The sequence below is a fragment of the Anolis sagrei genome, chromosome 3 (genome assembly GCF_037176765.1).
Source record: "Anolis sagrei isolate rAnoSag1 chromosome 3, rAnoSag1.mat, whole genome shotgun sequence".
In the NCBI taxonomy this organism is placed as follows: Eukaryota; Metazoa; Chordata; class Lepidosauria; order Squamata; family Dactyloidae; genus Anolis; species Anolis sagrei.
Genome location: NC_090023.1, coordinates 214,748,790 through 214,892,968, shown reverse-complemented (window position 1 = coordinate 214,892,968; position 144,179 = coordinate 214,748,790). Strand labels below are relative to the sequence as shown.

The following is a 144,179-nucleotide window of genomic DNA, read 5'->3' as shown; positions in this document are numbered from 1 at the left end:
TGCTGTGGTTTTCAACTTTGAGTATGTTTTGATGGACTTTAACTGTGATTTTTTACCACTTTAATTCTGTTTTAATATTTGCATATTTGTATATTTTAAATTGTATACTAGTGCTTTTTTGTCAAACTGCTGTGAGTCCCCTTTAGGGAGATTTATAAATATAAATATTTTATTTGTGTGTGTGTGCACGGGTGTGTATATAATGTTCATTTGTGGGATTAACATAACTCAAAAACCACTGGACGAATTGACACCAAATTTGGACACAATATGCCTATCAGGCCAACAAGTGATCATCACTCATAACAACACTGAAAAACACATCAGAAGAGACTTAGAAAGCCAAAAAACAAAAATTACATTACAACGCAAGCACAAAACCACATATATATACTCAAACACACATATACACAGACTGGGCCACAGCAATGTGTAGCAGGGGATGGCTAGTATATAAATTTCATTACTATAATAATAATAACAACAATAATAATAATCACAACTACTACTACTACTCCTACTACTCTGGGACTTCTGAATTCAGACTGACAGTGTTTTGGAGCACAATACTCCTGACTTCATGATCGGGGGGGGGGGGGGGACAAGTATGGATCATCGATTTTGCAATCCCAGGTGACAGCACGATTGACGAAAGCAACTAGAAAAGCTTACATGATATGAGGATTTAAAGACGGAACTGCAAAGACTCTGGCACAAGCCATTAAAGGTGGCTCTATTAGTGATTGGCACACTGGGTGTAGTGACTAAAGACCTTGGCCTGCACTTAAAAGCAATTGGTGCTTACAAAATTACCATCTGTCAGTGGCAAAAGGCTACCCAATTCGGATCTGCACACATCATTTGCTGATCACACAGTCCTAGACAGTTGGGAAGTGTCTGACGTGTGATCAAATGCAAAAGCCAGCATAGTGATCTTGTTTGTTGTGCACTAATCTTGTTATGTACCAAATAATAATAGTAATAATTGTGGACTTTGAATTCGGTTTGCATCAATTTAAGTAAGCTGAGGACAAAAGGAGAAAGTAAGGGAGTGGGTAGAGAAACTGGGACATTTTAAAAAGCAGCAGAAAAAGTAGATCAATAAGGGATTATTTGGTACTTTCTCTGCCAAATTGGGACAACTGGAATGTATATATCCCTGATCTGTGCAATACTTCACAGAACAACACAAAACCTATTTCTGCAGAAAGAAGCCCACCAAAATCAATCAATTTTTCCCTCTAAAAAAATGTAGACTTGTAGCTTTGCACAGTAACCAGAATGTAAAACCAACTGAAGTTATTGGAACTCTCTTGAGTGATGCACAGGAGACAATATACATACAGAATACATCTCTGCCTCTTCTAGACAGAGATATATTTTGAATGTGGATAGTCTCAGAACCAAACCCTTGTATTTTGGGTTGAGGCATCTATTTAAATTCCAGTAGTGTAGTGGAACCATGCTCATTGACTTGGGTTCCTGGACTATTCAGCCAGGATGGTGATATCACTACCATCCTCTCCCAGGCTTTCTTATTCCCTCTGAGTTTTGTTTGGAGTTACCAAGACAATCGTGCAAAGTATTCTGAAGTGGCCTGGGCATAAATCCAAGTGTCAGTTCAAACATACCTATTGAATTAATGAATCTTACATAAGTGTTGTCTTACCAAGTTCCCACTGAATTAATGCAGGAGTAGGAAATGTGTGGCACTCGAGATATTGTTGACTCTGTAGCTCCAAGTAGTCCCAGCCAACCTGGCCAATGGTGAGGTATGCTGGAAGTCCAAGAACATCTGGAGGCCTGGACAATTCCTATCCCTGACTTAATGAGCTTACTCTAAATGAAAGTAGCAACTGCATTTAAGCTTTGGTTGTCAGTTAGCAATTAAGATGTATTGACTGTGTATTCCTGATGGAGATTAAAACTGCTGGAAATGATATGCTAACGTGGATCAACTCTCCCAGGGATGTTGCTATGGGGACTGTAATGATAAAAACACTGAGCCCACTTCAGATATGTGGGCTCTCTGGACTTGCAATTTCAACAAACCATATATTGTCGCACCCCATATTATTAACTGGTGGCAAAGAGGAAGTGTCACAACACCACAATTTCATAATATGGGGCATGTTCAGCCACTTTTTTCATATCTGTTCAGGGTCCCAAAACCCCTTATTGAATACAGTAGGCCACTGGACTTGAATGTCAAAGTTTATGTGTAGACAATGGCTGGAATCCTGTTAGGAAGTTTTGGTATTAACTTTGATGAAGCTGCTTGGTATTCTCATGGATGATTATGCCACCATTGTCCCTATTGCACATGCCCTCACCCCTACCTTAACATCCAGATCCAGTGGCACAGTGGGTCAAACCACTGAGCTGCTAAACTTGTTGACTGAAAGGTCGCAGGTTCGAATCCAGGGAGCAGCATGAGCTTCCGTTGTCAGCCCCAGCTTCTGCCAACCTAGCAGTTCGAAAACACACAAATGTGAGTAGATAAATAGGCACCGTGTCTAACTTTATAGATTTTACAAAGTAGAGTTGCGGTCAGAGTTTAGAAAAGTCAAATTTTGGACTAAACAGTAGATCTCAAAATCTGCCAGCCAATGAACACGTTGGCTATAATATTCTGGAAATTGCAGACCCAAAGTACAGTCAGGTAATGGCACTCCATGCAGTCATGCCAGCCACATGACCTTGGAGTTGTCTATGGACAACGCCTGCTCTTCGGCTTAGAAATGGAGATGAGCACCAACCCCCAGAGTCGGTCACGACTGGACTTAATGTGAGGGGATATCTTTACTTTAACCATACTGTAAGGCAGAATTTTGTGCTGCTAGCAAGCAGGGTGCTGAAGGATGATGGGTTCAGTTCAATGGGCAATGCAACTTGATGTTGAAAAGAGGCTGTGCATGTTATCCCTCAGCACCCTAACTGCCAGCAGCACAGAAATCCAGCCCCTAGTATGGCTCAGCGGTTTCAAAAGTAGTTTTGGGATGGGAATGAGGGGGGGGGGGGAAATAGTTACAACACTAAAATTCTATATGCAATGCAGGATATCAGTCAATTATTGAAATCCAATAATGGCCTTTCCCTAATTTGCTGGAGAGTTGCTTCATTTACGATAGCCTAGACTAGATGCACCAGTGTTCTTGCTCCGCACAAGGCATATCTAACTTTATAGATTTTACAAAGTAGAGTTGCGTCAGAGTTTAGAAAAGTCAAATTTTGGACTAAACAATAGATCTCAAAATCTGCCAGCCAATGAACATGTTGTCTGTAGTATTCTGGAAATTGCAGACCCAAAGTACAGTCAGGTTATGAGATGCTGGAGATGTGGGGTGTTTTTGTGCTCAATTGCTTTATATTAACTTCTTTTTAAAAAACATGTATTTCATTTGACAGCTTAAAAGCAAGATGCAGACTAGGCAGATAAAGGCAATACAGTGTCTATGTATTTACATGTATGAGACAAGGAAGGAAAGACAGAGAAAAGAGAAAATTACTAATGCAAAACTGAGCTGTGGGGTAAACTACAAAAAAGGTTTGAACATATAAAAGGTGAAAGAATTTTTAAGGTCATTCTGGCAAAGAATTTGCAAAAAGGTGAGGAGATGGGCTGTGCTGGGCAATAATAGCTAAAGGGTTCTGCAGAGTATATAGCAAGACGTGGTTGGCTGTTTGTATAAATGTGGGAGAAGGAGTGCCAGAGAAATTCTGCTGCTTGGCATACAGAGGCTCGTTGGGATGGAGCTCTTTTCAAGGACATTTGCCCCCTTTCAATAAGCCTGACTGCAACACTATACAAACTTTCCTGAGACCAGTGTTTGGAAGACTTGCTTTTTAAAAGTAATTAATCCTCCTTACTCATTTCAGTACCAAACAAGTAATTTATTGCTAGTACTCACTGTGATATTTAATATTATGTAAAAATGGCCTTATGTAGTCACTCATCAAATGCCTGGTGGAACAGAAACGTTTTTACTTGCCTGCAAAAAGAAAGGAGGGATGTATCAGTCTGATTTATCTGGAAAGAAAATTCTAGAGCCTGGGACGAGCTACTGAAAAGGCCTCTCCCATGTTCCCACCAGATGGGACAGAGAGAGAACTTGTTATGATGCTGGGACAGTGATTTGTTGCACTAGTCCCCCCCCCCCCCCCCAGTCTTGTTCATTACTCTTTTGTAAAGATTAGGTCCCTGAAGATGATTGCCAAAATGTAGTGATTTCAGCTAGCACACAGTTATAGGGTCTGTGCCCGGTGAGCATACGCTTAACGAGATTGCCCAGGACTGAGAAACAAGCTCACCAAGTTGAGAACAAGCCACAGAGGTTGATTACGATTTGGCCAAAAGGGATGCAAATACAATCAATTTGCTTCAAAAGGTACAAGCATAAACATACAGAGAAATGCAAGACATCTTATACAGTTTTGACAGCTATTCAGATTTCCTGCTTGCTTCCCTAATTGGCTGAGAAAGAGGCCGGCCAGGATCTGTGCCAGGAGTAGTTCCCTTGACATCACAGCCTACAGACGGGGATTTCTGTGGTGGAAACAATGGCAGCCAGGGATTGGTCTGTGCAAAGAGCCAATCCACCATGGAGACACTCCCTGGGAGGGCACAGTCTATGAAGAAACAATGGTGCAGATATGCTAATAAGTTTTTGATAAGTTCCGTGTGAGACAAAGGTGTAAGACTCAAAAGACAAAGATGCTGATCTTGGACAGTCAAGGACTTGGCTGCCAGTATAGAAAGTTAATGAATGCATATCTCATAAGCCCCCTCTTCTGCAGTAGCAACAGACTCTCAGCCTCAAGTTAAATGGACAAACATTCTGAGCTTCTGTTGTTAGAAAGAGGATCATCTATCTGCCTATCTACACAACGGATCTGATAATTATCTGGCTTGGGAAATGGCTGGAGGGATCTTGGCCATGGTCCTCTTCCCAAGGTATTATGCAAACTGGGTCACAGAGAAGTGGCTATCTTCAAGTTAAATTTGATACATACATTTAGAAACTGTTTATCCATATAAGAAATGGATACAGTACACAGTATGAAAGATACAAGTTACACAGAAATCATCAAATTGATACAATTTATTAAATGGTTTAGAATTGATCAGCGTTTGTACGGTAAAGCTGCTGCTAGATCCACTCCTGAAGCTCTAAAGCAGGGGTCCTCAAACTAAGGCCTGGGGGCCGAATACAGCCCTCCAAGGTCATTTACCCGGCCCTTGCTCAGGGTCAACCTAAGCCTGAAACAACTTGAAAACACACAACAATAACAACAACAATGCTATCTCATCAGCCAAAAGCAGGCCCACACTTCCCATTTAGATACTAATAAGCTTATATTTGTTAAAATTATTCTTCATTTTAATTGTTTTTAAGTGTTCTTTGCACTACAAAAAATATATGTGCAGTGTGCATAGGAATTCATTCATGTTTTTTCAAATTATAATCCAGCCCTCCAACAGTTTGAGGGACTATGACCTGGCCCTCTTTTTGAAAAGTTTGAGGACCCCTGCTCTAAAGCTTCAGAATTTTGCAACTTCAGATCTCTGGAAAAGGTTTTTAATTTAAATAATCATATATTTGCTTGAAGTCTCTTAATGAACTATAAATCTTTCAGGAGGGCTCTTTAACAAAGAGAAACTGAACAATTCCTGTCAAACTGACTTGTGGAATTGGTTTAAAATGCCCCATAAATGTGATTAGAAGCTGCTACTCATTACAACAACACACTGACTTTATCCCCATCAATAAATGACTCCATCTTCACTCATTGCAATACTTTCGAAGTGTAACTTTGTTATGCCTTTGTCTTTTACTGCAGGGAACTGTTACTTGTAACTTGGCCCTAAACTGTGCATGTCATCAGCAATTTACTGGATGAAAGCAAACGAATGGAAACTTCATCCAGACAGTCAAAACTTCATCTGGTCAGTCAATAGGCAGAACACAGAACAGGGACTTAGCCTGTGTTGGATGGCGCTATGGTCCTCCTGAAGACTCAGATGCGCAGTTATGTTCCTTGATTCAGCTCTAAGCCTGAAAGCCCAAGTTTCAGTAAACTTCATCAATGAGCACATTTAGACTCACTATTTTTTTTTAAAAAAAACAGATGGTCTAACTATAGTGAATGATTATTGTTGGAGTTCTGGTCCAAGATCCCTGTCACACCACTTGTTATAGCACTATATTCCACTTTAATTGCTTGTGGCTTGTAGTTTAGAGAGGCCCAAATGCTCATTGTCTATGAATCCTAAATTCCTATCTCTAAAGGTAAATCCAAGTATTCCACCAGAAGTTGCTATTCTACTTAAAGTGGAATATATCAGTATAACAGTGGAATGCGATAAGGATAAAAAAGGTCATTTTCCCAAGCCAAGCCATACGCTTCTCTCCATCACGCCTAGATCCTAAGGGAAGCCTAAAGTTCTGCGGCATATATTTTTAAAACCCTCTATTGTCAAGGCAGACATACATTTCTTTCACTGCCAGCCTGTCTGTTTCCTATGAAATCACCCCCAAGAGCTTCAGTGGTATTAAAGAAGTCTTTATTATTAGGAGTCAAAGAGAGGGTAGATTGCTCTGGGGACAGTGTGAGCATCATGTGGACATAAGCTCATTGATTCCATGCAAGGATAGCTGTCCTGTGAGAATCGAGTCTGAAAGAGGTGTCTCCACCCAATGCTGGAACGCAGCCATCTTGGCTGGAGGTCACAGCAGACACTTATTGCTTCTTATGCATATAAAATGGATAGGAGATATAGAGTGGAACGCAGAGGTGGGCAAGATAGATTGCCTCCTGGATGGGGATAAGAACTGGGATGGGAACACACTATACAGAATTAAGATGCACTCTATTAGAACAACTATAATGTAAAGGTAAAGGTTTTCCCCTGACATTAAGTCTAGTCGTGTCCAACTCTGGGGGTTGCTGCTCATCTTAATTACTAAGCCGAAGAGCCAGCATTGTTCATAGACAACTCCAAAGTCATGTAGCCAGCATGACTACATAGAGCACCATTAACTTCCTGCTGGAGCGGTACCTATTGATCTACTCGTATTTGCATGTTTTTCACCTACTAGGTTGGCAGAAGCTGGGGCTAACAGCAGAAGCTCATCCCATTCCCTGGATTCGAACTGTCGACCTTTCAGTCAGCAAGTTCATCAGCTCAGCAGTTTAACCTGCTGCACCACTGGGTACTCCTAGAACAACTATATCTACTGCATAAGAAAATGTTATGAAATTATGTAGTCAACAAGCAACTTTAAGGTGTTTGTGCATACACACACATACAGGTGCGCGCACACACACACAGCCTTTGCTATAAAAGAACAGTACATACATGGTCCCAATGCAGAATAATAGCATGCACATAAAAGAATCTTCAAATATGTATTTTGGAAAATCTTTGCAGACATTTTCTAGCCTGCTAGGTCGATCATTGAAATGTTCTTATAGCTGACATTTCCCCCTTATGATTAATTTAAATGCATAGGCCAGAATTTCTTATGCTGGTCTGCACCACATAAATTTATGCATACTTCGCTTTGCAGCAGAGGTGCAAAGGAACCCTGTCGGTGAATTGCTGAGATACATAATGGAACCTTGGCAATAGTGTCCCATTGCGCATTGGTCTTGATGCACAATGGTCACTGTTGCTGCCTCCTCAACACAGTACCCTCTTGCTGGATTTGTACATTTTGAATATCACTTTTATATTTCCCACAGATGTAACTCTACTTACAAAGATGTAAGTCCCCATGTGAATTCTGGCCATCTATTATTATGTTCTCTTCAGTGTGTACAATTAACAATTGTTTTCTGTTTTTTGTGTCCCTTCAAGTTGTTTCCAACCCCAAGGTGACCTATCCCAGGGTTTTTTTGGGGCTGAGAGTGTGTGACATGCTCAGGGTTCCTTACCGGGTTTCCATGGCCAATTGGGGAATCAAACCTTGGTCTTCAGAATTGGATTCTAACATTCAAACAACTATATCCTGTTTGTTCTCAAACAATTGTTTACTCCAGTCTTTCTAACGACTTCTTAAAACAGGCTTAAAATATTGAACTGCAACACCCAACAGCTGTAGCGAATGTAGCCAATGGCAAGGAATGTTTTGACTTGCTGTTCAGCCATTGCTGGAAGACTATGTAATTCCCAACTGTCCTAAACATTCTGAAACTATCAGCATATTTTCCAAATTTCTCCTTCTCAATCACATTCTTTTCTTCTGACAAAAAATTAAATATTTTATATTTATTTATCGTGTCAGAAGCAAATTGAGAATATAGATATAATACATAAAAAAACCACAAACAAAGTTAAAAACTTGACATTGTACTAAATTTCCTTTGACCAGAAGCTGGCCACTCCAAGTGCCTCTGGTGTCGTTGTAAATCAGTGGTTCTCAACCTGTGGTCCATGGACCACTAGTGGTCCCTGAGAATTAAAATATGGTCCACGGCCTCACTGTTACTACACCATTGCAATGAGAGCAACTGGTCTCGCGAAACCCTCTTATAGTGCCGAGGCAAGGATGTTGGGAGGGGAGAGGCTGACTACCCACAAAAGGTGCAACAACAAGCTTCCCGACTGTTGCTTCTCCTTCTCCTCCCTCCCCCTGAGTGGAGCTGTTCCTGGAAGCTGAGTGGAGCTGTCCCTGGAAGCAGGGATGCCTTGGTGTCTTCGATTTTAGGCCTGTTATTTGGGGTGCTCATTCAGACAATTGCATTGTGGATAGGCCATATAAGCTCTAGATTATTAATCATGGTTTTATGTGGATGAGCAGATGGCGACTACTGGATGGCATATGTTCTGTATCGGAAACTAGAGATGATGTGGCCTATCCAATGCAATTTTCTGGATCAACACTCCAAATAACCAAACTAAATTGAAATTTGACCAAAAATCGATTCATAACCCTTTTGGTACTAATGTTGGAGAGTGGTCCCTGGTCAAGTGGTCCCTGTTAACAAAAAAAGGTTGGGAACCACTGCTGTCAATATTTTATATTAGACTGAGGTCTCTTTCTTAAAAAACAATACACCCCCCCACCCCCCCCCCCGGATATTATACCTGATTTAACATCCTTGTGTTTCACAATGGAAGTCAAGGTGAGTTACACAGAATCTCCTATCCCAACCTGAATTCTGGTACTTTTAGCAAGGTTACTATATATTGCATACTTGTGAACCATCTTCTGTTTATACTGTGATGCCCAGAACTCAGTATGTCAAATTTGGACTTACTTGTGATAAGTAGAGCAGTAAATTCTGAGCTCAAGGTAACATGACTTCCTTCTTTTTCTATAGCTTTCTCATAACAACTGCCTTGCAAGGTAGGCTGTGTTGAGACAACATCACTAGCCCAACTCAGCCCTTCTGTTTCATTAGTTAAACCAGTGGTTCTGAACTTGTGAGTCCCCAGATATTTTGGCCTTCAACTCCCAGAAATCCTAACAGCTGGTAAACTGGCTGGGATTTGAGAGTTGTAGGCCAAAACACCTGGGAATCCACAAGTTGAGAACCTTCCACACAACCATATAGCCTGGAATATCAAGGCAGAAAATCCCACAATATCTGCTTTGAACTGGGATAGCTGAGTCCATACTGCCATATATCCCAGTTCAAAGCAGAGATTTTATTCTGTTGTGTGGAAGGGGCCTGAGTTAAAGGTACTTGAATCAGAGGCTGCCAGATCTCGGATGAACCCTCCCTCCACATCTTGACCATTCTCTGCTGTTGCTTGGTCACATGTGTCCCAGTTTTCGTCTGTGAAATTCTGGAGGGTATGAGACTGCATCTCTAATTACGGGCCTCCTCCGCCAGCGCAGCATCTCTTTGTTGACAGACATTCCAATCCTTATTCTTTGCAAATAAAACCCTCCCACTGTGCCACTACTGCTACAACGCTGAAGGTGTTAAACAAAACAAAGGCAATATTTAATCTTAGCTCCCCTTTCTCTCTGCCCTGAATAATAGTCTCTCCCAAACCCTGCTGCTTCATGAATTGTTCCTTGCTCTTCTGCCGATGTGCTTCTCTCAACTCTATTGCAGCTTCTGCATTTTGTTTTGTTGGGCTCTTTCTGGCCCTGTACTCATTGGAGAGCATTTAAAATGTCTAGCCTGGCATTTAGAGTTGCCACCTCTCTCCATTTTAGATCACCTTCCACACAGTCCTATATCCCAGAATATCAAGGCAGAAAATCCCACAATATCTGCTTTGAACTAGGTAATTGAGTCCACTAGGTAATTGCCTTGATATTTTGGGATATAGGTCTGTGTGGAAGGGCCCTAAGTTTCTCACCTGCTCTTTCATCAGAGGCATTTATGAACTGTAATAGAGCCAGTACTCATCTCAGTGGAATGCTGCTGTACAACTGTATTCATCCTCTTTTCATTCATGGCTATCTTTGGTGTAAAATTTTCTGTTATTTTAAAAAACATTAATCTTGAATCATACCTGAAAGCAACCTGGAAGGAAGCCAGTGCAGGTATTGAGAGGACAAGTTAAATGCAAATACCATTTAGCTTGAAATTGTCAAACAAAGTTTTCAAATGTAACAACTGACAGCTTTCAAATATCCCAAATAACATTTTTTAAGATGCAATGTTTGTTTATTCGTTCAGTTGCTTCCGACTCTTCATGGCCTCATGGGCCTGCCCATACAAGAGCTCCCTATCAGCTGCGGCCACCCCCAGCTCCTTCAAGGACAAGCCTATCACTTCAAGGATAACATCCATCCATCTTGCCCTTGGTCGGCCCCTCTTCCTTTTTCCTTCCTTTCCCCCCAGCTTCCTTGTCTTCTCCAAGCTGTCCCGTCTTCTCATGATGTGGCCGAAGTACTTCATCTTTGCCTCTAATATCTTTCCCTCCAGTGAGCAGTTGGGCATTATTTTCTGGAGTATGGACTGGTTTGATCTTCTTGTGGTCCAAGGCACTCACATAATTTTCCTCCAACACCACAGTTCAAAAGCGTCTGTCTTCCTTCACTCAGCCTTTCTTATGGTCCAGCTCTCGCATCCATAGGTTACTATTGGGAATACCATTGCTTTAACTATGTGGATCTTTGTTGCCAGTGTGATGTCTCTACTTTTCATTACTTTATCGAGATTGGTCATTGCTCTCCTTCCAAGAAGTAAATATCTTCTGATTTCCTGGCTGCAGTCTGTGTCTGCAGTAATCTTTGCGCCTAAAAATACAAAGTCTGTCACTGCCTCCACATTTTCTCCCTCTATTTGCCAGTTATCAACCGTCTGGTTGCCATAATCTTGGGTTTTTTGATGTTTAACTGCAACCCATCTTTTGCACTTTCTTCTTTCACCTTGATTAGAAAGCCCCTCAGCTTCTCCTTGCTTTCAGCCATCAAAGTAGCATCATCTGTATATGTAAGGTTGTTAATGTTTCATCCAGCAATTTTAACTCTAGCCTTGGATTCGTCAAGCCCTGTATGCCTCATGATGTGTTCTGCATACAAGTTGAAAAGGTAGGGTGAGAGTATACAGCCCTGCCTTACTCCTTTTCTAGTCTTGAACCAATCTGTTGTTCAGTGGCCTGTTCTTACTGTTGCTACTTGGTCATTATACAGATTCCTCAGGAGAGAGACAAGGTGGCTTGGTATCCCCATACCACCAAGATGCAATACCAAACTACAAAGGAAGTGTGGCACATAGTGGCAAGGCCTATCTCTGAAAAGGAAAGATGGATTTTCTTTTAATGTCCCAGACATTAAAATATATTTTGATACAGCCACGACTTGATAATCCAGATGATTTACAAGAACTCCCAAACTGTACCACAATAAAGCAGATGCATGCAAATACATCATAAGTTGCTGGCTGTGGGCTGGGAAAATGTGTGGAGGACACTGTGGATTGAATTTAGAGAGGGGACACTTTAAACCTAAGTGTAGAATTAGGTTTGTTTTATGCTTATTATTGAACTGACAAAATTATAATAGGGATGTCATGAAGGGTAAAGTGAACATTCTGTGCATTTTTCCTAGTATTCAAATATCTCCTAGTATTCAAAAAGTATTATCCTGCAGAGCAGAAAATGCATTTTACACTCTGTTTTCTGTGCAGAAAATGTGTTTCCTGTTTAGAAGACACAGTTTTATGTCCAGAAAAAATGGTGGTGGTGGAGTTGCATAAAAACCACACACATGCTTTTCTTTGCAGAATAATTAACATTTTATGATGCTCCATTACAGGGAGAACACTGTGAAAGAATATTAATTTTCTCCCTCACTGGAGAAAAAACTGCTGTAATTATTATTCATCCTCACATGCAAGGATGAAATAGTTGAGGATTTACATCCTTAATACACATCAACATCAAACTAATTGGATTTATTTATTTAAAGCAACTGTATTCCACTCCTCAGCCAAAATATTTCCTGGAGAAGCTTACATCATACAGTTAATAGAAGCAAAAATGTAGAGGTATGTAGTCTAAAAATATGGGCACTAGGGTGTCAAGTATTCCAAATAGCAATAAGGGAAAATTGAGACTGGCTAGGACATGTGAGCAGGACTATACAAAGGCCATCTCAAGTCTTGTAAGTGAGGGGCCTCTTTCGAATGGGCCACTGCCACTACCACCAAATGTGAGGCTCTCCACCTACCCCATCTTTACTTGCCCTAGTTCTATCAAAGACAAGCTGGATTTCATTCCATGGGAACCTCCAAACCACTGAAAATCTTGTGATGTCAGGACAACAACCATTGTGAGAGGAGGAACTCTTGATCTAGAGTTGGAAGAACATGTATCAATCATGCTTATAACAATCTGTTCTACTTCCAACACATTTATGGCATAATGTGCTTAATGACTATCCCCAAACTGTGGATTTTTGGCATCCAGTGAGACAAGTTTTCCAGCTCATTTGGTGACAGAAATGAGGCAAATAGAGATCCTCACATTTGGTGGTAGTGGCACAACAGGGGAACATTCCCAAAATGAAAACAATTGATAACTACTAGCCAGAATAGCTTTGTCGAAGGCTTTCATGGCAGGAATCACTGGGTTGTTGTAGGTTTTTTGGACTGTATGGTCATGTTTCAGGCTCTATGGCCATGTTCTAGAAGCATTCTCTCTTGATGTTTCACCTGTATCTATGGCAGGTATCCTCAGAGGTTGTGATGCAGGCAAAACGTCAAGAGAGAATGCTTCTAGAACATGGCCATAGAGCCTGAAAAACCTACAATAACCCAGAATGGCTTTATTTCACTTCCAAAATCAAAAACAGTATGCCCAAATACCTGGGAATGTGAGATATAAAGTACACAGTTGCTGTCATGTCTTGTTGAAGGACTTCCTGTAGGCAATTAATTGCTACTATATGAATAAAACGCTGGTTTTTATCTGCCCTTGGTTTGATACATCAGGGCGCTGCCAAATAACTCAGTTTGTTCCAAAATTTGTCTTCCAAAGTGGGCTTCGCTTTGCACTCTTATGCAAACACCAACGCCTGGATTCAAGCCCTCCTCAAATATCTTGATATCCTTAGGATTCGATGTGAAGGTTAAACAGTCTAGCAGTTGACCTCCCCATAGACACACTGAGGTTGCCACCTATTTCTTCTGACTGCTGCATTCTCCTTTCTTGAGCTTATTAATCTCACCCAGCTTGTTCACAGCCTCTGATTCTGGACAGAGTTTGGACTGCAGTGCCCAGAAACTCCTAACCAGGCCGTTTGTAGTCTGTGAACTCAGATGCTTGCTCTGTTCATGCCAGGCATGTTGCCTTAATTCCTGTAAGATGGCAGATTGCTCATTTGTTCCCTTTCACCAAGATCAGGAAATAGCTCTGTCTTAATGGGCAAGCGTCTCAAAGAGGTACTTCAATTCAGCCTGGAAGAAATGCAGTTGCTTGCTTTGCTAGGCTATTTCAACATTTCCTCCTTTTCACAACCTTCCGTAAAACCTTGGTGTTTGCATAAGAGTGCAGGGAGGGTACATGGTTGTGATGGTCCCCTGCATAACAGAAACAAAGAGCTAATATCTGCCCCTCCCTTCTAATTTGTTCCCTGTCTCTGACAGGCTGGACGTGAAAAGCTAATCAGACATTTGATGAGCTCCTAATCAACATGTTTAGATTAGGGTAGAAAAATCTTAATTGGGAATGAGCTCTACTGGACATAGTGCAGACTGACTTCTGAGGAAATATGCATAACGGTGGACAGAATATGAATCAACCTCATTAATGCATACTTTATTGCCTCTGCTGCACCTTATATTTCTCCTCTTATTCCACCTTTCCCCAATTTTCTATTAGCCTTTTTCCCGTCCTCCCCTAAAATTGGTTGCTGTCATGGTACTTGTGGAAATATAAATGCTTTATAATACCAATTTAATTTCATTATCCTGCCAATAGAGGTACACTTTCACATCATCTATATAACCATCCATAACATCCTTCACATATAAGTACTGAAAGATAAAATACATATCACCTATCTACTATTAAAATGTCTCCCATTTTCTTTCATGGAGGCAAGCAGTTTTGTTCCTCAGTAAAAGGGACACTGAGATACAAAAGGTGAAGCAATGGAAGATATGTACTAGTCAGAAATTGTGCAAGCCCATCCTGTGATCTTGGTTAGGAAGAAATTATCTGCCTCAAATGCCAATTTGGGAAACTTATTTATTCATTTATGTGTTATACCTCCTCTGTCCCAATATAGACTCAAAGCCACTCCACATATGAGTTAAACAAAATACAGTTAAAATCGATGATATTAAAATCATATATATATAAATAAAAATGTAATGTTCATTTGTGGGGTTAACATAACTAAAAAACCACTGGACGAATTGACACCAAATTTGGACACAATACACCTATCAGGCTAACAAGTGACCATCACTTATAAAAACACTGAAAAACACAGCGAAAGAGTCTTAAAAGCCCCAAAATAAAAAAAACACATTACAATGCATGTGCAAAACCACACATATACACAAATATATACATACATATACACATATATATACACACACAAACACATATGCACAGACTGGGCCACAGCAACCCGTGGCAGGGGACAGCTAGTTAAAACATAAATTGCAAACAGTTTATACATGCTGTTAAAATACAATAATACTAGCTGTACCCAGCATGCGTTGCTGTAGCCAACCTTTTCTCCCTCGTTCTCTCCTTTCTTTCTCTCCTTCCTTCCTTCCCTCCCTCCCTCTTTCATTCCTTCTCTCCCTCTTTCTTTCATTCTTTTCTTCTCTCCTTCCTTCCTTCTCTTTTTTCTTCCCTTCTCTCCTTCCTTCCTTCTCTACCTCTTTCCTGCATATCCTCCTTTTTCTTTCCCTCCCTCATTCTCTCCCTCCTTCCGCCTCTACCTCTTTCTTTCCTTCCTTCTCTGCTTTTTTCCTTCTTTTCTTCTTTCCCTCCCTTCTTCTCTCCTTCCTTCCTTCCTTCCTTCCTTCCTTCCTTCCTTTTCCCCCTTTCCCTCCTTCATTCCATCCCCCTAGACATAGGCCAGAAAAGAGTTGGGCTCGAAGGCAGCGCTTGAGAGAGGTGTGTCCCTGCTCTCTGTAGAGCAAGGGCTCCACTGTTAGTAAGCCGGGCATTTGGGGGGGGGGGGGTATGACTGATGGTCCCTCATTGATCTGTTAAGGGTGCATTGTCCAAATTTGGTGTCAATTCATCCAGTGGTTTTTGAGTTATGTTAATCCCACAAACTAACATTACATTTTTATTTATATACATTAGCTGTACCTGCCACATGTTGCTGTGGCCAACCTTCCCTCCCTCTTTCTCTCCTTCCTTCCCTTCTTTTTCTTTCCTTGTCTCCTTCCTTCTCTTCCTCTTTCCTTCCTTCCCCCCTTCTTTCCCTTCCTCTTCCTCCCAGTTCTTCCTTCTCTACTTATTCTTGGACTGCAACTCCCAGCAGTCCTCCTGATTGATCTACCTACCTACCTATCTCTATCTAGTATTTCTACCTGCAGGATTGCTGGAAGTTGCAGTCCAGGAATAGGAAATTGGAAATATGCAGGGATTGGGATGCTCTCAAAGAAATCCAAGGAGAAGAAAGCTTACATCTTGGAAGCAGTGCATTTGGATCATCCTCCTCTCCTAAAGGGTCTGGTCTAGGGGATGCTGGGAGCTGTAGTTTGGAAGAGAGTGTGGATATGCTATTGAGTGTGTGTTGTTGTTGTTGTTTTTTTTTTTTTGCCGGAGGAGTCATTTTTGTGCATGTGCTGTAGCATCTTTTTGCTTTTTGGGCTTTTTAAATCTCTTCTGCTGTGTTTCCAGTGTTTCTATGAGTGATGGTCACTTGTTGACCTGAGAGGTGTATTGTGTCCAAATTTGGTGTCAATTCGTCCAGTGGTTTTTGAGTTATGTTAAGCCCACAAACCAACATTACATTTTTATTTATATAGATTAGTCAGAACACTATTGGATTGTTATGAATGCATAAGGACAGTAGTTATGAAGCTATACAGTGCATTCCAGTCCAAATCCCCATTCCTGTTTACTGGAAAGCAGCTGCCGCAATCAGCAGAGATCTGTTTCCCTAACACATAGGAAGCAGCTGAGCGTCATTCCCAGTCTCTCCCACAAGCAATATCTCTTGTGGCAAGCAGAAGTTAGGTCCTTGTCACAATTGTTCCTTATACTGGAGATGGATCGTGCATAGGAATGGGCAGGTCTGTCAATCTGCTACTCTTATTGATTACAATAATAAATGGGGATTGGGAAACTGGCACTGTTCCTGCATGACCCCCAATTCCAATAGGGATTGTGAATACTACACAGTTATGAATTCGTAACTCCGGGTTACATAGTCTTAAGTCCCCAACAGAATTACAGCGGATGATGATAAAAATACAATACTTTCTGTATTTCTCTGTATCCCTACCACCACCCCAACTTTAGTTTGGTTGAGATCAGCCAGCAGAGCATTTCTGTTAGCAAATCCCTCAGCTGCCTGATCTTTGAGATCAGCAGCAGAAGGGAGTTATGTCAGCATAAAAATAGCTGCCAAAAAAGGATTTCAGTTATGCTTAACCCCGTAGACTAGCCAAGCACATATTTCAGCAAGGATGAACTGGGACTTACTTTCAACTGCACATGCATAGAATGGGGCTGCATGGTAGGTCAAATGGCATGTTTTGTGAGGTCAGGAAACCCAGACTGGATGTTCCAAGATTACATCATGCTTCATTGTTCCTGAGGAGCCATTACCTCAATGTCTCCTAAATCAGGAACTAGGGAGTCATAACCACTCATCATACAGGCACATTGCAGGCAGTTGGTCATTTATACAATGTCAGACTACTTTGTACAGTAGCCCTGCTTATAATGTGAACTTGTTGGACATGGTTCCAGCTATATGTGAAGAGCCTTCAATATAGAATTAAAAACCTGACAATGTCCGTAGAACGTTTCTCTCTAGGCCTCCAGCATAATTCTGTGGTCAACCTTATTTCATATTCCATCCGAATATACCCTGCTGGCAGGATTAAAGACCGACAGGTCACAGGTTCGAATCTGGGGGAGAGCGTGGATGAGCTCCCTCTGTCAGCTCCAGGTCCCCATGTGGAGACATGAGAGAAGCCTGTTTTGATGGTAAAACATCAAAACATTCGGGCATCCCCGGGGCAACATCCTTGCATATGGCCAATTTTCTCACACCAGAAGCGACTTACAGTTTCTCAACTCACCCCTGAAACAGAAAAAAACCCCAGAAGTTGACTATAGAATTATGTTGGAGGCACTAAGCATCAGTGGGTCATCCAACACAATTCTATGATACGTTTCAGCCAGATGCCCAAGATGTAATTAATTGCAGGTAAGAAAAACAGCTCCAGATTATGTGAAAATTGTATTACACAAAGGTTCCCGGAACGGATCTCTCACATAATACATAGGTTTCTTGTATGTGTGGGGGGACAGAGTCCAATCTATATAAATAAAAATATAATGTTTGTTTGTGGGATTAACATAACTGAAAAACCACTGGGCGAACTGACACCAGATTTGGACACAATACACCTATCAGGCTAACAAGTAACCATCACTCATAAAAACACTGAAAAGCACAGCAAAAGAGATTTTAAAAGCAAAAAATAAATAAAATACATTACATCACATGCATAAAACCACATATATACACACATATACATATATACACACACAAAACACACACACAGACTGGGCCACAGCAACGCGTTACATAACTCAAAACCACTGGACGAATTGACACGAAATTTGGACACTATACCCCTAACAGACCAATGAGTGACCATCACTCATACACCCCCCTCCCCATAAAACAACGGAAAGGACTTAAAAACACCAAAAAAACTAAATGACAATACAGAAAAAAAGAAAGGAAGGGATGAAAGAAAGAAAGAGGGAGGGAAATAAGGAAATAGAGAAAGAAGCATGGAAGCAAAGAGTGAAGGAAGAAAGGAAAGAGGTAAAGAAGGAAGAAAGGAGAAAAAGAGGAAGGAAAAGGGAGGGAGGAATGAGGTAGAGAAGGAAGGAGCGAAGGAAAGAAAAAAGGAAAGGAAGGAAAGAGGGAGTGAAGGAAGGAGGGGAAGGAGGAGAGAAAGAGGGAGGGAAGGAAAGAGAGAAGGAAGGATGGAAGTAAAAACGAAGGAAGGAAGGAAAGAGGTAGAGAAGTAAGAAATGAGAGAAAGAGGAAGGAGAAGAAAAAGGGGGAAGAAGGAAAGAGGTAGAACAGGCATGTAGCGCGGGGGGGGGGGCTTGAGGGGCTTCAGCCCCCCCCCCCCCCCCGAAATTCTCATGGTGGTTCGCAAAAAGGCTTTACTGGTGCATTATTTAAACTGTTATGTTTATTCATATCATGATCTGATCACCATACTCAATATATCCCATATGCATAGGAGTATTGGGGTAACGATACAAAAGGTTTGCTAGGGTAGACCCTCTTTCACTCAGACTCAGCCCCCCCCCCAACAAACTCACCCCCCCCCCCCGAATTGAAATCCTGGCTACGGGCTTGGGTAGAGAAGGAAGGAAGAAGAAAAGAAGAAAAGGGAAGGAAGGAAGGAAAGAGGGAGCAAAGGAAGGAGGGAAAGAAGGAGAGAAAGAGGGAGGGCGGGTACAGCTAGTACAAGATATTTAGTTTAGTGGGGTGAAAGCCAAGATAGTTCTGTTTTCAAAATCTGACTCGACTGCCATCTAAACGATTCTCTAGCACAGGCAACAGGAAAGGATCCTCCAGGGTTCAGAACAAGCTAGGTGGCACATTGTTTTTTGTCCTCCAAGAAAGGGGAATGATAGTACTTTGTCCTCAGAGACAGAAAGGCAGTCCAGCTGGGGGACTTCCACTACTATCTCCAACTTCTTTTCCTTGGGCTGTTTCTGAGTCTATGTGACTGTATCCGCAGAGAGACAGGCAAATGAGTACTCTGGAAATAACCGGGACTTTCCCATGGTAATATATACAGGCGCAGACTACATTCCTCCACAAACAGCTTTGTTTCCAGAGCTCTGTTCAACATGCCAGTGAATCAGGTTGTGGCATCACCTCTGCCCTCTTGAAGGAGGGCTTTTGCAGCAACTGCTGGTGAGACGAAAGAGCTCAGATGGGGGCCATAGCAACATACCTATTGCTATCATACCACCTGATCAGCAAGAGACCAAGCATCAGTGGGTAATGATGGCGTTTGTGCATAGCTAAGAGACACGTTCCTGCATGTATGTATTTGTTTTACAAAATCGAGTTAGGCAGGCAAGAATTTTTTTTCAATCACGCAGGGGATATACTTTCAAGAAATTCCCAACTGGGATCATGACCTAGTTAAGCAATTGTGAATGAGTAACTTGCTTAACTGTAGCAAGAAATCAAAGCATTAACTTTATTGGAACTGAAAAAAAATCACACTAATTATGGCTCTATTCCATTTTGTTTGATATATTATAATGTTGGAAGCTTAAGGTGTTCAATATAACACAACCGAATCATCCAATGATCCCATTATGCTATTAAATATTTTTCTTATGCAGACAATTTTGACAACCAAATTCGGAAAAACAAGGAATTCAGATAACATTTTGGGGAATTATTGACATTTAAGCCAATGTGGATACACATTAATGTACTCCAGAGCAATGGTGCTGCTCAACTATCAATACCTTACGCTCTCAACCAATGGTGCTCAACCATGGGTACCAGTGCCGTGCATATGAAGTAGTGGATTGAAATCTAAGAAAGTCTTTGCTAAATTAAAATATGTCATAACATTGCCACTAATTTCTCAATTACCCATCTCTTTTCCTCTTTATGCTGAGACAAACTAAGGCACCTATCTCTTTGTAAACTTTGAGTACTACTAGAGATACAAGATTTCTGGAAATTTTGAAGCGACCAAGAGCAATGAAAAGAAAATTTTCAGAAAATTTGAAAAAAATACTAGGTGAAAGCATCCACTGAAAGATAGAAAGTCATGTTGTCACAAGCATAACATTCATTATATTCACATTTGCTTGGCACAATGTTATGTTTGATATATAAAAAATACAGTTTGTCCAGAATATAATTACAAATTGGACTTTTTTTCAATTTTAGTTATTTATTTAATTTGCTACAAATAATTTCATATGGTTTTGAATCCAAACTAGGAGGGACTTATTTGGTTTTACCCATTTGAGGAGCAGGAATCCCCCGCATCTAAGAAAAACATGGGGAAAGGGGCATTCACAGATATTTTACATCTGTATAACACCGATGCCTCCAAAAAGTCCTGCAAATCTCTTGGGAAGACAGGCGGACAAATGTCAGCATGCTGGAAAAAGCAAAGACCACCAGCACTGAAGTGATGCTCCTATGCCATCAGCTGCACTAGACTGGCCACATTGTCCAAATGGCCGACCACCGTCTCCCAAAGCAGTTACTATACTCCCAACTCAAGAACAAGAAATGTAATGTTGGTGGACAGAAACAGATATTTAAAGATGGGTTTAAAGCCAACCTTAAAAACTGTGGCATAGACACTGAGAACTGGGATCCCTCGCCCTTGAGTGCTCTAACTGGAGGTCAGCTGTGGCCATCAGTGCTACAGAAATTTGAAGAGACACAAATGGAGGGCGAAAGGGAGAAATGTGCCAAGAGGAAGGCGCATCAAGCCAACCGTGACTGGGACCACCTTCCACCTGGAAACTGATGTCCTCACTGTAGGAGAACATGCTGATCAAGAATAGGGTTCCACAGTCTAACATTCCACAGTCGCCTAAGTAAGTAAGTAAGTAAGTAAGTAATGTGTGTATAATATGCAACATCTCCTGGTCGGATCACCCTAAGATCCTGCACCTGGAATGGGCAGAAGAGGCTGTGTGGACATGTTCCAGAAGCATTTTCTCCTGATGTTTCACCCACATCTATGGCAGGCATTCTGAGAATTTGTGAGATCTCTTGGAAACTAGGAAAATGGGGTTTAGATATCTGTGCAATGTCCAGGGTGGGAGAAAGAACTCCTGTCTGTTGGAGGTAGATGTGAATGTTTTAGTTGGCCACCTTGATTAGCATTTAATGGTGTAACAGTTTCAAGGTGTGGCTTCTTACCAATCTTACCAATATATGAAACTGCTATAACTGTGCAATGTACACACACATATGAAGTTCCATGAAAGACTGAGCTTAGTGCCAGTTAGCATTTATAGCATTTCTGAAGGCACACGATGTTGGTTCTACCCTAATGGGTCTTGTGGTCCTATTTAAATGGAATATCGGCATTTTAAAAAGCCATTATATGATTTGCGCCTTCCCTGGATCTACTAGGAGTATAGACTCTAGATCCAGGGAAGTCATGCTCCCCCTCTATTCTGCCTTGGTTAGACCTCATCTGGAATACTGTGTCCAATTCTGGGCACCACAATTGAAGGGAGGTGTTGACAAGCTGGAATGTGTCCAGAGGAGGGTGACTAAAATGATCAAGGGTCTGGAGAACAAGCCCTATGAGGAGCGGATTAAAGAGCTGGGCATGCTTAGCCTGAAGAAGAGAAGGCTGAGAGGAGACATGATAGCCATGTATAAATATGTGAGAGGAAGTCATAGGGAGGAGGGAGCAAACTTGTTTTCTGCTGCCCTGGAGACTATGACGTGGAACAATGGCTTCAAACTACATGAAAGAGATTCCATCTGAACATTAGCAAGAACTTCCTGACTGTGAGAGCTGTTGTACAGTGGAACTCTCTGCCCCAGAGTGTGGTGGAGGCTCCTTCTATGGAGGCTTTTAAACAGAGGCTGGATGGCCATCTGTCGGGGGTGCTTTGAATGCAATTTTCCTGCTTTTTGGCAGGGGGTCGGACTGGATGGCCCACGAGGTCTCTTCCAGCTCAATGATTCTATGATTCTTCAAGGTGTTCTATGCAGACATTTCAAGTGAAAGAGGGGTTGCACTGCTATGTGCTTGTGATGAGCAGCTGCTTCTGAAAATGTCAGCCTTGGTTTCCTCACCTAAAACAGGAGTGATGATTACCTGCCTCCAGGGCGCTCTGAGACTGAATTTGCTGACATCAGCACAGTGCACTCAGCTCTTCAGTTGGAAGAGGTTATAGCAATGTATAGTATTGGTATGATTATAAATAAAAGGGAATGAACCCATTTACAAATCAATCCTGCCTATATGGAATCTGAAAGCCTTGGGCAAGGGTTTAACCTGTCAGTTGAACTCAGCTTATACATTCACTGCATTTCAAATATTTACATATTAAAACTAAACAAGACAGGGTGGGGTGAAGGGAGCTTCATACTGTTCTCTTGGGTTGTTCTGAAGATTATCTGCTGTCAAACTCAACTTTTTGCAGTGCAAACCGGTATACTCAGAAGTAAGCACCATTGAACTAAATGAGGCTTACCTATATAAATAGAAATGTAATATTCGTTTGGGGATTAACACAACTCAAAAAGCACTGGACGAAGTATCAGCGAAGACAGGCTATATTCCTATATGATTACAGCAGCGAGAATAGTCTACGCTATGTCTTGGAAACAAGAAACTAGGCCACAGATAGAAGAATGGATAAAGAAAATTATGGACATAATGTGCATGGATAAACGGACATATTTACTGACAGAGGCCCACAATAAACATATGAAGAAGACAGATTGGACACCCTTAAATATTTGGTTGAAAGAAAATAAAGTACTTCTATTAACAGAACAGAAACAACAACAAGAATAAAACTCATTTATACAGACTTACTACCAAGGAAATGAAGGAAATGTAGAGAGTAGAGAAATATTTACTGTCAATGCTTATATGGTGAGAGACGGAAGAACTCCCCCCCCCCCAAAGTGTCTTTCCTACCCCTGTCTTCCCTCACCCACTTCCTTTTCCCCCGTACCCTAACACACTCCCTAAGCTGTTTTTATTGTCAATGATACAGTGCATGCATGAAAACAACTGCTCCCAGCGTCCCCTAGACCAGGCTCTTTAGGGGAGGAGGATGCTCCAAATCCACTACTTCCAAGCTGCAAGCTTGCTTCCCCTTGGATTTATTTGAGAGCATCCCAATCCATACATATTTCCGATTTCCTATTCCTGGACTGCAACTCCCAGCAATCCTCCACATAGATAAGATATATAGATTAGATAGAGATAGATAATAAGTAGAATAGGTATGGTTGGGGTCACCACAACATGAGGAACTGTATTAAGGGGCATTAGGAAAATTGAGAATCATTGGTGTAAGTGGACACCCCAGCCATACACATACATACATATTTTCACTTTTATTAAGTCTATAGATTTTCAAAGCTTCGGAAAGTTACTTTTTGGACTACAAACACCAGGATGCCCTTATTATTATGGGCTCTGCCAATTTGGGGATTCTGGTATCATTTCCAAGCTTGAGAACCATTGCAATCTTTCCAAATGTCTCTGCAACATCACTGTAATTCTTCTTAGCTGATGATGGGGAAGCTGTGGAGGAGAACTCTTCATGGGTCTAAGGTCAGTCAGTGACTTGGTAACTGAGCAGGCATTTAAATCCAGGTCCTTCAATGCAAGAGCAGCATATTTTCCATTAGATTTAATTTCTCTCTCATTCACTCGATCCATTCCATGCATTTCAAACATGCAAATTAGCCGAGAGATGCTGAATGGCAAAAGACTGAAGGGCCATTGTCACTGCATTGTCCAATTTTAGAATAATGCGTTTATTTTTTTTACTTTAAAAAAGAAACAAAAGGCTGGACCAGTTAGCTGAGGAAGAACAAAAAGAAACTTGGAAGTTAGCATTTGATTTTGATGAATCAAATTTATTTTCCTAATGAATTTGTCCCTCATGGTGCAGTGGGTTAAAGCGCTGAGATGCTAAACTTGCAGACCGAAAGGTTGCAGGTTTAAATTTGGGGAGCGGGGTGAGCTCCCGCTGTTAGCCCCAGCTTCTGACAACCTAGAAGTTTGAAAACATGCAAATGTGAGTAAAGTAGTAGGTACCGCTCCGGTGGGAAGGTAATGGTGCTCCATGCAGTCATGCTGGCCACATGACTGTGGAGGTGTCTATGGACAACGCCAGCTCTTCAGCTTAGAAATGGAGATGAGCACCAACCCTCAGAGCTGGAAACAACTGGACTTAATGTTAGGGGAAAACTTTTACCTTTACTTTAATGAATGTATAAAGGGTAAGAAAACAAAGTTCAGATTCTATGCACATCGCTAGGTAATGCTCAGCTCAATTAAATTTACTTGCAAGGACTGCACTACCATCTTATTTTTAGATTTTTATATCCTTTCTCAACGAAGGGCAGTGAGGCCAGAGCTTGCAGTAGTCCTTATGAGCAAATTTCTCACATGTGGTACAGTATCAGTTGATTTTTGTACCTGATGCCTTGCTGTACAATTACCATTGTGATATATATGACTTATTTTGTTGTTGTTGTTGTTTTGTTGTTGACTATTGCCAATGTAGCATTGGTCTTTTATTAGAAAAAAACTCTGCTAGGTTCTAAACTAGTGGAAAATTTAGCCACAATTTAGTCACCATAGAACTATACTTCAAAACATGGTGTAGTTCTTAACCTGTGGGCCACGGACTACCAGTGGGCTGCGAGGACGAAAATCTGGTATGCGAGCCTCCTTCCTCTTTATTTTATTTTATTTCCACCCCTTTTGTGCTGCCTGCCACTTCTTCCCTTTCACTGACCATAGCATATGTTCTGTATCAGAAACTAAAGCGGATGTGGTCTATCCAATGCAATTTTCTGAATCAACACCTCAAACCGAATCTAAAGTTGACCAAAAACTGATTTGTAACCCTTTTGGGACTAATGTTGGAGAGTGGTCTTAAGTGGTCCCTGGTCTTAAGTGGTCCCTGGTCTTAAGTGGTCCCTGGTCAACAAAAGATTGGGGACCACTGGTGTAGTGGTATGAGCACTTGACTATGAACCTGATCACAGAAGCCCATGGATTCGCCATGCATCATTACACAACTTACAGAGACGCTCTCCCCATTCCATGGGGGAAAGCATCGCTGACCAACTTCTCCCTATTGCTAGTAAAACAACACAGGAAGGTCGCTTGCTGTTCTCTTTCTGGATGGAGCCTGACCAAATGCACATGTGCATCATGAAATGGGCTTTGTTCTGAAAGGGGAGAACGGGCAGTGAATGATGGGGAAAGTATCCCATCTGATGAGGTAGTATGACTCTGGAGAGTAGGATTTCAATCCCCCTCAACTATGATACCCCCTGGGTGATCTTGAGCAAGTGACTCTCTTTCAGCCTCAGAGGAGGAGCCCCCAGTCATGCAATGGGTTAAACCCTTGTGCCAGCAGGACTGCTGACTGAAAGGTCAGTGGTTCAAATCTGCGGAGCAGGGTAAGCTCCCATCTGTCAACTCCAGCTTCTCATAAGGGAACATGAGAAAAACCTCCCACAGTATGGTAAAACATTGGGGCATCCCCTGGGCAACGTCCTTACAGATGACCAATTCTCTCACACCAGAAGCAACTTGAAGTTTCTCAAGTCACTCCTGACATGAAAAGAAAATCCTCAGAGGAAGGCAGTGGCAAAGCTCTCCTGAGCAAGAGAAAATCTTCCAAGAAAACCCTATAATAGAGTCATGTGAGGGTCGTCATAGGTCAGAAATGACTTGAAGGCATACAACAACAAAGTGCTCTCACCACTCTATAACAAGGTGAGTTTTCTGTGGTGTACCAGGCTCAAGTAAATATCTATCTTCAGAGGATACACTGTCTAGGCATTGCTGCACTGCTTGCTTATGTCATGTGGCCATGGCTTATTTGGCATATACTACTGTGAAGTCAGCCAGCTGCAGAACAAAGGTTGGAGATGCTCAGAAGAATCCACAGGTCCTGACAAGCAGTCACAGTAGAGTAAATAACAAATACTTTTCAGTGCCCAAAAACAAATCCATTCAGAAGCCCACTGTGAACAATTTGGGATTAGATGCCACAGTTCTACCAAAGTTTCATGTTGTCCTTGCTACACCCTCACCAGCAATGTATGTCTTCAGCTGAGCAGTGACAAGGATCTTGTACACGTCAACTTTGATAGAGTCCCTATGACACCATGTCCTGATTTCAGCTCTGCCTCTTGATTTCTATCATGCATTACATAATAAGTAATGTTTTCTGTGAAGAATATAGTTCAGAGGTTTCCAGCTCTGACTGTATGTATTCTTATTTTCCCTTTGATGTTCTCTAATTATATCTCTGGCTACCCTATGATGAGTTGCCTATGGATGTTCTTCCAACCCTGCCACTCATGCCATCAACATCTCCAGTGTTCATTCCTGATCAGGTGAATGTGAACTTGCTACCAGTTAATTTCTGGGCAAAGTAGAAAAAGTTGATTAATATTACATTTTATCCCTTACATGGTTTGGCTCCAGATTACTTACAGGATCGCCTTCTCCCATACAATGCCCTGAACACTTAGGTCCTCTGGGAGACATTTACTTCAACCAGGCAAATCCCAACTGTTGACCATCACACAGACAACCTTTTCAGAGACTGCCCCAAGACTATGGAATGTCCTGCCAGATAAATATAAATATAATATGAGAGATCTAATAGCTGAATGGGCTGTCAGACTTTCGAATCATAGAATCATTGAGTTGGAAGAGACCTCCTGGGCCATCCGGTCCAACCCTCTGCCAAGAATCAGGAAAATCGCATTCAAAGCACCTCCGACAGATGGCCATCCAGCCTCTGTTTAAAAGTCTCCAAAGAAGGAGCCTCCACCACACTCCAGGGCAGAGAGTTCCACTGCTGAACAGCTCTCACAGTCAGGAAGTTCTTCCTCAGGTGGTATCTCCTTTTCTGTCATTTGAGACCATTGCTCTGCATGGCAGCAGAAAACAAGCCTGCTCCCTTCTCCCTATGACTTCCTCTCACATATTTATACATGGCCCTCATCATGTCTCCTCTCAGGCTTCTCTTCTGAAGGCTAAATATGCTCAGCTCTTTAAGCTGCTCCTCACAGGGCCTTGTCTCCAGACGCTTGATCATTTTAGTCACCCTTCTCTGGACACATTCCAGCTTGTCAACATCTCCCTTCAATTGTGGTGCCCAGAATTTGATGCAGCATTCCAGGTGTGGTCTAACCAAGGCAGATTAGAGGGGTAGCATGACTTCCCTGGATCTAGACACTATGCTCCTATTGATGCAGGCCAAAATCCCATTGGCTTTTTTGCTGCATCATGACATTGTTGGTTCATGTTTAACTTGTTGTCCATGAGGACTCCAAAATCTTTTTCACACGTCCTGCTGTCGAGCCAGGCATCGTCCCCCATTCTGTATCTTTGCATTTCATTTTTTCTGCCTAAGTGGAGTACCTTGCATTTGTCACTGTTGAACTTCATTTTGTTAGTTTTGGCCCATCTCTCTAATCTGTTCAGATGGTTTTGAATTCTGCTCCTGTCTTCTGGGGTATTAGCTATCCCTCCCAATTTGGTGTCACCTGCAAACTTGATGATCATGCCTTCTAACCCTTCATCTAAGTCATTAATAAAGATGTTGAACAGGACTGGGTCCTGGACGGAACCCTGCATTTGTCATTAAATGGACTTTGGAAGCATTGGTGAGCACACTTTGGGTTCGTTTGCTTGTGTTTTAAAACACAATTAAAGACCTATGTCCTCTGGCAGACTAACTGAGCTATTCAAGTGCGGATGTCTCATAGACTTTTTTTCTGTGAGTGCATGATCTATTAATGGCATCGGTGTGGCCAGGTTATCCATCCTTCAAGGATAAACAAGGAAATCCCTAACAAAAAAGCACCAGACCACTTGTGGTGCTTATGTGGGGGAAGGCTTCTCTTAAACCCCCCTTTTCTCCCCATCTCTTGTTATATTATCATTGTTTTACAACATTACTCCATTAACACAGTTCTACTGAAAAGCAAAACCATAGAGAAGGCAAAACTGGCATACTCAAAACAAAGTGTCGGTCTTTTTTTTTTTCTCTCTGCAGGAAAAAAAGGAATAAAATGACATGGTCACATAATTTTCTGGTGTCATTTATTATTTTGATAAAAGATCTCAGCAGTTGCAGAGGGCTTTGTAATGTCATCATAGAGTTGTGCGTCATGACTTCATCATCTTGTTACTCCATTATTTTGGCTAGAGTTAAAAAAAATTAGATGAACCAATCATGAAGCAAGGGACAGGGTGCTGGAGTCAGTAATGACAGCATTAAAGCTGGCAAATAAACCTGTGTGAAAGGAGATTCCACGTGAACATTAGGAAGAACTTCCTAACTGTGAAAGCTGTTCAGCAGTGGAACTCTCTGCCCTGGATTGTGGTGGAGGCTCCTTCTTTGGAGGCTTTTAAACAGAGGCTGGATGGCCATCTGTTGGGGGTGCTTTGAATGTGATTTTCCTGCTTTTTGACAGGGGGTTGGACTGGATAGCCCACGAGGTCTGTTCCAACTCTATGATTCTATGAATGGTGTTGTTAAAAGCACAACTGCAGCAAGGGTGGAGATCATCAGCAATCAGTTACCCTCACAAAACTACAGCAGATTTCCAACAGAACACTGTAGCATAAAAGTTTGGTGTGGTAAGGCTCTTAGCCTATGAAAGCTTATACTACAAAACTTTCTCTCAGTTCGTCTCAGAGGTGCTACAAGATCTCTTTGTTCATGAAAACCATGTTCACAAATCAATGTTTGAATTATCATTAATGAGTTAGCTTTAACATCAATGATTCTGAGCTCTTGGTTTTCTTTTTTCCCCCCTTCAAAATCCCAACATGAAAATGAGCTTATGCATTTTTCTCTCTAGCACAATCTATTTGCACACAGTAGAAAATTATATTGCACCCTGCATATTTTTCAGGATTTGGTCTCTTAACTCTCTCCCCCACCTCGTGGGAAAGCGGCCGCTGATAAGACCGGCAGGAAAGGTCTGATAATAGACATACTATTCTGTAAACTTCTAAAGAAGAGGGGAAATTTTTCAGCAACACAGAAATTAAGAAAACAATGGGCTGCATTTACTTTTTATTGGTTAAAAACCCCTTTGTGAATAATTCCTAACATGAAAAATGCAAAATGTAGCAATACTGCCCTGGCATTGTGGATATTGGTTTGAAAACAGAGGTGAGAAGCATAGAGCCCCCCAGACCTTTTGGAGAGCAACACCCAGCATTCTTCAACTATAGTGGCTAAAAATTGCATTACTCGTACAACATCTGCAGGGTCACACAATTTCTACTCTGTTTTTAAAAAAAATTTTTTTTTTATAGAAAGCAGTTGAGAAACCACCTTTTTAAAATAACTAAATGTCCAATGTAAAAAGGGTTAGGGAACCAGCAACAAGTAGACACACAAAAATGCCAAATATTTAGCTAAACATAGGAGCTGGGGGTGATGACAGCCGGCAGGGAGCTCTGGCGTGGACTGGTCCATAAAGTCACAAAGAGTCGGAAACGACTGAACAAATGAACAACAACAAGCAAGTTACATGTTATTTCCTTGAGCAGGATTTGGGTTTTAGTTAATTGGAAACGTAATCTTCTGACCAGGGTTGCAGTCACATTGTAGAATTAATGCATTTTGGCACTACTTTAACTGCTATGTCTCTATGCTGTGGAATCATGGGAGCTGTAGTTCCACAAAGTATCAGCCTTCTCCACCAAAGTGTGATGGTTCCTCACTAAACACCCATAGCATTCATCTATGGTGGTTAAAGTGGTCTCAAACTGCATTAATTCTACAGTCTAGCACAGGTCTGGGCAAATTTTGGCCTCCAGGTGTTTTGGACTTCAACTCCCACAATTCCTAACAGCCTACCGGCTGTTAGGAATTGTAGGAGTTGAAGTCCAAAACACCTGAAGGGCTGAAGTTTGCCCAGGCCTGGTCTAGCATCTGCCTAGATGTGGTGAGGAGAAACAGGACACAAGCACTACTCTTTTTATTGAAAACCGATCTCATAAAAAAGCCATCTCTACCCCCTTAATAGGGACTCACTGATGTATATTTAGTGTATACTCCCCATTTCTTTACACATATGCTGATGGAAAACCAGATGACTTCAATATCATCTGAGCTCTAAGTGTTGCTGCTCCCAGTGAATGAATCATGCTCCGGATTTGTTTTCATGCTCCCTGGCAGTGTTGGTTGCGTGACTTTCATAAGAAGGAAAGTTCTGTGCTTCCCGATGGTCAGATTAATGCCTTGCACATACCCATGCCGGCAGTGCATGCATTTGACTATGGGGAAAAGATATGCTTCCCTTTTCTCATGAGAAGTGAAATGTGGGAGAAGAACGTCAGTTGCCTCCCAATTACACTATGTAACACAATTTTGTTCCTGGGTCATAAATGTCATTTCCTAATTGGTTCTATCATAAAAACATTTTGGTGGGCCAGCCTGCAGCACATTATGCTATCGTTTTTCAATGAACATCTCACAGAGTCTCAACCAATTCAACATAGTTTGTGGCAGCCACAAAAAAATGAAGTTTCTGGAGTAGAACAACTACTTTTAAAGTAAGTACCACACAATTAAACAGGAAAGAACACTTTCAAACCAGGAACAGATTGTGTTGTCAAACGCGTTCATGGTTGGAATGACTGGGGGCCCTTCCACACAACCCTATATCCCAGAATATCAAGGTAGAAAATCCCATAATATCTGCTTAGAACTGGGTTATCTGAGTCCACACTCAGATAATGTGGGATTTTCTGCCTTGATATTCTGGGATATACAGCTGTGTGGAAGGGCCCTGGGTTGCTGTGAGTTTTCCAGGCGGTATGGCCGTGTTCCAGAAGCATTCTCTCCTGACATTTCACCCACATCGTATGGCAGGCATCCTCAGAGGTTGTGAGGTCTGTTGGAAACTACGAAAGTGACATTTATATATCTGTGGAATGTCCAGAGCAGGAGAAAGAACTCTTGCCTGCTCGAAGCAAGTGTGAATGTTGCAATTAGCCACCTGATTAGCATTGAATGGCTTTGCAGCTTCAAAGACTGGCTGATTCTTGCCTGGGGGAATCCTTTATTGAGAGGTGTTAGCTAGCCCTGATTGTTTCATGTCAAGAATTCCCCTGTTTTGTTACATAGTGTTATGTTTATCACTACTATGTAATATCTCACACAGCCGTTTTAGAGCATCAGGACTTTATCTAGACCAGGGCTTCTTAAACTTTTGCTACCACTTTCCACTAAAGAAATTTGTACATGATCCCAAGTATATAGGTATATAAGATAGGTATAAAAATCAAACATTTACTGATAACAAATCAGCATTTCTAAATCTTGCTAAACAGTGAAGTACAGTAGAAGCGTCTTCCATGGAGTCCACTGTAAACACTGTATGTTGTGGCTAACAAATTTGTATATATGGGTGGCATTCAGAAACCTTTGACTGTAGTCAAATATTGAGCCTTTGGGGGGGGGGGGGTCATGACCCATAGTTTAAGAAACCGTGATCTAGACCACCCTACAGTTCTGTCACATGGGATTCATTCTAAATTTTGCTTCTATATTATTGCAATTTTATGGTGAGATGCAGGACCCTTCTACACTGCCGTATAATCCAGATTATAAAATCAGATAATCCACATTACCTACTTTGAAATGAATTATATGAGTCTATATAAGTGGATTTTACATGGCAAGAAGAGCCCCCAGGATACTGTCTTGAATCTGTAACCCTGCAGTGTTTTCCATTGCGCCGTCTGCCTTTTTTTCTTGCCATCTCTTTATATAAAGGGAAAGATGGGATTACTTTACAGTGCCTTTTGGGCCCTTCCACTCAGCTGAATAAAACTCCACTTATCTGAGTTGAACTGGAATATATGGCAGTGTGGACTCAGATAACTCTGTTCAAAGCAGATATTGTGGGATTTTTTGCCTTTATATTCTGGATTATATGGCTGTGTGGAAGGGACCTCTGAGGTCATCTATCTGGAAGTTCCTTAAGAAATGGGCTCAAGGTACTTCCAGATAGATTGCAGATGGGGAAATTGAGCTTGGGATGGGCAAAGTGTCATCTTTCAAATCGTGCTAGATTGTAACCTGCAACAATTTTTGCCATTGGAGCAAATGGGGGTCCAAACCTCACAAAATCTAAAAGTAAAACATTTTGTATTTATTTATTTATTTCGGGTACTTTTACCCCGCCCTCAACCCCCGAGGGGGGACTCAGGGCGGCTTACAAAAGGCACAATTCGATGCCTATACAAAAATTATACATAGTGTACAAAACCATAGTTAAAACAATTATCACAGTTAAAACAATCATAACAATCAATATACATCACATCATATAAAACTATTCACATGCTCAGCGTTTGTCTTTCAGAGTTCCAATTGTACACCTGTTTTAGTCTCGGACTTGTTGTTCATCCCTGCTTTCTTTCCAGTTCATTTTCTTTTTGTCCTGTGCAATCGCGGGAAATGTCTTACTTCTGGCCATTCTTTATGCACTCTTCCAGGAGCCTTGCTGGCTAAAGAATACAGAGAGAATTTTGGTTGCTATGTGCCTTCACGTTGACTCTGATGTATGTTGACCTTATCGTAAGGTTTTCTGAGCAAGACATTTTTCAGAAGAGATTGTCCATTGCCTTCCTCTGAGGCAGAGAGAAAGCCAATGTGACCTGCCCATAGTTGCCCAGTGGGTAGCCAAGGCTGACCCAGGATTCAGACCCTGCTCTTCTGGAGTGAGTCCTAGCTCAGCATTCAAACAAAGGTACTACATTGCATCTCAAGGGGAATACTTTAGAGAATACAAATTCATATACGGAAGCTGGTGTGTGTTGTTTCCAGTAATATACACACTCATTCTAAAGAGTTTTGGAACATTAGTAATATATGGGAAAGATAGCAGTATAGAGATGATGCAGCATGTCTGACAACCAACCTAATCTCACTTTTCTTTAAAATAAATACAAGCTAAAGCAACTTTCAAAGGGACTGGCACACTTAATGGAAGAAAGTTCAAAACATCCCTTTCAGTGATATGCTTCCTACCCATCTAGTTTGTATGTAGTGTGTGTGTGTGTATAGTACAGCCCAGCTGTATAGCCTAGCTCTCTCTTTCTCTCTCTCTCTCTACACACACACACACACACACGTATGTGTATATATACATATGCATACTCTTGGTGTCTTGGTTTTTAGACCTATTTCTAAAACTGATTCAGAAAAATGCATTAGATAGACTGCAGCAGCTCTAGTTTCTTAGGCCCCTTCCACACGTCTGTATAAAATCCTACATTATCTGCTTTAAACTGGGTTATATGGCCTTGTGGACTCAGGGCCCTTCCACACAGCCCTATATCCCAGAATACCAAGGCAAAAAAAAAAATCCCACATGATCTGAGTGTGGACTCAGATATTCCAGTTCAAAGCAGATATTGTGAATTATCTGCCTTGATATTCTGGGTTATATGGCTGTGTGAAAGGGCCCTTTGATATGGTTATCATGGTTTTCTGAAGGTAAGCAGGTGAAAACTCGTAGACGGCATATGTTCTGTATTTCAAAAACTAGAGCTGATAGGGGGAAAATGGTGCCATTTTTGGAATCACCAGGTCAAATATTCCCAGAAATAGGATTAACATTTGAGGTACCAAAATGTGTGTTGGCCACTGTTATTATTGTGGTACATGAATGTAATTGTTTGGTAAATCAGCCTTCTCCAACTTGGAGCTCTCCATATATATATGGGACCGCAACCGTCATAATCTGGATTCAGCAGCATATCCCAAAAACTGTACAACACTATTTTGGGCTCTCCCATGGTCCCAGGGTCCTTCCACACAGCCTTATGATCTAGAATAATCCAGACTTTTTTCTTTCCCACAATTGTGATGTCTGGTTTATTATTATTATTATTAGCCGTCCCCTGCCATGTGTTGCTGTGGCCCACTCTGGTGGTCATGGGGGTTCTATGTGGGAGGTCTGGCCCAATTCTATCGTTGGTGGGGTTCAGAATGCTCTGTGAATGTAGGTGAACTATAAATCCCAATAACTACAACTCCCAAATGTCAAGATTCTATTTTCCCCAAACTCGACCAGTGTTCACATTTGGGCATATTGAGTATTTGTGTAGAGTTTGGTCCAGATCCATCTTTGTTTGAGTCCACAGTGATCTCTGGATGTAAGTGAACTACAACTCCCAAACTCAAGGTCAATGCCCACCAAACCCTTCTAGTTTTTTCTGTTGGTCATGGGAGTTCTGTGTGCCAAGTTTGGTTCAGTTCCATCGTTGGTGGGGTTCAGAATGCTCTTTGATTGTAGGTGAACTATAAATCCCAGCAACTACAACTCCCAAATGACTAAATTCATTTTTTTAGTGAAGGACATACATTGGTTTGTTAGGTGTCTTTTGTCCAAATTTGGCGTCAATCCGTCCAGTGGTTTTTGAGTTCTGTTAATCCCAGAAATGAAAATTACCTTTTTATTTATATAGATTTATAATATTTATTTATATTTATTTATATATTTGATGGCATTGGTTTATTATTATTATTATTATTATTATTTATAAACAAGCACCTTGGTATCCCTAGGGATGTCCCGGTCCTCAAACACTCTGTGCTTCATTCGGGAAAAATGCTGCACTCGCAGAGCTCAGGTGGTGTTATATTTCGGTGTCAATGTTGACTTTGGTGGAGAGGTGGCTGCCAAGTTTGTGGAAATGGTCAATATTTTCTAATGTTAAGCTGTATTTCTGGCATCGTATAGTGTTACCTGTGTTGTCTTGAGCCCAGATAGATAACACCACTCTCAGCGGGCACAGCGCAGGTGGATAGGGCGCCCCCTCCTCGCCCCCATAGGACATTATGAGAAAACAGCTGTTAAACAGGGAGACGGGGGGTGGGCCCACGTCGCCGCCTCCCTTGGCAAGGGATCGGGGCGGCCCACTGTGACTCAGGCCCTTGTCCGAGGGAGCGGTGGGGCCCCCTTCCCCGGAGGACCGCTCTCACCGAGGCCGAGAGAGGAGCGGCCAGGGATCCCCCGTGCAGTCCCTTCGGGCCGGCGTTGCCCCTTTAAGAGCGCTGGGTTGAATGGCTCCAAGTGCGGCGGGTCACGTGACGAGGCCCGGGAGGAGAAAGGAGGGCTGAGTGAGGACGCAGCGCTCGGCTCGGGAGGAGGCGGCTCAGGCGGCTCAGGCGGCGGCTCCCTCCGGTTCCTCGCTCTCCCCGCTTGTGCGTGAGTACACCGCGCGGCTCCCCCGACCTCCTTCTCCTCCTTGGGGCTCGACTGGGCTTCTTATTGTAATGTTGCCTCCCTCCCCAATCGAGCCATTGATGGATTGCTCAAGGTCCCTGCCCATTCCGGAGACCCCAAGCCGGGAGCGAATTGAGTCGCTGTTCCTTTAAGACGAGGGGGAGGGGGGCCAAGAGGGAGGGGGGAAGCCCTGCTCTGCGCCCTTTATAGTCATCCTTCCGCCCTTGAGTGCCTTCATACTCCCCCCCCTTCCTTTTTCATTATCCCTCCCTCCCTTGCTTTCACACCGATTCTAATGCGATTCTATCCCGGGATAAGGAGGAGGAATACAGGAAGAGCATCCCTACCTATGCACCATCTGTCTTATCTATCTATCTATCTATCTGTATTGGCAACCTCTCTTTACCTTCATGGCTGTCCTAGAAATCTATTCCAAATCCCTCCATTAATTAATTAACATGTTATTCGCCCATATTCTGGTTTAAATGCCTCTTCTGGTTATTTTTAGTATAGAATAATAATAATAATAATAATATATTATTATTATTATTATTATTATAGAATAATAATATATATTGTTATATATTTTGTTTTTATATTATTATATATTTATTTATTATTATTTTTATTATAATCATATATTTATTTTATTCTATTTTATTATAATTCTATTTTTAATTTTTAATTATATAATATATATTTATTCTATTATTATAATATAATACATTGTTATTTTATTTTACTATAATTATATTGTTTTATTATATCATAATTATAATTATATTGTATTATTTTAATCTATTCTATATTGTATTCTATTTTCATTATTATTCTATTATAATTCTATAATTCTATCTTCATTTTTATTCTATAATTCTGTTATTCTGTTTTTATTTTAATTTTAATCTATTCTATATTGTATTCTATTTTCATTTTTATTCTATTATAATTCTGTTATTCTATTTTTATTTATATTCTACTATAATTATATAATTATATTGGTTTATTATATCATTATAATTATATTGTATTTTTATCTATTCTATATAGTCTTCTATTTTCATTTTTATTCTATTATAATTCTATTATTCTATCTTCATTTTTATTCTATTATAATTCTATTATTCTATTTTCATTTTTATCCTATTATAATTCTGTTTTATTTTTATTTTTATTCTATTGCAATTATAATTATAGAATTATATTATTTATTTTTATTGTATTATATTATGTTTATTATATTACAAATATAAATATAAATATAATTATATATTTTTTTTTAAAATTACATTGGGCCACATGCAATAGTGTGCCTTTCTCACCCTCCCTTACACAAACCTCTTACGCATCTATGTGAGTAATTAATTATATGTGTGTGGATGTATGTGTGTGTATGTATATATGGGGAAGGGGGAGGGTGTTGAAATACTCTGTATATTAATCTCTCCTCTAAGCAGGCTTAGTTCTCTCTGCTCTGCAAACTGTAGCCTTTTAAAAAAATTGCTTTTGGTCTAATAATAATAAAAAATACATAAATATGCCCTTCTATCTTAAATGTTTTTTTTTCCTTTCCAAAAATGATCCTGATCTGGAATTTCCCGGCCCTTTTTTTGCCTCCTTTATTGGGTGCCATAGCCTGAGATTAAATAGCAACCCTTCTTTCTCTTCCTTCTTTTTTCCCCCCTCCCCTTTTATTCCTTCTGTCTTTCCCCCCTTTTAGATTTGGCACCTTTGGAAAGGTGAAAGCAGCAGTCGGTCGCCTTCATTGGTGGCTCTGCCAACTCATTCCTGGCGAAGAGGGCTTTGGGGAGAGGCGCCCTGGAGAAATAATATATATATATACACACACATATAGGATTTAAAATAGCCTTTTTTGATATTTTAAAGAAGTGGGGGAGGTGAGGAAGACGCAAGATGGCTGGAGGTGGTTAGGAGGATTTTTTTTATTTGATGTGATGATAAAAGCAAAAAAAGCAAAAAAAAAAAAAAAGGCACAGCAGCTGCGGCTATATAAACTCAATTTAGAGCCCTCCCCTTCTTCTCTCTCTCCCTCTCTCTTTCTCTTTGCAGGGTGGTGCTATCCATAATCTGCCTTTCCTATCTATTTTTTTTATTTTGTTTGTACTTTGTAAAGCAAAAGGAAAAAAAAACACTAATTAATAAAAAAAGAAAACACAAAACCCACCCTGCTCAAAATGGCTGAGGACGGAGTGAGTGAGTGAGAGAGTCCTCTTGGAATTGTACATTTCAGCAGTTCCCTTTCAGCCTGTGCGCTTCTCTGTCCTCCTCCTCCTCCTCTTCCTCCTCCTCTTTCTCTCCCTCCTCCCTTCTTTTTTCAGGCTGGTTCCAAAAGGAGAAATAGCTTTCATGTCAGAAGGAAAACAGAAGCAAAGGGGAAGAGGCGGGGGCTAAGCTCTTCATTAGCAGTTGAGAAATTCCTTTTCAGTTTGATCAAGGCATACTTGTTTTCCTTCCAGTGCGAGCAACCCATCACTCTCCCAAAAAGCCTGGGGAATTTTGGAGCGGGGAGTTATTGTTTTCCAGTTCTCTCCGGTTAATCCGAGAAAGAGATTTCACAAAGACAGAGTCCCAGAGAGTGTATTAAAAGAGAGCAGGTTGATTCTCTTGGTTGAATTTGTCTCCGGCGGTTTGCACTCTTCCGAGTCCTTATTTTTCTTCTTCTTCTTCTCTTCTTCTTCTTCATTTGTGAAAAAAGGAGCAAAGGATGGGAGGGTCCCTTTGGCCCTGGACTGGAATTTCTTCTGAATGATTGACTGTCTTCCCACTGAGATTGCACTGTCCCAAAGCCAACGAAGAAGATTGATTTTTATTTTTTCCGCACCATTCGGCTGCATTCGAAGTTAGCCGTTTTGTTTCTTTTTCATCTTGAATTTGGATTTTATCTTCCAACTTTTTTTTCCTGTGGTTTAATTAAAGACTTGAACTTTGAACTGTGTTCCGAGGGAGGAAAAAAGGAACTTGGAAAGGACTTTTCTGGAGTTCAATCAGGAGAGAGAAAAGTTCTTTCAAAACCTCAAAACATTGGGCAGAAAGTCATGATACATTGGCAACATTTCCCTTAGAAGGTTCATATGGCATTTGGACTCATTCCCTCTGGATTTTGTATGGATATTTTTCAGCGCTCGGTAAGTTTGGCTCTTTAGAATCAGAAGTCAAAGCTCTGTATGTGTTAAAATGGTTGGGGTTTAAAATATTAGCAGCATTTCTGCATTTTAATCTTTAGTACTGAGAATTAATTTCATTGCATTCTGCTGGGTTTTCTAGAAGGGAAGCTTTGAATTTTAGGAATTAGAGCTGCATTTAATTTATTTTTTATTTTTTGTTTGATTTGTTAGCAACTTAGTGGCCTTTCTGTTGCAAAAGAGGACATTCATCACCATCTGCATTGGTAGACCAAAAAAACCCTGATTATTTTAAACGAGAGATTTAAAAAAAACACAAATAAAGCCCCACATTGGAGTGAGACATGGCTGAAAACTGGAAGAACTGTTTCGAGGAAGAGCTTATATGTCCGATCTGCCTGCACGTCTTTGTGGAACCTGTCCAGCTTCCTTGTAAGCACAATTTCTGTAGGGGATGCATAGGAGAGGCTTGGGCCAAAGAGGCAGGGTTGGTGAGGTGCCCCGAATGTAACCAGGCCTACAACCAGAAGCCCAACCTGGAGAAGAACTTAAAGCTGACCAATATCGTAGAGAAGTTCAACTCGCTCAACTTAGAGAAGACGCCCTCAATCTTACACTGTGTCTTCTGCCGCCGGGGCCCACCTTTGCCTGCCCAGAAGATCTGCCTGAGGTGTGAGGCTCCCTGCTGCCAGTCCCACGTCCAGACACACCTGCAGCAGCCCTCCACAGCCCGTGGGCACCTCCTGGTGGAGGCGGACGACATCCGGGCTTGGAGCTGCCCCCAGCACAATGCCTACCGGCTGTACCACTGCGAGGCCGAGCAGGTTGCCGTCTGCCAGTTCTGTTGCTACTACAGCGGGGCCCACCAAGGACACTCGGTCTGTGACGTGGAGATCCGGCGCAATGAGATCAGGGTAAGTGAGCATGGAGTGTGGCCTCCCTTCCTTTCAGGTTCCTTGCTTTGTGTCTGCAGTGTGCTAACAGTATGGTAGCCAATCGAAGGCCACCAATAAACCAGAACCCTACTCCAGGGGTTACCAATCTCTGCAAATGGGGGGCAAACCCAAATGTGATTTGCCAAATCTGTTCAGAGTCCATATTCACATCAGTGTGAGTGAGCATGGAGCATGGTCTCCTTCCATTTGAGGTTTCTCAATTTGGGTCTGCAGAGTTCTAGCAGAATGTTTCGTGGCAAAATAAAATAGAAGAAACACCAACAAACCAGAATCTTTCCCCAAAGGTTCTCAAGTGTCTGAAAACTCCATGAAATAATATTTGTCAAATCTATTCAGAGGCTATATTGCAGTGGTTCACAACCTGTGGGTCCCCTGGTGTTTTGGCCTACAACTCCCAGAAATCCCAGCCAGTTTACCAGCTGTTAGGTTTTGGAAGTTGAAGGCCAAAACATTTGGGGACCCACAGGTTGAGAACCACTGCTATATTGGCATAAAGTGAAAAAGTGGTGGTGCAGTGAAAGTTTTTTCTCTCTTGGTTCTGTTTTTGATTGTGCGTCAACTGGATCAATATTGCCCCAACAGTTCTCCCGTTCTGCCAAGAATAGTTTTTATCTTTAGAGAGTTAGGCCTCATCTACATTGTAGAATTAATGCAGTTTGTTACCAAGGAATCATGGGAGTTGTGGTTTGGAGAGGTACCAACACTATTTGGCAAAGAAGGTTAAAGGCTTTGTAAGACTACAACTCCCACGGTTCCATAACATTGAGCTATGGCAGTTGGAACTAGTATCAAATACATTAATGCTACAGTGTAGACGTACTTTTAGTTTGCTCCTTTGACTCAAATGTAGCCTATTGCTGTCACAAAATGAACCGTTCCAGCCAAAGGTGACCTTTCCTTTTAATTCTCTTTTATGCAAGGGCGACAAAATAGATTTTCCTATCGCTGCCAATGAGATTTGCTGCATGTTACTGGGTACGGCTGTGCTCCACCTTTGCCAGTGCTGACGTCTGAGGTGTGGGGAAAATGAGGAAGTAAACAAAAGCTGACATGATCTTTTCAGGGCCCATTAGAAATGCATCAAGGGAAAGAGACCCTCACTGAACAGGATGTGATGAGGAGAGGGAGGGGATAAAGCAGCAGGAATGTGTGTGGGTTGTGGGGAAGGGGGGCAAATTGATCCCTTTGATTGTGGCTGTTGAGACAGATGTGTGTGTGCTCTTGCAGGCCTGTGTAAAGGGGGTGGATTGTACGATGGTGGTCAGCGATTGTTTTTATCACCCAGTGCAAACAATGGCATCTCTTTAAGTCTTCTAAGTCTTCTGTAAACAATACACAGAATAGGAGGAAATCAGCTTAAGCTACCGATAATTTGTATATGGTGGTTAGATAACTGCAGGTCTACTAGTAAGTTGAAAGAGTCTATGTGGGGATATATATATATATTTGTGATTCTTGGTAACTTCTCCCCCTAGATTGCTGTAAAAAATAAAATGCAATTTGCACTGTGGCTCATCCTGGGAACCATTCCTAAAGGCCTGACCCCTCTACTGCTTTCACACAAGAGTGGGGCGGAGAGGAAATCCAAAGAGCTTGGAGGGTCGAGTGCCCTGAAATCTGGTTCCAGGCAGCTTGGCTCCCAGGGGTTGTGGGAGCGCGTCCTGGCGTACAATGCATCCCCTCCTATTGTAAGGCCTGTCAACATCAAGTCACCATCTTCCTCCCCCACTCCTTTCCCTGTCTTTTCTGGCTGAGCTCCTAGGAAGCGGAAATTTCATAGGAACACAAACATGTCCCTTCTCTTTCTCTCCCGTCCCCCACCTTCGCCCCCGTTGCCTTGGCTTCACGCTTTGGAGGGACGTGCGAGGCCATGTCTTCCTGGCTGTCCAGATGGGAAGGGTATTCCAGTGACAAGCCATTTCTTTGGCGTTGGGGGAAGGGGCTCTCACTGGAGCAAACCCAACAACTTTGCCCTAACAATGGTGCGGGTGGGAGGAATGTTTAAGAAACCTGGTCTTATTCTGCTCTAAGCTATTCTAATGTTTTTGGCCTTTGGAAATGTCAGATTACGAAAGGGGAAAATGACATGCATGAATGGAAGACTGGGGCAGAAAACCCCTGTAAAGAATAATGCGAAAGCTGATTGGAGAGGGATTCTTGGGATCATTAAATGCAAATGAGTTGCCCTTCTAACAGCCTAATTATATTTCTTGAAATGATGACTAAATGGTGGAAAACTTCCCCTTGTTTGGGGATGGAGCGAGGTTGCAATCTACGTTTGGGGATTGTAAGATTGGAATCAAGGAGTGGTATTTTACTCCGGGTTAATATGGAGTTCAAGGGTGTGATCTTGAGTATGTAGCATGACTCAAAGTATCGTAAGGCAGCTGTCCTGGAATTTAGGCCTTATTATTTGTCTTTTTTTTCTGATTAGGCTCCTCATCTCCAAGGAAGCTGCAACACACAACCCCTCGGATTCCACTCAGGCACCATTGTGTAGGATAAATATTTAACAACAAATGAACAAGGGTGCCTGTAAAATAGAGGCAACTTCCTGTGTATTCGAATGCTGCCAAAATGACTCACCATTTAGCCATTAACATGGGGAAGAGGTGGTGGTGGTGGGGGGAAGACAGAGGAGTCGTAAATAAAACTGCTATCTAATTATTTTCCAATTGGACAGCCAGGCCCTTGTGCGGATGGGGTGGGGGCGTGCTGGGTAGAAAGAAGAGCTTGTGAGCTGGAACAGGAAGGCTATTTTTTCCTCTCCTGGGTTTTTGGGGGAAGCCAAGGACCTCGGCGGAGATGCCGGCGGCTCTACCACGCCCACACAGGAAGAAGGAAGATCCAGCGAGACTGTTGGGAAACTCAAAGGGCTGCCTTCTCCCTCCCCTCCTCCTCCCCCCTTTCTATTAATAGGTGCCCATAAGGGAAAAGAGGGGAGGAATGCTGGGCCAAGCAGAAAAAAAAGATGCCGTTCCCCCCTCTCCCGCCACTGGATCTGGGAGAGGCTTGCTGGTGACGTGACTGCCAAATCCCAGTGGCGATTCTGTTCAGAGCGAGCTTGTTTTTAATGAGTCAATTTTCAGGAATCTTTAGTTTTGTGTCCACACCCATCTTTTTTTCTTTTCTTTTCGCTAGAAGTTTGCCCTTGTATGTGTGTGCCTCTCTGTTTGTTTTCTGTTTTGCTGTAGGCTGGCAGTGTGGGAGCCTGCAGTCTTCTTGACCCATTTTAGAATGCCTCTGCTGTGGGTAGTCAGGCTGCATTCTGTGCGGGTTGCTTGAAAGGCCTTGCAGTATTTCCTGTGGGGATTTTCCTGAATAAGCAGCAATAGCCTCCAGCAGCTCAAGCAGATGGACGCCATGTCCTTGAGGTGGGATGGGTGACTTTGGGTTGTAGTCTAGGTACCTTGCAGTGCACAATGTACTGCTTTGTGTGTTGAGTATAGCCAAGAATATTTTGTTTTGTTTCTCGTTACAAAAAGGATCACCATTTAGAACATAGGGAATTTAGCAGACCTTGGAGAAGTTATTTTTGGATTATAACTCCCAGAATCCCTGAGCTGTTATGACCACTGACATTATTTGGATGAACATTTTGTCCAACAAACTAACATTTCCAAGCTCTTCTTAAAGGCTGCTGTGCGCCCCTCCCCCCCATATGTTTGTTTAATTTCACCGAATCCGGTGTGTCCCATTTTTCTTTTAACAGTCTTTTGAGGTTTCCTATACAATATTATTTTGTGCTTTATCCCTGAAGTATGTTGAAAGTACTAAAACTGAGACTTAATGGTGATCTTTAAAGGATTCTGCACTTGCATCCTGTTTTACAGAGAGTTACTGAGTATGGAAGAGGGATGGATTAAAAAGGTAAAGGTTTTCCATGACATTAAGTCTAGTCGTGTTTGAATCTAGGGGGTGGTGCTCATCTTCATTCAAAACCAGAGCCAGCATTGTCCGTAGACATCTCCAAGGTCACGTGGCCAGCATGATTGCATGGTGTGCCGTTACCTTCCCGCTGGAGCAGTACCGATTGATCTACTCACATTTGCATGTTTTTGAACTGCTAGGCTGGTAGAAGCTGGGGCTAACAGCGGGAGCTCACTCTGCTCCCCGGATTTGAGCCACTGATCTTTTGATCAGCAAGTTCAGCAGCTCAGCAGTTTAATCCACTGCACCACCAGGGGGCTCATGATCTAGGTCAGGGGTCCTCAAACTAAGGCCCGAGAGCCGGATACGGCCCTCTAAGGTCATTTACCTGGCCCTCGCTTAGGGTCAACCTAAGTCTGAAACGACTTGAAAGCACACAACAACAATCCTATCTCATCAGCCAAAAGCAGGCCTACACTTCCCATTGAAATACGAATAAGTTTATATTTGTTAAAATTGTTCTTCATTTCAATTATTGTAGTTTTATGCATTACAAATAAGATATGTGCAGTGTGCATAGGAATTAATTCATTTTTTTTCAAATTATAATCCGGTCCTCCAACAGTTTGAGGGACTCTGACCTGGCCCTCTGTTTAAAAAGTTTGAGGACCCCTGATCTAGATTATCATTATTGCTCCCACCAGCTTGTGTAAATACGATCCGACCACAAACACTCATCAAGCTTAGTTTATAGAATCCATAGAGTTGGAAGAGACCTTGTGGGCCATCCAGTCCAACCCCTTGCCAAGAAGCAGGAAAATTGCATTCAAAGCACCCTAGTGCTTTGTTAGAGGTGTGCTGTTCACAACAGCTGTCCACATTATACGTTCCAGAATGATGTTGATGTATGAGTAACTGCATTTACTCACAGTTATTCCTATTTCCTCCCCTTTCTTTGCTTTCATCTACTGTTGAAATTTTAGTTGTAAACGAAGTGGGGCAAGGACTTGCCTTTTCGTGTGTATTTTATTTGCTGAATGCCAAGTTGGTAATATATAAAATGAATAACAAAACTTGGCTGCGTCTGATGCTGGCTGTGTCTCTTCCGGTTGCTGAGTAATGCTTCTTCGCAGTTTTCTTTCCTTGGGAGATAGTGCTTCATTAAAGAAGCTTCAGCTTTTGCACAGTAGTTACCTTGACTATGTCAAGGAATGTTCAGGCCATTGTTTTGAAAGAGCTTTTTGTCCATCCCCCATCTTTTACTTTCCTTTTTTCCTTTCACCTAAGCAGCAATCTGTAAACCTCCTTCTCTTTTGCCCCCATTGCAGTAGGCTGCATAGCTTCATAATGCTTATAAAGCAATTGGCATCATGCTTGACAAAATAAAAGAAGTTTTCGGTCTTAGGGGAAAGAAGAACGTGTGTATGCAAAATTAATGATGGAGGGGAGAGGGATGCCATGAAGAAAGAAGAGTGCAAATTCCCTTAGAGTCGTGCGACAAACTAGGGGAAGCTCACTCATATTCAGATTGATAAGGAATGGGAAAAAAAGATGAACTGATACTGCTTAGCCTTAAAATATGGAATAAGGGTTATTTTCCCCTTCTCAAGATTAGAGATGCAACGTTACTTCTAGAGCTGGATTTCTTTCAGCATTTTTGCTGGCTTTAGTCTTAATTTTGACAATGTATGAAGGTGCTAGAAGAAGGAGGTAGTAAGCATGACAATATACCAGGCATCTCACTTGGGTCGGAACATCAAATGTAAACACTGGGATACTAAAATGCTAAAGGCATCATTCCAGGGCCTTAGAGTCAATTTAGCAATGTTTTAGGAATCCACCGAGTTGAAATATTATTGTGAAGAGTAACTATATTGGTGTGTATATGCACCAAGTCCCTATACATTTATTCTAAAACAACAAATGGTGGTTGGAAAGGAGTTCTCTGCTTTAAGGCCTTGGAAACACAAGGGGCAAAATTTAATTAGGGGTTGCTTTATCCTTTATGCAGAGCTCTGGTTGCTGCAGTGAGTATATAATATTGGAAAGGCAAATATAGATCTCAGGTGCACAGGTTGGGTCAAAGCTGATTTGTATTTCCTATGCATTTGCTAGTGTCCTTCTCATGCATGTTTCTACTGCAGTGTTTCTCAACCTTTGTAATACCGCGACCCCTTAATACAGTTCCTGATATTGTGGTGACCCCCAATCATAAGATTATTTTCATTGCTACTTCATAACCATAATTTTGCTACTGTTCTGAATCGTAATGTAAATATCTGATGTGCAGGATGTATTTTCATTCACTGAACCAAATTTGGCACCCAATATGCCCAAATTTGAATACTGGTAGGGGTGGGGGGGGGGGGGGGGGTTGAGTTTGTCATTTGGAAGTTGTAGTTGCTGGGATTTATAGTTAACCTACATTCAAAGAGCATTCTGAGCTCCACTATCAATGGATTTTGACCAAACTTGGCACACTGAACTCCCATGACCAACAGAAAATACTGGAGGGATTTGGGAGGACTTGACAATGTTTTAGAGAAGAGCAGACTTGCTCTCCCCAAACCACTTAGAGTCTCAGAAGCAGCCCTCCCCTTGGCTGAGAGGCTGGCCAAGCACAGCAGGAGGAGGGCTTTTGGTGGGAGGATTCACAGTCTGTTTCCAAAAAGGAAGAGAAGGATAGGCTGAGAGATCTTCAGCCTTCTCTAAGACCATCAGAAATATGTGTTTTCAGATTATCTTTGTGACCCCCCCGAAACCCTCTCATGACCCCCCAGGGATCCCGACCCTTAGGTTGAGAAACTGTTCTAGACAATTCAACATTACTTTTACATTTTATAGAAAACCATGTGATGGCATTGATAAAAAACAAGATTGCCATATCAAGAGTATTAGTTCTGTAGGGTTATGTTACCAGTATTGCCTTGTGTGAGGATAAACAAACCAAAAATTGAAGGAGTGGAGGGGGATTCATTAGCAAAATGCTTGTGATAAGCCCACAAGTTATTCTGTTTGTAAACAGTAGATCTTGTACTGAAAGTCAAAGATAAAGTGAGTACTCGGTATCCACTGGGCTTGTGTTCCAAAACACATACAATCAAAATCTGTGGATGCTAATGTTGCAAGCCGTCCCCGAGTTACAAACATTTGACTTACAAATGACTCATACTTAGAAATGGGGGTGAACAGCTCAAGAGTTTGTTTTTTGGAATTCAAAAAAGGATATAGATTTGAGCTATGGTTGGTTGAATCTATGGATGCAGAATCTGTGGATATTCAGGACCAACTGCACAATGATTATGCTAAACTAGAAAAATGCAAGGCTAAAGCCAAACACCCTCTTGCAGATTATCTGGTTTTAAGCAGAACTGCAGAGCTTTGATGGTTATGCAGATGTCATTTCAATTAGTTAAATTCTTGTCTGTGCTTTATGGGAAAGGTCCTGAGGGCCATTGTGGGCTGGGTTGTTTTGGTTGTGCAGTGATCTTGGATATTATTATTATTAGGAGCCTGGTGCATGCCATGGTCAACAGTAGCTGGGATAGCTTACAGTTGTTTATGCTAAGATTGTATGCTTACCCGTCTTTAAATGTCCTTTCTCAGGATGTCAGAGACAATAAATTTGAATTTTTAACAGTCTGAAAAACAACCCAAATATTTTCCAGGTTTGCATTTAGGCCTTCTAAGGCAGTAGGTCTACTGGCCTTTTTTTGGAAGCTAAAGCCTCATTGCACTCGTAATGGAAAACCTGCAACTTATCTTGGCTAATTTTTGAAAATTCAACTAAAGGACATTTTAATACCACTGCTGACATAGATGTTCCTTCGACCCTTGACCCAGAATCCCATTTGCTTGTCTGTACTAAAATTAAAACCAATACAACTTGCTTACTAAATGGCATACATAGCTGTTCTTAAGTTGGTATCAATGAGAAATGATTTTTATGTTGTTCCAAAATGATATCATTTTGCATAATTTTAATTTTTTCGTACGGAGATATAGGTTTTCAACATTTTTTTAAAGAAATTGAAAAAGCCTTCAAAATGCTAATGAAGAAGAAACATGTTTTGCTTCTGACTCTTCTTGCTTGATGGTTTCCTTTTGTAGTATTGATGGTCCTACTTCTTTATGTCTTATTTACTTTGCAGAGGGATTGCATGGAGTTTTTGTTGTTGTGCCTTCCAGTAATTTCCTTTTTGACTTATAGTAACTTTAAGGCGAATCCATAGGATTTTCTGGGGCCGAGAGTGAATGACTTGCCTTTGTGGCATAGTGTAAAATCACATGTACTTCACGTTCGATCAGTCCACACACTGTCTTGCCAGAGAAAGAAAATATGCCACGCAGATTAACAGTAAAGAACAAGTATTTTTTTCTTCATACTACAGAACAACATATATCCAATCATGTGATCAGTTGTATTGACTCATGTAATGTCCTTTTAGAGAGATTTAAAATGGTCTTTCTTTGTCCATGTGGAGAAACTCTTCCCAGCAGCTCATGAAGCAAGAGCACCAAACCAATTCTCTCTGCTTCTGAGCACGTGCACAGCTCAAGCCTGAATAATGTAACAGTAATCAAAACTCCCAGGCTCAGCTAGCTCCCTGGGTGTTGCCCAACCAATTAGCTTTGTGCATCTTATTTTACAGTTGACATACACACACTAACTGATTCCTTACATGCCCTAATAGCCTTGACTATTATTATTATTTATTTATTTAGGGCTTTTATATCCCGTCCTTTCTCAACCTCCGCAGAGGGACTCAGGACGGCTAACAAAGTGGCACCCCATGGCGCCCACATCAAAACATAAATATACAATTAACAGCAATGTAATAATAACAACATAAAACAGTATAAACAGTATAAAACCGTATAAAAATATAAAATAAATATAAAAACAGACAACAAGAGTCCTTTGTCCCACCCTAGTCTTTCCACAGATATATAAACCCATTTTCCTAGTTCCAACAGACCTCACTACCTCTGAGGATGCTTGCCATAGATGCAGGCGAAACGTCAGGAGAGAATGCCTCTAGAACATGGCCACATAGCCCGAAAAAACCTACAACAACCCAGTGATTCTGGCCATGAAAGCCTTCGACAATACAGACAACAAATAGTCAGTGGTCACCGATTTAAATCATTATCCAAGGGCAGTCCATCATTTCTAAATCAGTCAACACGTCAGTAGGCCAGCCTATTCTCCAAAGGCCTGATCCCATAGCCAGGATTTTACTTGTTTCCAGAAGGTCAAGAGGGATGCAGCAGATCTGATTTCACTCGAGAGGGAGTTCCACAGCCGGGGGGCCACCACAGAAAAGGGCCTGTCCCTTGCTCCCGCCAGACGCGATTGTGACAATGGGGGGACAATGAGCAGGGTCTCCTCAGATTATCTTAGGGCCCTAGGTGGATCATAGCAGGAGATACGTTTGAACAAGTAAACTGGGCCAGAACAGTTAAGGGCTTTCTAGGCCAAGGCCAGCACTTTGAATTGTGCTCGGAAGCTGATAGGCAGCCAGTGGAGCTGGCGTAACATGGATGTTGTGCGCTCCCTGTACCCAGCCCCAGTGAGCAGCCTGGCTGCCAAACGTTGGACTAGTTGCATCTTCCGGGCAGTCTTCAGAGGCAACCCCATGTAGAGTGTGTTGCAGTAGTCTATTCGGGACTAAACAGTGAATCAAACTGTAGTCTCCAGAGTTGGAGCACCCTCAAACCACTGCACCAAACTGGATCTCAGGTTTTCCTTACATTTACCTTAAAAAGTGCCTGCAGTAATTTTCAGTACTGAAACATTTATCGTTAGTTTTAATTCAGAAAATTTGCTGAAACGTTTAAACAAATGCTCTTAAAATACTTGTTCAACAAAGCTCTTTGTTTTATTATGTACTGAGAGAAGAAATAAAGAAAAACATGGTGCGTGTTGTACATCCAGCCACTTCTATAACAAATGCAGTTGGAGTAGAGTTACTGCTTTAGTATTGTCAGCATTTAAAATAAACAGCTTCAAAACCATTTTTTAAAAGATGGCTTTTAAGAAGAGAGATTGTATGAACAAGATTCTCCTTTTCCCAGCATTTTGTCTTCAGCAGTGTAAGCATTTTGTATGCCAGGGCTTTTATGTAAAACCACAGTATTCCTTGGTTTCCTTCTATGAGGAATGTTCTTTTTTGCTGCAACAATTCTGTTCTGGCTAAAGGGCAGGAAAGAGTTGGATTGCATGGGTAGATGTATCTGTTCAGCAGGGGACAAAGCCCAACCCATTATATCTATTGAATGAGAAAAGGCTATTGTTTGCCTTCATTTAAAATAAGAAAAAAGGGCATATAGCTTGCCAAAGGCAAATGGATTTTTGCAAGGGAAGAATATGAAAGGAGTCACCTTTGGAGAGGAATCTAGGACAAATGGTGGGAAGGGTAAACAAACTGGGAGAAGATCAAGTGGTAGTTAAAACATTTTAAGAGTAGATGATATCATGTTCCATACCTAGGCATCGTTCTGACCTAGTTGTTGGTGTTATATACCCTAAAGCAGTGTTTCTCAACCTTCGTAATGCCGTGACCCCTTAATAGAGTTTCTCGTGTTGTGGTGACCCTCAACCATAAAATTATTTTAGTTGCTACTTCAGAACTGTAATTTTGCTACTGTTATGAATTGTAATGTAAGTATCTGATATGCAGGATGTATTTTCATTCACTGGACCAGATTTGACACAAATATCCAATACACCCAAATTTGAATACTAGTGGGGTCGGGGGGGATTGATTTTGTCATGTGGGAGTTGTAGTTTCTGGTATTTCTAGTTACCTTTCAATAAAAGAGCATTCTGAGCTCCACCAATGATGCAATTGAACCAAACTTGGCACACAGAACTCCCATGACCAACAGAAAATACTGGAAGGATTTGATGGGTATTAACCTTGAGTTTTGGAGTTGTAGTTCACCTACATCCAGAGAGCACTGTGGAGTCAAACAATGATCGATCTGAACCAAATTTGGCATGGATACTCAGTTTTCCCCAAATAGGGCACCATTCCCAATACGTCTTAATTTAAATACTCGTGGGGTGGGGGGCTTTATTTTGTCATTTGGGAATTGTAGGTGCTGGGATTTATAGTTCACCTACAATCAGAGAGCATTTTGAACTCCACCAATGATGGAATTGAATCAAACTTTTCACACAGAACTTCCATGACCTTGAAAATACTGGAAGTGTTTTATGGGTATTGGCCTTGAGTTTTGGAGTTGTGGTTCATCTACATCCAGAAAGCACTGCAGATTCAAACAATGATAGATCTGGACCAAACTTGGCACAAATACTCAATAAGCCCAAATGTGAGCACTGGTGGAGTTTGGGGAAAATAGACCTTGACATTTGGGAGCTGTAATTGCTGGGATTTATAGTTCACCTACAAACAAAGAGCCCCTTGAACCCCACCAACGATAGAATTGGGCCAAACTTGCTACACAGAACCTCTGTGACCAACAGAAAATACTGTGTTTTTTATAGTCTTTGGTGACCCCTCTGACACCCCCCTCGCGACCCCTCCAGGGATCCCATTTCCCAGGTTGAGAAACACTGCCCTAAATTCAGCAGTTCCAGCTAATCTTGGAAGCTAAGCAGTGTCAGCCCTGGTTCGTACTCTGATAGGAGACTGCCAACGAATATTGTGTCTTGTAAGGTATTTTTCAGAGGAAAAATCTCTGAATATTTCTTGCCTGAAATGCATAAGGCCATCTTACATCAACAAGAGACTCAGAGGCATACACATACACACATCTCCCTCCTCTATTTTGTGGGTGGATGTGCTCACATTGCCACGATTGCAATCTTGCACATGCAAGTCGAAGCACAGCTTTCCCCAGGCTGGCCTGTAAAGCCGTAATGCCTGTCTGCTTTTCCTGGCTCCCTCCTCTGCGGTGCCTGTCACTTTAAATGCCGGGCTGCGGGCTTTCTTCCCCACCAGAGCTCTTCCAGTCCGGTCTTGCCTTTCCTCCCTTCCTGCTGAAAGAGGGATCAGGGCTTGCCGTTGCCCTCTGGTCCCTTGGCCTACAGCACCCTTCATCTTCCCCTGCTTGAGTTGCCAAATGAGTACTGCTGTATACAGTGATTTTTCTCTTCGTTGGGCATAGCGCCCAAATGCTTTAAAATAAAAATATTCGGAATGACTTGCTAGGCCTTGGGTGATCTCAGCCAATCTGCCATCGCCCCCCCCCCCCGGTTTCGTTGCCTCGCTCCCCTCCTCCCCGCTGCCCCTTTTGCAGGACTCCCTTGACGGATTGGTCTGGACAGCCTCTAAATTCTTTTAAAGCCAGGCTTTTGTTTTCATGGAAATTTAGGAGGCAGGAAATTAAATTTATGAGATAGCAGGAAGAACGGGTTCATAGGAATCTTGGAGATTACGGGTCTCTCTCTAACCATCAGGGGAAAAACCGATGACCTTCCTTCTGGGGTATTAGACCAGGGTGGAGTTGGCTCTGAGGGTGAGGCAAAGGTATCTTGGGAATTCTTATCTCTAGTAAAGAACCGATTTGCATTTCCTTATGTTTTTCTGCTGTATTTTCTTTCCTTTTCAGCCCTTCAACAATTGGATAGCAAAAAATTTGCATATGGTTTCATTTTAACTTAGCTAGCCTTCATTGCCCAATCCCTACATGCTTTAGATCAGTGGTTCTCAACCTTCTTAATGCCGTGACCGCTTAATACAGTTCCTCGTGTTGTGGTGACCCCCCAACCATAACATTATTTTCGTTGCTACTTTAGAACTGTAATTTTGCTATTGTTATGAATCGCAATGTAAATATCTGATAGGCAGGATGTATTTTTATTCACTGGAACAAATTTGGCACAAGTAACCAATACGCCCAAATTTGAATACTGGTGGTGTTGGGGGGATTGATTTTGTCATTTGGAAGTTGTAGTTCCTGAAATTTATAGCTCACCTACAGTCAAAGAGCATCCTGAACTCCACCAATGATGGAAGTGAACCAAACTTGGGACACAGAGCTCCAGTGGCCAACAGAAAATACTGGAAGACTTTGATGGGCATTGACCTTGAGTTTTGGAGTTGTAGTTCACCTACATCCAGAGAGCACTGTGGACACAAACTAAGATGGATCTGGACCCATTTTGGCATGAATACTCAATGTGCCCAAATGTGAACACTGGAGGAATTTAGGGGAAAATAGATGTTGACATTTGGGAATTGTCGTTGCTGGGATTTATTGTTCACCTACAATCAAAGAGCATTCTGAACTCCAACAACAATAGAATTGGGCCAAACTTCCCACACAGAACTCCCATGATCAACATAACACACTGTGTTTTCTCATGGTCTTTGGTAACCCCTCTGACGGCCCTTCACGACCTCCCCCCAGGGGTCCCAATCCCCAGGTTGAGAAACGGTGCTTTAGATTAAGTCACTAAGGAAAAATAGGCAGGTGAAGGGCATGCTGGGAAGTAAAGTGTATAACTACAGATAAAGCAAATACAGAGTTGCATGAAAGGGTGAGATTGCATGGAGTCAGGGTGATTATGTACTGTGGGGTTTGGCAGAAGATAGATTCTTCTATTGGGAGCATGCTTATGAGCCAATATGGTATAGTGGCATGAGTAGGGTTCAAATCCCTACTCAGCCATGGAAACCCATTGGATGACTTTGAGAAAGTTGCTCTCTTTCTCAGCCTCAGAGAAAGGCAAACGCAAACTCCCTTTGAACAAACATTGCCTCTGATAGGGCCGCCATAAGTCGGAAGGGGCTCAAAAGGTACACAAAACAAATCTGAAAAAAAATGTTGATTTCTCCCAGTAAGGTAGAGCTATGATTGAAACCATTGATGAAAGCAGTATCTTAATTTTGGGATCATCTTTATGGCTCCCTGCTTCTGGGGATCAAGCATTTGGGAGTCAAAGTGGGCACCTTTGATTGACCTTGTGGGTGGATGGGTAAATGGAGAGGGTAGCTTTTGGCTTTTGTTTGTATCTGTCCTCATGTAAGCCATTCTTGAGTGGAGAGCAGCAAAGCAGAGCGTGGTCATCTTCTGCCATCACTTAACATTTACTTCACACCAAAGATATACTTGGTGCTACTTGACAACGTGACAATTTGGCCTTTCCTCTGGAATACATCTGGTCTCACATAGAACTGGATATCCATGTGCAGCTTTGGAGAGGCCTGAAAATATCTTTTGGCAGTGATAGATTTTGGTGCTGTATCAGCCTGACCTTAGGTTGCAGCTATACTTCTCAATGCAACCATTGGGAGAGCAAAGGGATGGCGAACCATTCTTTCCCCCTGTACGGATCCTATTGAGAAAGGCTAGAAGCACCTTAATTTAAAAGTCTAATTTCGTCCTCTAAACAGAGGCACTCGATGGCAAAGCTTGACATTCTCGCTGACCTCCCACTAATTAAAAGGGCAGAAGATGCTTCCCTGCCCCCAGTATGGCTTACATTGTTTGAAAGGCTCTTCGGTGTTTCTTCCTTCTCTTTTTCTCATGGGTTGTGTTTTCCTTACAGTTTCATATTGAAAAAAATATTCTCCTAATTTCTCTTTAGTTTGTGTATACAGTATGGTGTGTGTGTGTGTTCCCCCTTTGCTCCTGGGCTGTGGACCATTTGCAAAGCCTAATTCTGTGCCGCTTTTGTGTGTGTGTGTGCATTGAAATGATGCAGAGGAGTTCAGAGGCTATCCTGTAATAAGCACAATTGTGATTGGTTGTGAGCAAGAATAAAAGGTGCTGGCTATCCTGGAGCTTTGCTGCTCCTTACTTTTTCATCTACCCTCCCTGCAAACCTATGTGTCTCTAGCCTGATGACTAGCATATGAAGGCATTTGGCTTGGATGTTCTTCACAATTTGCTGCTCACTGGCTGATTCACTTTCATTTACAATATCCACCTATAGTTTTGATAATGGGAACAATCCAGGATATAAATTAAATAAATCAATAAAATTAATAGATTATTTGTGGGCTCAAATTTGCTGTAGTTAGGGGCACAGGACCCACACAAAAGTGGGAAAAAACACAAAGTTAAAAACTATTTTTCAAAATCCTTTCTAGGAATCATTGTGTACTTCAGTACAACTCTATGATCAGCCTCTGCGGGAAGTTAACCATAGGATTGTGCTGGAAGATTAACAAATCCCCACAGATATGCTCCTTCTAGAAGCCTCTATATCAGTGGTTCCCAACCCTTTTTTGACCGAAGACCACTTTGACCAGGGGCCACTCTCCAGCATTAGTACCAAAAGGGTTACAAATCAGTTTTAGTCAACTTTAGTTTTGGTTTGGTTATTTTGGGTGCTGATTCAGAAAATTGCATTGGATAGACCACATCAGCTCTAGTTTCTGATACAGAACATATGCCATCCTGTAGTTGCCATCTGCTTGCCCACAGAAAACCGCATCTAATAAGCCTCTGCAGTATAAGAGGGTTTTGCGAGATCATCTGTTCTCATTGCAATAGTGTAGTAATGGTGAGGCCGCTGACCATATTTTAGTTCGTGTGGACCACTGGTGGTCCACGGACCACAGGTTAGGAACCACTGCTCTATATTCTCCCTACAGTGCAACTGTATGGTGAATTTCTTATAGCAAACATTTTAACCAAACCTGCAAATAATGTAATAATCCCCAAAAGTGAAAACTACAAATGTGGAGGGTCAACTGTACTAGAAAAATATGAATGCTTGGAGTCACGTTTTCACAAACGTGAAGGCATGCCACTTCATTTTGTTAGCTGAATAACATTTTGAAGGCTTCCCTTGTACTAAACTTTTACACCAAGAAGAAAATTGCCCAGACATTTTTCTCTATAGTAATTTTCTATATAAACTAATTCTCTCTTTCTCTCATTTTCTGATTTTCTAAACTTATGGAGGGTGTATTCAAATATATATTGTCTTTCCAAAAATTGCAATCATAGATGATACCCTCCAGAATTCTCCCCCTTCCTGGTTTGATCCCTTTTTATCCCCAGTATGGGATGATTGACTTTGGGATAATGGAAATGATGGATTCAAAGTAAATAAACCTCCATTTTGATTTCTTTAAAGGTACCTTTCTAGTTCTCCTAGTTGCAGATTCCTCTTTTATGTTGCAGAACTTTTCATTTATTTATTAAACTGAAAAATGTACTTGGATTTTTGTTTTAAAATTTGGAAATTGGGACAGCTCAGTTTCTAATCAGGATGCCTGAGGCAGATATGGGATGAACAGAAAATATGAGTAAGAAAGGAGGAGGGAAACCAACAAAGAAGATCTCCTTTCCAAGAAATTCACAGGGCCGATTTCTGTACAGGAATCAGCAGTTTCCCAGAAGGACTATCCTAGACACTGCAATTTTCTGAGTTAGAAGGTTTATTTCTTTATTTTATTTACAGTATTTGTATGGTACCCTTCTCAACCTTGAAGGGGACTCAGAGTGGCCTCATAAAGGCAACAATTCGATGCCATCAACAACTATATAAAATCAACATATACATTAAAACATAAATTTAAGAGCTATATAAAAATTAAAATACATTGTCAACATCACGCAATCAGAGATCATAGTCAAAAAAGCCATTCCAGTTGCTATTGCATATTTTCCATCATCATTTAGTGCACTGCATTACTGGCCAAAGGCTTGGTCCCAGAGCTATGTTTTACTTGCTTTCTGAAGGTCAGGAAGGAAGGGGTGACCTGATTTCGTTGGGGAGGGAGTTCCATAGCTGAGGGGTCACCATTGAGAAAGCCCCGTCCCTCGTCCCTACCAACAGCATCTGCGAAAGAGGTGGGACTAAGAGCAGGGCCACCCCAGAAGACCTTAACCTCTGAGTTGGTTCATAGAGGGAGTTGGTTCATAGAGGTTGAAGAATGAAGAGTTTGGACAGTCTTGCACAGACAGACACATGGTCCCTGAAGCTAATTCCAACATCGTGTGTATTATCTCCTTATAGATTCACCAGTTTCCATCATCAAAGTGTTCCTTCCGATAGAAGGAAAAATTTCTTCCTGTTGATCTCAAGAAGGTCAAACACCTTCTGTTTCAGAGATGAAACAGTATCCACAGCTGGGAAGTACCTGTAATTAGAACAAACCGGGATGTCCTCAAAGTGGGATGCCCTTCATCATGCAGCGTTCCTTTCACTCTACTTTAGAAAGTAGACTGTAAGGAAAGAGAGAGTAAAGTTCAAAAATGAAGCCAGATCTTTTGAGCATGAGATCTACAGTTAGTCTCATAATGGAGATTTCTAATCGATTGAATTGCTAGTAGGAGTGTTGGCATCAGATGATACAGATTGAGTATCCCTTATTCACAGTGCAGTAGATCAGAAGTGTTTTGGGTTTTACATATCTTTTGGATTTGGAAATACTTGTATTTGCACATATGTATCTGAGATACTTTGGAGATGGGACCGAAGTATAAACTTGTTTCTGTTTTATACAGTTCTAGCCGTCCCTGCCACGCGTTGCTGTGGCACAGTCTGTGTATATGTATTGGTAGATCTGTGTATATGTATTGTGTGTATGTGTGTGTGTATATATTTGTGTATATGTGTGTTTGAATATATATGTGGTTTTGTGCATGCGTTGTAATGTAATTTTTATTTTTTGACTTTTTAAGTCTCTTCTGCTGTGTTTTTCAGTGTTTTTATGAGTGATAGTCACTTGTTGGCCTGATAGGTGTATTGTGTCCAAATTTGGTGTCAATTTGTCGAGTGGTTTTTAAGTTATGTTAATCCCACAAACAAACATTATATATTTATTTATATAGACTAGCCATGCCCTGCCACGCGTTACTGTGGCCCAGTCTGTGTATACGTGTTTGTGTGTATATATGTGCGTATATATTTGTGTATATGTGTATATATGTGGTTTTGCACATGCATTGTAATGTGTTTTTTTTTGGCTTTTAAGTCCCTTCTGCTGTGTTTTTCAGTGTTTTTATGAGTGATGGTCACTCAAAAACACTGAAAAACACAGCAGAAGCGACTTAAAAGCCAAAAAAAATACATTACAATGCATGTGCAAAACCACATATATACACATATACACAAATATATACGCACATATATACACACAAACACGTATACACAGACTGGGCCACAGTAACGCGTGACAGGGCATGGCTAGTCTATATAAATAAATATATAATGTTGGTCACTCATTGGCCTGATGGATGTCTTGTGTCCAAATTTGTTGTCAGTTCGTCCAGTGGTTTTTGAGTTATGTTAATCCCACAAACGAACATTACATTTTTATTTATATAGATTTAATAATTTTATACTCTATTTAAACCATTTTTGCAGGAAGCTTCAGAAAGCAAAGGTGTCACAACCCAAGTGAACAATTTCAGATTTTGGAGTATTTTGGATATTTTGGATATAAGGGCTTGAGTCAAAGAATCAATGATTGGTCTCTCATTTCTGAAAACACAAAATCTGACTGCTACCTACTTAGAGAGCTATCTTTGTGCTAAACATGCAGATTCCTATATTGGCAAAGAGCAGAGGTACAAAGAATTGTAATTATATTTTAAATAAGCTATATCAAAGATGGAATTTTAACTGGTCCATTAGGAGGAAAGTAGTTATAGTGAGGCTCTTCATATAGTGTTGGTTGTGTAAAATCTTGGTCTGAGGTCCATGTAGCAGGAAAACTGACCTTTCAAAAATTAATTTGATTCCTCTTCATGGTGTGGATGCCAAAGTGTTCAGCTGCATACATCATCTATGGTTTTTCTAACTTGGAGGATTCTTTGCACACCCTTCCTCCAAGAATGTTGTATTTTCTTCCTTGGAAAGCGATGGTGAGCAAAACATTTTATTATTTACATATATATCTTTTTGTTTACCAACTTCAGTGCTTCTTGTATGGCTCTCTTCCTACTTCTTTATTCTAGTTCAGTGGAGATTCAACCTGATTCCCAGTTTAGCTACTGGATCTCACCATGTGTTGTCATAAATATGCATTTACAGATTTGGCACAGCTTCTAATCTCTTTTCTTAACTCTCACAGAGCTCATTTTAAAATAATAACACATTTTATTAACCCTTAAAGAATTGGACTTCATTGATCTGCAGACTTTTTGGTTTTAGAGTTAACCGTGCTAGTCTTCCCAGCTGTTTTTCCTTAGCCATTATTACCTAAAATGGACTTCTACTTAAAAATATTCTACAAAACTACATTTTGTATGTGACCTCTGGGGTATGAAGGAAACTATTGCAACTATCAGAATTTTACAGAATTTGGTAACACTTGAATTATGACATGCCAGTGGCTAAAGGTTGGTATGCGTCTTGGGCTCCCATGGTGATCAAAACCAGCGAGAGCGAGACAGTGATCATACTGTTTCTGAGGATTCCTTCCAACTGACAGCACTTCCCTAATCTTAGGAAAATACATATCCCTTTGTTTTATAGAGTTACTGTGATAGCTGTGGAATGAACTGTGAACCAAGAAGTTCAGGGTTCAGATATTAAACCATGAACTCAGTAGATAGAGTCATTTCCTTCCTTCTCTTGCCTTCTGTAGTATGGCGATGGTTGTACTAACCCACCTTACAGACTAGATGTGATGATTATTGAGATACTGCCTAGGAAGCACTTTTAATGCTCAGCTGCATTGCTTAGATATTGGGTATTCCAGCACAGTTATGGACCTGCCTTCAGATTTTTGGAAGTGCCTTCTCCATCGTAGTCCTCTCTGCATGTTTTGATTTGCATGTTTCAAACTATAGTTCCTATATGGCTCAGTGGGTTAAACCCTTGTGCCGGCAGGACTGAAGATCGACAGGTCGCAGGTTCCTATCTGGGGAGAGAGTGGATGAGCTCCCTCTGTCAGCTCCAGCTCCCCATGAGGGGACATGAGAGAAACCTCCTATAAGGATAGCAAAACATCAAAACATCTGGGCATCCCCTGGGCAACGTCCTTGCAGACGGCCGATTCTCTCACACCAGAAATGACTTGCAATTTCTCAAGTCGTTCCTGACATTGGGGGGGGGGGGGGGAACCCTGCATGGTTAGTGATTAAAGTACTATAGATGTCCTCATCCATAATTTCTGGAGGAGAGTTCTAGATTTTATTGCTATGTCCTCTATATCACTACTGTTGACCTTCAGATTAGTCATCAGAGACAATAATAATAATAATAACAATAATAATAATAATCTTTATTTATACCCCGCCACCATCTCCCCCAACGGGGACTCGGAGCGGCTTACATGGGGCCAAGCCCGAACAACAAATTACAAAACAAAAATACAAATTGCAGTAAAGTAAACAACATAACAATAAAGTATAAAACATCAAAGCATATCATGATATCATTAAGGCAATGCTCTGTTATTAGTGTGAAGTATTGGATGGACAGTGTGGCGCATTGTGATCTAAATTGCCATGGCTTGGAAAGAACTGCAGATAGAGCACTAAACCTATTGGGAGTAGAAGTAGTTTGAACTCCTAATTTGGAGGTTTGTGTATGAGTTGTTCACCTTAGCTTAGGTTTGATCCATCAATAACAGTTTTTTACCTTTGTGGTAGTTTAGGTTGGCTTAGAAACAGGTACATAGTGGACAAATGGAAAGCTTTCAGGTGCAGAATTCATATTGTTGACAGAAGCGAACAGTTTAGAAATAGTGTTTTAAAAAAGCAATTTATCTTTTTGCAGTCTTGTTTTGGGTGGCACACCACAAAATGGATTATATGTTCAAGCCGGTAGGATGCAGATTGCATGACAAAAATTGATCATGGGCTGCCTGAGGAACAATGCGCTTCCTGAAGCTTCCCAGAGGTATTCTGCCTTGGCAAGATGAGGCAGGCTGCTTTCTCTCCTTCAGCAGGCTTTAAGGTTCGCCCCACAGTGAGACATAGATAACCTCAGGCACACATAGTGAGCGTTCAGTCTTTTAAGCCAGTTGTTACCTACTTCTTTCACTTGCTGTTTGATGCTCTCGCTGTCGTACCTCCTGAACAACCAGCCCAACCCGTAAAGGTGAGAGAATTCACAGATCTAGTTCGCAGCTAGTTCAGTATGATACTCATAACTGCATTAGATTAGAGGTGGTGTAAGACTTAAGAAAGCAAAGGTTAAGTAAGAGAGTCCTAGCTCTACTACTGATTATACCAGCAACCCCAAGAGAAATGGATCAGATCTGCCATTCCTCCACAGGACTCAGTGGACATGTAATGAACTTTCTCCAAAGAGTGATCGACTATAAATCCCACTTTGAAGGTTTATGCTCCAAATTCCCATATGTAAAGTTGGTAGGATTTCCCTAATGAAAACAATGTAATAGTCACATGACAGAGCATTGATACTGGAGGCTATATCAATGTGCCTACATGTAAAGATTGGCCAGTTGACTCATGGTAACTGCGGAAACATGTCTTTCTGAAATAAGATTCAGATCCCACAGCAGTATCATAGGATCATAGAATCATAGAGTTGGAAGAGACCTCGTGGGCCATCCAGTCCAACCCCCTGCCAAGAAGGAGGAAAATCGCATTCAAAGCACTCCCGACAGATGGCCATCCAGCCTGTGTTTAAAAGCCTCCAAAGAAGGAGCCTCCACCATACTCCAAGGCAGAGAGTTCCACTGCTGAACAGCTCTCACAGACAGGAAGTTCTTATTAATGTTCAGGTGGAATCTCCTTTCTTGTAGTTTGAAGCCATTGTTCCACATTCTAGTCTCCAGGGCATGAGAAAAAAACTTGCTCCCCCCTCCGTATGACTTCCTCTCACACACACATGGCTATCATGTCTCCTCTCAGCCTTTTCATCTTAAGGCTGAACATTCCCAGCTCTTTAAGCTGCTCCTCATAGGGCTTGTTCTCGAGACCGTTGATCTTTTTTGTCGCCCTCCTCTGGACACATTCCAGCTTGTCAACATCTCCCTTCAATTGAGGTGCCTAGAATTGGACACAGTATTGCAGGTGTGGTCTAACCAAGGCAGAATAGAGGGGTAACATGACTTCTCTGGATCTAGACACTAGACTCCTATTGATGCAGGCCAAACTCCCATTGGCTTTTTTTGCTGCCGCATCACATTGTTGGCTCATGTTTTACTTGTTATCCACGAGGATTCCAAGATCTTTTTGGCATGCACTGCTCTCGAGCCACGCGTCCCAGTAAGTTGTTAGTTTTTCGGGCTCTATGGCCATGTTCCAGAGGCATTCTCTCCTGACGTTTTGCCTGCATCTATGGCAGGCTTCCTCAAAGGTTGTGAAGTCTGTTGGAAACTAGGAAAACAAGGAAACTGCAGATATATAAACCCAATTTTCCTAGTTTCCAACATACCTCTCAACCTCTGACGATGCCTGCCATAGATGCAGGTGAAACATCAGGAGAGAATGCTTCTGGAACATGGCCATACAGCCTGGAAAACTCACAACAACTTACTGATACAGCTGTGAGATCTGAATCTTATTTCAGAAAGACATGTTTCCGCAGTTACCATGAGTCGACTGGCCATTTCCATGATATGACTAGATTTGAAGGCTATTTACCTTCACTTACCAGTTAAATAATCATATGCGAGTCCTGTTTTGATTTGTAATTTTGGAAGAACCAATAGCTGATACTGTCTTCTGGATTTTTCTTTTATTCAGAATGCTCAGAGAGGTTTGGTTATCATGATGGTTCTATTTGAATCAGCTTGGGAACACATATTTGTCCATATTTTGATGGCCTATTAGTTCAGGACCGAAGAGCCATTCAAAATACCTCCTTATCAGTTAACTGACTCACATGATGTGTGACTTTCTGAGCAACTGGAAGGAGAGTAAGCTGAAGTTACAGCATTTTCTGGAGATACTGGATTTGTTGAGGAATATTACTGTATTTTTCTCTCTCTTGACAGCAAGAGAAGGGCAAGAGAAGTTATTCAAAATTAAGATACTTTCCAGGTCTGAAGGACCAGTGTTTTTTTACACAAAAATCCACGCCTATTTCTTCCCTAAAGCATTTTTCCACAACCAAATTTATTAGGGGAAGGAAGCTGTTGATGATTAAGTCAGAAACCTTGCTGGTCTACTGTAAGCAACACAGTAAATGATGTTCTACCTTTTGCCCACTTCAGTGTATACTGTGACATTCCTAACAGATCCATATCTAATTAGTAGTTGTGTTAATAGTCATTCTAAGATCAACTCAGACCCCACTTCAAAGACGGCGTTCATTTGTTAATTTCCAGGAAGAAATGATTAGATCTCTCCATTTGCCTCAGAATTGAAAGTAAACCGACTTGTAAATAGCATTTAACCAAATAGCTCAGCACTTTTCTGATTTCTCGTCTTTGCACCATCCCTCCTGGCCCGGTCCCAGAAAGAGTTTTCTCTTCTGTTGTGTTAACTGCATTATGTGAATGCAGTAATTCCACTTTGCATTCAGTCTACTGGCATGAATGAAGACCGACAGGTCAAAGGTTCGAATCTGGGGAAAGTGAGGATGAGCTCCCTCTGTCAGCTCCACCTCCCCATGCAGGGACACGGGAGAAGCCTCCCACAAGGATAATAAACATCAAAACATTGTCATTGCAGATGGCCAATTCTCTCACACCAGAAGCCACTTGCAGTTTCTCAAGTTGCTCCTCACACAAAAAAATAAAAATAAAATCTGTGCTTGTATTCCTTCCCACATGGAAGGACAGAATCCCCCTTACATTATTGTACTGGTTTTGTAGAGCAAACACAAACCACAGTATGTCATCCTACATGAAAGGCCAAATAAAGACTAGGATGGGAGGAACAATGGGAGCATGCAAGCCGAAGCTCAGGCATGTTACATCAAACCACTTCACTAAATACATTTACTAAATACAAACTAAATACATGTTATGGATTGGTAGCCTTCTTTGGCCCAGGAATCAGCAGATCCTGGAATCAAGGATGTTTGGGGTTGTTTTTTTTTTGCAAATAGCTTTCAAATATATTGAAGAGAGAATAATGTTATGCTAGGGATGGAACAGTTTCACCTTTGCCATAGATGCCCCCCTCATTTTCAGGTTCCCCCATTTTTGTTTGAAGTCCTTCTCACAATCATGGCAGAAAAGTGATAACAGGTCTGCGAGTTTTCTGCATCAGGACAGTAAATAAAAAGGAACACTCAAAAACAGGGCAATACCTGACCCAAAACAATCAGGGCCAGCTAACACCTCCCAGCAAAGGATTCCCCTGGCAGGAATCAGCCAGGTTTTGAAGCTGCAAGGACATTCAAGCCTAATCAAGGTGGCCAATTACAGCATTCACACTTACCTCAAGCAGACAAGATTTCTTTCTCCCACCCTGGACATTCCACTTGCCTAGTTTTCAACAGACCTGCCATAGATGTGGGTGAAATGTCAAGAAGTAATGCTTCTAGAACATGGCCATACAGCCCGAAAAACTCACAGCAGCCCAGTTTTCTGCATCGTTTAGGTGGCAAAAATACCTTAAAACAGGAAAGAGTCTGATGAACTGATGGTGAAGACTTCAGCAGCTGTTCAGCAGTGGAACTCTCTTCCTCGGAGTGTGGTGGCTCTTTCTTTGGAGGCTTTTAAACAGAAGCTGGATGGACATCTGTTGGGGGTGCTTTAAATCTGGTTTTCCTGGCATGGGGTTGTGATTGGAGGTCCCATGAGGTCGCTTGATTCTACGACTTCAGGGGCCACAATAGGATTTCAGAGCCATGTTTTGACTCTTTTTTGCATTATAAGTTTCTTGCTGAAACGGAATTGTAAACTTAGTTGGACAGTGAATGTTTAGCTTCCTACTGATGACAACAGTGCCCATCAGTAAGACAGAACTAGATGCATGCACAAACACAATTCAGGAAATATGGTATTTGTGTTGGAGCAGGCATCATTACGTTAAATTAATTATAATCCCTGTACTTTTTCTTTCTACACAACTTTGTGACGTTCTTCCTGTAGAAATTACTGTATATACTCGAGTATAGGCCTAGTTTTTCAGCCATTTTTTATAGGCTGAAAAAGTTCCTCTCGGCTTATACTCTGGTAAACGTTATTTAATATGTTACTCTTTTATTATTATTTTTATTACATGTATTGTTTTACTCCTTTTATTATTACTGCATTTATTATTTTACTCAATTATTATTATTACATTATTATTTTACTTTATTGTTATTATTACATGTATTATTTAACTCTATTTATTATTATTATTACATTTATTATTTTACTCTATTATTACTGTTATACATTTCCATTATTTTACTCTATTATTATTATTATTATTATTACATTATGTTACTCTCTTTATTCTTATTGGAAGGATACATAAACACATTATTTTACTCAATTATTATTATTACATTATTATTTTACTTTATTATTGGTATTATTACATGTATTATTTGACTTTATTTATTATTGTTATTACATTTATTATTACTGTTATTATACATTTCCATTACTTTACTCTATTATTATTATTATTATTATTACATTATGTTACTCTCTTTATTCTTATTGGAAGGATACATAAGCACATTTACGTTGAAGAAGGTTAGAATCAGAGTTGGACAGTCTTATCTTAAAATACAGTGTTTTGTAAATATTCAAAAACATTTAACCTTCTGATGCCTAAATTAATGTAATTTTATTGATGGTATCTGTTTTTATTTTGAAACTGACCAGTAGCTGCTGTATTTCCCACCCTAGGCTTATACTCGAGTCAATACATTTTCCCAGTTTTTGTGGTAAAATTAGGGGCCTCGGTTTTAATATATGTGTGTTATGGCGACAATTTTTCTGTATATTTTGTTTTGTTAATCTTATGGTTATGTTTTTTTACTTTGTATGTTCTGTGTTTTTTACCTGAGAACCGCTCTGAGTCCCCTCGGGGAGATAGAGCGGTATCTAAATAAAGTTTTTATTGTTATTATTATTATTATTATCGGGTCGGCTTATACTCGAGTATATATGGTAATTGTCCATTTATCCATCCTCCCCTCTTGCCCTGTTTCGTTAAGATCTAATCAAAGATACCTTGTGGTTAGCAGTCCTTACTTTAGTTCTTTTGTAAGTGAAGCTGTAGAAGACTTGGACCTTTTCTACACCATGAATTAGGAGGGGCTAAAACTCTGTTGATATAAACTAAGATTGCATCATGTACCCTAGAAGTGTTTTCAGGCCGTTGGAACAGTTAAATGGCCTTCACAGTGCAGCAAAACTAGGTTGCAAAGGCATTTGTGGAGGAGCTTTTGTGCTAACTTGGCAACTTGGAGCTGGTGTGGCATACTGACTAGGAGTTTGAGACGTCAATGGGTCAAATCTTTTCTTGCCTATTTATTTTCCAGGGGTCCTTGCACCATTCACTGTCATTTAGTTCTTTATCTGTAATATGGGTCAAATATTAAGCAACCTTATAAGATCAATAGTCAAATGTCTGAAGAAAGTTTTGAATGTGTTATATCCATGGCTGTGAGTGGTAGTTTGTTGACATACTGGCTTGAAAAGTGCCCCCAGTATGAATTATGAGAAGTAGGCCACCGGAACAAAAGGAGGATGGAGCTGCTTTGGGGATGGTGAAAGGTAACATGGTGCATACTGCATGATGCCCCTGTCACTGAAGAGCTATCGGTTTACGTAATCGCTTTCTGTATGGAAAATCTGCTGCCCAACTTTTATTTCCACCCTACTCTCTTTCACAGAAGGGCAAAAGATTGATTGTGTGTATTTCAGCACCCTCAAACCACTCAGAAATTGCATCTGCTGCAGATGGATCCAGATGAATCAGCAGCAGACAGGTTCTGGATGATTGTCTCCTCTCCAGTCTCTTTCTCTTCCTGAAATATGAATAAATGTTGACATGCCAGCCTTTTTATGCAGTCTGCTGGTTGGAAGATACAATGGATTTGTAATACTGTCCCTACCTTTATAATAAAGTACGTAAGTGTTTGGTACACCTCTATCCCACTGTACCCGTAGGAACTAGTAAAGAGAACCAGAAAAGAAAGTCCTGTGCTATAGCTTTGCCTTTATTAAAGGAGTCCCCGTAGCACAGTGGGTTAAACCCCCGTGCTGGTAGGACGGAAGACCGACAGGTCACAGGTTTGAATCCGGGCGGAGCATGGATGAGCTCCCTCTGTCAGCTCCAGCTCCCTATGCAGGGACATGAGAAGCCTCCCACAAGGATGGTAAAACATCAAAAAAAATCCAGGCATCCCCTGGGCAACGTCCTTGCAGACGGCCAATTCTCTCACACTGGAAGCGACCTGCAGTTTCTCAAGTCGCTCCTGATATGACCAATAAAAATAAAAATAAAATACTAGTTTGGGTGCCTGATGGTGCCCGGGTTATTTGAAATAGGCATTGTTTCTTTTGGAGCGTTAGGTAATGTCATTTAGTTAATTAGTAACACTGTTCATTAGGAAAAAGCCAGTCATTGATTTCATTTTTTATCAATACTCCCATTAGAAAATACATAATGATGTGGGTGAACTACAATTCCCAGAATCGTGGGTCAGTGCTCCCCAAACCAGGCCTGTATGCACAGTTGGCCATGTTGGGTGTGTGTGCCAAGTTTGGTACAGAACTGTCAACAGCTGGGTTAAGTACTCTCTGGGTAAGGGTGAACTACAACTCCCATATGCCAAGGGCAGTCAACCCCAAATCCTGTCAGTATTTACAATTGGCCTCAGTCCCCCAAATCCCTTTAGTCTATTCAGTTGCTGATCAATTTCTCTGTGTTTGCTGTGTGCCATAGGAAAGAGTTAAGGGAGAGGTAGTGGGTGGGGCCATTTAAATTCCACACAAGGAACCCTGAGATGCCTACCTGCATTAGAGGAAACATGTCAAATCTAGGATGAAATTCTCCCCAAATGAACGCATTTCTTGGGTGGTGGTGAGACTGGATTTGTTAATCAGACTGGATTTTTTGATGAATATAATTTTTCTCTCCTGACAGTTTTGTTTCTCAGTAAGGGCAAAAGAAATTATTCAGGATTAAGATACTATCCAGGTCTGAAGGGCAGTAGTTTTTACACAAAAATTCACACATATTTCTTCCCTCGAGCATTTTTCCACATCCCAATTTATTGTGGGAAAGCAGCTTTTGATGATTAAAAGTCCAATTCTATTTTTATTCTTGTTATTCTTGTTATTATTATTCTTATTATTATATTTCTGTTGTTGTTATTATTATTATTATTATTTGCCCTTGTTTAATTCTTTTAGTATTTTATACTTTATTTTTATTATGTTATTGTAATTGTTTTTTCATTACTATGTTATCGTTAAGCATTTTTATTTGATGTTATCATCTGTTTTGTATGTACTTTGCTTTATTGTAATTATTTGGGCTTGGCCTCATGTTAGCTGCCCTGAGTCCCTTCGGGGCAATGGTGGCGGGGTATAAATAAAGTATTATTATTATTATTATTATTATTATTTATACCCTGCTTTATTTTCCCAAAGCGGACTCAATAAAATAGCTAGTTTTAGAATCTATCCTATTCACCAGATGCATTTGCCCACTTGTCCTACTTATTTCCCAATAGGTGTTTTTCCCTCCCTCTTATTATTTTATTTTTTGCTGATATTGCAAACAGGCATGAGGTCAGACGCTCAACTGCACACAAACTAGTATCGATCATATTCTGTCTGAGGGCTGGAAGGATTTCTTCTGCCTCTATTGTAGGAAGGGGACTGGCTTTATGGATGGGAAGGCATGATGGCACTGAGAATGTTCTAGGGATTTTCTGTTGAGCCGCCGTCAGAGTGGATGGCCTTATCAGCATAAACTGCAACTCCGAACTCACTGGAAGCCGGCAAGGATGGCCTTTCCCAGACAAAGGGACTCTGTGTGTGTGTGTGTGTGTGTGTGCATGCATGAGTGTATGTGCCTGCCTATCCCTTTGTTCTCTCCTACCATGCATTGAAAGCCGCTTTCCTCCGGGCTTGGGGTAGGGGGAGGAGGCAGCCAGGGTGACTGGGTTGCCAGCAAAATAAGATGAAAGCCATCAGATCTCCGGTTCCATTGTAACCCGGTGGTGGAAAAACCACAGGGATACTTACGCATCTCCAGCTTCTTAATGCCTTTTAGTTAAAAGAAACCATCTCAGTTTGAGGGACATGAAGTTAATTCACAGTGCTACCATGGAATAAATGTTTATCATAGAAAGACAGGCTCCTGCTGACGAGGAAAAAAACAAAAACAAAAAAGGAAGGATTTGGGATGTGACTGTGGGCTTGTGTACCCCAAGTCAACCCTATAGTATCCTTCAGTTGTGCATAATTAGTTTGATAATAGCCTGGCTCCAGAAGTCTGCTTCTCCTTTTTTCTTTTCTTTTCTCTCTCTCTACAGTTCAGCAGCCTTACAGTCATGTTACCCAACCAGCTGACCTTGCTTCCAGAATGACCACTACCACATGGCTTTGTACATTAGTTAATTTTTGATCAAGAAAGCATTAATTCATAGAGACTGGAGCTTCTTTATCCTCTGCTGTTAGTAATGCTTGTTTTCAGACCCCCTAGGCTTCTCGTGCCTGGTGAAACATGCGTAGGAATTACTTTGAAGGTTGGGGTTTCTCTTTGGATATCGAGTGAGCTTCCGGACCTGTGAGACATTATAAAAATACATGAACTTCCCATGTTCCAAGTCAGACCGTTCATCCATTTTAACCTAGTATTATCTTTATGGACAGATAGTTGTTCAAAAGGGTTTCTGACAGGGATCTTTATCATTCCTGCTTGAAGATAACATGGTGAAACCTGGGACCTTTATCAAGCAGAACAATAGACACTACATGGATTTCCAGCCCTTTCTCATAGCATGTCGTCGTGCCATTTGACACCCTTCTTCATTGTGCTAATTAAAGGCTGTGGTGAGACTGTAAACTGCAAATTTAAAATGATTGTGTGTCTGGGATTAGAACTTGGTTCAACATTCAGGACCTATTTAATTTAAAACAGAGCTCTTGTGGCTACACTCAGTGTGACCATATTGAATGTGTGCTGAACTGTTCCATGCTCTGAGTTGGCCTAAGGGTTGGTGACTTGCCACTTTACATTGTTTTAATATAATGCAAACCATCGAAACTCATTTCTGCTACACATCTGCAGTGATGTGGGATGGAAAAAAACCCCTCTTTTTAGAAGTACAGTGTTTCATAAAATTGAATAATAATTAACTTGTTTTGCAGGTGACCATCTCCAGGAAACGCAAATAATGATTAATTACTTCTAGCGTTGAGTTGCATACATGATACCTGGGAGTTAATCCTACTAAATATTATGAGATTTACATCTAAATTAATATTAATAGGAGCCTCTTTCATATATGTTCCTGTACATTTTTTCTTAAAATATAAGTAATATGTACACGTATTCCTGAACAAAATTGTATTGAATAAAGCATTTAGTAGATTTTTTTAAAAAAATTCATCAACATTTTTGATTTAGCTAGTATTAATTTGTGAAAACATATTTGATACCAATACAGAATTTTATATGTCTATAATTGTGATTTATTAAATACAAGTCAAATGATAAACTAGATCCCAGTCAATGTGTTGTGGAAGGCTTTCATGGCCAGAATCACTGGCTTTTTGTAAGTTTTTCAGGCTATATGGCCATGTTCTAGAAGTATTCTCTCCTGATGTTTCATCTGCATCTATGGCAAGCATCCTCAGAGGCTGGGAGGTCTGTTGGAAACCAGGAAAATTGGGTTTATATATCTGTGGAAAGTCCAGGATGGGAGAAAGAACTCTTGTCTGTTCACACCTATCTCCAACAGACAAAGAGTTCTTTCTCCTATCCTGGACTTTCCACAGATATATAAATCCAATTTTCCTAGTTTCCAACAGACCTCACAACCTCTAAGGATGCCTGCCATAGATGCAGGTGAAATGCCAGGAGAGAATACTTCTAGAACATGTCCATAACCCGAAAAACCTACAACAACCCTAGATCCCAGTCAGTGTAGGTCTTATTTTCTGCCAATAAATTTCCGGCCTCACTTCAAAGTCAGGTTATTACCTATAAAGCCCTAAATCTGTGGTTCTCAACCTGTGGTTCCCCAGATGTTTTGGCCTTCAACTCCCAGAAATCCTAACAGCTGGTAAACTGGCTGGGATTTCTGGGAGTTGTAGGCCAAAATACCTGGGGACCTATAGGTTGAGAACCACTGCCCTAAACAGTTTGGGCCCTGCCTATCTTCATGACCATATCTCCCTCTATGTACCTGTGCAAGTGTTAAGAACTGCCGGGGAGGCTCTCTCTCGGTCCCACCACCGTCGCAAGTGCGGTTGGTGGGGACGAAGGAGAGGGCCTTCTCAGTGGTGCCTCCCCGGCTTTTGGAACACCCTCCCTAGAGAGATTAGGCATGCCCCCACACTGTCCTCCTTCTGTAGGGATCTGAAGAGTTGGGTGTTTAAACAAACCTTTGAGAATAATGTCCAGCCCCAGTGGTCCACAGTCAATGACACAGCACTGCACCTTTGTCCCATGCCCTTGTTCCATAGCTACAATTTGCACTATTCTATTCCCTTGTCTTGTTTACAGTCTGGCAATGTCTTATGATAGGTTACTGGGCATTGTTCTGAGTTTTAAACTGTTGTTTTATTTGCTGTATGTTTTACTTTAGTGTATTGTACTGTGTATTTATTTTATGCTCTGTTTTAGGCACTTTGTGCCATATGTAAGCCACACCGAGTCCCTTTGAGGAGATGGTGACGAGGTACAAGAATAAAGTTGTTATTACTGCTGCTACTACTACTACTATTATTTATTCTGTAAGAGTTGGTAACTCAGAATGTTCAGAAAAATTGACAGCATTTAATACCTATTCATGCCTTCATTGTAAAACCATTGAATACGCTGCAGAAATGAGAACTAATGTATTTGCAGTAGATCAGAGATCAACTAATTTTGCATATTACAGGAAAGCAAAATGCATGCATTTTGTTCCTTAAATGTCTCTCAGAATTTAGTAAATGCACATCTCTGGAATTCATTCTGACTATGATTGTTAGCTTAACGATTCCAAGCATGTAATCATATACTCGTCTATCAGTAGAGGAATTTGAACTGTTTATGGTTTTCTATTTTGATATTTATCGTATTTAATTAAATTCAGCCCCTTTTCCAATCTAATTATTCAACATTTTGTTACAAATATTGCTTTGTGGGGATTATCTAAAATGCAGTAGAGAAACCCCTTGAACCTGTGAAATGCCCATAGTCCCTTCTTGAATATCCCAGTTAAATAATTATTAGGGAGATAAATCAGTAACGCAGGAGCTATAAATGAATTTGAACAATTGACAGTCACATGGTACACATTAGAAATGTTTTTATTGTGTCAGAAGTGACTTAAGAAACTGCAAGTTTCTTCCAGTGTGAGAGAATTGGACATCTGCAAGGACATTGCCCAGGGGACGCCCAAATGTTTTACCATCCTGTGGGAGGCTTCTCTCATGTCTTTGTATGGGAAGCTGGAGCTGACAGACGGAAGCTCACCCCATCTCACGGATTCAAACACCGATCTTCAGATCAGCAGTTCAGCTGGCACAAGAGTTTAACCTATTGCACTCCAAATTAGAATGGAAAGGAAGGGAAACAATATCTCTGAATTGTATCAAACTAACACAGGTGTGAAAATGTATCGTACATTGCTAGTTTGACGCCATGGATGCTACTAAACCTTTTCTGTTGTTTTGGACTAGAGCTCTCATAATCTCATAATCTACATTCTGGCTGGGGCTTCTGGGTTTTATAGTCTGAAACGTGTCGAGTGCAAATGTTCCCACCCCTATACTTTTCAGCAAGGGTGCTGTGCTTGCCGTGCACTGAATGTGTTGATTGCCTTGTTCAATAAACAACACGCACAGGAGTTTATATTCATTTACCTCTGAAGGACTTGATGGAACCTTTTGATGTGGCAATCTAGTTCCACTTGTGGCTGTAAAATCAATGGTGACCATCACTCGATTTGGATAACGTGGTGGAGGAAGGAGGGGTGGCAATAGTAGAGTACTTCACAATCGATCCATGCAACAGCCAGCTTGACCCTTTGGCTGCTGACATAATTTCTATGAACTAGTTGCACAATTTTTAAATTTGAAAAGCTTTGCAGCTCATTTGCTTATGTCCTGTTGTGCAGAAGTTAGAAAACCTATCTTTGTGAAAGCTAGATCTCCCTGAATCTTCCATGCAGCATGGCAAGTGACCTTGCTGGTTGTAGGATCTTGAGAGTTGTTGTCCCAAAAAGTGCGTTGCCTAAACTCTCATGCTACCCTAGAGCTAAGATATTTTTTGTGTCTCAAGCACAGTTGGTGGGGACGAGAAAGAGGGCCTTCTTGGTGGTGGCCCCTTGCCTCTGGAACGCCCTTCCCAGAAAGTTAAGACAGCCCCATCACTCTCCTCTTTTTGTAGGGACTTGAAGACTTGGTGGTTTCATCAGGCCTTTGAAAACGATTAGTCTCAACCCCCCCCCCCCCCCCCAGCCCATCAGTTAGGACCGAGCCGCACTTTACCCATTCCCTCGTTTCCTCTTCCACTTCATGATATCGACCCTGGCCAGACTTTTCCTTAAAATTGTCAGGAGGCCTTGGAAATGAGTAGCCTCAGGCCCTACCCTGGCCATTAGTCAGGACCACACTCTCTACATTTTACTCATTCCCTGGCCTATATTACTATGTTTTAATGCATAGGATTGTGTTAATAGGTTATGTCTATATTTTTAAATGGCTACTCTGTATGTCCTGTGTTTGCTTTGTGGAAACCACCCTAAGTTCCTTAGGGGAGATAAAGTGATATATAAAGTTTTATTATTTATTATTTTATATTATTCGTGATCACAGTTGCACGTCCTTCGTCCTGGAGTTGTATTCTTGGGCTTTTTATTGGGGATATTTTATGTCTCTCTGAAAACTTTGGTTGTTGTAAAAATGATTTTAATGAGGTGATTTTAATTGTTTTTCGGTTTTATTGTAATTATTTTTAATTTACCATCTCTGGAAGCTGCCTTGGGCCCCACTCTGGGAGAAAGGCAACATGCAAATGAAGCAAATAAATAGTTCACAATGTTGTCTTCCACCTTCACCCACTTTTAGTCCTCTGCCTCACAGAGAATATTTCCAAGATCGAAAGGACACTAAGGACATTCTTGGCAGTGTCTCTGGCTTGGATGGCACAGCATTCTCCCGTCTGTTTATCAGGACCAAAATGAACAATTGGTCAACAAAAATAAACATGAAAAGAGGTGGGCAGCCTTTGAGGGAGTTCTCACTGCATAATTTCAGCTGTTCTACTTTCCTGATTATAAGCATCTTGCCCATATGTCCCCTTACGCATGCAGTCTTCAGAACTAGCCTTGTATTGAACTCCCCAACACCACCTACCTGTGACAGTGCTGCAAAAAGCAGGAAACAGAAAATGCCAAGAAATTTGAGGCATAGACTATCCCAGCATGTTGCACCAATGAGCCTGGAGCCCATAGTTTAGTAGTGGAAGTGTGGGTCTAGTGGTAGAGGCAAAATAGCAATAGCAAAATTGAAGGCACCTAAAGCAAACCCAAAAGTGGTCTCCCTTGAATTGATTTGGTGTTGCAGGAGGAAAGAGAGTATGATTCAACTGGCCATCTTCACACTGAATTCTGTACCTTAGAAAAAGGGAGAAGGCACGTATAATTTTAACTTTTTACTTTTAATAATTCCTGTTTCTATCTAGGTTTTAAGTTATATATTGTAGTGCCTTTTGGTGTCGGTCACCACTTTGAGTCTCTTTTAAGAGAGAAAAAGATAAATATACGCTGGTGGGTCAAAAAGCTTTGCCTCCTATGTCATAAAAACGTTATAAATGAACATATAACAGCAGAAGTTGCTACAGACCATAGTCTGAACTATTCTCTACACAAAACTACTGTTCAACAAGGTCGCCATCAGTTTGTACACATTTGCGCTATCGTTTAACCCAGGCATCAAAACTATTTTGGAAAAATTCAGGATTTTGCTTCGTGACCCATGGTTTTAAAACTGTTTTAACATCGTTCAAGTCATTGAATCTGAAAACACGTAGGTTGTCTTTCAGAGGTCCATAAAGGTAAAAGTCAACAGAGGCCAAATCAGGGCTTTAAAACAGCTTAAAAATAATGGGCCACAAAGCAAAACCCTGAATTTTTCCAAAATGGTTTTGATGCCTGGGATAAACGATGGTGCAAATGTGTACAAATTGATGGTGACTATGTTGAATGGTAGTTTTGCATATAAGATAATTCAGGTTATAATCTGTAGCAACTTCTGCTGTTATATGTTCATTTATAGCATTTTTATGACACAGGAGGCAAAGCTTATTGACCCAGCCTCATATAGAACTATCATCATCTCTCCAAACAGAAAAGGTTAAATGGTGGATTTTTGGAATGAGGCATTTGTGGACCTAATCAGTACCTAGATCTTAGGAAATCTCATGGGCATGCCACGTATGTCATTCAGAACTGTAGACAAGGCAGGATATGACTGCAGTGAAATAAAAGGCAAAGTCAGGAAGTGAGTCAGTTCAGGAGGCCGCAAGAGCCTGACCCCAGGCTCCCAAGACTCCAAATTGGAGGAAAGATGGTTAAGATCAGTTAACTCTATGAGCGATAAAGCCCAGAAGAATGGTAAAAACCCAACAGCAGCTGAGAATTTAATCTTAGCAGTGAGCTTAGTATTTTGTATTGCTTATGTCAAGCAACCCATTCCAACAACCGGGCATTGTTTTGCAAAAAATAAATAAATGCACAACTCATGGAGGTCACTAGATAAATATTGCTCAGTGATTTTTGACTTGTCCACTTTGTTTTAACTTGAATATTTTTTTCAAAATCCTGTTTACATTTTCTACGGTTTTAATTTGGAAGGACTTTAAATTGTTTATATAAGGTAATGCATGCTGCCTGGAGATCTCATGATAAAGGCTGAAGTATAATTTTTTTAAATATAACTGAATAGAGAAATAGTCTTCACATGGTCACTCTTGTGTTACATTGCAGTGGCCATCTTATGCTATAGACAGCAGAACTGTGCACTTTAAGGCATTGCAATGCATATGCAGAGACACCTTTCCGCCAGAGAGTTGAAAAGAGACAGCAAGCACAAAAGCCAAGAGAAAATCTATTCATGAACCAAGTGTCATCAGGACATAGATTAAGCAGAAGACAAAACATTACATGCTCTCTGTGTGCACCATTGTCATGTACATACTTAAAATTTGATTTCTATTTAATAATAATAATAATAATAATAATAATAATAATAATAATAATAAACAACTGATGGGATCACAAGCCTGAAAAAGTTACAGAAAATGAACACATCAAACTTCTCTGGGACTTCCAAATGCAGACTGACAGAGTTTTGGAGCACAATACACCTGACCTCACAATTGTGTTAAAAAACCAAGTATGGATTGTTGATGTTGCAATCCCAGGCGACAGCAGGATTGAAGAGAAACAACTGGAAAAGCTGACACGATATGAGGATTTAAGAATCAAACTGCAAAGACTTTGGCACAAGCCGGTAAAGGTGGTCCCAGTGGTGATCGGCACACTGGGTGCAGTGTTTAAACACCTTGGCCTGCACTTAAAAACAATTGGTGCTGACAAAATTACCATCTGTCAGCTGCAAAAGGCCACCCTGGTCAGATCTGCATGCATTATTCGCCGATACATCACACAGTCCTAGACACTCGGGAAGTGTCCGACTTGTGATCCAATACAACAGCCAGCATAGTGATCTTGTCTGCTGTGTACTAATCTTGTTGTGTTTCTAACAACAACAACTTTATTGTTATATCCTGCCATCATCTCCCCAAAGGACTCAAAGCGGCTTACAGATGGCACAAAGTGCCTAAAAGCAAACATAAAAGTGAACACAATATAAAATACAATAAAATAAAACTTGCATATATAAAAACATCAATTCAGACTCAATCAAGCTGCGATCCCCTAACTGTGGCGGTAAATTATGGCCAGACTGTAAACATTGGAATAAAATAATGTAAGTGCCAGCTGCAGTAATGGAGAGAGGGCATGGGATAGAGTGCAGGATGTGTGACTACTACTTAGTACAATTAGGGGCTTAATATTCTCAAAGGCTTCAATGAAGAGCCACATCTTCAAGTTGTTTAGGGCTTTATAGGTGATAACTATCACTTTGAATTGGGACCGGAAACTTATCGGCAGCCAATGGAGTTGCTTTAACATGGGCATTGTGTGATTCCTATATCTGGATTTGATTAATAGCCTGGCTGCAGATCTTTGGACCAATTGCAGTTTCTGAGCCGTCTTCAAATGCAGCCCCACATAGAGTGCATTACAGTAATCCAGTCTTGATGTAACTAGGACGTGGACCACTGTGGCCAAGTTTGGCTTCTCGAGGTACGGTCGCAACAGTATTTCTATATATGTTTAAGCCAGAAGAAAATGGATTTATTATCCTTCCTCCAAAAAAACCCACACAGGTAATGGATACTCATCATGGACCAGTAGCCAATAGCTCACAGATCAGTACTGTCCCACGGAATAATACTAGGGATGAAGGTTGTTGCTGCTATTTTGTGATCAGTATCTTGGAGCCATGATTTAACATCAAAATTAAGACAGCCAACATTTTCATTCAAAGTACTGGTAGGAGGATTTGAAGTCTCAAGAAACCTGCCTGTGCCCTAAGATCAACTGCAGAATCCTTGTTCACCTATCCTCAAGGATAGGTTTGTCCTGACAGGTTTTTAAAATAGGCATTAAAGACTTGAAGGATTCAGTCTCTTTTTAATTGATGCTGGCCTATAATCCATATGTTACTTTTTTGCATTAACTCTTGGCTGAAATCTGTGTTGATGCCTGTGTTATATAACTATACTGTATTTAGCTACATAGCAGAGGTACTAAAATCCTGTTAGCGAATTGTGAAATTGTGTACCAGAATGGTGTCCCAGTGTGTACATCAGTACGTCCTCTATTGCATTGGTTGAATATCACGTGGGTTGGTCCTTATATAGTAATCATGTAGCTGCGGTGGCGCAATGGGTTAAACCCTTGTGCCAGGTGAACTGCTGATCTGAAGACCTGAAGGTCAGTGGTTCAAATTTGCAAGGTGGGGTGAACTCCCATCTGTTAACCCCAGCTTCCTATGCAGAGACATGAGAGAAGCCTCCCACAGGATGGTAACACATCTCAGTGTCCCCTGGGCAACGTCCTTGCAGACGGCCAAATCTCTCACACCAGAAATGACTTGCAATATATTCTCAAGTTGCTTCTGACACCATAAAAAAATCATGTTATAATGGTATCTTGCCAAATATGGACACTCTGTTCTAATGTAAGTAACCTTATGAAGGCATAAGACACTTACTATGTTCTGACTATTTTTAATATCGACTTTTTTATTTGTATTCAAAATGAGATTTTAATTCTGCTCTTTTAATTAAGGGAGTATGTACTTTATTGAATCCATATCATGCCTTTCTCTCAATCGATATCTTGCTTTTCTGTTTTGCTTACCTGATTAAAGTCATCTTAGTCAGTCTTTCCTTCGAAAGGTATAGAATGTATAGTGAAACAGAGAAATAAAATTATGGATTAATTTGCTGCTGCTTAAACAAAATGTTGGAAGTTAGTTGTTTGGGGTGGGAAGAGCCGAGCTAAGATGAGAGTGGTTTTCAGAAACAAAAGGTATTTTGTCTCTTGTGCTTTTATCCTTGTCACATTGAGCTCTTTTGCCTAGAGGCATTTCACAAGCCATATTTCCATGCTCCCATGAGTTGTGATAGTGAAAGGCACAACATTCAAACAGGGAGGATTGATGTGAGTTGAGTTATTCTGTTCCTTAGGCTTATGGCAGCTGGGGCAGAAATTCATAGTTGGAACATTTTATTTGGTTGGTCTTGTCCCCTATTTCCTCCACCCTAGAGGCAATGGATGGCTTCCTCTTATTTGATGCCGATGGAGAGAGGAGCAGAGAGGAAACAAGACAAATTGCTCTTTCAAGACATCTAGCATGCAAAGGGCACAGAAATAAACTAATTGGTTAGTGAACTGATATTCAACCAGATCTGGTTTTAGTTGGTCCTGTGTTAAAAGCTACATGCACACATCCTAAGTTCAAAGTGCAACACCTATTCATTTGATAATCTTTGCACCTAAGTGTATACTAAATGTAGAATACATATATTATGTATCAAGAAACTAGCTTGTTTCTTCCTTGTAGCTCATCAATGCAAAGTAGTTGTGCCTCTCCATTTTGTGAGTCTCTTGTAACTAATGCAAGCAAGTGCTAATGAGAGGTCCCAATACTGCCCCAGGGTTGACTGAGGACTCTTTGTGACATCGTAAGAGAATTCTTGCTAATTGGTTTGTACAGGTTCAGAAGAAAGTGTCTCCTCTCTTCACAGTAAAGAACCCCCATAAATGTAGTTGCTCAGTAGGAAAAACATGCCAGATAATAGCCACAGTCTTATAAATTCTAAAATAATGCCGTGGCAGCAGGTGAACTCTTGTAGAACATCAATTTTTCATTTTAGAGAGAGAGCCCTTCTACATTTGCTGGATTATCTTCATTTCCAAGTAGTCTGGATGCGGAAAGTCTTATGAGGATTGCTCCCTCACTCTTCTATGCAAGATTTTATATTTAGATTAGTAGTATTCTGCTTCCCTTTCTTTAGACCAGGGGTGAGCCAGGGGTTCCCAACCTGTGGGCTCCAGATTATTAAATATGGTTTTCTGTGGGTAAGCAGATGGTGACTGCTGGATGGCATATGTTCTGTATCAGAAATTAGAGCTGATGTGGCCTATCCAATGCAATTTTCTGAATCAGCATCCCAAATAATCAAACCAAATCTAAAGTTGACCAAAAACTGATTCGTAACCTTTTTGGTACTAATGTTGAAGAGTGGTCTCTGGTCAAAGTCCCTGGTCAAAAAAAGGTTGGGAACCACTGCTTCAGACAGTGGCTTCCATTTTACTACATGTTCTGGTGGATCCTTAAAAAAACAAAAACAAGCCATGTTGATAAATTCAGTTTATCAATGATATTCCAGTCCAAACATAGTTTGCTACCTAGAAATGGTTATCCCAGAGTATGAACAAGAATGCTATTTTCTAGGTCAGTGGGTGGCGAGGTCATTTCAGATTATATACAAGGATGTTTCTCTAATCCAGTTGTATAGGATACCTAGAATTAGATCAACACTGTACATACTTCTCTAGTGTTAAATTTGTGTAAGCATCAGATTACTTTGCGAGATAAATGTATCTGGACAACTAGAAGACAGCATAACCTAGTCAATAGTTATGCTGAATGCAGTTGGACCATGGTTTAACTATGCTATCATTCACCCTCAGTCTCTCCCCATAACACAGTAAAAAGCATTCCTTCCAATGTAGCTTTGAATAAAGAATGAAATACTGTACAGAAATGCAATGTTAAAAATTCCAATTTCAAAAATAGATTTCCCTTGATCGTGAAAATGGGTTCAAGTTCTGGGCCGGAATCACTGGGTTGTTGTAAGTTTTTTGGGCTGTATGAACATGTTCCAGAAGCATTGTCTCTTGACGTTTCACCTACATCTATGGCAGGCATCCTCAGAGGTTGTGAGGTCTGATAACCTCTGAGGATGCCTGCAATAGATGCAGGCGAAATGTCAGGAGATGATGCTTCTGGAACATGGCCATACAGCCCAAAAAACTTACAAAAACTCAGTGATTCCAGCCTGAAAGCCTTCGACCGTTCTGTTTGTAAGTTGAGAATGTGTGAAAACAGCAGTAGAGTCAAAAAGGGAATTAATAACTGGGGGATTCATCCAGAGCTTACAAATTTCCTCTTTTGGGCTGCAAACATTATATTTATGAGATTATTTTATTCCTTTATTTAGCAAGGATGTGTTTTATCATTATCCCTAAGATAAGGAAGGGTAGTCTAGTCCTTTGCCATTTAACTTACAATATTTTCCTTTGGGGTGTCTGTTTCTTAGTTTTTGATCTTGAGAGGAAAACATGGCCTTAGTAGGCAAAGTATCATTGTGGAACCACAAGATTTTCTACAGGAATTTTTTTTATTTATTTACTGCATTTCTATACCACTCTCTCTCATCCTGAGTGGGATTCAGAACGGTGTCATTGGTTGCTAAGGAGGGTGGAATGTTTAACTAAAGGAATAGGAGGTGTTCATAGTCAGTTCAATTAATACAAATTGAAATAGTATTGGGTTGTTGTAGGTTTTTCGGGCTGTATGGCCATATTCTAGAAGCATTCTCTCCTGACATTTTGCCTTCATCTGCAGCAGAGGTTGTGAGGTATGTTGGAAACTAGGAAAATTGGGTTTATATATTTGTGGAAAGTCCACGGTGGGAGAAAGCACTCTTGTCTTTAGGAGCTAGGTGTGAATGTCTCAGTTGGCCACCTTGATTAGCATTTGATGGCCTGATAGTTTTTAGGTGTGTCTTGTTTCTGCCTGGAGGAATTCTTTCTTGAGAGGTGATTAGTTGTTCCTGCTTGTTTCTTCTCTGGAGTTCCCCTGTGTTGGAGTTTTGTTCTTTATTTATTGTTATAATTTTAGAGTTTTTTTAAATACTGGTAGCCAGATTTTGTTCATTTTCATGATTTCTTCCTTTCTGTTGACATTGTCGACATACTTGTGGATTTCAAATTGTCTACATGCTTGTGTATAGGTAGAAGATCTGAAATAGTATTCCTATAGTGTATCGTTTTCTAACCGAGTCTCATTTTAGCCTTGAATGCTTTCTCTCTGGAAGCCTCATCCTCAAAATTATATTGCAGTGCTATGGGCTAGTTCATCACACTAGGCTAGTTGTAGCTCAGATGTAAAGGTACAGTCTCAACTGAGATCCTTGGCTATTTCCCCGAATAAACACATAAGTGAAGGCTCTTTCCAGATGGCAATTATTTCGCTATAAAAGCTAGAGGCTCTTGAGTAGTTTGTGAATCCAGCTGTCTTACCTCTTTTGCAGGAATACTGTATTTCCCCACAATTTCAGCAGCCATGTATTTGTGGATGGTGAGAGAAGAGTGTTTTTATCACCTCCCTGGGCTGCTAGCATGTCCATTGTAGTTGAGACACATGGAAAATAGTTGCATAGACATAATGAGTGTTGATTTCTCAAATTTCATAGTTCTGGAAAAGCTTGTAGCATTTTTTTCAAGCTAAAAGCCCAAAGATGACCAAATCAGCATGACTGTACTGGGGTTGCAGGTTTTCTTAAATCGTGACTTTCATACGCTCTGTCAGTGACATTGCCAAATGTGCACAGCCCTTCCTCTTCATTTTGTTTCTGTTTTTTGTCTCTGTTTGGAACCTGTTTGCTCCTATACTGTGCTCCTAGGCATGGAAGGACATGTTATCCTTCCAATCCCTGGCTCACATGGTACTCTTTCATTTGATCTACTTTGAAAAACATTTTGCAGCTCAATTCTTTGGATGTTGAGCATTGTGCCTTTCTTGCCCCAAATACTGATGCTTTCAAACAGGTGTGGAGAATCTTCCCTCCACCCTCCTAGTTTTCATGATATAGGTTATACCAGATCAGCAATAGTATAAATATTGCATTGAACGATGGCATGAAGATGAAACATTGGCAAGTTGCAATACCATTCTAATGAACTTAGCCTGGCATGCTTTCAATCATGGATAGGCATGAGTAAAATCTGCAGGTGGGATCCCATTGTTAGTTCACTTTTCCCAACCATGGATTTCCATCGAAAATCCATCTGTCTCCTTGAATTTTGGCAAGTTGTGCAAGTTTCGCTGGTGCTTCGATTTTGTTGGCTGCTTGCTTCAGTTAAGACCACATGTGCAGGCGTGTGTTTCTCTCCTGAGATAGAAGATGTAGCATGCTACAGAATGATTGCACCTTTCATGTGAATGCAAATGGTCTGGCACATAAAGGTTAAGATATTTCAAAGGCACAAAATGGTGCAACTGAGACACAGAATAGTTATGGCAGTTCATTTCATAGTATGTTTGCACAGTGCATGCATACCTTGTGAGCATATATTTCACTAAACAATCCAGCAGTAGTAGCCGATGTGAAAGACCTTTGCCTGAGAACTTGGAAAATGGTGCCAGTCAAAATATGCCAGTCTTTCTCATTCTAGGCATATTAGAATACAGTCTTCCCTCTCCAGCTATCTGGAGATGTGTCCTGAAAGAAGCGAGCTTCCTATGCACCTCACTAATGCTTAGAGGCAAGTATGGTTTGGTGATGAGTATTTGACCTAGATTTGGGAGACCCAAGTTCAGATTCCTCAGGTTCAAACCTTCGCATGACGTTTGTGGACATTGCCAGGCCACCTCTCAGACTGTTGTCTCACAGATGATTTTCCTTAGAAGAAATATATAAAAGAAATGGTAAATTTGAGCATGGCCACTAGAAATTCTGGTTGAGATTTGGCAACTTCAAATTTCAGATCTAGGAATACATTTATATAGAAAGGAAGGTATGTTTTTTTGTGAGGGACAAAAGTTCTTAGCGTCTTGTGAGAACTGCTTTTGGACTTCTTTGTCCAAAAATTTTAATAAGAAAATGCTAGCAGTCATCCTGTGTGTCTGAGCCTTCAAATTGTCTGTTGATTTATGGTGACTCCGTGAATTTCATAGGATTTTCTTAAGAAAGGAATATGCAGAGGTGACTTGCCTATTCCTTCCTCATTATTATGTAGCCTACAGTGCCTTGTATTCCATGGCTATCTTCTATCCAAGTATTAACCAGGACTCATCCTTCTTAACTTCCAAGATCAGGCAGAATGTAGTGCTTTTAGGATGTTTAGGCAGTCTTTCCATAGTATTCCTTATATAGTCTCTGGATTAATATCATAGCAGCAGACAGGAATCTTTCTGGATCAGATCAATAGTCTACATAGCCAGACATCCTGACTAACACACGGGCCATCCAGATATGTCAAGGAAGTGCAAAACCAAAAAATAAAGGAAGAGCCTCCACTCTTGCTCTTCCTCGCTGTTGTTTTGCATCACTCTTAAGCAGGAGGGAAGTATGGTTAGACTCACAGTCAGAGTTAGTACAAATCCAAGGAATCACCCATATCCTAGGGAGGAGGAAGTGTGCTTATAAGGGAATTGCAGTGAGTACTACAAAGACATTCATTCATACTTTGAATGCAACCCTAAATCAAAGTATGGCCACATATTGGTGTTTCGTCCCCCCCCCCCCCCCAAATATCAGGAACGACTTGAGAAACTTCAAGTCGCTTCTGGTGTGAGAGAATTGGCCGTCTACAAGGACGTTGCCCAGGGGACACCTGAATGTTTTGATGTTTTACTATCCTTTGTTGGAGCCTTCTCTCATGTCCCCACATGGGGAGCCGGAGCTGACAGAGGGAGCTCATCCACGCTCTCCCAGGATTCAAACCTGCAACCTGTCGGTCTTCAGTCCTGCCAGCACAAGGGTTTAACCCACTGCACCACCGGGGGCTCCACATGTTGGTGTGCAAACCAGCTTCAAGACTTGGTTAGGCAGCTTTTTGCAAATCACCATGTGTTGGCAAGCATCAGTCATAGCACATTGTGGCTTGGCATGGTGTCTGAAGGATCCTTAAGTGATGAGGAGAAGCAAGCTAAATTGATATTTGGATGATAAAAAGGTTGGCACAGACAGATATCTTGCAGTTTAAGGACTTCAGATCTATATTTTGAGGGAGCCATCGGTCAGTACAAGTCCATTGTCACCACATTCTCATAACCGCAAACAAGCAGGCATTTCACAACCCTTTATAGAAAGATGCAGAGTGTGAACTCAGGACAGATAGAAGAGAAAACAAGCAGTTCTGTTTGGAACAGATTTGAGTGAGACTGCCTCAGAGCTAAAAGAAAGACTGAGGCAGTGTTGGTAAAGCCCTGTTCCAGGAGGGCTGCCTGCTTTCTCCTCCATCTGTCCAGACTTCAGACTCTTGTATTAAGGCTATGATGTGCCACAGTCACTGAATACGTGTGCGTCAAAGAGAAGTCTGCATAGCAAATATCCAGATGGTTCAAGCAAGCCAAGCCACATATAATAATGTAGCCCTGCCCCAGCTCACTTATGGGTCATTAGCCAGACTAACCTGAGGGGAAAATGTCAACCTGTCCACAAAATTGGCTCGTCAGACCCAGAGTGTAAGCACTGTCTGCCGCATTCCCCAAATTTACATGATTGCTTCTTAAATCCAAGCAAAACTAAACGTCATCTATTTGAAACAGGTCTCTTTAAAACAACAATATTTGAAGTCTAATGATTCTAGTGGAGCCAGTTTGTTCCACGCACAGGCAGCATGAGAAGACTGTGTTGGCCTGTATTTTTATTTTTTCTGGCTTGTATGGACAGGCTTTCCAAAAAGGAGTATCCCGCTGCAACGAGGAACTTTATTTTCTCTTTTTGCCTTCACAAAGAGGCTCAGAGAGTGGGTGCTCCTTTTACAAGATTGTTTCTGCCAGTCCCTGTGGATGAGAAACAGACCTCACAGCTTCGATCAGCATCGTGAAACCTCACTGTGTGCTTGTTTAAAAATATAGATCTGTATTATTTCGCTTCTTAAAATTAACAACAACGAAAAAAAATCCCGTGCTGCAAGCTGCAGCCAGCTGCTGGTTGGCAGCTTTGCCTGAACATCTGGTGTTCCTGGGCTGTTCTAACGATAGGATTCATAAAAGATTATAATTCAGGCCTTTAGAATTCTGAACAACCACCCCCTCGAAAAAAGTAAAATCCAAGCTGATTTTTTATTGCATTTTTTAAAAAAGGAGACAGCTGGAGGGTGTGTTAGCAAAATAGTCAGGATGCTTCAGCAACTTTGTAATTAGCACTGCTACATGGAGGTTGAATGGAAAATCTGTCCTGATGTTGAAATCTCCTTTCTAAAAATCGCTATATGCCAAGGATGGTGACTCTGTTAGTAGAGGTCCTCTGGCAGTGAATGTGATGGCTAAGGGAATCTGGGAGCTCTTCGCCAAATCCCATCTCTTCCATACTCTGAAAACAAGTAGTTTCTGTCTGATTTATGGGGTGAGCATATCCTGCAGCATAAGAAGGCAAAGATTAAAGGTTACCAGACTCTCCTTCATGAGGCCAGCCAAATTATATAGCACAGGCTCCTATTATTGGGAGCAGGGCATATATTCATCCTTTGCCCATGCAGCAGTTTCTGAGCTGTGTGCACTTGATCTTTCCTTGGCTCTCTGTATGTGGCTAAGAATTAGCTGAGGGTTGGAATTAAAAAAAAAAAAAAAAGATGGTGTGTCCTCTAACCAGCCTGAGGACATGGAAGAAGATGCACCCACTTGCTGTGACTTGGTTGAATATTAAGAGCCCTGTTGCAAGAATTACTTTTATAAATGGCTAATAAAATATGGGATTGAAAGAGCATTAATCAGTGTGCTGATGCTGACAGGTAGAAGATCTGGATGGAAAAAGTACAAACATTAAATTTCCAGAGTCATTTCCCCTCCCTGAATTTAAAAAAGACACTCACAAACAAAACAAAACAAAACAAACATCCCTCATAGACATACACACACCTCAATGGAATATCTTTTGGGTACAGATAGGATTGCATCTTTGGCCGTTGACTTGTTGAGGTTCATAGATGCAAAAAAAAAAATCATCTTGCAGTTCTTTCTGCATCTGTTGCTTCCAACCGTTTTTAAATGCAAAGCCTGATAAATGGTGTGGAGGCATCTGATGCTGTAGCGCGATTGAAGATAAGGAAGTATGAACCTCATTAGTCCCCAGGATGGAACACAGCTAGAATGCCTTCATAGGATGAGATATATTTATTTAAAACCTCTCTGTCAAACACTGGAGATCAAACTCTCAAATCTTTTCAAGGTTTTGAAGTTTTATATGAAGTGTAGCTTACTGTAGCCTAATCATGTAGCAAGAGCCATATGCTTTGCTGAAAAATCCGTGTCGTTTTTGCTTGGCAAGTGGCACTTTTAGAAAGGATTTCCTGAGCCTGTGTGTAAGACTATGACTCAATCTGGAGTCGGAAGACAGCACTCTCCAAGCCTAGGACCTCTAGATCCTGCTTTTGCTTTGCCCTCCCTATATTTTCCAGATCAGCTGATCAAATGAATTTCTGTGCCAATTCGTTTAGTACTTACAAGTCTCCATTTGGCAGTACAAGGCCTTAAAACACAGAACAAAGCTACTCATAGCAATTTGAAAGTATTTTAAATTGCCGTGGCTCTACTTTGTGGAATTTTGGGATTGGTAGTTTGGGAAGAGACTTAGGGCCCTTCCACAAAGCCATATAACCCAGAATATCAAGGCAGAAAATGCCACAGTATCTGCTTTGAACTGGGTTTTCTGAGTCCACACTGCTATATATTCCACTTCAGAACAGATAATGTGGGATTTTATTCAGCTGTGTAGAAGGAGCCTTAGAATTCTCTAATTTCTTTTCTTAAACTACAGCTTTTGAACTCTGTATGAATTCTCACCAAACTACAAATCCCAAGATTCTGTTGGATGGAACTGCCAGTTAAAGAAGTATCAAAGTATAATATGGTCAGGATACATCCTGGTAACATGTTTGTCTGTGAAATACAGGGTTAGTCAAAATGCATAGGCCAATAAGTGGCCTATGCATTTTGACTAACCCTGTATGTTGCAAGTATGTATAGGACTAAAGAACTGGAAGGCATATTTATAAATCACCTGAAAACAGATACAGTATGGTTCCCTCGAAGGTCTAAAATAATATGTGCCATAATAATTAGGTTTGCTACAGGAAGGGGCAAAACAAAATAAGGAATTATGCCCCTCTCATCAATAGATGTAAGATACTGGTAGTGGAAGTCGTATATCTGAAGCAAAATAGCACCTACTTGCAGTTTCCCTGACCCAGAGATGGCCAAGAAGAAAGTCTCAGGAACAGAAATATGAAAACACAAGTAACCAGAAGCTACTCACTCATATACAATGGGTGTACATGTTGTGCAAGGGATCCATTCCAGGACCTTTGTGTAACACAGTTTTCATGTAACCTGCAACTCTATTTTCTTACCTGAAATGAGAAATGTATTGTACTTATGGCTAAAGAGCCACTCAGGAAAACCTAGAAAATGCCCAGAGTAGTGTTTTCTGTAGACCTCCAGCATAATTCTGCAATCAACCTCTGACAGAAGTTGGCCATAGAATTGAGCTGGTGGCCTAGGCATTGTTTGGCCCCCCAGAACGATTCTGTGGTATTCAAAGCTCTTTGCATTTAAGTCAAATTGCTTTCAGTGAGCTCACATTATAGGTTTTTATTTATTTACTACTATATTTATATCCCACCCATCTCACCCCAAAAGGAGGACTCAGAGTGGCCTTACAAAAAGGCAGAAATGTGATGCCATGCACATACATACAGTAAAATAGACATATACATTAAAACCAAAAATCAGCAGCAATATTAAAACAATTATTAAAATCACATCATCCAGAGTCAAATCCAAGGCTGTTCCATTGGTCTTTTCACAATTCCATATACTCATATTGCACTAACTTGCAAAGGACATTTAATCAACTACCAAGCTTGCAAACTTTTGTGTTGTGTTTTTGTTTGTTTGTTTGTTAATGCAATACAATTGTTTGGTTCACCCCTGACACGACAAATAAATAAATAAATAACTTGCTAGCCAAAAGTTTGGTCCCATAACCAGGCTTTTACTTTCTTCCTGAAGGTCGGGAGGGAGGGGGCTGCTCTGCTTTCTCTGGGGAGGGAGTTGCATAGCCAAGGAGCGGCCACTGAGAAGGCCCTGTACCTCGTCCCTACCAACCGCTCCTGCGAGGGAGGTGGGACCAACAGCAGGGCCTCCCTAGAAGATCTTAAGCTCTGAGGTGGATCATAGAGGGGGATACATTCAGACAGGTGAGCTGGGCCCGAACCACCTACTATACTTTCTTAGAGCTTCATAGTTCTGTGGATTTAGTTTCTAGCTGAATGCAGCACAGTGTATCAAACACTTAAAATATTTATTATTGCTCTTGTGTAAGACATGCTTCCTGCATAGTATAGTTGAATTATGTTATTTTTAGCAAAGAGATCAGGGTCTCACAAGAGTAATGACAAATGTGTTCTGCCTTCTTGCAACATTACTGTCCAGTAGTCAAAAAGACTGGATCTGGATGCTGACAAGTCTCCTTTTTGAGCAGCCAATTTTCCGTATGCAGAGAGGAGAGGGGTATTTTTGTCCATAGCAGGCATATTCCAATTTTCTTGTGGAATCTTGTAATCCAATTTCTCAAGATGTAGGCTTGTTAAGTATGTTTCAGCAAAAACAGTCTTTGAGCCCTTAAATGCTAACAAGTTATGGCTTCATACATCTGCGCACAATGTCTAATAAAGTGGGACTGCGCTCTGAAGAAAGCTCACACCACAATACTTTGGATAGTTTTTAAAGTGCCGTAAGTCTCATTATTTCTGGTATAATCCGGGAACATCTTGACCCTTTGGATCTGTGGATTATATATACATCTCAATTTCTAAGAAATTATAAAACATACAACTTGGTTGTTATTGCAAGTTTGGGTTAAGGGTTTCTTGAAATTGCTAGTTTCTATAACAATGGCTTTAGATTTTGTGCCAAGATGAAACAAGTTCCTCTTTTGTAGAGAAAAACATGTAAATATATCAACAAAGTGATCCAAATGGCTCACACAGAAGAGCAGCACAAAAAATGACTAACATAGCTGTATTTTGATACTGGAGTAAATTTTGGCAATAGAGGAGACCAGACTATTGTGAGCATTGGTTTGTGTGTATGTGAGGAGCGACTTGAGAAACTGCAAGTTTTTTCCAGGGTAAGAGAATTGGCCATTTGCAATGACGTTGCCCAGAGGACGGCCAGATGTTTGATGCTTTACCATTCTTGTGGGAGGCTTCTCTCATGTCCCCGCATGGGGAGCTCGAGTTGACAGAGGGAGCTCAATCTGCTCTCCCCGGATTTGAACCGCTGACCTATTGGTCAGCAGTCTGCCAGCAGAAGGGTTTAACCCATTGCGCCATCGGGGACTCGGCCAGCATTGGTGCTCTGATAGATGTGTTTTTAGCTTCAATTCACGAGGTCCACAACATACAGCATTTTTAGTTCTTGGTGGGTCATTTTGTCAAGATTACAAGCAGAGTTGTTACTTCCCTTCTGGAAATCACATGTGCAATATCTTTGAGATATATAAATTACTGTAGTTTTATCAGTATATCAGCAGAATTCAACTGACTTATTTATGTACCCTGAGCATATGGTTCACTTCTGAAGGCTGTAGGCACAGCACCAGGTCTGCTTTAGATGGAACTATTCAGATCCATGAAAAAGCATTGTGGGAAATCAAAGAGCATGCAGTCTTTGTAGATGGTCACAGAAATATTCTTCATATTTTGATGCCAGTTTTTTTTATTTTGGGTTTACTTTAATATAGATACTGTGTGACTTTTGCAAACACAAGCCTTAAATTCCACTGACTTCATTATGTCTGCCTACCTGTTTCCAACAGCAGACTGATTGTTTTGATGTACACAGTCTTTGAAAACCAAGACCAAAGCTTTGAAAAGTCCAGGTTAAAATAACAGGGCTTAACTAATGAGAATAAAGTGTCCAGTTCAGAAACAAGAAGCTATTGCGACTCTTCTAGGTGTTTTGGAGGTAATTGTGGTAACCTTTAAAGGTAAACTTTAAAAGAAAACCAGTTGCTTGTCTTCCATTCATAGGAGAGGTCTATTATATATCATTTTCTTCCTCCTTCGGAGTTATCCCTCCTATCCAAGTCATTAACTTTTGCTTTGGCATTCTGGGTTTGTGAATTCAAGTGAAATTTTTCATCTTTTGATGTTCACACCTTTCTATGCACACTCCCTTATGTGCCATGCACATGTATTCTGAATCAATCCCATTGATTTTAATGGTGTTTTCAACATCATTAGAAATTTGCTTTGCAGCCTGATTTTAGACATATTTAATTAGAGTTCACTGGTGAGATAGAATTGCCACTTATAAATAATATAAATAATAAAATCTTTATTTATATACTGCTCTATCTCCCCCAGGGGACTCGGGGCAGTTTCCACACATGCAATAACACTGAAAAGATATACAGAGTATTCAAAACATAGGCATACAATGATTAACACAAACATATGTATTAAAACCAATTCCAACACTATTATATCATATGGAATAAGCTACTAGGGGGCAGAGATTTTTAAGTAGGTCTAGACCAGTGGTTCTCAACCTGGGGTCCCCAGATGTTTTTGGCCTTCAACTCCCAGAAATCCTAACAGCTGCTAAACTGGCTGGGATGTCTGGGAATTGTAGGCCAACAACATCTGGGGACCCTAGGTTGAGAACCACTGGTCTAGACCATCTGAGAGGCCTGGGCCGAGGCTAGTGCAGAGAGGGCCGGGGAGATGGAGAAAGTGCAAGGACCAGTCCTAACAATGACCATAGTGGGCCCTGAGCTACATTTCTATTTCTTCCTCAGTATTATATATCCTCCAGTGCCTTGTATTCCATGGCTGTCTTCTATCCAAGTATTAACCAGGACTCATCCTTCTTAACATCCAAGATCAGGCAGAATGTAGTGCTTTTAAGATGTTTAGGCAGTCTTTCCGTAGTATTCCTTATATAGTCTCTGGATGAATATCATAGCAGCAGACAGGAATCTTTCTGGATCAGATCAATAGTCTACGTAGCCAGTAGGCCTGGGTAACAATGGAAAAATTTGTTTCTAAAATCGATTCATTTTTTGGAGGGTTTCGCGTTTCGATATTTAAAAGAATTCCGAAATTTTTCTTTTAAAAAGTTCGATATTTACGAAATGTCGTAAATGTTAAAAAAATTACGAAACAAATACGAAACAATAACGAATCGATTCGTTAATGGTGGACGCAACCGCGCAATACGCTAAAAAACCTCCAAATGGGACAGGGGGAACTTCTGAAGCTTCCCTCTCCCTCTGTTGTTGACTGTTGGTGTGATATTATAATTTTTTTTCACTAATTAAACAAAAAACAACTATAAAACTTGCCCCAGACATGCGGAAATAATAACGAAACGACCTCAAACTGATAACGAAACGAATACATAATAAATCCGAAGCATTTACGAAATGAATTTAAAAATTCGTTTCGTTTTTAAGTTGCTCCAGAATGGTTTGTTATCGCTTCGTTATAAAAAAAAAATAACGATTTTTTAACGAATTAACGAAACGAAACCGCCCAGCCCTAGTAGCCAGACATCCTGACCAACACATGGGCCATCCAGATATGTCAGGGAAGTACACAACCAAGAAATAAAGGAAGAGCCACTACTCTTGCTCTTCCTCGCTATTATTTTGCATCACTCTTAAGCAGGAGGGAAGTATGATTAGACTCACAGTCAGAGTTAGTACAAATGCAAGGAATCAGCCATATCCTAGGGAGGAGGAAGTGTGCTTATAAGGGAATTGCAATGAGTACCACAAAGACATTCATTCATACTTTGAATGCAACCCTAAATCAAAGTATGGCCACATGTTGGTGTTTTGGTTTTTTTCCATATCAGGAGTGACTTGAGAAACTGCAAGTCGTTTCTGGTGTGAGGGAATTGGTTGTCTGTAAGGACATTGCCCAAGGGACACCTAGATGTTTTGATGATTTACCATCCTTGTGGGAGGCTTCTCTCATGTCCCTGCATGGGGAACCGGAGCTGACAGAGGGAGCTCATCTGCACTCTCCCCGAATTCGAACCTATGACCTGTCAGTCTTCAGTCCTGACAGGTTTAACCCATTGCGTCACCGGGGACTCCAGGAAGAGAATGAAGAGCAAGGAAGTTTAAGGAAGGTTCCCTTTCTGTTTATCCTTTTTTTGGTCCTCTATGGCTTCTCTAGTCTTCACACACTTCCTTGATGAACCGGCCAGCCTGCCTTTTGCTTCTTTCCCTTTGTCCTTCTCCCTCACACTCTCTCCCCCTTCCTCCCCTCCAGCTTTCAGTGGCAGTGGAGCAAGTGGGAAAACCCTTAGTGGAGCCAAGTACAGGGGAAATATTTATTTCCTTCTTCCCAGAGTCAGTCGTGCCACTTGGGAAATACGGGATCTACCACTAGGTCATTGCAACCTCCATTCCAGGTCCAGCGAGTGGGTGAGGAGTGAGTGGGTGATTCCTTGTCGTTCTTCGTTTCCAATCTCTTCCCTCCCCAGCACCACCTCTTTCTTTTTTCTGAGCTGCTTTTCAAGCAGAGCAGATTCTGTTCCTTACTTAGCAGAGGGTAATGTCTGCTCTTTTAGCCACTTATCTGCTCACTTGGCCACCCGCCTAATGTTGCTGTGATTGACGAGGCCATCCTGTTGACCTCATTCCCCTCCCTCCCTCTTTCTCTCCTTCCCCCAACGAAGAAGCCCGATGCACATGATGCACATGGTGGTGCCCCCCTGTTGCCATGGCGACCAGGCGAGGAGCCGGTCCTCTCCCCACATTGCCTTAGGAGGGATGGAGCGCAGCTTGATGCAGGCCTTTGCATTTAGGGGTTTACGCCTGGCAGCATTGCACTTCTTCTGCCGAGTAAGAGAATGTAATCTAATTAGAATACAAGGTGCTCTGCGGTCAGTATCCTTTTCTTCCTCAGCCACCCTCTCTTCAACATGACGGAGGGAGGGAGGGAGGGATGTTGAGCATTCAGCCATTGTGAATAGCTGCCTCAGAAACCTAGTAAAATCTCGTCCATTGGCAAGAAGTGCAATAAGCAGGAAAATGCACATTCAATAGTTCTGTGTGCATATTCAAGGGGTCTCTGTTCCTTTCCGTTTTCATCCGCATTCTCTGCTAAAGTTGCTGCATTTGGCATTGTGCTCTTCGAGCTATAGCTGGCCTACATGCCCTGCAAAGTCATGTGATAAGACTGTAATATACCACTTCAGAGCGCAGTTTTAAATGCTCTCCCATTAAAAGAAGAGGAGGGAGGCTGTGATGGCATCAGTTACCTCTTCTTTTGTATACATTCATATCCTACATGTAGGCTTTTGTATGGAGTGAAGTGTTCAGAATTTAATACCTCCCAGCCCCCTGCAATCTAAAGCAGTATAATTTAATATGATCTCACTTTTCATTTAGGTTACATGTAGATTTTCTCTTTGGGTGTATACTAAAGGTATAGGTTTTCCCCTGACATAAAGTCCAATTGTGTCTGACTGGGGGTTGGTGCTCATCTCCATTTCTAAGCCAAAGAGTCAGCATTGTCCATAGATGCCTCCAAGGTCATGTGCCCGGCATGACTGCATGGAGTGCCGTTACCTTCCCGCTGGAGCAGTACCTATTGATCTATTCACATTTGCATGTTTTAAAATTGCTAGGTTGTCAGAAGCTGGGGCTAACAGCAAGAGCTCATACTGCTCCCTGAATTCAAACCTGCGACCTTTCAATCAGCAAATTCAACAGCTCAGTGGTTTAACCCACTGTGCCACCAGGGGCTCTCCTGTGGGTGTATATAATAATAATATTTTGCTTTTCATGTAGGTTACAGTTATATTTTCTCTCTGTGGGTGTATATAATAGTAATGATAACAACAACAACAACAACAACAACAACAACAACAACAAATACCAGAGCTCCGCTGTTGGTGGAGCTTTGGTATTTGTTATTGTTATCGTTATTATTATATCATTATTGTTATGTTTTATTTTAAAAAGCAAAATAAAATAATAAAGCCAGTAAAGATAGTCCCAGTGGTGATCGGCACACTGGGTGCAGTGCCTAAAGATGTTGGCGTGCACTTAAACACAATTGGCGCTGACAAAATTACCATCTGCTAGTTGCAGAAGGCCACCTTACTGGGATCTGCACACAGTCCTAGACACTCGAGAAGTTGTTGATCCAATAAAACAGCCAGCAGAGTGATCTTGTCTGCTGTGGACTCATCTTGTTGTGTTTCAAATAATAATAATAATAATTATTATTATTATTATTATTATTATTATTATTTTGCTTTTCATGTAGGTTGCATGTAGATTTTCTCCCAGTGGGTGTATATAATAATAATAATGATAACAACAACAACTACTACTTTATTTTTATATCCTGCCACCATCTCCCCGAAGGGACTCGGGCCACTTAAATGGGGACCAAGTCCAACATAAACAAGGGTTACAAACAAACAGAATTAAAACATAACAACATATAAACCATATAATTTAAACAATTTAAACCAAAAGAGTAAAAACATCATAAAAATACATCAGTACCAAACAACCAATATCTTAAAAGTTATGAATTAACACAGTCAATTTTGGAATTTTATAATATGGATTGTGGTATGTTGATTTCCTGTACAAACATGGAATTATAGGAAACCAGGAATTTATTCGCAGATGATCCTGGAAACAGAAGCCGGACAATGTTTCCCTGGAGTTGTTACCTAGTAGATACTGTGTCCATTCTATTCCCCTAACATGTTTGTATGGGAATCCTGCAACTCACTGCTTTCCCTTCGTATATCAACCCCACCCTCGCAATCCTCTGTAATCTGGGCCACATCATATCCAAGCAGAAAACAAGCATCGGCAGACCAAACAGCTCTACACAGCTCCGGCAAATGAGATAAGTCATAGCAGATGATTTACTCTGTGTGACTAACAAATCTGATGTGGGGACCAGTGATACAGGCTGGCAATGCAGTTGTTCCGACTTTGCAATTGAGATTCTAACCTTCTCCCCAACCTTGGTCCAGTTTTTACATTTCACATGGTTTTTTTATTTGCATCTTCAGAAGCTCACCGTTTGCTGCAGTACTCATTATTAGTATTCAAGGTGTTACTTTTAAAATAATCCTACTCATGCCCCCAAAAAAGTGTCAATTACAAATAGAGAAATCAACCTGCTGGAAAAGAAATGCGGATCTCCTCCATGGCAACGTACAGAAATATCAAATCTTCTAAGGTCTCAGTGGGTTGATACTACCTTCCTCTGCATTATTTCAAACTGAGATAAGACTGTAATTGGACTGCAGCAACTGCAGATACACTAATTCTTTTCATATGTCCTTGAGAAAAGACCTGAATGAAGTCTCTGAAGAAGTCGGTTGCAGAGGTTAGAATGGCACGAAGGGATTGGAGGTCACTGTGCCAGCTCCTGATAACCACGCTCTCTCTTGTTCTGTCCACTGCTGCCCTGCTGTTAATAGATTATCCAGCTTAGTAGAATCACAACTGCAGTGCTGCATTCTAACGGGAACAACCGTACAATTTATATTGAGCATTCAGCCTGTGTTAGAAGCATTCTGAGAATCTTAGCTGGACCGCGTAGTTGGTTGGATGATTGGAGGTTGAGCAGTGTTTAACAGATGCGGGATTCTATTTATCTGACATAGAGGCATTTATTGCTACCTATCATATGTTTAAAAATGCTTAAAACAGATTTACTGGTGGATACTGTTGGAAAACATTGGCCTGACATTACCTATCATGGGCCCATATTGATGAACATCTTGCAGAAAGCTGCAATGCAGTTGGACACAACTGTACAAAACACACACACACACACACACACACACAGATACCCAGCATTTCCAGAACTCCTTGGAAATAGATGGAGTCCCCCAACACATATTCCATAATGGCAGACATTCTCAGAGCTAATAATAATAATCGTTGACTGAGTTATAATCTTTGCAAAGGGGGATTCATTATATCAGATCTGTCCCACTTTCAGAATTATGAATCAGCTTTCCATCAGGGTTGTGACTGATCATAGCTAGGCTTGGTCCCCTCTCATTCTATTTTTCTATGAAATATTTCATTCCTTTCCCCATGCCTCGGCACCAAATAAAAGTAAAAATAGGTGGGGAAACAGCTCGCAAACGTCATTATCACATTTTTCAATGTACAGGCCCTTTGGCACATCCATCTATTTTTACTTTTATGTCATGCACAGCCATGGGAATGGGAAAGAATTTTAAGATATGCAGATGACGCCATACTACCTGCAGAAAACAGCAAAGACTTGGATTGATTAATGAAGAAAGTCAAGAGAAAAAAGTGCAAAAGCAAATTCACAGTTGAACATTAAAAAATAAAATTACAGATAATTTACATAATTTTAAGGTAGATGATGCTCATTAATCAGATTGGATACTGCGTTGAAGAAATAAGAAAAAGAGTAGTACTTGAGAGGCCAGCTATGAAGGAACAAGGCAGAATCCTGAAATGTAAAGGTTTATAATTGAATATTTAAGTTAAGATTGTCCATGCCATTTCTATCTAACTGGACAGTGAAGAAGGCTGGTGGGAAGAAAGCCAACTCCTTTGAAAAGTGGTGCTGGCAAAGTGTTCTAAGGATACAATGGGCTGCTAAAAAGATGAATGAATACTAGAGTAAATGCTTTGGATGTATCATGAGACAACACAACATTAAGGTGGAAGGGAGTAAGAAAAGAGGAAGGCCACATTCCAGATGGATAGACTCAATCCTGAAAGCCATGGTTTCCCGAAACACCTGAGCAGGATGGTCAATGATAGGGTGACTGAAGATATCTCATTCATAGGGACACCATAAGATCAGGTTAACTTGATAGCAGCTAAGAATAACAGTGTCCATTGAACCCCTCTCCCCGTCTTTTTATCCCCCACCTCATCCCAGAGTATTGTCAATCAAGAGAAGTGAAATCTAGAATAGAAGATGAAACACTAGCTACAGGACTAAATCTGAGTGTCAGGAGAGTTTCTGTGGGAGCATATCCATATCTCATTGTGCTGTGAATGATCCATGTCCGGGCTGTCTGAATGCCAGTTCTCAGGAAGTTAAACCAGAGGCTGCCTATTCACTAGTTTGTTTTAGCATCAATAGCTATTCATTCCTTGTGTGATGGTAATCATAGCTGGCCTGATATTTCCTCCAAATTATGATTGTAGTTTTTTTCCTCCAAGATTGTCTGGTCAGAAATGTTGAGGAGACATCTACAGTTGACTGGGTGGCATAGTGTACAGTGCAAAGATCTGACTATGCCTTCCTGACCTTGGATTTCTGAAGCATGAAATGTAATTATTCTTATCTTACCATGCATGACTTGAAAGTTATGGTCCATAAAATTATCTAGCAAGCACATTTGACTCCTTTGCCTCTCAGTGGTGTTGTCTCTTTAAAGGCGGGCTCTGTGCCACAAGACTAGAAAAATGAAGTTCACTAGTTTGTTTTAGCGTCAACCAACTCTTGTTGCCTGGCCAATGTTTTTGTAGAAATTCACCTGTGTTTCATGAGCTCTTCAATAGAGGCAGCCTTGGTGGAGCTCCTGCAGATATAAATAATCTGTAGTTCAGTGTAGGAGGTAAATTCTTCTTGACAGTCTGGATTCTAGTGTATAAACAATAAAAAAATGCTGTTTTAGCTGGCATTTACTTGACTTTGACTTATGGTGATGCTATGAATGACAGTCCTCGAAGTCATCCTATCTTGAACACCTCTGCTCAAATCTTGCAGGCTCAGAGCCGTGACTTTCCTGATTGAGTCTGCCCATCTGGAATGTGGTCCTCCTCTTTTATTGGCCTCCATCTTACCAAGCCTTATTGTTTTTTCTAGTGTGTCATCCAAAGAATAACAGTCTCCATTTAGTCATCTTGGCTTCTCCTGAGAGTTCAGGCCTGGTTTGACCTAGAACCCATGTATTTGTCTTTTCAGCTGTCCATTGTATTCTCAGAACTCTTCTCTAACACCACATTTCAAATGAATACATTTTCTTCCTTTCAGCTTTGTTCACTGTCCAGCTATTACAACAATGAATGGAAATAGAAATATAATTGGTGGAACATCCTAAGTTTATAATTCAGTGATGTATCTTTCCACTTCAGGATCTTGCCTAGTTCCTTTAAAGCTGCTTTTCAAAGTCCCAGTCTTTGCGTTTTTTTAATTGTAGTCTCCAATTAACAATTGAGACAATGTATGGAAATTCTTGAACTATTTCTATGCCTTTGTTGTCCATTTTGAAGTTATGTAAATAAATTATGATTAATATTTCTGTTTTCTTAATGTTCAGCTGTAAACCCGCCTTTGTACTTTCTTCCTCAACTTCCTTCAACAATTGTTCCTTGTCTGCTATTTTCTGCTAGTAGTCTGGTGTCATTTGCATGTCTTAGAGACATAGTTTGCCTGTCATATTCATGAAAATAGCAGGTGTGGAACTATAACATTCCATTTTTTTCTTGGATGTGCATTCAAATATGAAGATTATATTTTGAAAATATATTTTGCTGTGCACACTTGATGCTGTAGAAGTTTTAAAAATACAAGCCCTGACCTTTCTGTTTCTTCTCAGATTACTTATACTTTGGAAAACCATCCCTGTAACTTAGAAAGGCAGAAGAAACAGAGCCAAGGTTTAGTGGTTTGGATGTTGGACTGGGAGGCCCAGTTTCAAATGCACCCATGAAATTTACTGGGTGACTTTGGCACAGTCACCACATCTCAAGCTCAGCCACATCACAGGGTTCTTATTGGATAAAATGGACTGAAGTCAAGCCCTATGTTCTTGAGAAGAAGGGTGGGATAAATAAGTCACAAACTTTTTTTTTTAAAAGAGACGCTAAAGACTGACCCTCTTGAATTTCTAGGTCACCAGATCTGCTTTTATGGTTTTTTTATGCCAACCCTCTGTAGAACATTGTTTGGATTCTCCCCCTCCCAGCAAACACTATTGCAGCTTTGTGGCTAGGAAGATTGTCCCCAATGCTGCTCTTTAATGTGTATGTTTGTTAGCCTTGGCAGCTCCAGCAGCACAAAATGCCCCTGTTTATGCCAAACAGGTCAGATGATTTGTTTTATAGAGGGGAAGAGGTCTTGCTTCTGTAATCTGGTGCCATATCACCTTTCCATGTGACAATAGACCATTATCTATTGTTATGTTTATGCTGGCATCGAATAGTGCCTTTGTAAGCCGCCCTGAGCCCCCCCTCGGGGGTTGAGAAGGGCGGGGTAGAAATGCGCGAAATAAATAAATAAAATAAAGTAGGTGGGGCGCTCATTGTTTGTGGTAGCAAGAACAGTTAGTTAGTTTGTTAGGAAAATCACAAACTACCTATTACAATGGAGTCTGAGCCCTGTCATATGCACAATGGAGGACCTTCTTACCGCAACACCAGAAGCACTCCAAGTGGCCAGCTACTGGTCGAAGAATGTATAATGCCAAGTTTTTAAACTTTGTGTTTCTTTAAAAATATATTACAACTGTACCCTTGGTTTGCTTCTAATACGATAAAAAAATAGTTAGGCAATCCCTCATTGCCCAAGTATGATGGCCTTCCAAGTTGTTGGAAGACACCTGTGTGTGAGTGTTTTTAATGTGTGGAGGTCACTGCACAGCTGATAGACTTCAGTCTTCACAGAGTGAGGGTCTCAACCAATGGCGTGGTTAACACGACGACAGTGGCTTCTCAGTCTGTTGCAGCCATCTTCCGCCTTCACAGCAGTTGTAACATGTACCATGTTATCTTCTGCCCGATCCGCCGTTGAGGTCTTTGGATTGTGCTTGGTCAATCCAGCAGCCCCCAGCCCCCCCCCCCCCCCCCCGGGAGTGCATGACTCCAGTGTTTACGCCCACAGGTTCATTGAAGCATGCAAGGCCCCATACCATGACAAGGTGATAACCCATTCCAAACCAAATGTAAGACTGGATGCAAACTTCTAAAAGGAGGACTGTACTTTAATGTAATCATGGAAACACTACCAGAGTTGCCATTCTTTTAAAAGGAATACGTAAATACTGGTTTCTATTACTCTATATACATATGTACAAGTCTAGAAATCTTAGTCAAAAATCAACTCCAAAAAGCTGGATAGGCTTATCCAAGGAACACAGTGCAGCATTGATTCCCAACCTTTTTTTTTTTTTTAACCAGGGACCATATAACCAGGTACCACTCTCCAACATTAGTACCAAAAGGGTTACTAATCAGTTTTTGATTGGTTTGGTTATTTGGGGTGCTGATTCAGGAAACTGCATTGGACAGACCACATCAGTTTTAGTTTCTGATACTGAACATATGCCATCCAGTAGTCACCATCTGCTCACCCACAGAAAACCATATGTAATAAGCCTTGGTACTATAAGAGGGTTTTGCGAGACCAGTCGCACTTTTGGCAACGGTGTAGTAACAGTAAGGCCGTGGACCATATTTTAATTCTTGTGGACCACTGGTGGTCCACAGACCACAAGTTGGGAACCACTGCTGTACAGTAATTCTTATTTAAAAAAGGAACCATCCCCGCCTCTGAGTAGAGCGGCAAAAGGTAGTCCATCCCAGAAGAACCTAAAGAAATACCAACTCTCTCCACCATGGTCTTTTGGTTTTTGGTCTTTTTAAATGGTTGGGAGAGGAAAATAGTGGTGGTTGATAAGGCTGCCTTCCCCTCTCCGCATAACCACCCTCGGCTTATCCATGAGACATATAAAAATGCATAATTTTGGCCCCAAAACCTACCCTTGGCTTTTAAATGAGGTTGATTTATACCTGAGGTCTTCATATGATACTCCACAATACATATAATAATAAGAAAATATTTTATTTTATTTCTGAAATGAAAACTATATATCAAATTCTTAGTTCTGAATGCAATCTTGGTGTATGCGTGTGCTCAGGAATTAAATTATGCACCAAATAATGCTGTAGGCTGCAGATATTATTTCTCTAAATCGCTATTGTCCCAAAAGTCCATGTCATTTTTTTAGACTGGGATCTCCAATAGCTAAAGCTGCTCTGAGGAAGTAGAATGCGACTTCCCTCCATTCAGAGGGCCATTGTGTGCAGACACTGGGATTGTTTCTGCGTTCTTCCTGTTCACTATTGTATCACGGGTTGCTAGGGGAACCAGCTATGGTAACTTAAGAAGAGAGATTTCACTCCGTGCAGCAAAAGGACTGATGCTGAAGGGCGCATAATGTCATCCTTCTGTTGCATTTAGCATGCTTGTCTTGCGTAGAGCCTGGAGTTACAACACACACTATGTACTCTGTATAAGGCCCCAAAAATGCTTCTGTACAATCTAGAGCGCTCGTATTAGAATTCCAGTTTTGTTTGCAATGTAAGTTTCTAGTTCTCAGTTTGGAGGAATACATTTTGTTGCTGATGACTAAAGCTGACCTTACATTGTGGTAAGTGTAGGAGACACAAGGCTCTGACTGAAGCCTCGGCCTTGGGCAAGCTGCTATTTCTTAATCTACTGAAACACTTAATGTATATGTGGTCCTTTCCCTTAAATCTTATTATTTGTCTGAGCGGTCAGCAGGCAAATAAAAAGAGGTTTCCTCTCTCATTATTTCTCGTCTTAACCTGACTCACATTTGAGAGCTGACAATTCCAAAATAAGGCTACTGAAGCATAAGAGTAACAAATCCACCAACCATGGCTTGCCATATACTCCGTTAATTAAAATGATATGCAAATTAAGCTACATTTGGCAATGAGGAAATTATTCAAGGCCCCCTGGCTCATTTTTCCGGTAGGTTTCTCAGTGCTAAACCACTTGGCTACCATAATAGAAGATGGAAAAATACTACATTTCCTTGGTGTAAATAATGTGGATTGTTATGAGTTATTATTGTGTCGGTGGTGCTGGTGGTGAATGCCTGGCAATGTATTAAGAACTCCTGCTTTGCTTGATATTTTTTAATGTTTGTACGAGCAGGGAGTTCAAAGGGTAGGGATACAGATTGTGTTGCTTAAACATTCATATGCGAAAGGACCTAGTATATGTCCGGGAGCGTGCTATCCTATGTGGGCAGTAGTATGAGAGGGTAGCCTAGAGATTTTTATTTTTTATATTGTCTTTCACTTGCAATAAAAAAATAAAAATAAAAAAGGTCCATCATCCCCCCCTACAAAGATATGCATACCTCTTAGTTTCCAAATCTGGAGACAAATGGGAGAGCAACTGACCTACATGTGTAAGGAAATGGAGATTAAAAGGTGAAAGAGGTTTTTTACGTCTCCTCTAAAGCCTCGTCTTCACTTGTCAAAAGAACACTTTCTAGAGCAGTGTTTCTCAACCTTCCTAATGCCATGACCCCTTAATTGTCATGTTGTAATGACCCCCAACCATAAACATTTTTTTGTTAGGAATTCATATCTGTAATTTTGCTGCTGTTATGAATCGTCATGTAAATATCCGATATGCAGGATGTATTTTCATTCACTGGACCAAATTGGGCACAAATACCCGATACACCCAAATTTGAATACTGGTGGGAAGATTGATTTTCTCATTTGGGAGTTGGAGTTGCTGGGATTTATAGTTCACCTGCAATCAAAGAGCATAATTCACGTACAATCAGAGTTATAATTCACGTACAATCAGAAAGCATTCTGAACTCCACCGATAGAATTGAACCAAACTTTACACACAGAACTTCCTTAACCTTGAAAATACTGGAAGGGTTTGGTGGGCATTGATCTCGAGTTTTGGAGTTGTAGTTCACCTACATCCAGAGAGCACTGTGGGCTAAACAATGATGGATCTGGGCCAAACTTGTCATGAATCCTCAGTGTGCCCAAATGTGAACACTGGTGGAGTTTGGGGAAAATAGACCTTGACATTTGGGAGTTGTAGTTGCTGGGATTTATAGTTCACCTACAATCAAAGAGCATTCTGTACCCCATCAGCGATAGAATTGGGCCAAACTTCCCACACAGAACCCCCATGACCAACAGAAAATACTGTGTTTTCTAGTGGTCTTTGGCGACCCCTCTTACACCTCCTTAGGGATCCTGACGCTCAGGCTGAGAAACACTGTTCTAGAGGGTATTTTCATTACCCAAAACTCAAGATTGTGATATTCCTAGCAGTAGATAACTCTGAGTTTATGCTTAATTTACTCTGCAGGACATTTAAGCCTTCTCTGCAAATTCTGGAAAATATGTTACAGAACACGTTTCAGTGAAGAATTTGACCTTCTTCGGAAACTATGATCCAATTCACAGAGTGTTGATAGAATGGACTGGATAAATAGATGCAGAGCATTTGATGAAAGAATAATGTCATGTAAATACCAGACAACAATGGACATTTCTTCATTGTTGCCCCGGGCACTGGAATTAATATTCGTTGAATCCAAAGTTGTTTCTCGCTCATTTTTCCCCCCAGAAAGACTGCAAACTGCAGTTTTCTAGAGGCATTTCACTATAGAGATTTACTGTGTTGTTTCATTACAATTTATCTTCTTTGATTTCCATTATCTATTATAATGAATTTCCTGTGTTAATGCAACAAATGGATGCGTAGTGGCTGTATTTATGTCCTATGCTGAACATAGGTAGGTTAAAAATATAAATTAAAGACTAAACTACAATGAAATATTATTCCGCAAATGCTAAGATTAGACTATTGAGAACAGTCAGCTAAAATTTTTCATTGCAGGGAAAGGAGCTACGTTACAAAAAAAAAACTAAAAAGCTTCATCTCCTCTACGAGGAAGTATCTATTTGAAATTGTGGGGGGTGGGAGTAAAAAAGAGACTTGATGGTATGAAAGGATAATGTGTGATCATGACATGAAATACACACACACACACACATATATCATTCCCTACCTCCACCCCAGTTAATACTTTACACATTCAGACCTATTGTAAACTAGTCAAAACAGAAATGTCCTCGGTAATCTTGCTGCAAAATAAATGCACATAGTTGACACATCTCCCCTGAATGCTGTGCTTCAGTTGCAGCTATATTTTCCAAGGTGATCAAAACACAGTATTTCATACCTGGCAGAATGTGAGATTCCCTCCTCTCTCCCCAAATAGCACATCTATTGTCGCTGTTGTTATGCTTGCTGTGCGCCTATTAAACATTTCCGCTGATGTTATTAGCAATCCCCAACACCAGTTCTGCCTTTTCTCCTTCTTGCTCTAACCTTTCCCTTTTTTGCACTTTTGTACTTTAAACCAAAAATCAAAATGGAAGACTGCATTCTTCCAGGCTGTATTAAAAGCCTGCTCTGAAATACTCTTCCAGGAATGCTTATTAAAATAGAAAGAGTAGCAAGGCTACCCACTCCTCTTCCATGACATATTGGTGAGGCTTAAAAAATGGATACACTGGCTTGTTGCAGATGGGAAGGCCCCCCTGGTGGCACAGCAGGTTAAATTGCTGAGCTTGCTGACCGAAAATTTGGCGGTTCTAATCCGGGGAAAAGGGTGAGCTCCTGCTGTTGGGCCAACTTCTGCCAGCCTAGCAGTTTGAAAATATGCAAATGTGAGTAGCTCAATAGGTACCACCTTGGTGGGAAGCTAACAGTGCTCCATGCGGTCCTGCCGACCACATGACCTTGGAAGTGTCTATGGACAATACCAGCTCTTCAGCTTAGAAATTGAGATGAGCACCGCCTCCCCAGAGTCGGACATGACTAGACTTAATGTCAGAGGAAACTTTTACCTTTACCTTATGGGAAAGGGCCATTTCTCTCAGCTCCCCACTGTGCGCAAAGCACCATATACATCACTCCCAAAAGGCTGTCCTCCTCTAGGAACAGTATCTCAGGAGGGGCTACAGAGAGAAGGTGGAGATAGCAGCCACTGTTTCGTTCATGGAAGAAAGGTTGGGATGCAAGCCATTTCATTATCCTTCTTTTATACATATGTGGTTTTTTTTCTGAGAAGACTGCAGAAGGGAGCCACAAAACAGCAACATTTACCCCTCTTATCACAAATGGATGAAATGTTACCCTCCAAGCTGTAGCTCTTTTATTCTCCGGTATACGGGAAAGCACCTTCTTCTATGGAGCCCCCGGTGGTGCAATGGGTTAAACACTTGTGCTAGCAGGACTGAAGACCAACAGGTCGCAGGTTCGAATCTGTGGAGAGTGCGGATGAGCTCCCTCTGTCAGCTCCGGCTCCCCATGCGGGGACATGAGAGAAGCCTCCCACAAGGATGGTAAAACATCAAAACATCCAGGCATCCCCTGGGCAACGTCTTTGCAGACGGCCGATTCTCTCACACCAGAAGTGACTTGCAGTTTCTCAAGTCACTTCTGACATGGAAAAAAAAATTCTTCTTGTCACCAGTGGCAATGGTACCTAGTTTAGTGTCTTCCAGATGTATCCAGCTATGCTTTTGCTAATCTTCAACCAGCATGAGAAGTGATTGAGTATTACACTATTGGGGGATAATGGGAGCAGTAATCCAGTATAGTTGGTGAGCATCCAGTTGGGGAGGGCTCCTTTATGACTCCAGTGTTAGGAGAGGAAATATCTGAACAGTAATGGCTGGTAGGTTGCCTGGAATAGACTCCCAAATGCTGAACGTTGGTGCCTCCCACATTTGCCTTTCTATTTTAAAGCTTCTCAGATTTTCTATTTTAAAGCTGCTCTCCTGAGTGCTGCTAATGCCAGTACTTCTCCTCCAGCACATCCGTCTCTCAGAACTGGGAGAGAACCAAGGGTTTTGCCAAATGCGGGATGTCCCTCCTATAATGAGGAACAGTCAAAGGGGGGAGACGGGAGCTTCGCCTCTTGATCTGTGCTGACAGCAAGGCAAATAAAGCTAGCTCAGGTGTTTAGAGCGTTTGTGCCTTATTCAGCTTGCATTTCCAAATGGATGCAAAAAAGTAAAAGGTGTGAGGCTATTGGGCCGTTCCACTCTCCCTGCCCAACGCACCCATTCGGGAATGCTAGTCTTAACCGACTCCAAGCTCAGCTTTTGTGCAGCTTATCTTAATTAACTAGCAGAGGAGCCGAGCTCTTGGAATCAATTCCATTTGCACTGCGCAACTTCACTTAGGCCGCACACATCTGCCATTTCCAAATTGGCAGTAATATTGTCCGAAGAAGTCCTGAGTGAAGAAATAGCAGTAGCACTTTGGCTAAAAATTATCTGAGGCAGGTGTGGGCAGAGAGAAACAAACTCAAAAGCGCCAGAGTACACACACAGAAGTCGATTTCTTTCTCCCTTCAAGAGGCCCAGTGTGCAAAGGTGACCTTTTTCTTTAAGCACCCAAAGCCCACCCAACTTCCTATCTCACATCCTGCAGCTGTTTCCTCCTCTAGATTTGGGCAGGTGTTAATGGGGCTTGAGGTGCCCAAGATCTTCAGGGAAAAATGGAGGGGGCTCTAAATTATTTCTTTCTTGTTAAAGAAGAAGACGGGGCACCTTCTCTATTGGTAATTAATTCCCATTTCTCCCTGGTCTTAAATCTGGAAATTATTAGATTAATAGCCGTTCGCTGTCACGTGTTGCTGTGGCCCAGTCTGGTGAGCTGGAAAATAATGTAATGAGAGAGTCTTGGTTTCTCATATATGTAATTTCTTTATGCTTGTGGATAAACAGTATTTATTGTTGTTTCTTTGTTAGTGTTGATGTAGAGATTGTCTGGTTTGCCTACTCAGGAACATGCAACATATAATTGTCCTTCTTTTGGGGTCCCTTTCAAATCTATGATATTATATCTGTCATATACATGTGTGTGTGAATCATTTTATATATATGGCCGGATGGCTCTTTATCAGGAGGGCTTTGATTATGTTTTCTTGCTTTAGTGAAGGGAGTTGGACTGGATGGCCTTATGGCAGCATTTCTCAACCTGGGGGTCGGGAACCCTGGGGGGGGGGGGGAGGTTCGCGAGGGGATGTCAAAAGGGTCAAAAGGTAAACTATAAATCCCATCAACTACAACTCCCAAATGACAAAATCTTTTTTTTAAGTGATGGTCACTTCTTGGGTTAGTAGGTGTCTTGTGGCCAAATTTGGTGACAATTTGGCCAGCGGATTTTGAGTTATGATATCACACAAAACGAACAGATCCCCTGGTCTAGGGGATACTGGGAGCTGTAGTCCAGAAGAGAGTGTGGATACGCTATTGTCTGTTTTGTTTGCAAGGGGGAGTCATTTTGCGCATGCACTGTAGTGTCTTTTTGCTTTTTTGGCTTTTTATTTCCCTTCCGCTGTGTTTTTCAGTGTTTTTATGAGTGATGGTCACTTGTTGGCCTGATAGGTCTCTTGTGTCCAAATTTCATGTCAATTCGTCCAGTGGTTTTTGAGTTATGTTAATCCCACAATTGACATTAGATTTTTATTTATATAGATTATAAGAAATAACTGCATTTCTTAATAACCAAGAACTGGGTCTGAGCTACTTTAACATCCATCTCTTCTAAGGTTTCAAAAGAGAGGGGAAAAACCTCAATTACTACATCTCTCCTGACACACAAACACAGAGAGAGCTCAAAGCACACAGCACATACTCTCCATACTAAAATGTAATAAGGCAGAAGTCAGATTCAAAAAAGTGTGCAGTAGAAAAGTATCCATTGTATTGTCAAAGGCTTTCCTGGCTGGAATCACTGGGTTGTTATAGGTTTTTCGGGCTACATGGCCATGTTCTAGAAGCATTCTCTCCTGATGTTTCACCTGCATCTCTGGCAAGCATCCTCAGGGATTGTGAGGTCACCACCTCTGAGGATGCTTGCCATAGATGCAGGTGAAACATCAGGAGAGAGTGCTTCTAGAACATGGCCATGTAGCCCGAAAAACCTACAACAAACCAAAGTATCCATTTTAAACCACCAATCTGAATGAGAGCAGAAACAGAGGAGAGAAGAAATTAGATACACTCCAACTGTCATACAGGAGTCCTCATTGAGAACTTGAGACTTGGGCAGCATGGGGTTGAATTCCAACAGTGGGAACCTGATGGTGATCGCAAAAAGCCTGGTGGGAAGGCCTGATAGAGGGGCACAGCTTCCCACCAGCCTTTTCTCAGCCACCACTGCCTCACATTATATTTGACAACAAATCCTTTATTTTTTGTAATGTACACCTTCAAAATTGAGGTACACATTACATTCAATGGCACATTATACTCAAGTAAATATGGTACTTCAAGACACACGATGATTAATAACCACACTCTTTAGGGATGATGAGAGTAATCAACATAGCATTTGTGGCATGCCGTGATGGCTGGGGAGGATGGGAGTTGTAATCTTGCATAGTCTATTTTAGAAAACACGTGGTTGGAAAAAGCTGGCTCACAAGTGTTACTCATGATGATGGTCCCCATCCCTCTCCCACAACAAAGAATGTTCCTTCAGGGATTTTGCGTACAGTGATATATACATCTCTGTATCCTCTGGAAATCATGAAATGGTATTGAGTTTTTAAAAGAAGATCAGTGGTTTCACTTTCATGCAATTTGTGTAGATTTAATTAATTAAAACTCATATGAGTAATTGGCTAAGACTTTTTAATTGGGTGACAGCTCTAATTTTAAAAAAAGCCCAACTCCTGAGGCCTGAATAAATTAAGCAAATTTCAGCACCGCCATCATATTTTATTTATCAAGTCCTTAAAACTACTAGGTGCTGTGTAATAAATTTTTTAAAAGCCTACTTCTACCCTTTGGGTTCACAATTTCAAATTGACCTATACATTATGATGGATGAAAGGAGTAGGTGGGGAGGGGAGGGGGAGATAGGAGAAGAGAAAATGCAATTTATAGTTGTTGCTTACTTTGTGCATTGATTTTTGGTCAGTAGTTTGAAGGTCCGTGTGCAGTTCTGTCAGCTTAGCTGATCTGGCTCTGCCTGGATGGAACATCTCTCAGGAACCATTACGTAAGTTGCTGCTTTGTGGAGGCAGAACACACTGTAAGTTTTATAGATAGATGGTTCTTTTTACTGCTTTGTGGAGGACACAAATGCTTGGATCAGTTGTAAAAATGGATCCACTGTAAAAATTAGTTGTACTTTTTACAACTAATCAGTTAGGGTTCGAGGGCCCCAAAAGTAATTAGTTACCACCAGAGTTTCATTTTCTCTGGAATGAAAATGCTTCCCCATTTCTCAGAGACAACCAGAGTAGTTACTTTTTAGTTGCTTGGGGATCTGAATGCCACAGCTTTCTGATTTGTAATACAAAGTACATTCGCCAGTCCACTTTATCATTGCCTTGAAATACACAACAGAAAGAGAAAACAGCAGAAGGTATAGTAGAAGCTAGAGTTGTGCTTTCGGGGTAAACTTGGTCCCGTTTCATGTCCCAGCTTTCGTTGGGGGCCCTGATCTGTTTTTGTGAGCCTCCTGAAATTGGGAGGTTTGTTTTCGGTTCTTTGGGTTACCCCCCCACCCCCCAAAAATCGGACCATTATTTGAGGGGGGCAGCTTTCCATCCACTGACCCCCCCTTCCCAGCATGTGTTCTTCTTACCTGGCACCTGCTGTTTTACTCTAGAGTAAGAGGCACTCCACTGTAGGTGTGTGTGCTTTCCAGGCCTGCCTGCATGGCAGGACACACACGCACTCTCCTTGGAAAGTGAGTGCATGTGTGGTGGGGCGTGCAAACAGACCCGGAAAGTGTGCGTGCCTGCCAGCGCCTGCAGCCGAGTGCCTATTATTCTAGAGCAAGAAGCAGTCAGCTGCAGGCACGTTTTGGGCCTACCCGTACACCCAGCCACACACACACTCTCTTTCCAAGGCAAGGAGACAAGTTCGGATGCACACGAAAGCAGATTCTTGTGTGGGGAGGGGGCTTCCTATTTCATGCTTCCAAAGAAACGGAAGATACGAAAGAAATGGTAGGAACGGTAGGAACGAATTCTGCGCACAACTCAGAAGTTAGCACTTGAACTATATGCCTTTTATTCTGCCTCATCTAGGGAGGTCACAGTCCTATAGCTATACGAGCAATGATTATTGCAGTTACATCACAAAAGTAGTGATATTGCGTCAAAACATCATTATATCTTTATTATTGGAAAAAGGAATTGAACACAATTAAGTAGTTAATTGTAATTTGCTTTTCCTGAGTTCTGGGCTGGTGGAGCCTCCTGCCTGCATTCTCCCCTACTCTAATACCTTGTTAAAAACTTTCCAGGCAATGTCCATATATTTTCAGGACTCTTAAATTCTTGAAAACCACTGCAATGCTTATAAGATACTGGCATTCTACAGAAAGCTGCCCAAATATGGTTAATATTTTTCCGATTGGTGGCTAGGAGGCATGTTAATCATAAAATGCCCCCTCAGAAGAGAGCCAATGTGGCAGAGTGAATAAATCAGGGCATAGAGTTCTGATGTTTTGTATGTGTAGAATAGATCGCTGTTTGAACCATGCCTGAAAGAGCAGTGTGTGCTACAAAGCTTTTGATTTTTATTTTATTTTCTTGCACTGCACCATGATCCTGCTCGCTAACTGGTTGAGGGACCCAGAAACTTGGCAAGTGAGGGCAATATGATACTGAGTCTACCAGTATGGTGTAATAAATAGAGCATTGAGGTCATACTTAGGAGACTTGGATCTATGGATACATCTAGACTCGGTGTGGGCAAACTGGCCCTCCAGGTGTTTTGGACTCCAACTCCCACAATTCCTAACAGCCGGTAGTTAGGAATTGTGGGAGTTGGAGTCCAAAACACCTGAAGGGCCAGAGTTTGCCCATGCCTGGTCTAGACTATAGAATTAAAGCAGTTTGACATCAATGGCTCAATGCTATGGAATTTGGGATTGGTGAAGCATTAGTATTTTTTTCTCAGAGGAGATTTCAAACCTTGTAAAGCTCCAACCCCCATGAGTCCATAGAACTGAGCCATGGTACTTAAAGTAGTATCAAGCTGCAATCATTCTACAATGTTTTTGTTGTTTCTTCGTTCAGTCGCTTCGTGACCTAATGGATCAGCCCATGCCAGAGCAACCCTGTCGGCCGTTGTCACCCCCAGCTCCTTCATGGTCAAGCCAGTCACTTCAAGGATACCATCCATCCATCTTGCCCTTGGTCGTCAGCTCCTTTCCTTTTTCCTTCCATTTTCCTCAGCATCATTATCTTCTCCAAGCTTTCCTGTCTTCTCATTATGTGGCCAAAGTACTTCATCTTTGTAGATGCATCCAATCTCCCTGTTCTCAGAGACAGTGTGGGTTTCAGATTAACATGCTCTATAGGGTGATTGCAAAGATAAAATTCCCTTATCTCTTTGGAAGAAGGGCAGGTCCAAACATATCAAAGAAGCCTGCTCCCACTATCTGCATGATAGTTGGTCAACTCAACCAATTTTACATTAGAATCAAGTCTTGATCTAATCATCTCCTGTGAAAAATGTGCTCATTAGTGACATGTGAAAAATGTCCTTATATCAGGACAGTGTTATCTAATAAAGCATTTTAAGATTGTGTTGTCAAAGGCTTTCATGGCTGGAATCATTAGGTTGCTGTGGATTTTCTGAGCTGTATGGCCATGTTCCAGATGCATTCTCTCTTGATGTTTCACTCACATCTATGGCAGGCATCCTCCGGGGTTGTGAGGTCTGTTGAGTGCCTGCCATCGATGTGGGCAAAACGTCAGGAGAGAATGCTTCTGGAACATGGCCATACAGCCCGGAAAACTCACAGCAACCCATTTTAAGATTATACAAAAAGCTTTACTCTTGATACAGAAGGTAAGATTGGTTTGTCTGGATTGTTGTTGTTGGGGTTTTTGTTTTGTTTTGTGTCACAGAAACTCATGTACTTGAAAAGAGAAAAAATGTCACCTCTTAAGTTAGTGAAGAGGTTTTCCTGTTCTCATTTAGAAACCCATTTGCCTAACGTGTACTTTCTTACCTCCAACTTCTTCCAAACTGGTGGGGATGATTTATAAATGTCCTTCCTTCCTTTTCCCACAGGAAATTGCTGGAGGGGCATTCAGATTAGGCATGGCATTATTTGGACTTTCTTTTGTCTGTAAATCCTTTGTGGAAATGTCCAAATGCCATTTCCTGCCTCTGTTTTCGCATCATTTTTCCATGGGAGTCTAGAAAAGCCGAGCTATGGTGAGGGAAAGCTAAAATTGTGACAACTGGTGCCTTATGTGGATGCTGCGCAAGAGTCAGCTTGCACACAACTTGTGGGTTTGCCATCCATGAAGGCAGTAGGTCACATTCATAGTTCATGGCCTGTATTCAGCTTGAGGACTTATAAATCGTGCAGTCTTACCCTCGGGTACAGATATACTTCAGTTAAAGAGTAGATGTGCTCCTCAATACTATTTCATCAATGGAAAAATTAGTACCAGAGGGCAGGAAAAACATGGAAAGGATAAGGAAAAGGAAGTCCAGACAATGCAACGAAAGAGGAAACACAGTTCAATGTTTATTCAAAACTAACAATGTGCATGCATAAAACGAAACAGCCAGGTCACACAAGTGAACAAGCAACATAAGAAATTTCAGAACCTCTGGGAGCACCTTCTAAAATGCATCCAAAGGGCAGTTGATGAGAGAAATGCAGGATAATTTGGTAGCCAGGCTTCTAGCTGTCTTTCCTGAACATGCTAGTGGTAGCTGATGAGACAGACTTGTATATTTTCCCCCTTTTTTCTCTGCTCTGCTGTTCATTCTTGTCCATAAGGGATTCTGGAGGCAGCTGCTGTATACATTCCTCTTGTAGTTGGGCACATACAGGTGCAGTAGGTTTGGCTACAGGAGAACCTCATTATTTCCAGCTCAAGCTTTCTTGCACTGTTTATTGTCATCATCAAGCTATTCTGCACAGAAAATATGTTTCTCTATCCCAGCACCAATATTACTGGAATCATAGAGTTGGAAGAAATCACAAGTGTCATCCAGTCCATGCAGGAACACACAATCAAAGCCCTCCTAACAAATGGCTCTCCAACCTCTGTTTAAAGGCCTCCAGAAAAGGAAACACACACTCTTAGGCTGCATATTCCATTGCCAACCAACTCTTTCTAGTGTTTAGGTGAAATCTCTTTTACAGGATAGTAAAACTTCAAACATCCGGGCGTCCCCTAGGCAACGTCCTTGCAGACGGCCAATTCTCTCACACCAGAAGCGAATTGCAGTTTCTCAAGTACCTCCTGACACAAAAAATATATAACATAACCAAATCAGATGCCTCTGTTTTACACAATGCCTTACCTTCTTAAGGATGTCGGGAGTGCCTTTATTTTTTAAAAGAAAAAAAGGGTCAACTATAAAATTCTTGGATACAATAATTACAATTACTCTTTAGGATTTAGAGATACTAAATCAATAGAACTTGCATAAGTGCAGGCTTGCCAAGTTGACTGAATGGGTCAAGGGCACCAGTGAGGTGTTTTTCTGGTCAACCCAGTTTTATTCACCTAAATCTAATTTCACATGCGTAAAAGCAAACACAGATTACAAGCAACAGAGAAAAAAGCAACTCCCAAAACATCAGAAGTAGAACACTGTGTTTTAGATACCAGTTGAAGGCGTTGTATTTGGAACTCACACGCTGCTGTAGTGAGAAATCTATTATTTCAATATGTTTTCACTTGTGTTTGGAAATGTTTTTCATTGGTTGTTTGGATTAGTTTTTAATACTAGTATAAGCTGCCCTGGCAGTAGTAACACTGAAGGGTGTGGTCTTGAAATACTAAATGAAAAATAAAACCTAGTGCAGTTCTGCATGTGGTCTATTTAAGCCCAACTGAATTGAATAGGGTTCTTACCCACAGGTATATTATTTAGATTCTCCAATTATGTTTATTGATCTTTTGGAAACTGCTTGGAGACTTTTTTCAATGAATGTTGTTTAATATGTAGCTGTTAGCTTGCTGTATTGCACACAGACTTTAGTTTTTGACTTTTAAAACATATTTTGACTTTTATAGATTTGTCTTCTAATGCTGTTTTGGTGTTTTGATTTTCAGTGAACTATGATTTCAGAAGGGAGGTATTTTGAATTGAGAAAGTTATAATTTTTGCAGTTGAAGTCTTGTGCTGCAGGATGAAAGGAGTTTACATTTATACAGTTTAAACTAATGCGTAAAAATAAAAAGTTATAGTAAAAATAGAGTCCCTGGTGGGGCAGAAGGTTAAACCGCAGAGCTTCTGAACCTGCTGACCAAAAGGTTGGTAGTTCGAATCCAGAGCCAGGTGAGCTCTCACTGCTAGCCCCAGCTTCCACCAACCTAGCCGTTCAAAAACATGCAAATGTGAGTAGATTAATAGGTACTGCTCTGATGAGAAGGTGTAATGGTGCTCCATGCAGTCATGCCGGCCACATGACCTTGAAGGTGTCTATGGAAAACACCAGCTCTTTGGCTTAGAAATTGAGATGAGCACCCCCCCCCCCCCCAAGAGTCGGGCACAACTAGACTTAACGTCATGAGGACACCTTTACTTTTTCCATAGTAAAAATGAAGAAATATGTGTATGAGATCTTAACTAAATTGGCATGACAAAATTATTCTCAGTTAATAAAATAGACAAATCCATGGAGAGATTGGAAGAAGTTACTATAATGGTGGTGAGCTACTGTGTCTAGTGGGCATGCTGACTCGAAGATTCTGAGAATTGTAGTCCTAAACTACCAGTTCACAGCTGTGTATATATTATTATGTGGGGCCCTTTTGAAAAAATAATATTTTTATTTATTTATGATATTTTCTGACCCGCCTTTCTCGAACCTGGAGGTGATATGTTTGATATGTGAGGTGATACGTTTTGTTTTTATCAGAAAATAAATTGCTGACAGGGGTGTGGACCACAGATTTTGGGGGGAATTAAAGAAGCGGAAAACAATATTTCTGAGAGCTACTTCAGACATTGTATTTCTGTATTTAGATCTTGACAGTTCACAAACGGAAATAACCAGAAAAAAATCCTTCCATATTTATAATACAGCATGGTAAATATGTGTGTCAGCTTGTATTATGTGTATCAACAAGGTAAACGCATTGGAGAAAAAGAAGAGATTTGTTTCCTGTTCTTACACTGAACTCAAAATGCTTGAGGCCCAAAAGTTCCCTGCTGTAGTTGGCATAAACCTTGCAACCAAAACTTGGAAAAATTGCTTTTTTGGACTACAGTGTCCAAAATCCCTCAATCAAAGTAACTATTTATGCAAACTCTTATTATAAGAGTGTTGTGATTGGATTCGAGAAAAAACAAGCTGCTTATACATTTACTCTGCCATTTGGTGGCATTATACCAGTTGTGGGGTCGAACACAATTTTGATATTTTAGGATATAGGGCCTGATTATCTCGCTGCTTCCTACAGAATTACAGGCAAATGTGTCCTGGATTTTTCCAGTATCTTCGTTATTGTCACAATTGTTCAGCCGGATACTTGTGCAGTTGTTGACTTTAAAAAGAGACCTAACAGTCCTTTCTCTTCTTGTTCCTTTTATTGCAGAAGATGCTGGTGAAGCAGCAGGACCGCCTGGAAGAGCGTGAGCAAGACATTGAGGAGCAGCTGTACAAGCTGGAGTCGGATAAGCGCCTGGTTGAAGTAACTCTGATTCTATCCCTCTATCCACTGCTAAAACTAAAAAAAAAAGGGTGTTAGGTTGCATTTGCACACTAAGTTCACCTGCTGTGAAATGGCTCCCTTAATAGAGGAACTTGCAAAAGAGAGTGCTACAGTCTTTGTAGCAATACTTTAACTCCTCATGGAAGATCATCACAAATTTGATAAAAATGGGCAGATAAGGAGGGATGTGAAATATGTAGGCCCTCCAGTGTTTTTAGACTTCTGCTCCCATCTTGCTGACCCACATAACCAATGGCAAAGGATGATGAGAGTTGAAGTCTAGAGGACCACAATACCTGGAAGGCCACATATTCACCCACAAACTACAATCCCTTTGTGTGTGTGTGTGTCAGGAACGACTTGAGAAACTGCAAGTTGTTTCTGGTGTGAGAGAATTGGTCATTTCCAAGGATGTTGCCCAGGGGACACCTAGATGTTTTGACGTTTTACCCTCCTTGTGGGAGGTTTCTCTCATGTTCCTGCATGGCGAGCTGGAGCTGACAGAGGGAGCTCATCCACGCTTTCCCCGGATTCAAACTTCCAACCTGTCGGTCTTCAGTCTTGCTGGCACAAAGGTTTAACCCAGTGGTTCTCAACCTGGGGGTCGGGACCCCTGGGGGGGGGGGGTCGCAAGAGGGTGTCCGAGGGGTCGCCGAAGACCATCAGAAAATACAGTATTACCTCTTGGTCATCTGGGTTACGCGTGGAAAGTTAGGTTCAGTTCTGTTGTTGGTGGGGTTCAGAATGCTCTTTGATTGTAGGTGAACTATAAATCCCAGCAACTGCAACTCCCAAATGCCAAGGTCTATTTCCTCCAAACTCCACTAGTGTTCACATTTGGGCATATTGAGTGTTTGTCCCAAGTTTGGTCCAGATCCATCATTGTTTGAGTCCACAGATGTAGATGAACTACAACTCCCAAACTCAAGATCCATGTCCACCAAACCCTGCTAGTGTTTTCTGATGGTCATGGGAGTCCTGTGTGTCAAGGTTGGTTCAGTTCCATCATTGGTGGAGATCAGAATGTTCTTTGATTGTAGATGAACTATAAATCCCAGCAAGTACAACTCTCAAATGATAAAACCAGTCCCTCTCCCCAACCCCACTAATATTCAAATTTGGGCATATTGGGTATTTGTGCCAAATTTGGTCCAGTGAATGAAAATACATCCTGCATATCGGATATTTACATTATGATTCATAACAGTAGCAAAATTACATTTATGAAGTAACAATGAAAATAATTTCATGGTTGGGGGTCACCACAACATGAAGAATTGTATCAAGGGGTCGCGGCATTAGGAAGGTTGAGAACCACTGGTTTAACCCATTGCGCCACCGGGGTCCCTAAGCAAGCCATTTAGAACATGATTACAAACCTCTTATTGATTAGTCCAAACTAAAGCACATCCAGTGAATCGATTATTGAATGGTGAGTCAACACTTACCTAAATCCTACTGATTCAGTGGGTCTGCTCTTTCAATTTCCAATAAGAGTCATGTCAGGAATGTCTCTAAGGACCTGCTCCCAAAGATGTTGGTTCCTAGCATTTTGTGACATGTTGTATTTTTCCCTGTGACATTGATAAAAACCAGGCCCCACTGCTCTCTGTTCCTACTAAGTAATTATTATACTCTGTTTTGGATATAATTTTGAGTGCCCAGTATGATTTACTGGTTTCTATCAAAGTAGAAGAAGGATATTAATTCTTGACCTCTGATTCTGAGCTCTGAACACCTTGCCATACTAATTCCTTGAACAATTTCTCCAACTTCCCAGTAATCTGTCAAAGCAAAGCAAGTAAACATTCTTAAAAATATAAAAAGTGCAAGGAATAAAAAGGAACTAGGACAGGCATAAGCAAACTTCAATCCTCCAGGTGTTTTGGATTTCAACTCCCACAATTCCTAACACCCTACTAGTTGTTAGGAATTGTAGGAGCTGAAATCCAAAACACCTGGAGGACTGAAGTTTGCCCATATGTGGTCTAGGAGCAGTCCTTAGAATAGTAAATAGGTTTGTAGGTAGGCTAACTGGAGATATTTTTCTCTCTTTCTTCCTTACTACTAGGAGAAGGTAAACCAGCTGAAGGATGAGGTGCGTCTACAGTATGAGAAGATGCACCAGATCCTTGATGAGGACTTGCGCAAGACTATGGAGATCCTAGACAAGGCCCAAGCAAAGTTCTGCAATGAGAATGCTGCCCAGGTGCTCCACCTCAGTGAGCGCATGCAGGAGGCCAAGAAGCTTCTCAGCTCTGTTCAGGTCATGTATGACAAGACCGAGGACATCAACTTCATGAAGGTGACGTGAGGGTTGTTTGGGAGAAGGGGAGGGTCCAATGGAGCACTTCATTTGGCAGCGGGATGAGGGAAGCATCTTATGGATCCTTTACATCCTGTGCTAATAACTTCATCTCAGTAACGGTTGCTTCCATCTAACATATGTGCTTCTCCTTCTACACTTTTGGGTTGATTTTTTTTTTCATGTCACGAGCTACTTGAGAAACTTCAAGTTGCTTCTGGGATGCCTCCTGTTGGAGGCTTCTCTCATGTCCCCACATGGGAAGCTGGAGCTGACAGACAAGAGCTCACTCCACTCCCTAGATTCGAACCACCAACCTTTCGGTCAACATTCCTGCACCACCGGGGGCTCAACTTGGAAGACCAGCTCAGTGACTTTCCTAAATATATTTTCGAAAAGTCACTGCCATTCAAATTGCATTTTCTACCTAATGTAAACCTGTACAGACAACCAGTTTATCTTGCCTTTTACCACACTGTGCACTGCAGTGAGCTCCATATACATGGCTAATTTTCCTTTATGTCAGGGTGAATATAAATGATCAAACGCTGCTCCAGGGGCAGAAGTTCAACTAAGTTTTGTTTGGTCTTCTGCTCAAGTGGAGTAATTCTGTTTCCCAGGGAGGCTTCTTGCTCTTTCACTTGTGTGTTGGATACCCAAAAGCAAAAAATGTGTTCTCATTGTGTCAGTTTATTTGTAAGGTGGAACTTTTAAATTACTGCTTAATTACTAAATGAGTGGAAGATTTGACTGGTCAAGGGTGGGATTTCTGTTCCTGTGTATATTGTTAACACTGACAGTGGTACAGCTGGGAATGCTTGATCTATGTATCAAGAAGATAAGGTTTCACATCCTTGCTGTCAGCCCTTAAAAGGTGACTCTGGGCCAAACACTGTCTTTTGGTCTAACCTAGTGGTTCTCAACCTGTGGATCCCCAGGTGTTTTGGCCTACAACTCCCAGAAATCCCAGCCAGTTTACCAGCTAATAGGATTTCTGAGAGTTGAAGACCAAAACTTCTGGGGACCCACAGGTTGAGAACCACTGGTCTAACCCATTTCTCATGGGAGTTGTTCAAATGAAATGGGAAAATATAAGTGCTGCCGTAAGCTCTTTAGAGAAAAGAGACAGGGCTGTTACAATCCAAAAGGTAGTTATGAGTGAGTTTTGCCAAACACATGTCATGTAACAAACTTTCTGTGTAGCTCATAGCTGGTAACTAGTCTCTTTGACACTAAAGTTAAAGTCACCAAGAATTACTAGCTAGGTGACATAACCTTCAAATTACATATGAATTTTTCCAACCCAGGGAAAGCCCCTTTTATGGTCCAGCAATTGGGATCCCTAATTCAGATGCTGCTTTCGATAGCGTGCCTTGGTGGGGGGTTTCCCTTGCAGCTGGTAGTATGTAACCATAATTTGATCAGGTTTCCCCTTCTGCTTTCCCATGCTGTGAACCTTCACATGTTGTAGAGCAGACTAATGAATAAAAGGGTCATCTCAGACCTTGTACCCAGGCTACAGTTTTGCTCACCAACTCTCTTTTCTAATCTCTCTTCTAACATAGACCAGATGGCCCACTCCTCATTTTAAAAAGACGAGATACCCTTGACCTCTAAAACAGTGTTGTCTGTCAAAAAGAGGCTTTCCAAGTAAATCTCAGCAGCTGATTGACAGGGTATTTACACTCTGCTGGAATATATTCACAACCTCTGAGGATGCCTGCCATAGATGTAGGCAAAATGTCAGGAGAGAATGCTTCTAGAACATGGCCATACAACCTGAAAAACCTACAACAACTCACTATACTTGTTGGGGCTGATCCATTATTGGCATCATTGTGCTTCAACAAATATCCCAACCAGAGTAGTGATAGAATCCAGTTGCAAAAGAAAGCTATAGAGCAATGGTTCTCAACCTCTGGGTCCTCAGGTTTGGCCTAAAAATCCCAGAAATCCAAGCCAGTTTACTAGCAGTTAGGATTTCTGGGAGTTGAAGGCCAAAACAAGAGATCCAAGAACAATATGCCATGGAAACATGTGCTTCAAAGAACCTGGGCTCTGGTTGTGGATTGTAGCTGAAATGTCAGGTAAAATTTAGGATTTGGTGCAGCCAATAAGCTGTTGCTGCCCTGGAAAATAGCTTCCCATCTAAATAAAGATTCACCTGGTTGTTTCTCCTTGGCCTGCCGGATTGCTTCAAAGAATACCTAAAAAATACCAGTAAAATGGATGAAGTAATCACCTCACCTTTGTGATCCAGGAAACGGGGGGGGAAACTGAGAAATTAGTAAAGCAGAAACATTCCTATTGCACTTTGCTAAGATGTTGTAGGCTGTTAAGGATTGGGCTTGAACAGCTGGTGGCAATTGTGCTTCAGTCCAACGGAAAATGAAAGAGTCTGTGGAGCCATAAAGCCATAGGCCTTTGGTATTATAAAAACGACTAGAACAGCTTAGCACTTTCATAGCACTTCTCAAAACTGCTTTTTGTGCATTCTTGTTCATTATGACTATGGCTCTTTCAAGCAGTTCAGTATTATCTTGCTAATTCACTATATGGATTGTCGAAGGCTTTCATGGCCAGAATCACTGGGTTGCTGTGTGTTTTCCAGGCTGTATGGCCATGTTCCAGAAGCAATCTCTCCTTTCGTTTTGCCCACATCTATGGCACGCATCCTCAAAGGTTGTGAGATCTCACAACCTCTGAGGATGCCTGCTATAGATGCGGGTGAAACATCAGGAGAGAATGCTTCTGGAACATGGCCATTAGTCTTGTGCATTTGAGCCAAAAGGCACGTCATTTTGGGGTCCATTTTCATCTGACCCCTCATTTTGTTTACCAGAAAGTTTCACAAAAGGGAAGGGGTGTTTTCCATTTCATTTGATAGAGAGTTAGCCCATTGGCTACAATGGAAAATTGTAAAGCCTGAGTCCTCAGCCTTTAAAGTCTATCTGCATGAAACCTACCTCACTTGTAGACCCCATTTACAACTGCAGGCCTGCCAAGTTTCAAAAAGAAATCACCAATCTACTGATTTTTTAGAATTATTTTAAGTTTTAGAATTATTTTAAGTTTTAAACATAACATTTTTTAAAATAAGACAATCCGCAAGAAAGGGCTCTAGGAATTGTAGTTGCCGGTTGTGTCCATACTCAGCCAATCAGAGTATGGACACCACCAGGCGTTTTATTGGCTGAGAGACACACAGAGAGAGAAACGTCAACTGCCATCATGCTTTGAGATGAACTTTCAATACCCCCTCCCCAATGCTAGTTCTATTGGGAAAGCCAGTTCTAAGGACTCTCTCTAGAGGAGGAGGTAACCTTCCAAAAAAAGTTACCTCCTGCCGAGGAGAGAAAGAGACGCCACATATCCCCCTATCTCAGGTATTTTGTAGACTTAACTCTTTCCAAAAACAACGTCTCTCGGAATTCATTTCACTGTTCTTTTTTGTTTCTCTCTTCCCCTTTCTGTTTTTGGAATTCACATGAAAATGGCCCTCCAAAAACTACAAATATTTTCGTTGACAGTGATTTGGGCCCAACTCTAATAGCCATACAGTCCGGAAAACTCACAGCAACCCACTCACTATATGAAGTTGTCTAATATTGTGATGTCCAGTCCAGTCAACACTGTCTGGTTCTGGATTTTAATCTTGTAATATACTTGGATATGTAGGTATGGAAGCAGCCATCTTTTTGCATGAGAAACATGCACCCTGCTTTCAGCTAGGGTCACATATACCACACTTTTGTTGTATCTGTAAAGCACAATGTGGGATTATAGTGAGGGTGGATGGGAAACCTTATTCCTCTGGAACAAATGAAAACAACTAGGAAGTCTTATGGAATGATGACCAGAACCTGCTGTACCATAAAATCGTCATAAGTGACAGCTTTTGATTCAATTTTTCTTTTGCTTTCTAGAATACCAAGTCAGTGAAAATATTGATGGATAGGTAAGAAATCTATTTCCTGCTCTTTTGGATTTGGATGAAAGACGCTGCATCTGATGCTGCAAATCTCATTTGTCTACTGGGAGTGGGCCATAAGTTATCAGGGGACGTTTGTTTTGTAGGACTTCCTAAGTCAACGTTCCATCCCTGGCTTAATTTATTATACTGTAATGGAACTTTATATTGATCAGCACTGACCACAAAGGATACAGGGTGCCATCCTGAGCAGACACAGGGATGGGAGAGGAGACATTTTGCTAACATTAAATTCTAGTAGAAAATATTGTAAAAACTGGCCACATTTCAGCAGAGTAACAAGAATTAGCTGAACATGAGGGAAACAATGGGACAAAAATCTTGGCTTACCATGAAAGAATTAAGATGCACAATCTGTTTAGCTTTCCAGAAGGAAGGTTGAGAACAAATTGAATTATAATATTTAGGAGGGGGGGGGGGATACTTGGGGTCCACATAAATAAAACTGAGTTTTGAATGAGAACTAATGGTGGGGAGCAAAATCTATCCAAAATCTGGTTGAAAATTATCACAATACCTTAAAGAGCAATGTTAACCTAGAGGACATGGTCCTATAAGAATAAAACAAAAAATGGGAAACCTTTCAGTTAGGTTGCATTGGCCGTATCCCAAATCTCTTTTTTCGTGGCTTGAACACCAGTGGACAGTTTTTGATATGTTTTTGGGCTCTGATCAAGTTTGAGAAAATAACAGACTATTGTTGCAGATTGGGTTCTGGGATGCATCTCCCACACCCAAAGCTGAGAGAACCCATATTGCTAAAATGAATCCTAGCTTTGTGTTGCTGATTGTGAGCAATTCTAAAGTACGTTCCTGACAAGCAATTGTAAGGAAAGATGATAGTGGCGATTGAAATTAAACCTGGGAATGTGGCTTTCTCTTGAATGGCTTTAGATCAGTGGTGCCCAACCTGTGATCTCTGGACCACCAGTGGTTTGCAAGAACTAAAATATGGTCTGCGGCCTCTCCAATACTACACCGTTGCAGCGAGAGTGACTGGTCTTGCGAAACCCTCTTATAGTGCCGAAGTTTATTAAATATGGTTTTATGTGGGTGAGCAGATGGCGACTACTGGATGGCATATATTCTGTATCAGAAACTAGAGCTGATGTGGTCTGTCCAATTTACCCCAGATAACCAAACCAAATCTAAAGTTGACCATTGACTAATTTGTAATCCTTTTATACTAATGTTGGAGAGTGGTCCCTGGTCAAAAAAAGTTGGAAACCACTGCATTAGAGGGAAAGTTTTAAGACCTTTTAGTTGCAGAATTGCCTCCTCTGATGGTTGGGGGACAGGAAGGCCTTTACTTATGGTGTGGAAAACATTGGGTGGAAATCATCTCCCTCTGGAAGAAAGATTCTGATACTGTAGGCCTATCCCAAATTCATCGGGGGGGGGGGGGGAGCCTGGCCGAATGGTAGCTGACATCCTTCTGAGGACTGAAGAATATTTCAGTATTGCAATCTGTAACACATTGTAATGTTCTTCTTTTAAGGACCCAGAACTGCACAGGGGGCAGTCTTCCACCGCCCAAGATTGGGCACCTCAATTCCAAGCTCTTCCTCAATGAGATTGCCAAGAAGGAGAAACAGTTGCGAAAACTTCTAGAAGGTGAGTGAAGCCAACACCTGTGAATCCACACCTAGATTTTGGGCAGAAGAGGTCTATCTCTTTATTCTGCCTATGGAGCCTTGTTGCTGGTCAATGTGTACTTCAGTCAAGTATCTAGGTACCCACCAAAAAGATGAGAGAAGCAATTACAGGGAACAGACATAGCTTCTCCGTGGTTGGGGTTATTTTTTGCTCTATGTCAAGGGGTGGAAATCATGTAAACATCAAGGGTTTTTTTGGACTGCAGTTTCCAGTGTTCCACATCATTGGCTATATCGGTAAGAGCTGTTAATAGTTATTAGTCTTGTGCATTTGTATAGAATCACTATCCATTTCTGTTTGTCTCATTCATAAGGCCCCATTTTCGTTTTTGAGCGCCTCTCCCGAAAATGGGTGCCTTTCCAAATGAGCTTTTTTTGTCCAAGGTTCGAAAAAAACAAATATTTTCGGCACGTTGGTGGCAATGGGCGGGCTTCCCATGCTCTCCTTCCCCTCACTTTAGGTCTAGCGCAAGGTACTTGGTTGCAGGCCCTGGCAGGCGCTGGCGGTGGCACTTTGGGCCTGCTCGCCACACACAAACTCACCTTGGAAAGAAAGTGTATGTGTGTGAAGCAGGCCCAAAGCACCCGAACCTGCCAGGGCCTACAGCCAAGCGCCAGAAAAAGCTGACTGAATGTTTACTGGAGTTCCCACTTTCCTTTGTTGGGGTGTATCGTTTCATGCCTTCTGAATGAACAAAACGGTACAAAAACACAAATTAAATGGATGAAACAGTAACCAGGCCCATGACAGGTAGTTATAGTCTAACAACCAATGGAGGTTGCATGTTTCGCGCCCCTATTGTTTACTTCTCTGATTAATCCCAAAACTTCAGCAGTTCCTGGCTGGTCCCATTTTTACAGGAATAAAGACAAATCTTGGATTCTCAGGTTATCATGAAAATGTATTATTTTAGCAAAGTAGGAAGCAGCAAGCCTTCCTTCTTTGTGTATTTTTGCATGCCAAACTGGATGGACTAGGTGGCCCTTGTGGTCTCATCCAACTCTACAATTATAAGGCTCATATAGTCTGCTATCTTGACTATTTCCTGCTCTGTATTCTAGAGAAGCTAAGACCCACCCTAGCAATTACTGCCAGACCCTGAAGCTCTGCAAGCCACCATGTTATCTGGGAATGGAAATAAATTGGAATTCAATGACGTTTGGAAAGCAATAGGTCTCCCCCTCCCTTTTTATCTAGAAGTTTGCTTTCAAAGTGAGGGAACACCCTTCCAAAAAAGTGCAGGCCTCTTTTTTAAAGGAAGTCTCTTCCCACTCACTGCAACAAAGATATAATCCAGAAGGAAAGGGTTTTTTTTTGTTGTTTGTTTCTTCCTGTCTTCAGTAGTTGGAACCAGATACCTCTCCATGTCTTGGAGAAGTTCATGAAAATCAAGATTTACCAAACTGTTGTTCCTCTCCTACTCTCTGTAGACACACTCCCTTACTTTCTCTCTTCCCCACATAGACTTAACTTCGATCTTGCTACTCGAATGTAATTACGAGTGTATCTTTGGAGAGGCATTTGCTTCTAAATCTCTCTATACAGGATTATGTTCCAGAAATGTTCTGAAGTAAGCACCGAGTGTTCATGAGTTGGCTCACACATCGATCTTTGCATAGACTTTCAATCTTACTTCTGCTTTATATTTCTGGACCTAAAACACTTCTGCTGCATATTTATCTTTTTTTTTTTTTTTGGCCCTGTGCAATCCCTGCTGCGTTGGAGAAAATTCACAGAGAAAATTCCATGTTATGTATGCATTGTATTTCCAGAGTGAACACTATTCATCATGTTGAACACTTTCATGGCCAGCATCACTGGGTTGCTGTGAGTCTTTCGGGCTGTATGGCATGTTCCAGAAGCATTCTCTCCTGACGTTTCTCCCACATCTGCAGTGCCTTTCATGTTCCTTGAATCGTGTCCGGACACTGCCCAAATTCGTGTCAGAGGGACCACCAAACGCAGCACCCAGACACGAATCAAGGAACATGAAAGGCACTGCAGACTAATTCAACCTGAGAAGTCAGCCATAGCAGAGCACCTGATGAATCAACCTGGACACAGCATATTATTGGAGAACACAGAAATGCTGAACCACTCTCACAACCACCATGTCATACTACACAGAGAAGCCATTGAAATCCACAAACATGTGGACAATTTCAACAGAAAGGAGGAAACCATGAAAATGAACAAAATCTGGCTACCAGTATTTAAAAACTCTAAAATCAGGACAGTAGATAGAGAGCAACACTCAAAAAACAGGAATTCTAGTCAAGAATCCACCAGAGACAGCTAACATCTCCCAACAAAGGATCCCCCAGGCAGCAACCAGCTAGGCTTTGAAGCTACAAGGCCATTGCATTCAAATCAAGGTGGCCAGTTGCAACATTCACGCTTGCCTCAAGCAAACAAACGTTCTTTCTCCCACCCAGGACATTCCACAGATATATAAACCCCACATGGGCCTCCTAATGACCAAAATGTCACTTTTCTTGAGGACAGTAGTAGTGAAAGTATGATAGATAATATACAAGAAACAAGTTGGCAATAGTTTGTCTTCAGCAGGAGTGTTGAGTTGAGTTTTGAACAGGTTCAGAAATGATAGACACTGGTTTAAAACACATGATATACAAACAAAATTTGAGTTTGGTACAAAAAAGATTCAATATTTTAGATACTTTCTGCTTCTTTCTGCCCCTTTCTGCTTTTATCTCTTCTCCTCTTTGGTAACTTTCCCACTTTTCTATGGTGCCACCTTGAGTGCGCACTATTGTTTTCCCCCACTTTCGCTGTAAAACTTATAAAACTAATAAAAATAATAATTAAAAAATATTTTAGATACTTGAAGGATTGCTAGGTCTAGCGAGGAAAGCAGCGGGTTCAAATTGCATTCTTCCAAATAAAGACTGAATGCAAAGTTTGGGGAAGCCAACATTTTTTGATTACAGTTCTCAGAAACCTTCAGTTAGTGCAGTTGCAGTTGAGGGATTCTAGGAAGTGGAATCAAAAAAAGGATCTCCCTCCCCCAAACCTCTGGTTGAGTATCACAGAAAGAAACCTTCTTAATTGTATATCCTGTTTGGCATTAAAGCAAATTGCCTGATCCAATGGCGGACCTTCGTTCCCTGAGGAGTTTACAGAGGAAGCCGGATGTCAGAAACGATTTGGGTCTAGGTATTGAAAGGAATTGGAAAAGGGGAATTAAGGTTTGTCTATCCACCCTAACTCTCTAATTCAATGACTTGCTTAACTGACATAATATATTCTGATTACAGAATAAGGATTTCCCCGTTGCAAAGCATAAAATGGACTGGCTAAGCCAGGATTTGTGAAATCATGCACTTCTACATTTTTTCCCAAAAGCAATAAATTTGACATGGACATGCAGTGGAAAAGCCTAAAACATTTTCTGCAGTCTATATTTAGAGAGAGCTGCAGTCCGGTATTACATCCACTCCAACTCCGGAATAATATGAATTTCATTTTTCCATTTTTTGCTTATAGGTGAACAGTCTCTAGCACTGGCCTGGGCAAATTTGGGCCCCCCAGGTATTTTGGACTTCAACTCCCACCATTCCTAACAGCCTCAGGCCCTTTCCTTTTCCCCCTCAGCCGCTTATACCGGATATGCAGGATGTATTTTCATTCACTGGACCAAATTTGGCACAAATACCCAATATACTCAAATTTGAATACTGGTGGAGTGGGGGTATTGTATTGTATGTTATAATTGTTAGGCATCGAATTGTGCCTTTGTAAGCCACCCTGAGTCCCCCCTAGGGGGTTGAGAGGGCGGGGTAAAAGCGCTCCAAATAATAATAATAATAAATAAATAAATAAATTGTCATTTGGGAGTTGTAGTTGTTGGGATGAGCCTTCAATCAAAGAGCATTCTGAACTCCACCAATGATGGAATTGGACCAAATTTGGCACTCAGAACTCCTATGACCAACAGAAAATACTGGAAGGGTCTGGTGGACATTGACCTTGAGTTTTGGAGTTGTAGTTCACCTACATACAGAGAACACTGTGGATTCAAACCGTGATAGATATGGACCAAACTTGGAATGAATCCTCAGTATGCCAAAATCTGAAGACAGGTGGAGTTTGGAGAAAATAGACCTTGTCATTTGGGAGTTGTAGTTGTTGGGATTTATAGTTCACCTACAATCAAAGAGCATTCTGAACCCCACCTATGATAGAATTGGGCTAAACATCCCACACAGAGCCCCCATGACCAACAGAAAAAACTGTGTTTTCTGGTGGTCTTTGATGACCCCTCTTACACCCCCTCACAACTATCCCAGGGGTCCCAACGCCCAAGTTGAGAAATGCTGTCCTATAGCATTTTAAAAATAAATATACATAAAGTAAATAAATTACACAACCCAACAAAAATATATTGGTGTCTTGGTTTGTAGGCCAGTTCCTTGGGGTTATTTGGGCACTGATTCAGAAAATGGTATTGGATAGACTGCATCAACTCCAGTTTCTTAATTATCATAGTTTTCTAAGGCTGAACAGATAGCAACTGGTAGATGGTATATGTCCTCTGTCTCAAAAACCAGAGGTGATACAGGAAAACTGTCATTTTTTGGAATCAGCAAATCAAATATACCCAGAAACCTAGCACTTGAGGCATCAAAATGTGTCTTGTCCAGTGTTAAGTATACACTAGAAAATATTGAATAGTAAATGATACTGTCTTACTAGCAAAATCATATAGACCAGTGGTTTTCAACCTGTGGGTGCCCAGGTGTTTTGGCCTACAACTCCCAGACAGTTTACCAGCCAGTTTACCAGCCAAAATATCTGGGAACCCATTGTCTTGTGACTGAAGAATAAAGTCAGGTGCAAGGACTAATTGATCCCTCCTCTTTGGCTTTTATGGGCCTATCTATATAACATGATATAGTGTTCAAACAACATTGCACTAAATGCAATAGTCTGCCAGAGCTATAGCATGAACCAAAGTTTATTGTGGACTGCATATCACAAAATGATCTTTTAACGTAGTCTTGCCTTAGGCAATCCCTCATAGCTCGAGGATGATTGTCTTCCAGATGTGGTGTCTTGGCAGTGGATCCGTAGGTGGCTATGGAGCCCTATTCTTGATCCGCATGTTCTCCCGCAGTGAGAACATCCATTTCCAGATGGAAGTTGGTTCCAGTCAGGGTTGGCTTGACATGCCTTCCTCTTGGCATGTTTCTCCCTTTTGCCCTCCATTCATGGCTCTTTGAATTCTACAGCACTGCTGGTCACAGCTGACCTCCAGTTAGAGCGCTCAAGGGCCAGGGCTTCCCAGTTCTCAGTATCTAAGCCACAGTTTTTAAGGTTGACTTTAAGCCCATATTTAAATCTCTTTTCCTGTCCACCAACATGTAGTAAGATACTACTGGCAGGGGATTGCTACACCTCTTTGTTATTGTGTACCCTGCCTAGGATACACGTGAGGCAGTGGCCACTTTTCCTGAGGCCTAGCTGTGTGATTTGGAGTGACTCAAAGCTTAGTGTTGGTTGCAGACTCTCTGTTCCTTATTCATTTATAGTAGGAGGAGCAAAATGCAGCCCTACAGACATTGTTGGCCCATCACTTACCAGCATTCCCTACTATTGTCCACCTGCACCATATTCCCACTTAAGAATCTCATCACACTTTCAATCTGGTTGCTGCCTCCTGCAGAATTCTGGAGTTTGTAGTTTAGGGAGGAGCCTTTAACAGCCTACCTAAACTACAATCCCCAGAATTCTGCAGGAGGCAGAAACCGGATTTAAAGTGGATTCATTCTCTAGTGTGATGAAGTAGTAAGTTGCTAAAACAAACGTCAAGCTGAATAGAGGACAAGGAGGAAAAGGGCAAGCTTGGGCAGGAATATAAAGACCTTGAAAAATTAGTTTCTTTGCTGGATGTCCTGTTACCTGAGGTTTGCCCGCACATAGCTGCTGTAGGTCTGCCATCCATTTTCGATCTCATAACAATATGTTAAGAAACTTGTCCTGGCTTGTAGAGCAAAATATATGCCTCTTGTGGTGTGGGCAGCATTACTTGCTGTGTTCCAAATATTTTTAAAACTGTCTGTCAGTATATAAATACACTAGGTTTCATACTTCAAATTCAAAAGTGCATGATTTAGCCACTCTGCAACAGGGACTGATTTATTCGCTTTTTACAAATAGCTTCTGCTGAAAATAATCTGCCATTTTCCAGCTGATTTTCAAGAAATCTATGAAAAGCAGCCACTTTCATTGATTCCACTCAAGTCTGAGAATGTATTTGCCAAGAGGCTTTTTTGAGGTGAAGATGTGGAGGAAGCACAAAGTGAGGAGGATAGAGTTTGATAATGGAGTGCTACAGAGTGGAAGGAGTGTTCTCTGCTTTTGGATAGGATTTGCAAGCAAAATGATCATGGAAAAGGTAATCACAGTGGCTTGATACGGGGAACCTATGGCCCTCTGGAAGTGCTGGCCTACAGCATGGGCATAATCAGCCCATGCTCTAGGCCAATGGTTCTCGACAGGTGGGTCCCCAGGTGTTTTGGCCTACATCTCTCAGAAATACCAGCCAGTTTACCAGCTGGTAAGATTTCTGGGAGTTGAAGGCCAAAAGATCTGGGGACCCACAGATTGAGAACCACTGCTCTAGGGCAACATTTCCAAAGAGTCAAAGTTACAGTCCCAAACATGTTTTGAGTGATAAATTCCCCATTTCTGGCCAAAGAGATCAAGGGCAGGTTAGATTATTTATGGCAGAAGAATGAGCATATTAGAAGGAACAAGAGGAACACTGAGATAACAGTGGCAGACTTCAGCCTCACTTGTTGGGGAAATTGCAAGTTTTTTTTGTTTTTGTTTGGGTTTTTTGTGTGTGTCAGGACTGACTTGAGAAACTGCAAGTCGCTTCTGGTGTGAGAGAATTGGCCGTCTGCAAGGACGTTGCCCAGGGGACGCCCAGTTGTTTTACCATCCTGTGGAAGGCTTCTCTCATGTCCCCGCATGGGAAGCTGGAACTGACAGACGGGAGCTCACCCCACTCCCCAGATTTGATCCACCTACCTTTCAGTCAAGAGTCCCATTGCACCACTGGGTGCTCCTGGGAAATTGCAGTGAGAATGCGATTGTCCGCATTGAAGCTCTGCTCTCCATGTCTCGTATCCCCCCATTAGTCTTGCATCATGAGACATGATAGCCATGTATAAATATGTGAGAGGAAGGCACAGGGACGAGGAAGCAAGCTTGTTTTCTGCTTCCCTGGGACACGGAACAATGGTGGAGGCTCCTTCTTTGGAGGATTTTAAACAGAGGCTGGATGGCCATCTGTCAGGGGTGCTTTGAATGCAATATTCCTGCTTCCTGGCAGGGGGTTGGACTGGATGACCCATGAGGTCTCTTCCAACTCTATGATTCTATGATTCTATCACTTTCTTTGCTTAGATTTCTTTGGCAGCACTTATTGGTCCCCAAAAAGAAATATACCAAGCTTTGCTGGTAGCAATAATACAGCACAACAATGTTGCTCTACAAATGTTTTAGCTGTAAGTCCCACGATCCCCGAAATCCCTGCATGGTGGTTAAAATAGCTGTTGGCCAGCAGATTGTATGCCACTCATCTAAAGATGTTTGTAGCTGTATTTCTATAACCATAGCATAACATATAAATATTGCATCTGTTAAAGATAAAAAACAGTCAACATAGAACATAATGCATGGCATCACCATGGCTAGAATGCTGAGAACAGGATAGAGGGGCTATTTGTAGGGTGTTCAAGTGTAATTTCAGTATTTGAGCCCCTCATTTGGGCCCCAGAACACCAAACTCTGCAGCAAAAACACCTCTGACACAGTTATGTAAGCTGAAGAAGTTCTGGACATTGAGATTCTTGGCAGCAGAGTGTAGATAATACCGTTTTGTGAAACTGTTGTTTTGTGTTATCCGCTCAGTTGTTTATTGTAAAAACTGGAGATCTGAAACAGGAAGGATCTTGGGCATTGCATTTGTGTACAGTCTTTACCAAGTGCTTGGCATGCTGCAGGTATTCTGTGCCAGATCCCTGGGGGAAGTGTTATGTGGTCACAGATCTACAGGTTTTACATCCCTTTCATGAATCCATGCTCCTCATCCTCAAACAGGAACTGGCATAGTTGCCTGAACCTGAAACCTCCCTGACTTGCTTCTATGCTTGATTTATTTATATGTGGTGTGAGTGAAATGTAGCCTGTGTGCTACAGGCACCTCCTGCACCTATGGAAAAATGGGGCAGGGAGGAAAATCTATCAGGAGATTTAAGGAAATGCAATTCTCTTCTAAAGTGGTGCTATTTAAAGGGGTGGCCCCTGGGTCACTTTAGTTACCAGTCTTTGGAAAAAAAACTTGCAGCTAGTGGAGAAAAATATAGTTCTGGTTATGTTCTGCCAGTGGGAATTACAGAAGGGGAGAATTGGTCCCCAGCCTGCCAAAGTTGGCCAGCCCTAAGTTATACCAAAGCATAACCAGCTTTCTCCAACCCTCCTCAAATGTGTCAGACTACAACATCCACCATCCCCAGCGGCTGTATTATTTGGAGATGGGAGTTGTGATCCAACACATCTGGAAGGTCTTGGTTTGGTCAGGTCTGCACAACCTGTACTCAGATTCCTGACCATTGGGCAAGCTGGATAGGGCTTCTGGGAATCCGGGTCCCAATCACTTAGAATCATAGAATCATAGAGTTGGAAGAGACCTCGTGGGGCATCCAGTCCAACCCCCTGCCAAGAAGCAGGAAAATTGCATTCAAGCACCCCCAACAGATGGCAATCCAGCCTCTGCTTAAAAGCCTCCAAACAAGGAGCCTCCACCAAACTCCAAGGCAGAAAGTTCCACTGCTGAACAGCTCTCATGGTCAGGAAGTTCTTCCTAATGTTCAAATGGAATCTTCTTTCTTGTAGTTTGAAAACATTGTTCCTGAGCGCCCCCCCCCCCCCCGGGTTTAAGAAGGGCAGGGTACAAATGTTTGAAATAAATAAATAAATTCCACATTCTAGTGTCCAGGACAGCAGAAAGCAAACTTGCTCCCTTCTCCCTATGACTTCCCCTCACATATTTATACATGGCTATCATGTCTCTTCTCTTCTTCAGGCTAAACATGCCCAGCTCTTTAAGACGCTCCTCATAGGGCTTGTTCTCCAGACCCTTGATCATTTTAGTCGCCCTCCTCTGGGCATCAACACCTCCTTTCAATTGTGGTACCCAGAATTGGACACAGTATTCCAGATGTGGTCTAACCAAGGGAGAATAGAGGGATAGCATGACTTCCCTGGATGTAGACACTAGACTCCTATTGATGCAGGCCAAAATCCCATTGGCTTTTTTTTTGCCGCCGCATCACATTGTTGGCTCATGTTTAACTTGCTGTCCATGAGGACTCCAAGATCTTTTTCACATGTACTGCTGTTGAGCCAGGTGTCTCCCATTCTGTATCTTTGCATTTGGAAAGCTGCAGGTTGTGCAGGCCTGGGTTTGGGAATGTTGGGTGAATTAATGGGGTGTTCCTTTTCCAGCCTCTATTCTGATTTCCCCCCAGCAGCTGGTTGTTGAAGCTGCACACCCTTTTGACCTTCCTTCTCAGAGTTTACATTGCTTGGTCCCTGGAGGGGATCTCAGTTGGCTGCTAAATCAAGACTGCAGGGCCGTCCTTGATGAAAGTGACCATCCTTTTCTTCTCTCTTTCCCTCCAGGTCCCTTCAGTACCCCGGTGCCATTCCTGCAGAGCATCCCAATGTACCCTTGCAGCGTCAGTAACTCAGGAGCCGAGAAACGCAAGCACTCCACAGCTTTCCCGGAAGCCAGCTTCTTGGAGCCTTCCTCGGGACCCGTTGCCAGCCAGTACGTGAGCCAGGGGGCTTCGGCTGGCGAAGGCCAGTCTGCACAACCCATGGTGCCTTGTAGCTCCACCCAGCACATAGTAGGACTCCCCAGTGGCCCGCAGCCAGTTCACTCCGGCTCGATGTTCAACCCTTCCCACTACCCCAACAGCACATCATCTCAGCAGTCTGTGCTGTCCCAGTACGGTGGGCGCAAAATCCTCGTCTGCTCTGTGGACAACTGTTACTGTTCCTCAGTATCCAATCACAACGCGCATCAACCATACCCGCGGTCGGGCCACTTTCCGTGGACAGTGTCCTCGCAGGAATACTCGCACCCGCTCCCTCCTGCTCCATCTGTACCTCAGTCGCTCCCGGGATTGGCAGTGAGAGAATGGATTGATGCATCTCAGCAACACGGACGCCAGGATTTCTATAGAGTTTATGGCCAGCCTTCCACCAAACACTATGTCACCAGTTAACCATCTGGTTTGGATAGCATCCTGCTGATTTTTAAAGATTTTTTTAAATCTAGTTTTTGTTGTTGTTTTAAATCGAATCCATTTCCATTGTTCCCTACCACATGCCAGAGTCAGAGAGGCATTGCTGTCATCTCTATTTTTAATTTAATTTTTTTTCTTCCCCTTGTATCAGGTTTTGGGGGGGTTGCGGAAGAAATTAACAAGGATTTCAATCAATCGTCTACTTCTGGATCATGTGACACTACTACTTTCCAGTTTGGAAAACTCTTAAAGGGACAAATAATCCTTTTCTATCTCAAAGTCTCTGGGCTTTTTTGGTTTTGCTTTTAAATTTTCTTTTTTCCTTCCCATTTTTAAGAGGAGAAAATTTCTATCATTAATTCATTCAGAAATGACACTTGTAGGTTTTTTTAAGGCTGATTTTTTTGTGTGTTGAAAGGCCACGTATTGTGCATATTGGCATTTTTCTTTTTTTTCTTCTTCTTTCAGAGATTTGTAAATACACAATGGCAGGAAATGAAATGCACAAAAAAGGGAAAAGAAACATAAAAAAAAAGAAATTAAAAAAATCTGTTTTAGTTTCCAGGAGGGAAGTGTGTGTCAAGTTGCACACATTCCTTCCTGTGTTTCGTTGATGCAACTTCCTCTAACAAGCACTTTGTATTAAAAAAAAGTGGACTTCCTGTTATAAGGCGCAGGTATTTATTCTGTAACCAATTTTAGAACACACACAAAAAATATTCAAATAAATGTGATCACTTAGTGCAAACGCCTTGTTCTGCTTTGCCCCATAGGCACTGCTCTGACCACTTTCTTTGGGAACATGGAAGTCTTCCTCAAACAGAACTCCGGCAGTCTTTAAAAGTGGATGGCACTTTGCATTTTCTTTACATTTGCTAGAATTGTGAGAACTGGGTAAAGGTTGAGAAGGGTTGTTCAAAGGTGGACCATAACCAGAACTTTCTAGACAAAATCAGGAATGCAGTTTATGTTTAGATATAATGAAAAACTGGATTGAACAAGAATTGGTTCACTGAGCTCAGGAATGCAGGTTAAATGATGTGTATAATTTATGAGTGCTATATTTAAAAATAAGATTCACAGTGTGTGTTTTACTCCATACCTGCTAGTCCTTGATTCACTTGATTACAAGACTCACAAATCAAAGTGCAGTGCTCCTTATATCTTCTTCTGATAGACAGTGCAGTATAGAATTGGCATCTTGAAGATTTCTGTTTACATTTCAAACAAAAAGGATTTTCTATTCCTTGTTGTAAACATTACTTGAAAGAACAAATGGTTATACCAGGGATATATTTTGCAAATCATTTATGGTTTTCTATAGATGTCTTGGACCATATCTAGGTTGCAATCCTGTGAACATGTACCTGAGAATACAACTCATAGAACCCAGTGGATTTTTCCTGTGTAAATCCAAATAAGAGATTTGAATTGTACATGTCACCTTAAAGCAGTAGTTCTCAACCTGTGGGTCCCCAGATGTTTCGGCCTTCGTCTCCCAGAAATCCTAATAGTTGCTAAACTGGCTAGGATTTCTGGGAGTTGTAGGCCAAAACACCTGGGGACCCACAGGTTGAGAACCACTGCCTTAAAGGATTCGACACAGGAAAGGGCCCCTGTCGGTCCTCAAAGGATACGTGTGCTGGTAGTAGGGGATTCCCTCCTAAGGAGAACAGGAGCAGTGATTAGCAAGCCTAGCAGGATGTCTCGGGAAGTATGCATGTAACTGAGAAGCTGATAAGACATATCAAGCCCACTGACCATTCCCTTTCTTGTTGGTTCATGTGAGAAACAATGATAATGCAAGACATGGTCTTCAAAATATCAGACAGGATTTTGAAGCTCTGGGAAGAAAGCTACAGGATCTTATTGTACAGGTTATCTTTTAATATCTTTCTCCAGTTGCACAATGTAGTCCAGGAAAGGCAAGAAAATAGTACAGGTGAATGATTGGCTCTGCAGATAGTGTTATTGAGAACGATTTGGCTTTCTAGACCATGGGATGAGTTTCACTTCACAGAAGAGCAAGTCAAGAGACTCACAAACCTGATCAGGTGGGCTTTAAACTGAATAGGGTGGGAGAGGGTGGCACGATTCTTGGGAACAGTAGCTTATTAAGGCCTGGACGCAACAGCCAAAAGGCTAAAGAGAGAATTGGACACACAGAACAAATACCAAGCAGTGATAGGACAATAATCTTAAACAGCTAGGGGGGATGTCCCAAGGACTAGGATGTGTATACACACTAATGCATGAAGCATGGGAAATAAACAAGATGAACTGGAACTCTTAGCACATTAAAACAGTTAAGATGTAATAGACATAACTGAAACCTGGTGGAATGAGTTCTATTATTGGAATGTAGTAATGGAGAGGTATAACTTATTTTAGAGAAATAGACCAAATAGGAAAGCATTATATGTCAAGGATGTTTACACCTGCGAAGAGATGCAGGAATTAAATCCTGGCAACCAGGTTGATAGCATCTGGATAAGAATTAAGAGAGTGAGAACTGAAAAAGACATAGTTGTGAGGATATAATACATATCTCCAACCCAGACTGGAAGACCTGGATGAAGCCTTCCTTGAACAGATGAACAGAAAGAAGAGATATAGTAGTAATGGGAGATTTCGACTATTCTGATATTTGTTGGAAAACAAACTTTGCCAAGTGTACGAAGTCCAACAAATTCCTTATTTGCTTTGCAGCCGATTTATTGTTCAGAAGGTGAAAGAGACAACAAGAGGATCAGCTATTCTGGGTCTGATCCTCACCAACATTGAGGACCTGGTCAGTGGAGTGGAAGTGGCGGGATCCTTAGGTGGGAGTGACCATGTTCTCCTGGAGTTTGTGATACAGAGGAAGGGAGAACTGAAAGAAGTCAAACATGCATTCTAGACTTTAGGAGAGCTGATCTCAGAAAATGTAGGGAAATACTGAGTATGATCCTTGAATAGGAATACTAAAAGAGAAGGAAGTTAATGATGGATGGGGAAACAAAAAGAAGAGAAAAAAATTAATGATGGTTGGGGAAAAATAAGTCTGAAAAAAAATCAGAATTGATGTCTAAAGAACTTTGATTTGAAAGAGATATGTATAAGAAATGAAAAAGCAAAAATCACCAATGATAAATTCAAAGAAAAAAAATAGGGAAAAGGTCAAAAAAGCTAAAGGACAAAATGAGCTCAGGCTCGCCAGAGAGATAAAACCCCGCAATAACAATTGATTCTTTGATTATGTTATAAGAAAAGGAAAGAACATGGGAACAGTAGGGGGCCTCTACATGGAGAAGGTGGGGAAATGCTAACAAGGAACAGGGAAAAGGCAGAATTGCTAATACTTTCTTTACCTCATCCCTCTCCCAAAAGGAAATCGGTGTTGAGTCTGAGCAACCCAAAATAGGTAAAGTAGTAGTCAAGGAATGTCTGGCTACTCTAAATGAATTCAGATCTCCAGGGCCAGATTAACTACATCCAAGAATATTGAAGGAACTAGCAGAAGTCATTTCAGAACCACTGGCAATAATCTTTGAGAATTTTTGGGGAATAAAAGTCCCAACAGATTGGAGGAGGGCAAATGTCCCTATCTTCAAGAAGGAAAAAAAAGAGGACCAGACCAGTTACCCTGACAACATAGCTAATACTCCAGAAGACAGGATCAGCATTCAAAACAACCTTAACAGATTAGAGAGCTGGGCCAAAATGATCAAAATTAATTTCAATAAGGAGAAGTATAGGATAGTTGTGAGTTTTTTGGTCTGTATGGCCATGTTCCAGAAGCATTCTCTCCTGACGTTTCAGGAGAGAATGCTTCTGGAACATGGCCATACAGACCAAAAAACTCAAAACAACCCAGTGATTCCAGCCATTAAAGCCTTTGACAATAAATGTAGGATACTACACATGGATACAGGATGGGTGATACCTGTCTTGATAACAGTACATGTGAAAAAGTTGTTGGAGTTAATGGACAACAAATTGAGCATGAGACAACAATGTGATGCAACAGCTAAAAAGAGCAATGGGATTTTGGCCTGCATCAAAAGGAATATAGTGTCTAGATAAAGGGAATTAATAGTGCCCTTCTATTCTGCTAAAGTCAGACCTCAGTTTAAATACTATCTCCCATTCTGGGCACTGCCATTCAAGAGGGATATTGATAAGCTGGAACATGTCCAGAGGAGGGTGACTAAAATGATAATGACTGAGACCATGAATCCCTATGAGGAGAGGCTTAAAGAGCACATTATGTTTAGCTTGCAGAAGAGAAGACAGAGGAAACATAACAGCCATGTATAAATATTTGAAAGGATATCATAAGGAAGAGGGAACAGGATTGTTTTCTGCTGCCCTGGAGACTAGGACTCTAAAGCAATGGGTTCAAATTATAGGAAAGTAGATTCCACCTGAGTATTAGGAAGAATGTCCCACCCATAAGAGCTGTTCAGTGGTGAAACTCGCTGCTTCAGAGTGTGTTGGAGGCTTTTAAACAGAGGCTAGGTGGCCATCTGTCAGGGGTGCTTTGATTGTGCTTTTCCTGCAGGAGCTTGGACAGGATGGCTCATGTGGTTTCTTCCAAATCTATGAAGTAGATAGACTTGAGTTTTAAATACCAAACCCAGAAAATCATGTCTTCTCCACATCTCCCCATTTCCCCCAATCATCATCCATGCTTCTCTTCTTCTTTATTCATAATTTACTTTCTGAATATTTTCCTTAGAGTCCTCCAGTATAAAAAGGAAGGTCTGCACATTTTTTAAATGCATGGCTAACATATCAGTAGCTACCCACTACAGCCAGCATCAACCAGCTTGTCTCCGCCATTCACCAAGGGTCCTCCATCTGTTATTAGATTGCATCTCCCATCCTCCTCCACCACCAACTGTACTGTTTAGTGCTGATGAGAACCACAGCACATCTAGAAGCACGTCTTCCTCATCTCTGGACTATATGGGCACTCTGACAGCCACTCATCTGTAGAAAAGATCAAGAAAGAGAAGAGAATTCATTTTATGCTTCGAACTTTCTCCTTGTATGTCCGTTGGTCTTACATTATCATTATTTTCCCTAAAGATAGCAGCTGAATTATGGGTTAGTGTGGCTTTTGTTTTGGCCCTTGAAGATAGAAGCAGATCCCGCTGTGTGTCTTTTTCAAGCAAGCTGCATGTACAACTAGGTCTCATGGCTGTGGTAATGCCATTGATTTGCATGTGTTTTTATACTCTCATCCATCTGATATGTCTGAAGAAGTTGGAAGTGGCAATCAATGCTGGAAATGGATAGTTCAGTCTATAATTTAGCCTTCTTTGGTCATGAGGCCTGATCCACATACTTTCATCCCAATAGTGCTTCCCCAGCTTAAGAGGTTTGTAGATAGCAAGATAATTTCTCGGTCTTTTTACTGCCATTTATGAATATATATGCACATTCTAGTTATATGTCATCTTTAATACTTTTAAAACTGAAAAATGGGTATTATTTTTTGGTACTGTTGCATTATTTGGGTGGAGGCCAAAATGGTCTCTAGACAGAGAAGGATAGTCCATTTTAGTGGGAGGGAGATTTGAAGGAGTATAACAATTTCCCCCTGGTTTCCATTTATTCCTCCCACCCATGTTGCCATCGTAGAAACAACTTTCGTTCATTAAATACGTTTTATTTATTTATTTCCTATCAAAAGCATTGCATAAATTAGTACAAAACTGATAAAAATAGGAGCACAAATGGCTAAATATATTTTGACCAAATAGCGACCACATTGTCCGTAGCCTACAACAATTCTTCCTCTGTATGTGAGGCAGGACATCACGGACAAGCATACAGATGGGAAGTTCTGCTCCACAAGATGAAGGATTTTTGTAGGTAGTGCCAGGTTGTCTTTTGATCTGCCCACTCTATTTCTGAGTCTGTTCAGGGACTTCCAAGTTACCCATTCTTGGTTTGCCCCTGGAGGAAGAACCTCATGGGGGTGGGGGATCAGTTAGGATTTCCTGGTTTAGCTGCCCAGAGGGATACTCTTGCTGTTGCTGGGAGAACGCTAAGAGGAGTGGTGGGTCTCATGAAGCTTTTCCTTGATTTGAGTCTACTGGGAGGAGGCTGATAGCCATTCACAGTGTTCAAGCTTATTTCTCTCACATTTAGCGGCAACTTCCCATCACACATCAGGGGGGCAATGCCAACTAGCTTGTAGAGCAGTGTTTCTCAACCTTCCTAATGCCACGACCCATTAATACAGTTCCTGATGTTGTGGTGATCCCCAACCATAAAATTATTTTCGTTGCTACTTCATAACTGTAATTTTCCTACTGTTATGAATCATAATGTAAATATCCGATATGCAGGATGTATTTTTATTCACTGGCCCAAATTTGGCACAAATACCTGATAAGCCCACATTTCAATACTGGTGGGATTTGGAGGGAGGATTGATTTGGTCATTTAGGAGTTGTAGTTGCTGGGATTTATAGTTCACCTACAATTAAAGAGCGTTCTGAACTCTACCAACTATAGAATTGGGCCAAACGTCCCACACAGAACCCTCATGATGGTTTTTGGTGACCCTTTGAAATCTCCTCATTACCTCCCCCCCCCCCCAGAATCCCAACCCCCAGGTTGAGAAACACTGTTGTAGAGTTTATTAACAGGTGTAGGTTTGAAACATTCTTTGATTATTCTGCATATTTGGTTCAATGCTGTGTTCACCTGCTTCGCACGGGCAGACATGTGCCAAACAGGACTGGCATGTTCAGCAGTTGAGTAGGGCAAGGCCAGGGCTGAAGTGAGGAAGTGAGGAGTGGAAATAACCAGCAAAAATGAGGAAATGATTTTCCTCCTACAACACCCCCCCCCCAATAAAATGGACTATCCTTCTCTGTCCAGGCCCCATTTTGGAGTCCGCCCAGATAATGGAACAGCACCATTTTTTAAAAAAGCCATATGAGTTCTAGAAGTGGATTTTTAGAGGTGTTGTAATTTCTTTGTCTTTTTTCTGCTGTTAAATTTGGTTATTTCAAGTTGTTTTGGGTAAGGAATTACTCAGCAATGACTTGCTTTTGTACATCCTGCATCGTCCACATCGTCTCAGTGATGCACTGAGACAGGAGAGCACATGCAGCTAAACAGGTATAGAGCCTCTAGTAAAGACTTCTTCCTCTTGAATTCTACATCAGTGGTTCTCAACCGTTGATCCTCTGAGTATTTTGGACCTCGGCTCCCAGAATTCTTGATAGTTGGATAAGTTGACTGGGGCATCTGGTAGCTGAAGTCCCAAGCAACACTGATATAAATGAAAGAAATAGAAAGAAGAGGAGATGGGAGTAGAGGGAAGGGATTAAGTCCACCAGCTGGTTGACTCTCTCTTTCTCAGAGGCCAGGGCAGTAGCAGTTGGACAAGGCTCAATGGGGCTGTTAATATTGGGTCTATTTTCCTAGAAGAAAGGTAACATATTCTTTCGAGATAGGAAGAAAATCAGAATGTGAGTTACTAGTTGAGGATTCCATCATGTTGCTGCCATTTAAGAGGGATAGGAGGTAAATTCCTTATTACAAAATCCTGGAATTGAACAAATTCTGCTGACACCTCTACACAACTTGGCCCTGTCTTTAACATCATATTGTTCTGAAGCTGTTCCAAGACAATATATGTGTTCTAGATAATTTGTTTTAAGTGCATTTGTGCCATCTGATGCTTTGGAGGGAGGGGGTAATCAGAGGGCCCTTCCACAAAGCCCTATATCCCAGAATATCAAGGCAGAATATCCCACAATGTCTGCTTAGAACTGGTTATCTGAGTCCACGCTGCCATATATTCCAGATCAAAGCAGATATTATGGGATTTTCTGCCCTGATATTCTGGGATATAGGACTGTGTGGAAGGGCCCATAGTCACTAAACTTTCTGAGCTGTGTCTCTAACACAGAGATAGGCCTCTAAACAGTTCCTACATGGTTGTTCCAGCAAGTTCATAGTTGTGAGAAATTCCAGAACTTCTGCTTTCTCATCAGTCCTATTTTGTGTTGAACTGACATTATTATAAACAGGTTACCTGTCAAGCTACCACTTGCAAACCTAATAGGCTTCTTCCATCTGTAAGAATTAGATAAAAAGCAGAATTTTACCAACTGTAGCACCATTATTCCACTTTAACCTCAATGGCTTCTATCCTATAGAATACACCACTTTGCAGTTTGGTGAGGTGCTATAATTTTCTGGCTGTGGATTCTAACATGGCAGGTAAAGTGGAATCACAGAACTATAATTATCTCATGTCAAAGGGTCTCAGGTGCAGCTACCTAACTAAAGATGCAGTTGTGAAAGTCTTTCCATCTTTTGCAGTTTACTGTGCTGTTCTAGCCTTAAAGGTATAGGAACCCTGTTAGGATCTGGATCTCAGAACCCTACATCATACTTGAACTGTCAGAATAGTGGTGTGGATGCTACTGCATGGTCTTGCTCTTTAGAAATCTTCTGATGGATTACTCCCAAAGAGCGGTGTTAAATAGGACATACTGGAAAGGATTTTCATCTCCCTTGAGTGGTAAAAGAAGATGTTATGTGTAAGAAGCGACTTGAGAAACTGCAAGTCACTTCTGCTGCGAGAGAATTGGCTGTTTGCATGAACATTGCCCAGAGATGCCCTAGATGTTTTACCGTTGCCCTGGGAATACCCTGAATGCTGCTCTCATGTCCCTGCATGGGAAGCTGGAGCAGACACACGGAAGCTCACCCCATCTCACGGATGTGAATTGCCGACTTTCAGGTGAGCAGTTAGCTGGCACAAGAGTTTAATAACCTAGCGTTTCTCAACCTGGGGGCCGTGAGGGAGTGTCAGAGGGGTTGCCAAAGACCATCAGAAAACACAGTATTTTCTGTTGGTCTTGGGGATTCTGTGTGGGAAGTTTGGCCCAAGTCTCTCATTGGTGAGGTTCAGAATGCTGTTTGTAGGTGAACTATCAATCCTAGCAACTACAACTCCCAAATATCAAGGTCTATTTTCCCCAAACTCCACCAGTGTTAACATTTGGGCATATTGAGTATTTGTGCCAAGTTTGTTCCAGATCCATCATTGTTTGAGTCCACAGTGCTCTCTGGATGTAAGTGAACTACAACTCCAAAACTCAAGGTCAGTGCTCACCAGACCCTTCCATTTTCTGTTGATCATGGGAGTTTTGTGTGCCAAGTTTGGTTCAATTCTATCGTTGGTGGAATTCAGAATGCTCTTTGATTGCAGGTGAACTATAAATCCCAGCAACTACAACTCTCAAATGACAAAAATCAATCCCCAACCCCACCAGTATTCAAATTTGGGCATATTGGGTAGTTGTGCCCAATTTGGGCCAGTGAATGAAAATACATTGTGCAGATCAGATATGTACATTACTATGCACATTACTATTCATAACAGTAGCAAAATTACAGTTGTGAAGTAGCAATGAAAATAATGTTATGGTTGTATGGTTGTAGGTCACCACGACATTAGGAACTATATTAAGGGGTTGCAGCATTAGGAAGGTTGAGAAATACTGGTCTAACCCATTGCGCCACCACGGTAATGAGGAAATGTTAATTTCTGCAACCTCTGAATCCATGGCAGTGCTGTTTGAGGATTATGTGTGTTGTGCCCCAAAACCCCTCGTCGGAGCTTGGAAAACCAGGATCCTTGGAGAGAGCAATCAAAGCCAAAATGTCCAAAGGTGTGTATTTTGACTCCTGATTGTTATGGGGTAGCTGGAGGTGAAAATGGAAAGATTTTTCTACAACTGAGAATGGTTTTTTTTCCCCTAGGTCAAGGTTATTTTATACTTCTTGATTGGGTGAATTACCTAATTTTACTTCTTTTGTGAAAGAGGCCAATTAGTAAACAACAGAGACAATGGGAGAACAATCATGAACATTTTTTTGTTACAGATGCCTATACCATTTTATTTTCAGAAGCAAAGGGATGGCTTTCCTTAGAGGCAATGCAGCACCCTTCCATCAAGGCCGAAGTATAAATCACACAAATTGCTTTGACTTCATTGTTTTGCAAACCATCACAATGCAGCTGGGCAAAAATGGAGCCAATAATCCCCCACTAAAAGCAACCTTAT

The 144,179-nt window shown here is 41.3% G+C and overlaps 1 protein-coding gene across 4 annotated transcripts; it reads left to right on the top strand.

Annotated features, from left to right (window-relative positions):
* The first annotated feature begins 35,516 nt into the window (after positions 1–35,516).
* TRIM8 (tripartite motif containing 8) lies at positions 35,517–134,839 on the top strand. Of its 4 annotated transcripts, none has more exons than XM_060768298.2 (8): positions 35,517–35,629; positions 38,368–38,797; positions 39,008–39,708; positions 115,680–115,775; positions 117,868–118,101; positions 122,028–122,059; positions 123,591–123,706; positions 133,463–134,839. In XM_060768298.2, exons 3-8 carry the CDS (start codon positions 39,139–39,141, stop codon positions 134,068–134,070), a joined length of 1,656 nt encoding a protein of 551 aa, XP_060624281.1. In that variant the 5' UTR covers positions 35,517–35,629; positions 38,368–38,797; positions 39,008–39,138; the 3' UTR covers positions 134,071–134,839. The 4 variants fall into 4 exon arrangements, with proteins under 4 accessions (XP_060624281.1, XP_067321957.1, XP_060624280.1 ...); XM_067465856.1 differs by having other exon boundaries at positions 38,129–38,797; XM_060768297.2 differs by having other exon boundaries at positions 35,517–35,633.
* Positions 134,840–144,179: the final 9,340 nt, after the last annotated feature.

Bases quoted from the DNA above. Each gene is read 5' to 3' on its own strand.
- TRIM8 (XM_060768298.2), top strand. From the start codon at position 39,139: ATGGCTGAAAACTGGAAGAACTGTTTCGAGGAAGAGCTTATATGTCCG. The intron at 39,709-115,679 runs GTAAGTGAGCAT...CTTTTATTGCAG, and splicing joins TCCGGCGCAATGAGATCAGG to AAGATGCTGGTGAAGCAGCA. The intron at 118,102-122,027 runs GTGACGTGAGGG...TTTGCTTTCTAG, and splicing joins AGGACATCAACTTCATGAAG to AATACCAAGTCAGTGAAAAT.